At 37.4% G+C, this 144,179-nt stretch overlaps 3 protein-coding genes across 4 annotated transcripts; 1 reads left to right on the top strand and 2 right to left on the bottom strand.

Annotated features, from left to right (window-relative positions):
* The first annotated feature begins 59,448 nt into the window (after positions 1-59,448).
* On the top strand, positions 59,449-60,369 carry LOC105437940 (agrin-like). The gene has a single exon (XM_030986406.1). The coding sequence runs from the start codon at positions 59,488-59,490 to the stop codon at positions 60,061-60,063; it is 576 nt and encodes a 191-aa protein (XP_030842266.1). The 5' UTR covers positions 59,449-59,487; the 3' UTR covers positions 60,064-60,369.
* Positions 60,370-86,343: 25,974 nt separating this feature from the next.
* On the bottom strand, positions 86,344-118,960 carry LOC584943 (nucleotide exchange factor SIL1). Its single transcript, XM_030986096.1, has 10 exons — positions 118,783-118,960; positions 116,354-116,492; positions 115,733-115,845; positions 114,881-114,994; positions 112,925-113,107; positions 111,716-111,837; positions 110,861-111,128; positions 108,081-108,151; positions 88,890-89,048; positions 86,344-87,766 (listed from the first exon to the last, which is right to left on the bottom strand). The coding sequence occupies exons 1-10, from the start codon at positions 118,867-118,869 to the stop codon at positions 87,646-87,648; spliced, it is 1,377 nt and encodes a 458-aa protein (XP_030841956.1). The 5' UTR covers positions 118,870-118,960; the 3' UTR covers positions 86,344-87,645.
* A 4,227-nt stretch (positions 118,961-123,187) lies between these two features.
* Positions 123,188-141,506, bottom strand: LOC100887834. Of its 2 annotated transcripts, XM_003724520.3 has the most exons (14): positions 141,365-141,506; positions 134,697-134,927; positions 133,931-134,113; positions 133,385-133,523; positions 132,733-132,906; positions 130,835-131,595; positions 130,288-130,469; positions 129,354-129,469; positions 128,962-129,060; positions 126,744-126,893; positions 125,715-125,833; positions 124,878-125,036; positions 124,277-124,392; positions 123,188-123,528 (listed from the first exon to the last, which is right to left on the bottom strand). In XM_003724520.3, the coding sequence occupies exons 2-14, from the start codon at positions 134,893-134,895 to the stop codon at positions 123,469-123,471; spliced, it is 2,457 nt and encodes an 818-aa protein (XP_003724568.2). In that variant the 5' UTR covers positions 134,896-134,927; positions 141,365-141,506; the 3' UTR covers positions 123,188-123,468. The 2 variants fall into 2 exon arrangements, with proteins under 2 accessions (XP_003724568.2, XP_030842210.1); XM_030986350.1 differs by lacking the exon at positions 141,365-141,506 and having other exon boundaries at positions 134,697-135,882.
* Between the last annotated feature and the right edge of the window lie 2,673 nt (positions 141,507-144,179).

Below are 144,179 nucleotides of genomic sequence, written 5' to 3'. Positions count from 1 at the left end.
GCGATAAATGAGTCGACAGAAAGGGGAGTTGTTTACCGGGTAAATTGTGACGAATGTTGGACAGAAAACAGAGAGGAGAGACAGTGAGAGGAAGAGAGAAGGGCGAAAGAGAGGAGTGAGAGGGGAGAGTGAACAAACTAGGGGAAGATGGGGAAAGGGGAGGGAGAAGGAAAAGGACAGGGGAGGGGAGGGGAAATAGAAGTACAGCAGAGAAGGAGAAGAGGGAGAGAGAGAGAGAGAGAGACAAGAGAGAGAATGTGTATTTCTTAGAGAGGAGGGGGATCATACAGAGAATAAGAGAGCAGCTTTGACAAGGATAGATGACTAACAGTAAAAGAGAGAGAGAGAGAGAGAGAGAGAGAGAGGGGGTGGGAATGTGGGAGGGAATGTGGGAGGGAATGTGGGAGGGAATGTGGGAGCGAGGGAGAAAAGCGAAGGATAAGTGAGGGGGAAGTAATAGAAGCACAATAGAAATAATGGAGGCTTTAGGAGTGAGAGACGAGGGAATCACAAATATAATAATGGAGAGCAGATATGACAAGGATAGATAACTGACAAGAAAAAAGAGAAGAATAAGAGAAGACGATCTAGACAGAGAGAAAGAGGGGGTACCGAAAACAGAATTATTTAAGCAGACAGATCAATGCCCTTGTCTTTAGAATCCATCAAACAGTTACAGTGACAAATGACAATGACAAAAACTCAAGAAGCCAATAGAAGCCCCAGGGGAATCAATTTCTTAGGAAACGGAATCCTCTGTGAAAAAGGCTGTAAAATAACGACATAAAATCCCTCTTTACTGTCTGCCTGCCTGTCAGATGCCGTATGTTTCCATCCCAGTCTCGTTTCATCGTCTCAAGTTCGGCTTTAGTTTTTATATCTTAATGTAACTTAAGTTCTTTTCGTCCTTCCCAATGCATTAGCCCCATCAAGGGGGTATAGTAATATGATCTTCCAGCCAAGACTTAGGAAAGCTGACATTTATAGAATAAAACCAAGGTGACGGTCACACACCCGGCTAAGCTTCGTAGCTATAGAGTAAGTAGGACGAAGAGCGGCGCTTCAACATTTTGGAGGAGAGGTTGTTGCACAGATTTTGTGCTCGAATTTCCCTATTAAAGATGTATAAAGTTCAACAATTCAAACAATAAAAGAAAGACAGAAAGAAGATAATTCAAATTTTCGCAACAAGGGATCGTTTGAAGAAAGATTTTTAGATTGATATATAGACAAGATACGATAAGATAAGATAATCAAATTTATTCCATTCATCATAAAAGACATTTAGATACAATAACATACAAAATCACAAGATAAATAGTCAAAATAAACAACCATTATATAAGATAATAGTACAATATAAGGTGATCTGGACAAAAACATAGAGAAAAGTGAGTATTTATGTGAATGAGGAGGCAGCTAGAAAGGACATGCCTTATTGGTGCTGCCACCTACAAAAAACTGAATATTTGAAATTAGGATAAGAAGAGAGTATGACAAAACCATATTGAAGATTTACAGAATAGAGTTTGCCGACGGAGGTTAAAACCATGTAGAGTAATGGAACGAGTTTGAAATAATTATGCTGGTAATTGGTAATGCTTATCTTTTGGATATGAACAACTTCCAAATCAACATTTAATACACGGAATCCACTGTGTACAAAATTGGCAGACGTTCAAAAAAACAGACGAAAGCAATTAAAAACGAAAGAAAAATACGTAATTGAGATCCAGACCTGTTGAGATCAGGTTAAGTGGATCTGAAATAGTGTGCGTCTCCAACTAGTTTCATACACATCTTTGGAAGAAGACAGAATATACAACAGTTTAGATTTGTGAGTATATTTCTATCACATTATAAGAAAGAAGATGCCGCAATTGTACACAAGCTTTAAAAAAAACACAATAAAACGAAAAAAGGAGTCCTTATATTTTCAAGATTGCCGACATTAGAAGAAAAATATCCACTTCAAATAAATAACAGAAATTTGCCGACGCCCTGGAGAGGGTGATATTGAGTTATGTCCGCCATTCTGGCACATAGACGAATAATTTGGTGCGGTTTGTTCTTTTTCATAGTCTTCTTAGATCATTTCAATTGTGCTTTCTCGCTCATCCTTGTAACATAGACTTCTTTGTTCGAGTTCTTATACTTTCAAGATTGCCAACATTGGAAGAAAAAAATTCACTTCAGAAATTTACCGACACCCCGAAGAGGTTGATATTGAATTATGTCCGCCATTCAGGCACGTAGACGAATAATTTGGTGCGGTTTGTTCTTTTTCATAGTCTTCTTAGATCATTTCAATTGTGCTTTCTCGCTCATCCTTGTAACATAGACTTCTTTGTTCGAGTTCTTATACTTTCAAGATTGCCAACATTGGAAGAAAAAAATTCACTTCAGAAATTTACCGACACCCCGAAGAGGTTGATATTGAATTATGTCCGCCATTCAGGCACGTAGACGAATAATTTGGTGCGGTTTGTTCTTTTTCATAGTCGTCTTCTAAGATTATTTCGATTATCCTTTCTTCTTCATTCTTGTAATATAGCTACGTATTTTTTCTTTACTATACTGATATAGATTATTCTTATGAGTTCAATGTTGAAATAGCTTCGTAATTCCTTAATATAATATCATATCTTTAAAATCATTACATTAATTTACATATGAATAGCTGCCTTTACAGATAAAACATCCACTGGATTATTTCAAATCAAAATTCGAATAGATAATGCAGATCAAACGAGAAGAGAAGAAACTAAAGGATAGATATTGGGGAGATTGACAGTCCTCGTCACTCGGAAAGCGATCATGCCTCTCCCCTCCCGTGCTGAACAATTTTTAGTCTCACATAATACAGTGTGAGTCAAAAAAAAGTTTAAACCTAGAAAATTGCTAATTATTTTAAAAATCATCTATGAATAGTAAATTATTATACATCATATGAAAGAGTGTTTTATCCCAAATATTTTGGTATCATTTTTGTGTGGTATGTGTTCACGCTTGGATGAACAGGAGGCATTGTTTGCGACAGTGCAAAAGTCGACTTTTTTTACTCACACGGTAGAGTTACTGGATCTGTATACCAACATCGCGCTTGTGAGATATATTAGGCATGTTCGAAAAACGAATAGTAGGAGCAATTTTTTTCTTCAAATTCTGTCTAGCTCGTCTTGCTGGCCTGTTTTTATAAAGCCTACAGGTATGACATCTATTTTGTGCCATGCTCTAGTTCCTAAAAACAAATGTCTGTATATCTATTATTAACACCTCTCTGGCTCTCATCAGGACAGGTGATGTCGTGTCTGAATCCATTGCTATTATCATGTCTTTGTTTCTTATAATATTGTCATGAATATTGTGCCAAATCTTTATCTATTGATAAAGATTACATCGTTTACTGCTCTATGTTTATATGTTTGTTCCAAATACATTCTTTGTTTATGTTGTATCAGCGCGCTGATCAGTATTCAGTTAAAGCGCTAAATAAGAATCATTTATTATTATATTATTATTATTATAATGCCTTGATCTTATTCCCGTCACACTGTGAGCGTATATCATTGGAAGTGATGGTATCTTCCTCTCGTACTGTTCTTGATCAGAAATTATAGTTTAAAAATAGGTTTCATCGTATTCATCAAGATTATTCCATTCCAATTCATCCTGCCATACTGTTATTTAAGTTCATTCAATTAAAATTAAAATTCCTCCTCCTCCTCTTTCCCCTCTCTCTCCCTTATTATTTTCTTCGCTTCCATTTTCTCTTTCATTTCTATCAAATTCTCTCCTTATATTTTTTCGTCCTCTATATTTTCTTTCTCTGTATTTTCTCTTTTAACGTCTTTCTCTCTTTCTCTCTCTCTCTCTCTATATATATATATTCCTCATCCGCCTTTCTTTCTCTTTCTCTCTCTCTCTCTCTCTATCTCCTTTTCTCTCTGCCAACTAAAGGAACTTTATGCAAGGAGTCTTACAAGCAAACCATCAGTTGACGTATCCTAATCCGACGGTGACATGGATTAATATTACTTGCCAGAGCAGCCATTAAACCTCCCAAAGTAAGATTGATCTTGAGCTCCTTGTTAAGTACTCCAAGTGCATGTCCAATAAAATGGTCTGCTTCTTCTCCCTTCTTAAGGGGTCTTACACGGGATCAGTCACCCAAATCATTTTGCTCTGAGTGATTTGATTTGCATATATAACATGTATTCAAAATATCATCCTCCAAAGCATTCTTTACTTCTGTATGTAGACATCACCAATCCGAATACACTGTCAATAAAGTCAGAGAGGTTTGCATACCCGCTTTGAACCAGCCTCTGAATAGGGTTTTTAATTGACCTTTTTATTCTTTATATTATTCTCTAACTATAAACCCATTAAAATATATATATTATAGGCTCTTTCATTATTATGTTTTAATGTTATTTTGTTTAATCTTTCATTATTATCATTATTGTTATAATATTGTTTTTGTTGTTGTATATACTGTATATTTGGTATATATATTTATATATATTTTTTTCCTCTATTTTATTTTTTGGTGGGGGGGGGGGGGGCGGGGGGATTTGTTTTACATAGTAGCTTTACCTAGAGTATTTCTTGAAATAAATGTACCCCTTTAAAGTCAAGTACATCGAATGTTCATCCGATAATATGCTGGGTTCGTTGATGTAGTGGTGATAGAAACACATTTAATCGCTATGTTGTTTGATGGATTTCCCTACTTGCTTATCATCTCTTTGAAGAGTTTTGCTTCAAATGCAATGTGAAGTAAACGATAGGCCAGTAATCACGCTTGAGCATGCTAGTGGTTTATCCCCATTCAGACTACTATAATTCATCGTATAATGAAACGATAAGTAATCACCATTTTCAAGTCTGGACGTCGCATGACGAAATGCATGTTTGTGCATTGGTTCGAACGAAATTCGATAAAGAATCAGGTGGTATATGCATGGGACTCATCGTGAGCGCACACTCACTCATGATTGACCAGCTGTCCTGTCAAATGAAGTCTTCAAAATCCCTTTCTTTACACGATTTTTCATCTAGTCTGTACGCTCCTTTCGCCACACGACGATCCATATAACGTTTCTTTAAACGACTTCAGTATAAATGTCCTTAGTCTGAATAGGCCGATAAAGAGTTAGAACGCCTGCGAGTTAATATCCAATGTTCATTTTATCCAGGAACCATGTTCTACTTTCATGTCCCTCAGTATATCACATGATCAGGATGAGATTACATGTCAAGTTAAAGATACTATATCCCCTTTGCAGCCATCCTCAAATTCTGTAGAACTTTTCATGAATTATTATGTCATGTATGTCCTATCTGTGAAATTTAAACGTTAGCAGTGTTCTAATATTCAAATTATGCAAGGAAATCCGTTTTACTTGCTAGACTTCAATGTCAGACACTATTGAGCGAGTGACTGGCTTTTTCTTCTTTGGTAATAACATACATAACATGAGCTGTAAAGGGTACATGAGCATTTGTCTACACCAATAACCCACTTCTTGTGATGGCCAAAATTAAACTGATTGAATCTTTGTGCAGCATAAAACGTATGACCATTCGGTACAATGGTCTGAAAATCAAGAATATTACTTATTGGCTCTATAGCTCCTAAGTCGATTTGACAACTAATAGTCGTTATTTTCCCACTTGAAGACATTTTTAAGCCCCACTCTTTTAGGGAAGTTCTAAATTAGTATTATCTTTCAAATGCCGTTGGAATTCATCCTTTTCATGTTTGGCCTGCAAATGGGACATAGTACCTTTAAAGCCTTATTCCTTTGTGAATTCTACTCATCTAAACCAATCATGGATTCCACAAGGCAAATCATACTCACAGTTTGCCTGAGAGTGTAATCAAACTTAATCCATTCAACTAATTACTTCTTCATATCCAATATGTAAAGTCTGAGCACAGATTACCCCATATCGAAAATATTTTAATTTTTTCTTTCGGTTTCTTTTTCTGTCCATATTCCTCCATGTTATGATTTACAGAAAGGTTTTACTAGGGTTCATGATGTTGTATTTAGTGAAGTTACCTATCTAAAAAAGTAACTTTCTAGTAAATGAGAAAGGGGCCGCATATACTTTTCAAGGGTTGATTAATTTTAACAACATGATCTGATTTAAAGAAAGAATTTTGGGAGGTTACTTCTTATGAATCATGTAAATGAAAAATGATTCATGTAAGTTGACAACCAGAGCAGCTTTTCACAAAACTGTCAGAAGTTCTCCGACATAAGTATCATTGGAACGCGTGTAATAACATTAACAGTTTGAAGGGGATGTCGGTGTGCTTGTAATAAAGCCCCTCTAAAAAGTTGGGAGCCCCTACAATTTGATGGAAAAATTTCATTTAGATTGCATCATAATGTGTAAGAGGATGTCTTTTAAGACACACTTCTGCAAAGATTGCCCCCGAAAAATCGAATATTGATTACGGAATACAACACGAAGGTTTTCTGCGTACAACAGAAAAACCAAATTATTTTGGGGGGAAATCTTTACAGATGTGTCTTAAATGACATCCTCTTTTATATAAGAATACAATTTGAGTAAGATTTTGCGATCAAATTTTGGCATATTTGGGGCTCCCAACACTTTAGAGAGGCTTTAAAGACGGGTCCTGAAACGATACCTAGCTTCTTGGAAAACCAATTTGGAGAGCCAATACAAAATTACGAGTTACTTGAAGCAAACTCTATACCGAGAGAAAAGTTGATTGCAAATTTTCAAAGTGGAGAATATTTCGCTATTCGGCTTAAATAAAACTGTGAAGGTCACAAGTATAATTACAGTAACACTGCTACGGTTGATAGGAGATTGAATTAACTATATGATGCTTCTGCAACCATGAAATTATTATTCTATAAGCAATTTGTATGAATGAAATTTCATCGAAAAATTACAGACAAAATAGAGTTAGAGGTTTATGCATGTGTTGCCTTACATCACAAAGACATGCATGAGTTACTCGGGCAATTTGGGATTATGACCATGCTAATGGGTTATTTTTCAGTTTTAATTGCCCGTCTCTTAGAGCAATTAGGTGTAGTAGGGAAAATGAGTTTCTTGAAGATAGCTGCAATTATGGATATAATTAGTATGGAAGATGCAGCATTAGAAGAGGGCGGGTTCATTATTGTTTTCTTCTAATAGCATTAGTGGTGCAATCCCAATCGAATTGCATAATCAGAGATAAAAGGTAATGCACATTGTTTGTAACAAAGAGAATAGGGTTAAAGCTTATAGAAGCGTTTACAGTACGAAGGAAAATCTAGATGGCCCTTCCACAGCTCTAACGTAGAAGATAGAGAAGCGCCGACCCTTTTTTTAAGGATTTGTTACCCCCCCCCCCCTCCCCCACCCTACCGATGAATCGCCACTGCTGGTCGGCCGGGCTGAAAACTGAATTAAAGACTTGATGAGCTTTATGAATACTGACCAAGAGTTATAGAAATCGTGACACAATGCAACAGCGATTAACATTCCACATTTTCAAAAGGTCAAATAATACCACTTGTTTAATTAATTTATAAAGTTAAAATTCATACATTTTTATGAGAAGGTGTCCACAATAAACCACAGCGGTTGTTCTGGGCTAGCAGCCTTCGAAGGGCTGCTGGAGTGTGAAGATTGTTACGCCGTGTCGCACTGCTCACGTCATTGATGAAGTCATTGTTCCATGGTAGAAGAACTGTCATCTCACTACGATGTCCAACAACGTTGCATGATTAACATCGTTATGGTGTGGCGTAGCTACCGGGAAGGGCAAGGGGCATGAGGGTCGCCTGCCCCCAATCGAAAGGCCAATAAGGGTGAGGAGAAAATAAAATGCGAAAGGCTGCGTGAAAAGAAAATGATACCACCTACCCATATTATTTTCTCACTTGGCCTTGTTTTCTGGCATTTCATCTACCTTATATTTCCTAACCCCCCTTCTAGAGCACAGGTGCCCCCCCCCCCCCACTAGTAGCGGGACCCATACTACACCATCCTTCATAACTCATTGGGCAATCGTTGTGTCATGATTTTGTAATCTAATATTACTCGGTATATTCATAATCTTATTTTAAGAATCTCTCTGGGGTAATTTTAGTTAATGTTTTATTTATGTTTTAAGCCACCTACCGTGACATTGCTACCTAAATTAATTTCAAGGCAATTTGCGGGGATGACCATCTGCATAGTTTTACATTTTGAGACTGACCGATAATTATAAAGAATTTTGGTCAAAGATAATCTCATACTTTTGAAAGCAACACCATCTCAAAATGCAACTGTAATAGAAAAAGTTTAGTTTACATAATAGAGAATTTTTGAGTTGTTCAATTTTGTTGTCGAATAAGATTGATTTCATTTGAATTCATAGATTTGCTTTTAATTTATTTAATGCTTGATAAATATGCATGGTAAATGTAAATTTTTGCTTTCTTCTTCTTCTTCTTCTTCTCCTTCTTTTCCCTCTCCTCCTCCTCCTTTTTCTCCGTCTTCTTCTTTTTCTTTCTCTTTTTTGTTCTTCTTAGTTTGTTTGTTGGTTGGTTGGTTGGATTATTCTAGTTAAAACGAATTAAGTTGTCAAGTTGATATATCACTCAACACCTACTATACGTTTCCTAATTGATTCTCGAAAATAAAAATCATTAAATTACCAAGTACATTCATACGCATGATAGCCCGCTGCTGAGAAACTCCTGTCTCCGCCATAGGTTATACCATGCAGTCCACTCTTACCGTGTAATGGCGCCGAAGTTTACCACTTGCTCAGACGTAAAAATATATCATAACGTACTACGTGACAACTAATCCTTAAATCTAGGAGAGAAATAAAGTTTCATTAACTTACTAACCCGGTTTTCTCTTTTTTATCTGGAAATCAATTTATTTAGTTAATCCCTTGAGTGGCTGCCTGATAAATTTCATCTAGTATTTTATATTCATGTATACGTAATGTGGTAAATTACATGTATATCTTCTCGTTATGATTAACCCAATTAGATTAGCCCCCTCCAAAAAAAAAATAGATACAAATGTGTATTAATGGTGAATAAGATTACCTCTTAAATCCCGATTTGACAGTCTGTGGATATACTGCTTAATTGACATTTGAATTATTTAAACGATTTTATTGATTAATGGACGCGGTGCATTAGATTGACCCCGATTTGGTTTTTAATGATCTTGTGATAGCTCCTGTGGACCAACTCTGATTTAGATGTCTGTATAGGTTGACCGTGAGCTTATCTGATGACCAGTTAACTGGCGTCCTATATTTCACAACGCAATAGATGCCCGAATAGGTTGACCGTGAGCTTATTTGATGAGTTGTTCATTGATGTCCTATTTGATGACCTCATAATAGATGTCAGTGTAGACCTAGTGTGTTCTTTTTTGATGACCTTGTAATGACATTCACAAAGATTAACCCCAATCTTGTGAGAGACATCTAAATACCTTACCAGCTGCGTTATAAATTATATCAATCCCATTAATTTTTCGTCGTATATGGCTAGAGATAGTATACGTGTACATGTACATCGACATGCTATTTATAATATCAATTTTAGTTTAAATTCACTTGGTTGAAGGCAGTATTCAGTCCTTCTACGTATGAAATAAAAATGGTTGACTTGTGTGTAAACCTTCCCCCGACTAGCGTTTTGATATAAATTGAAAGTGTATCATTATTTTAGTGAATGCCGCACAAAACATTCTCTGTACAATTTGTGAGGGCGAAAAATTACATCATTGGCGCAGTATACGGTGTGAACACAAACGCTGGTTGAACATGATGCGTCATCATGATGCGTCATCATGCCTGACGTGAAACTGCGTCAATGACTCTTGTACCTCCCAAATATTGGGAAAGAGTTTTTTTGAATAGTTTCATATTCCATGTTACATGACGTTTTAAATATTAGCATGATCTGAAAGACAAAGAAAGATAAGATCCAAGTAGAGTTTTAATCAGTAATTTGCTGCTCTTATATAAGTGGTGACAATTCCCATTTGGAGCTGTTTATAAAACCGTTAATACGAAGTTGTACTCCAGTGGGAGGGACCAAACATCAATACAACGATATGAATCTGTATTTAATAGTGTCCGGTGTTAAGCATTATCCAAGGAGTGTGTTCCTACATCAAGCAGTATGAACTATGCACGCGGAAGTGCCTAGATGCAATGTGAGTGAATTGATCCCTCCCCTACTCCTCCATTTATCGATTCCTGGATACGCCACTGTCTATTACCAATGCCAAAGGGCCAAATCGATCCCACCATGAATGTAATTAACACCTTTTACATGCTTCTCACGCTTCAGAGGCAATTATGACGTGTAGTTTCTAGTGGGCAAATTTGATGTCGGGTTCAGTTCCCCTAGTTTTGGTCCTCGCAGACGACTTTCACATGGTAACCATGGTGATGATTACATTGCGACAATCACGACGCAATGTTCGCCCTTGAGATTGATATTGCAGAAGACATTTCATTACGGTATTAATAAATACCACTTTCGCGCTAAGTAATGAATACACTAGCAGAATCTCACGTGGTTTGATTCTGTGCACGTGATCAGTGATCGAATGAGACGCATGTTAGACATGTTTCGTCTGTGTTTTCTACCACATTCAGGCAATGCCTCATGTCCGTTATTTGCGCTATTACTTGCGCTAAAGAAGCATGTGAATAAAATTAGTGCATGGTAAAACAAAATGAAGTTTGCACTGTTTCATTCCCTTTTTAGACGGTGTCACACTGTCACTCTCTCCGTGGCGCGTCAGTCTATCAGTTGCTGGAGCAGTCCTATACAGTCCTACTGAACGAATATATATTTCATTTCGTGTATTGCATGCGATGTTTACACTCTCCTATTTGCATTCCGGCCGCGTCAATTTTCGACGCAGCCCTGTGTCAGTACATGACGCCTCGTGTGCAAAGAGCATGATTCCTAGGAGTGCTGCATTAACATTTAAGCGTTCAGATGCGCCATCTAATGACGTAGGATTGCGACAAGAACTGACGCCGTCAAAAAGTTGGATGCAAAATGGAGATTGTAAACATAGCATTGAATACGCTGGAATAAACAGTAGTGGTCGTAAGCTTCATTAGATTAGGCAATAACCATAGTTATGGTAGTATTAAACGCAATCGAAACGACGCCAAGAGCGCAATTTGCGTTTTATGCACAAAGCTTGATGCAGAAACTATATAAAATAAAAAAAACTTCTTCAAGTATTATCTCGGATGAAATCGTGATGATAATTAAGAATAAAATATCTGCCATATCGCTTAGAGAATTATCTAGTACCACTCCGAATTATTTACACTGAAATGTGGAAATAATGATTGACATCTTAAATCTTTAAGAAATATCCATTTCAAGGAAGAACATAAAATAATACAGACATAATGACTTTTTTTTTCATTGCAATACCATATTGATCCCCTATTATGAACTCGTGGGATCATGATCGCCATGGATCCGAAGAGGAGTTCATGAGAGTGGCGTATCCAGGGAGGCCCCCCCCCCCTGGGAAAAAACAGGTAAAATCACGTTAGTTTTACCTTTATTTGAAGACGGGCCCCCTTAACTGATGCTCAAGGGGGGGGGTGGGTGCGATTTTCAAATGTTCAGGGAAAAAATAGTGCTCATACCCCCTCCCGCCCTTAATCACCGACTGGCTGTTTCGCCGCTAAATATTTTCTCACGAATTGGGCCCCCTCTTTGGCCCCCTCCTCTGCTGCAGGCTGGATCCGCCCCTGGTTCATGAGGCCTGATTCTGATGGTTGAGTGATAATACCAATATGGAGAGATAATGATAGTACTAAGTACTTTTTAAATAATGAGTAATGTTTATCACGATAACTCTTCATGAATTTCAAACGGTTTAAACAAGCTTTTAGAGGCTAATGTGGATCTAGACATGAAAGGACATTAATATCATGGAGTGTTTTTAATCGAGGGATGAATACGAAGTAACAAGGGCAATGTGGGGGGGGGAGGGGTTGTCGTAACATATTATTGTCATCCCCTCCCCTCCTCTCCCTTTAGATATGTACATCTTTCTCCCCATCTACACCACAGATGTAGCTTGTTTGTTCTCAGTAGGAGTCTGCATCGGCTATGTACTAAACCATCACGATCCAATCCCGCTTATATAAAATTTCCACTGATCATGCTGAGATATTGTACTTCATTCGTCCTTTGTTACAATCATGTTATTGTCAGTTTGTAGAAAGAATGAGTATTTATTTCTATAATTTAACACCAATTCCATCCCTTCTGGCTATGAACAGACAGCTATTCTTCCAAAAAATCTGTATTCTTCATTCTACAACTGTGTTTTTAATACTGCAGTAAAAGGGATGATTTCGTTAAATTGCTATTATTTGTTTAGCATGGCAGTATAGTTAGAACTCTCCTTGCTCATGCTATTGTATCAATGTAATTCAAAGCCTTCTCTTTGAAGGAGGTCGTCGTTAATGTCACTAGGTTAAGAGATCACACAGAGGAACACATCAGTTCGATCTGTCAAAAGATAACAATTATCATGTCATCTATGAAGACAAAGAGCCTGCCTCTGTCACCTCAATTAGCCCAGAAGGATTAGCCTCTTAAAGGGAATTGTTAGATGACATAACACCAATTTTCCGCAGTCATATCTTAACACTAACCGAGTTTGTGACTAACCCTGGACCCCATTTTCTATTTAACCCTATACCCCTATACCTAACTTCAAACCCATTTGCAGCACTAATCTTAACCTTATCATTAATCAAAAATGCCAATGGCGTCTGTATTTGAGCACCCGTAAACCCGTTCCTCTTACCTCTCCACCCCCCCCCCCTCCCAATGAAGAGGGGAAAGTCTTTTTAACGATTAAATAATATAAGTGAAAATACACAACGTAGAAAGTTGTCCCTACCCCTGGTTACCTTCATGAGAAACACAGGCTTAAACACACAGTAAGCTGATACGTAATAGGAGCAACGTAACCCCTTTGCTCTATCTTATTGCAATGGAATCCAAAGAAGGTTTTTAGAAACCTACCCCTGTCTTTAATGTCAATAGGTTAATAGATGACACAGAGGAGGAACACATCAATATGATATGTCGAATGATAACAATGTCATACGACAATATGAGCTACGGTAATCGTCAATGACAAAATGGCACGCCTGCCAATTTGTGGTAATGGTTTCCACAGCTTTGAGGGCGGCATTCCATTACGTCACATCTCCCGTCTACATACAAGGTCTATAATATAGAGAGCTTCGGTGATTACAATGTGGCGGTATTAAACTTAAAGATAAAGTTGAGATCTGGTCATGCGATTGCATTGTGAAAGAAACGTTGTGGAATCGACCGGAAAAGGTTGATCATCAGCATATAAGTATTGGTGTGTACTGCAAGGTTCTTGAATCATCAAAATGATAAGAAATTTGGCCCAGTTTTGGAAAAGTTACAAGCACTGTACACAAAAACATTTATATGGGACTGAACTAACATGTGGCATAAAAATCTTTCCCGATTAGAATTATGTTACATGCCATCCTTAGAATATTAAGACATTTGAAGAGCCATGCTTTTTAGGGAACATTATGTATTTGATGTTCTTCCACACTTGCATAATAACAATGATAACGCTCTCAAATTATTGTTCATCTCCACCCAAAACTCAACCTTCTCTTTAAGATGAACAAGGATTCGATTAGCAATTCTGGCGGGGTCTGACTAAATTCACAATATTGTTTTATGAAAAGGACACCATGTTTACAGTATCGTTTCTTCATTTAAAAACAATGTTAGGAAAATACAGCAATGTTATTGGATTTGATTTGATTTATTGGTTTCTGCATCTTTTTTCTTTTTTTCATCATACATTTTAATGAACATAATAATATGGTTTGATACAATATAATTTTATACAGATAAAAAACGAAATTAAAACAAATATTTTGAATGTATAATTAACATACCTTAGATGCAGGAGGGCTATATAATAAGCAAAGTAGCTTGACGTGCCCGCAGCCCTCAACTTAGATACAACAATACAAATACAAACAAAAAAGAGTGACTTGCAGAGAAGAAAAGGAAAGGGGATCTGGAGCATTGATAATAATACAATAAATCTAATACATCTGCTGATTGAATGCAGGTTCATTCATGGATGGATAAACGATGCTAGGTCATGGACGATTTAATACACATCTCATTGAATGTAAAGTCACTGTACACACGAACATGAATACAGTAGAATTACACACGACAGTCTAGAAATCTAAGGTAGATCGCAAAGTACCAGGGACATATCGCCGGTGGTTCAAAAATAACGTTACTGTAATGTAATTTGAATCATCAATACTGTTCAATGTGTCCTTCAAAGTAAATTGACACGAACTCTATAAAAGTAACATTTTGATAACAAATTATTCGACGTAACATATACATGTGGGCGTTTGTTGTAACGGAAAACGTGAGACACAAACATTCGCCTTCGGATATTCTCGCGCGCTTCCTTACCCTGTAATCACCCTCCCTTGACCGACCCACAACCTACCCACCCTCAAAAAACACACATCACCAAAGATTCGGGATAATTTGTGAATTGGGCAAGGGTTTTTGTTTTCTCATTGTATCTCCTCGCTCGTACTGGTGCTTAGCTTTAAACTAATTATCTGCATCTAAATGTCGAAGTTCTTTCTGGTGCTGTCAATCAAGGGATTGTCGACGCCACGACGCAAAGACTAAATGGGTCAGCATATACACATTGGCACCACCTGTACGGCGAGGTAAGGTGTGACGTGTGGGCGGGCGGCAGACCCACCGACCGATGCTTTTATCAACATCACACGCACGTTCAACATGTGCTCTCTTCCTCTCTCTCTCTCTCTCTCTCTCTCCCTCTCTCTATATCTCTCTCTCTCTCTCACTCCCCCTCTCTCTCTCTCTCCTTCTCTCTCTCTTTTTATTTGTCTCCCCGTCTCCTCTCTCTCGATCTCTCATCCCCAAAGTTATCATCCTACTTCGATGCGCATCATATTCCTTTAGTATACCAGTTTTCTCTAAATGTTTCAGATTTATATCTTATTTGACCTTTTTTCTTACTTTCCCGTGAGTTCTGACATCTTGTAGTAGTCCCTCCCTCCCCATTCACATTGCAGCTCTTTAACAAAAAAATATATGCATTTATATCATTTTATTGAAAACTGACGCGAGACACTTCTTACATTATTCATCTCTTTCCTCTTAATCTTCACCACACTCTTGATAGCCTCATATTCGTTGATAGATTCACGATTTTTCTTTCTTCGTTACATTAAGTTTGATTTGCGAAAAGATATGTATTCTTTTCGAAAAGTTGGAGAATGCATGACAACAAATGCTTCGGTAAATAACCACGTCCTTCATAAAACATGCTTTATACATAGCCCATGTACAGACTGGTGTCGCCCTAGGCAAACCGCCATCACTGCATCAGTGAGGTGAGTCGGATAAATATGTATTACACACGCTTCATATATAGTTAAGGAACTATAATGACCATACATCATTCCAAGTTTGCTCGAGGCATGATTTCCTGATGAAGACAAATCATTCGGATATCCCGCAGTTTCTTCGCCTGCGGTTGCCGGAAGCGGGAGAATTCATAATTCACGGTTTATGATATCTTCATTTACACACGCGTTCCGTGACATTTGAAGAAAAGATGTGTTTGTATGCAAATAAGTTATCTGGGTGTTTATTCAGCAAACATTGTCTAAAAGAAAATCTGTTCATACCACGAGTGCTGATTAAGCATTCTCTCTCTCTCTCTCTTTCTCTCTCTCTTTCTTCTTTTCTTTCTCTCTATTTCTCTCTATCTATCATTATCTATCTCCCCTCCCCTTTCCATCTGTGTGTGTGTGTGTGTGTGTGTGTGTGTGTGTGTCTCTCTCTCTCTCCCTCCCTCTACCTCCCTTTCTCCCTCTCTCTATTCATCTGCAGGGAAGGGGTTACAGCCCCCCCCCCGATGATGTTTACATTCTGAAAGTCGTTTCCTTATAATTAGAGTAACTGTCAACGTGATTTTTGTTTTGTATTTGCAACTGTTATTTCTTGTTTTAACTAGTAGTGTATTATTTTTTTTAGGAATTTTTACTAAAACAATATGTCACAAAAAAACCTGGAAAATTAGACGTCAGCCCCCTGTCGAAAGTGCGCCACTGTGCCTTTGTTCATAATCTATTTATTTATGTTTCCTTTTCCACTTTAAACAAACTAAAGTTAATGGAAAGCTTGTTTAGTGAAACTATGATTGTTGTTTTGGTGACTTTCATTTCTCTCTTCAAACAAAAAAGCCTGTCGGCCTAAATATGTCTCTTCTTTGTTTTGCTCAAGATAATGATGGAGCGTTTAGGCAATTCATGTCAATATCGAATAAGTAAATCGATATAGTGTGTCTGTCGTGAGTGTAAAGAAGAGACGACTAGACACCGTCATTGTTTATTATCCAAAACGCTTCAAATTTGTTTTTCTTCTCACCATCTCCTCCAAACTAGCAAGAAAATCCAGAAGAAAATCAACATTGCTTAAAGCGACAAATGGTTGTACAGTAAACAAATTAAATCTTAGCTAATCGTTATTGTTTTTGTTTTTTCTTTCTCTTCCGGTAATAGGCTGCCCTGGATCGCCAGCGCAAGATCGCAAGGCCTGCATGGTTGGTCGTATGTACCACTTAAAATGAAGACCTTGGCCTATTCAGTTGAAGAAAAAAAAACTCGGTAGGTAGTTTGTTCGAGATGGAGATGGATAGACCTAAATATGGACCCATGGTGAAACGGTCAGACAGATGCCTCTATTGAGACAGCTGTTTTACAGACCATTGCACGCCATGCGGCTCTCTCAACAATTCCATCGATTCTGTTTTGATTTGATTGACGACATAAAAGCAAATTTGTCTTCAGAGTTATATACGATAGAATTGATTACTTCCAGAGTGCGTGTTTTAGAAGATAAGACGCAGGGTATAGATATGGGTCATCTTCATCGGTAGATAAGGGGAAGCGATGGCGATATTGTTTTAAATAATACATTTTATAGGGTAAATTTATCGTTTTCCCGGTGATAAAATGCCTCAAATGTGGAAACAAATTTATCATTGATTTACCTGTATAGCAAATGTTCACATTTAGTATTGACTCAGAAGTACATGGAATCTAAAAACGGCTTTGATGGGGCGTTTCTTTTCGAATCTGATTCCTTTCCGAAGATTGTTTCTCATTTTATTATTTTAACTACCATTCCCTCTATGGATAGCGTATAACGATGTGCAGTTTATCTAACTGCTTTTTGTTCTGTAAATAGAACTTTAAAAATGTTCAAGTTTTTGCCGGGTGCATATTTCATTTTTTGTCCACCGAATATATGCCCGGATGCAAATTGTTCTAAAAGCACTTCTTTCTGCTCTTCAGTCTAACAGAGAAAGATAACCACTGGGAAATAACCATGACAACTTGTCTTTAAAGGTAAAGGCCAGTTTTGGAAACGCCTCCATTTCAAAAAATGAAATGGAAGCTCTTATTTTCAATCATGTAAAAGAATATGTTTCAACTAATACGTGATGATACAAATTTTACCGGGAAACCGCCTACTAATTGATATATTTGGTAAATTAGTATATCTATCTGGACTGGATAGATATAGGGTAGTCCCATATACATAATTATGTTTGTAACTTTACCAAGACTGTCCAAATTTCTTATAATTTTGATGATTCCAGAACCTTGCAGTATACACCGATACTTATATGCTAGATGATCAACCTTTTCTGATCGATTCCACAACCTTTCTTTCACAATGCAACCACATGACAAGAACTGGTCTATACTTTTAATGACAGACCTTTGCTCGAACATCTTTAAAATCTTTCCAACCAGCTTTTAAAAAAAAATGTGTCAAACATAACTGCAATAAAAGTCTACCAACAATATTAGTAACTGCCTTTAAACAATACGTCATCTTTGTAAGAACTTTAATCTGGAATAGTCCTGATTTCGTATTCCACGATTCGCGTGTTTTCTTAACAAATTGCATTTCATTTCGCGCGCTAGGACATTACCGTGTCAATGTACCGCGGCTATTTGTCCTACACTTCTATCGCCTCACGTAATTCAAATAGGAGGAAAACCAAGACGCCAGAAAATTGAATTCAATTGCCCGGAAAGCATGTTATTCATGTTGATGATCTAGACTCATTGAAGCTGTAGGCTTAGCACTTCTTTTTCCTCAACAGCTTGAATTCAGACTGCTTGAGATTGTGTTCATAATAATCATTTGAAAAACAAACTGCTTGCTGTAGCCATGGTAACGAGCGAGCAGTCTCAATTGGACAATCATGATCGAAAAAGGATAAATGTATAGGAAGCTGATGACAAATCATTTTTTTAATATAATGAAATAGTTTGTTTAAAGGTACTATGTCCCTTTTGCAGCCAACCTCAAATTCTGTAGAACTTTGCAGGAATTATGGATATGTCATGTATGTCCTATCTGTGAAATTTAAACGTTAGCAGTGTCCCCATATTCAAATTATGCAAGGAAACCCGTTTACTTGCTAGACTTCACTGTCAGACACTATTGAGTGACTGACTGGCTTTTTTCTTCTTTGATAATAACATACATGAAAAGAGTTGTAAAGGGTACATGAGCATTTGTCTACATCAATAACCCACTTCTTGTGATGGCCAAGATTAAACTGATTGAATCTTTGCGCAGCATTAAACGTATGACCATTCGATACAATTGTCTGAAAATCAAGACTATTACTTCTGGGCTCTATAGCCCTAAAGTCGATTTGACAACTAATAGTCGTTATTTCCCCACTTATTTCGGATAATTTTGAAAAAAATATTTAGGGTGGCAATGATTTTCTATGATCGATCAAACTATCATATTTCCTCATGTGAGAAATGTGATGGCCCCTTTAATATATTGTCCTTGAGTTTTTGCATCAGCAATATGGCGCCAAATAAATAAATCGTCATTAATATCAGCGATAGTCAGTGTCCATTTAGTAAAACAAGTATTTGAATTCATGTTGAATTAATCATTTATTGATCAAATTCTGAATGCAATAGGTCGGTGAAGAATATTTTAATACCACGCTGCGTCCCCAGATTGCTATATTTCGTTTCATGAATTGTATACTAAACATACAAGAAGTCTGTGAATCCGGGTTAACCCATCTTAAGTCGCTTCTCAAGTATGAACAACTAGTCGACTAATAATGCTTGAAACTTCATCGCAGACTAGCGGTTTGTCTACAATTACAAGTGACTTGCCCGTCTTTCCTCCGCCCTCCCCGCTTCGCTCTCGTTTATGCTCACTTGCAAAAGATAATTTTGTTTTCATTTATGACATTTACGAAAATGAATCCCACATACCTAAAATACCCAAACTCAAGATTTGTTTTTATTAGAGCAATGCGCAATCAAGGTTGCGATAAAGCCCCAGTATTAAGATGCTCCATCTGACTAAGAACGCTAGAATTGATGTAAAGGGATATCAAAAAAATATTTAGGAGCAAATGAATAGTCAATATAAATGTAAGATGAAAACAACATTTCATGCTATACCATGCGACAAACCATTTTTACTTATTTATCTTTTCTGTTATGTTCTAGTCTATTGGCTCCAAACATTGAAGACCCTTTTTAGTTTTTACTTCACACTCTCGATATATAGCCTGGCGATGATAAAATAAGTATCTTGTTTCCGACATCGAATAATCACCCTTTATTATTAGTTCAACAATTTATTAGGCATTATATCGAATTGGTGGCAACCTAGTTCCATCCAATATTTCTTGTTTGGCTATTTTCGACTATATTTTCGTCTTCCACGTGTAGCATTTTCTAAGAATGTGATAATTCAATGACAGAAATTTGGCATGTGTGTTAGGTTCAGTACAAACTAACCCATACAAAACCATCTGCTGAGAGCCAGAAGGGCGTTAGTTCATATCAGATGTCCTATGCCCTTCTGAATCTCAGCATCTCTTCTTTATTGTAAAGTATGCCACACGCACTTTGATCACCTTGGTTACTAGGTCATGTGACTGACTTATTAGACGGAAGCTAAACATTCAACTTGATTCTGTGGTTTTTTTGTATACAACGTATGGTTTCATCAACCTAATTTAAACACTGATGGCACGAAATTTAAGCTCTCTTTTCATGGAATCCCAAAAGTTGCCGGAGGCCCTTTTCTCTTCTCTTATTAAATTGATTTAATTGGTCGAGTTGTTCGAGATGGCTAGGGATTTGGAATCGCCTGATTTTACCTTTTGCAATTTTGAAGGCGGGAATTTGAGCCGCGGGAAACGTGAACATTTTAAGAGCTAATAAAAGTAGATTCAAACCAGGGACGCACGGGTTCCTGTATCTCGTGGGATTAGAATAAAAGGTTGTTCAGGTTTACGTCAGTTACATCCATAGCTCATTCCACTTTTAGTCGATAAGGACTTTAAAAAGAATAGCAACAAAGAAATGTTCTCTCACTATTTCCCTTTTGTTTTCTCCTTCTGGTCAATTCCATCTAGTCGACAAGATGCTTGACTGTAACCACATGCCTAAATCACTACCCCTCCCCGATCGTTGGCATTTTTTTAAAATTAACTAATCTTTGTACAGCATTAATGATTGCATATCAATCAAACATTTGACTTTTGTCCCGCTCTTTGTCATATCATATCTCTCTCTCTCTCTCACACACACACACACACACACACACACACACCTCTCTCCCTCTCTCTATTTCTCTCTCTCTCTCTCTCTCTACTTCTCTCTCTCTCTCTCCCTCCTTCTTTCTTTCTCTCTATCCTCCTTCTCCCGCCTCTCTTCCTCTCTTTTTTCTTTCTTTCTCTCTCGCTCTTTATTTCTGCTACTTGCTCCGTCCTAATCACCCTTTTGTTTTAATCCTTACCGTGACTGTCTTAATCTGGTTGACGATGTGCATCTCTCTCTCTCTCTCTCTCTCTCTCTCTCTCTCTCTGTCTCTCTCTTTCATTGCCTACTCTATCCATTCTCTCCCACGCGTCTATTTGTCATTCTTTTAGAAAAGGAAAAAAAAGTTATTCATGGTATTCTGAAGATGTAAATGAATGGTGTACACATACATATCGAATGACAAAATAATTGAGGAGCAAGCCTCCTTCCCATTCACATAACTAAAGAAAGATAGATGCAAAGAAAGATAGATGTATGCTTGTAGGCTCAACACAGTGGGCACTGACTTGGTGAAAGAGAAACTGACACTCACAGTGAAGAAGAAAAACAATATTAATGACTTCTTCAGCAAGGTGTGCTCTTCTATAATGTTCGTTTCGTTATTGCAACTAGAAGAGAAAACATGTTTTATTCACATGTAGTTGTGATGTCAGGTATAAGGGCAGAATCGGATACAATACATGTATGTGTGTGTTTTGTGTAGGTGTGTGGAGGTAGTTCGGGTTTTTACAAACGTATATCAATCAGATATGAATATTCACGTCTGGGGACCGACCTTATAAAACGCCACCATCCGAAAGACGCGACTCAGTTTCGAACCGGGGTTCGCCTAAGCCAGTTTGTAAGCGAAGACAGAGAGCTGACCTTGCCATGGATATTACCTCTAGACCAGGGGCGTACGCAGGATTTTTCCAAGGGGTGGGTTTTAAAATATTTTGCTCCCGAAAATTTGAAAATCGCGCCGGCCGAAAAGTCGCTCAGTGGGGGGAGCGGACACTTCTTTTTTTTTTTTTTGGAGGTCAAAAAAAATCGCAAGGACTCAGCCAGTCGAAAAGTCGCTCAGTGGGGGGGGGGGGGGGGGGGGGGGGGGGGGGGGGGGGGGGGGGGGGGGGGGGGGGGGGGTAAGCGGAACCATTTTTTTTTTTGGTCTCGAAATTTCAAAATTTGACATTTTTGTCGTTGGGGGGGGGGGGGGTAAGGTCACCTTATTTAGGTTAGCCGTGGGTATAAATTTTTTTTTTTTTTATTTTTTTTTTTTATAATAAAAACAAAAAAAACAAAAAAAACAAAAAAACAAAAGGGGGGGGGGGTTAGGATTTTTTAGGGGGGTTTACATACATAAAAATACCAAAGGGGGGGGGGGTTGAACCCCAAAAACCACCCCCCCCCCCTGCGTACGCCCCTGCTCTAGACCAACTCATATCTTCCTGAGATGTAACCCAGTAACTGCTTTGTTTGGATCCATTCTGCTGGGTATTGGAAGTGTATTCTTTTTGGTATGTACATGTAGGCCCATGTATAAAGTTAATTTCACGAAATGAAAGGTTTCCGTATACCTTTCATGAAAACGTTGATGCATTCATATTGTGCATGATAAGCAACTGTACAGTAACATTGCACTATCTTTTCACATGATAACAACTCTTTAACTATGACCACATGCCCCACCTGATGGAGTCTTTCCTCTGCCACGTGACTAGGTATCACCGACCAATCAGGGACCGCATAGGCTTGCGTATCCTGAAACGAAGGCAACAACTTAAGTCATTTCGATATACAGTATATGTAGTATAAGCAAAACCTGTCCCAGAATACATTGCCTATCCACACAAGTAGAAGGGATGGGAAGGGGTGGGGGAAGGGGGATAGGTCCAAGGAGTTAGCGAGGAGAAAAGGAATGGAGAGGGTTTTGGCGTAGATTGTGTGTTTTTATAAAGGAAAAGCTCATTATGATGATATGTTAAGAAATAGGAAACTCAATTGTGTTTTAAGTAGTCAGTTTTATTCTGAAAAAAAGCAATGCTTGTTCTAATTTTTCCAAGAAATAACTGTGTAGTGAGGTAATTTTTCCTACTCCTATGTAATTGTGATATATTTTGTTCATATACATTGTGAAATTAAGAACAATTGATTATGTTGTATTATGAACAAAAAAGCTTTGTTATAATTATGTTTTAGTTTGTTTAATGAACTACGACTATAGAAAATGCTTTATTTCTATGTTATGTCCGAAAAGGAACTGGAGTTTTGAGAAATAAATTCAATGAATACATAAATCGGGGATAAGTATTGCTTGATTTTATTCGTCTTGCTTGGTTGTAAAAAAAAGTAAAGTGTTGTTATCGCACTTTTTAAGTGATAAATTATTACTTTTACAAATAGGTATTGGTTTAAAATCTCATTAGCTTGCACGTTCATGATCTTTGTATTGTTTAACATACACAAAACGACGTTAAGCCAAGGGAAAACAAATTAGTACAATTCATTTTCAGTACAACAGAGGTCGATCTTTCAGAGAGGGCTTGCCTGTCATTCATGTTTTATATCAATGCCCTTCTTTTCCTTCAAATTTCGGCCAATCTTTAAAGAAGGCACTGTGTCGAATCGAAAGGCTCACATAGACTGATAATCGGCTAGCGATGGATTCATCCCAATACGCACAACCGAGGAGAAACGGATGACGTCAGAGACATGCTGAAAGGCGGGAACATAATGTCTGTAACAATCACCCACCATGTTATCGATCATTACGTCCAATCTTTGCACGTTTGGAACAGTTATTACGGCTCGGTTTGGAATTCCAATTAAAGCGGAGGAGGCCATAAAACACTTTGCCATTTAAGGATAGTTATGATTCCTCTTATTACCAAACCATCAGTATTCTCCAAACTATCCTTGCGAAAGGATTAGTTGTTTGAAAATTTGTCTGGAATTATGGAGCATTTCCACTTTAATAGTAGAGTTAATATTCTTTCCGTCACCATCTTGTGGATAATGTTATCTTAAAATGAATTAGTTTGTCACATTGTTAAGGATAAACTCTGTCAAGTTCCTCTTAATTTGGGTAAATGTAAAAATGTTGTTACCATGGTTTTGTCGATTTTACTGAAAACTATATTTTCTATATCCCCGCAGTTTTTATTTTGAAATATAATTATAACGTGGCAATGGTTTAGAAGTAAGTCCGTGATCGGATATTCAATTATATTCTATGCTGCTTTCAATTTCCGATCAGTTGAAAACAGAATGACGCAATAACCTCTAAATGTGGTTTACTTTCAAGAATATTGTCATGATATCTGTTTGACTTCTATTTGACATAAATGATAACATCTTTCCCGGAATAACAGGCTCGGCGCAGTTCTGCTGCGGGGGTAATACATCTAATTCACATGTTTACTACCAGAAATGTTACAAATTATTCCATAACTAAGTTATCCAGAACGATTGAGCGTTGTTTATAGAAAGGCAAAGAGGTCGAATAATTGTCTCATTACTGGCTGTCGAAACGAAAAACCCTTTTTACACCTTGCTTATTATACAGCTGTGAAGTCGGTAAGGATGACACCGATCCGAGGATGTATTGAGGGCGGTAGGTTTTAATCATTACAATGAATTACTGTTGACAGACGGTAAGAGTATCTAGCGATGTTTGCAGAAGGTTGTTATTGTCTCTCCTGAAAACTACCCTGTATTAAGCCTGTGGTTTATCTATAACGAGTGGCGTCTATCATAGGTGAAATGTGAGAGAGTGTAGGCAGCAGGAATTCAGAACATTTGTTGATTAACGGTTGGCCGATAGGAATGAGGAAAAAACGAGTTGTCTTCATACTTCGTCAGTGCTATGATACTAATAAACAAATCCCAGTGCGTCTTTTGCTGTTCATTAGACTAACAGTGACGTAACGCATGTTGTCATCATAAAGGAGGGAGAGGGGATATGCACGGGTCGTACCAGCGGGAAGATTCCATTTACCCTCTCACTGTCTTTATTATTCGCTTTATCCTCTTTCTTTCTCTATTGTCTTTCTATGCCTTTCGAATGGGGTCATGTGACCCATTTCCCGTTTCCAAAGCACCTGAGTGTTAACACTTGCTCTCAAAAAGTCGATTCTACCAGATAGGGGTTATTCATACAAAGAGATGGAATGGAAGTATTGTTTATATCAATATTAAATGGAATTATCATGTACACGTTACTAGTGTTTTAAACAGATTCAATTATATCTTAAATTAATCTAATCAATAATTGATTGGCTCGTGATCAATCCCGACAATTTGAGGTTCATGAATATATTTTTAACTTACGTACAGTTACGTAATGCCAACAAGCTCCTTATTTCCCCATAATTCTGACTCTTTATTCTTAAACATTTACCTTAACATGCTATTGATGGTGGATGCTTCACAGGTTAGGATTCAGTATTTACAAAAACAAAATGGCGTCTGACGAAATGGAATTGTGTTGACACGGTACTCACGGTACTCTATATAGAAGCTAGATACGCTCCATTTATTGGGTGATTTCGTTCGCAATTTTCGCGGAGCTGGGAAATAAATCATCTAAAATTCAATATACCCTGGTCATGACGTGATTTATGGTAAAAGTTTTGGAGAAAGGAAAAATGAATAAAATATTTCATCACAGTAAATGGTCCTTTACTTTCCTCCTGAAAATGAAAAATGTATGAATTATATCCCTATGGAGATCAAATATCATTGACCAATCTAAGTGTTTCACGAGGGACCAGGAAGCAGTGAAGAAATCATTGCCGCAGTCGTGACCTATATTACTTAGAGAAATTGGTCAAATAAATGGAGGAGAGATCACTTACCTGAAACATAATATTCAATTTTTCCAAGCATGTATGATTTATGTTTCAATTTATTTCCCATAACATTTGTTTTTGAAACAAATTGTGCTTGACGCGGCCTCGCTTTCCCCTTTCTCTAACTCCCCCTCCCCTCTCTGTCTCTATCTCTCTGCGTACGCGTTTGTGCGAGTGCATAACTCTTCGTCTCTCTCTCTCTATCTATCTATATCTATATATATATATATATATCTCTCTGCCTTTCTTTCTTTTATTTTTAAGAACAGTTTAGAAGATATTGTGAAAGGTCGATTGGCGTAATACATACTAATAATTGTGTCTTGTGAAGAATTGGAATCATCACAATATTAAAGTAACAAAATAAATCAGTATTGTTGAAAATCACATACACTGCGCACTTTACACAAATATGAGTACAGGGGACCCGCATACACATGTAACATCAAATTGTCTACAATAAAATATCAATTAAAACTTTTCAACAGCTATTCGTGCCATGCGATATTGCAATTACATGATATACATATAGGAATGAGAAGAATAGGAAAAGCACGTATTAATGTTGTCACCTTTACCAGGATTAAACCTCCTCTGGAACCCATGTCCATATGTATTGTTACAAAGATAACAAGTCAACGCAAAGCGTAGTAACCCCTCGCAGGGTACAAAGTGCCTATATACATGTACGTCAGAACAAGTTACCTCCATTGGACTATACTATTATATTACTAGGCATATTTGATGAGCTATGACCTTTGACCTACATACTCCGAAATCGAACTTAGGCTGTGTTTTGATACCATGAACCTTCGTATCAAATTTCATTAAAATCCGTCAAACAGTACTAAAGTTATGGATCGGAAACCAGATTCCCATATTTAATGAGCTATGACCTTTGACCTACATACTCGGAAATTGAACTTAGGTTGTGTTTTGATACCATGTACCTTCATATCAAATTTCATCAAAATTCGTCAAACGTTACTGAAGTTATCGATCGGAAATCAAATTTGTTACGGACGGACGGCAGCGTTATATCCCTTCCGACTTCGTCGGCGAGGGGATAATAAAGATAATAGTGAAAAAAAATGATAATGTTACCACTAATGATAATAATAATAATTATGATTTACCGAACTTCTTATATAGTGCAGCTAGATCACCTTATCACACTATGATTTAACGTCGCTATGTGCTTTGAATGGATATAAAAGTATAGGATATTATTGTACAGTATAGTAGTTAGATCCCCATAATTACGGAGTAACGTAATAAAGAAGCTACGTCTTATCGTTGATTCGACCCTCTTCATCAGGAGTAGTCAAGCATACAACCTGAAAACAAGGCAGATAAAATAAACACATACCTGGCCTAAATTGAAAGTTAATGACATGGTACAGTTCAATGATCAAACAGACCCGTTGGCATCTAGCTATTATACCGGCAAGGATAATCCTCGTCAACATGTTCGGTTGTATTAATAGTAACATTATAGCGAAAGTGTTAATCCTCGCTGAAGTCACAATCTGTTACTTCATTAATTAACATGTCTTTAAGCAAGGTGTTATTGTGTACATTGCTTTTCTCCACCCAGGTGGTGAATGGGTATCTGGTAGGTGAGCGGTTGTAAGAGCCGACTGGCTGGAATGCTCACAGCAGGTGGTGAAGGTGCACATATTGCGTCCGTTGACCGGGGTAATACTCTTAAACTATCGCTTTAGAAATATTGTAAAAACCCAGGATAGTAGTAGTAGTAGTTTACCGTATGGTAGTAGTAGTTGTAGTAGTAGTAGTAGTAGTAGTAGTATTAGTAGTAGTAGTAGTAGAAGTAGTAGTAGCAAGAGTAGTAGTTGTAGTAGTAGTAGAAGAAGGGGCGTCGCTAGACCTTTTCAGTGGGGGGGGGGGGGTTGTAGAGGCCAACGATTACCGACAAAACTAGCGACAAATTACCGACAAAATTAAATGTCCAATATCTACAAATTTAACCCTATAAACCCGGGGCCGAAGGCTAAATTGTTTTTCCTATGGACTATCTATAGTACTTGTATATGCGCAAATGGTCATTTTCCTCGACGACATAAATATACGAATTATTTCGTCAACTTAGTCAGCATCATAGCTGATATATTTTAATGCAGGCGCGGAGCTAGGATCATATTTTAGGGCGAGCGGTAGTGAGCAAGCGAATCACTTAAAGAGCGCTCATTAGGGGGTGTGGGTGATAGGCCTTTAAATTATTAGGAAAAGAAGAGGATTTATTGTACCTTTCTCGACTGTTAATCCTTGTCTAAATGAATAACCCCCCCCCCCCTCCCGCGCGAAGCGCGAAAGCTTTGACGTTTCATTAAATTATTATGAAAAGAAGACGATTTGCTGTACCGTTTTCGACTGTTAATCCTTGTCTGAATTCAGTTTCTCCCCTTTCGCGTTTCATTAAATTATTAGAGAAAGAAGACGATTCGTTGTACTGTTCTCGACTCGTCTAAATGAAGTTTTCTCCCTTCGCGCGAAGCGCTGAATTTTTGGCGTTTCATCACAATATAGAGAAAGGAAGACGATTCGTCGTACCGTTTTAGACTCTTGTTACTCCCTATTCATCTGAATTCAGTTTCCCCTCTCGCGCCAAGCGCGAAAGCTTTGACGTTTCATTAAATTATTAGAGAAAGAAGACGATTCGTTGTACCGTTTTCGACCCTTAATAAGCCCTATAACTGTCTGAATTCAGTTTCTCCCTCTCGCGCGAAGCGCGGAAGCTTTGACGTTTCATTAAATTATTAGAGAAAGAAGACGATTCGTTGTACCGTTCTCGACTCGTCTAAATGAAGTTTTCCCCTTCCGCGCGAAGCGAGGATTTTTTTAGGGCGTTTCATCACAATATAGAGAAAGGAAGACGATTCGTCGTACCGTTGTTGTCTCTTAAACCTTGTTGAATTTAGTTTACCCGAAAATTTTAAACCTCTGATTTCTTTAGCTGATATTATAGGAAAGTGAAAATTCGAGAAAATACAAGTATTGTAGTTGTAGTCACTCTCGAAGTCGTCACAGCGCATAAAAAGTCACAGTTCGTAGGGAAAAAACTTGTCGGCCAACCGACAATATTCATCTCACCAACTTCAAACTTCTGCATTGATATAGTACACGAGGATCGAGCAAGAATACCGACACAGCTGACCCGACACAGCAACATATTTACCCGTGTCTTTCTTGCTCCCTCGACGAGACGACTCCACCCAAAAAACCCTTCTCTCTTTTACGCCCACTCCTGCTCTCTCAGGCTCTTACCTCTCCTCTCTCTCCTCTCTTTCACCCCCGTTTCTTTTGTTTCCCTTTTACTTTTTTTCTTCCTTTTTTCTTTCCCTGTAAGTAATGAGTGTACGCCAAAATGTTCTTTATTACTAACCCAAAAGGAAAACCAGACAATTTAGACTCAGCTATACAATGAGCTGTACTTTTTCAAACAGAAGTCACGAGTAAGTCCTCTGGGCCAAGCGGGATCACTGTCACATAAAATGGGTTAAAATCGATTTTGATCTGTCGTTGAGAGTGATAAGACAAGGAGGATGAGAGTGGGGAAGATCAAATTAAGATCTGATATGGGAAACAAAATCCATGGTACATGCGTTCTTCGAATGTTCGTCTTTAAAGTCGTGACCCACATCTGCCGTGCACCTGTATCATCAGCATAAACTAGATGGTCCTTATCCTTACACGTGGTAATATGTGCTCTTCAAGTGATTCAGTTTAAACAGTATAACAGGCCTATTAGACATCTTCAGACGAGAGAATGAGAGAGTGAAAGAGAGAGAGAGAGAGAGAGAGAGAGAGAGAGAGAGAGAGAGAGGGAGAGATAGGGCAATGTGCTATTCAGAATAAATATAATTTTAATGATCGTCATCAATTGAATATTTCACGAGGTGCACGTCGCTCAAATAAATGCATGGGCAGAAAAGAGAGTGACAGAGAGAGAGAGAGAGAGAGGGAGAGGTAAAGGAAAGAGTGGGCGTGAGTGAGAAAGAATAGGAAAAGGAGAAAGAAGTTAAGGGGTGAGAGAGATTTTTTTTTAATTCAGAGTTAGCTAGAGAGACAGAGAGGAAGAGAGTGGAGGGGTACAGGGAGAATGTGTCAGAGAGTTGTCGTAGCTCATTAGATCTAATCAAAAGGATATGGAATAAATATTTTGATGTCCTTTATTTAGGATGTACTTATATACAGATAGTGTTCGTCGGGTACTTCATCAGCATAAAAGTTATAATGGCTAATGCAAGACAACACATCTAATACACCAATGGTTTTGAAGGGTTGAGGGCTGAAATTGATTTGTAATGTATACATTCAGAGCTGAATGAACTTAATGAATCGATAAAGAAAAGTGACTGAAGAAGGGGCAATGAAAAAGAAATGGAGCATAATGTATTTGACGAAAAATGAAAATGTCAAACGGAGCAACATTCTCTAAACTCAAAGAAAACTTCCTATTTCAAAAGAAATAGAGCCCATTATTATTTTATTTATTATTTTATTTATTATTTAAACAAATAAAATATAAAAAACACGCCAAAATAATATAGGATTTTCCGGCCCGATTCGCGAGTTTGACATTTGAATTAATTTGTGTTGTATTCAAATTCGACGGTTTTATGTTTTATTCGATGGGTTTATATTCCGTTTCTAGTTTTCAAATCTGTGAAGTTTGACTTAGAATCTACTTGTAGGTTGGAATTATAATAATAATAAATCCAAATTTGGAGCCTAATATTTTTGTTTGGATGGACGGCCTCATTTTGAGTAAGGAATGGGCTGGTGTTATACCTGATTATTAGTATAATTTGGTCTGAGAGGGGGAAGAGCGTATTTAGTAACTGTGACTCTTCGGTCTCTCCTCCCGATATAACTGATTGGTAATGTACAAGACGTGTACCACATAACCAAAGTTTCCCCCCTCTCCTTTGCGAAGAGTGCAGCGGGTTTAAACGTGCGAAGGGGGGGGGGGGTAATTCTCATACACAGGGGGCCCTCCACTTAATTTCCTATTCGAGGGATGAAGTTTTTTTCCCAAATGTAACATAGTCTGCGTCTACGGAACAAGGAAGGGGGTGGGGGCACGTTAACACGCAAGTCAACCATTATTCACTAAATCATTGTAGGCTACTGGATGACATACATATAAATTGAAATCCTTACCTCAAACTCGTCAATTGAGAGCCCAGAGAGTGAGAAACAATGTGATGCAGTAACCACCCATCTTCTATTGAGTAACACCCCTCCACAGAGAGGTTTACCTTCATTAGTGTTCCATAGAAGAGCTGTCCATGGGGACTGACCCTCGTTTGAGACCTTACCACCTACTACCTTGCCTCGTACTCTACAGTAGCCACATTGAACTGAAGGTATCTCAGTTATAGAAGTTACGTAAAATGTAGTAATAGCAAAAAGAAATTTAAGAATATTTTGAGAGCATTGTTTTTTTTTCTATAATCCTCCACTGCTGTACCTAACAAAAGAAATTCATTTTTTTTGAAATATTCCATCTTCATTAGAATCTTTTAGCGCAGAAATCCAGAATATTATGGTCATTGTATACTTTAAAAGAATTTTAAAAAATCTGTGATCATTTCACAAAGGATAATGACAAATTGACAAGTCAAGGGCATGTTTCTCCAAATCGAAAAGCAATGAGAGAGAGAGAGAGAGAGAGAGAGAGAGAGAGAGAGTGAGAGAGAAGGAGACAGAGACAGAGAGAGACAGACAAACAGGTAAAGAAAGAGAGAGAGAGAGAGAGAGAGCGCCCTCATTTGCTGGACACACGCTCCACATCTGTTTTGCCGGAAGCTGGCAATATCTTGTAGATTTGAGGACATGTTCATTTTTACAAAAATCTTTCTTGCATACAATTGCATTTGTTTTTGGTACATGTTCTCCGTAAGGCAGCACAAATAAATCATTCTTAAACTTTGAATTTTTATTTATTGGCTGATAGACATAGATGCTTACAAACATCGCAAAAGGTCATAATATCCGTGCAAGAAGTGCATTTTTCGAGGTGGGGGGGGGGGGGGGGGGTTATATAAATACATTTAAATCCTATCAATCAACCAAACAAACAACCAACCAATTTAAATAAAGCAACCAGTTCATAGGCGCCGGAAGGTCGGGGGGGGGGGGGCAGTCGTCCCAATCGAAAAAGTGGGGGGGGGGGGGGGAACGCATATCCCCCCCCCAATAAAAAACGCCCACCCTCCCCAAGAAATAAAATCTGCAATAAATGAGTAAAAATGGTTTGTATTTTGTAACCAAAACAAAATATTAAAAAAAAAAACATGAATTGAATCACGCACAAAATATATTCCACTAAAAAAAAGGAGAATAGACAGGAATTAAATTTCCTAAACATTCCGCATGCCCCGATATTTATCAATGGAGATTTTATAATAGGGAAAGCGTGGGTGTTTTTTATTATAGGGGTGAGAAGGCATGAGCCCCTGAACGCTGGCATACTTATGAAGGGGGGAGGCTGTTGCCCCCCCCCCAAATAAAATTCACACGTGGTTTATTTCTAGTTCAATACCAGTGTTTTACAAATGTTGCTGAAATGATTTTCCATAATTGTTTCTCAATATGTCTGTATTTTTTTTTGTATGCGTTTAATGGAAATTTACAAATTCTCAAAGTTACAGTTAGGCACAAAATATGTTTTTTTAAGAGCCTTTATGTCAGGGCCTCACTTTTTGGAAAAAGTATGTTCAAGATAAAAAGAAATAAAGAGAGAAAGAAAAGAGGTATCAAAATATGCTCATCTGACAGTAATTAAATGCCTAAAACCCCTGAGCTTCCGGGGGCGGCCCTTAGACGTGCCCCTGGATGCTCATCTGACCGTTATTAAATGCCTAAAGCCCCTGAGCTTCATGGGGCCCAGCCCATTGTACCTCGCGAATAAGTGACCTGCCAGTGTCACAAATAAAGTATCAAAATATGCTCATCTGACCCTAATTAAATGCCTAAAACCCCAGAGCTTACGGGGCTACGCCCCTGACCCCACAAAGGGTCCTACGGCGACCCCTGAATGCTTATCTGACCGTTATTAAATACCTTTAAAAAACCTGGTCTTCCGGGGGCTCTGTCTCTATCTTTCTCTCTTTTTCTTTCACACACTCTCTCTCTCTCTCTCTCTCTCTCTCTCTCTCACACACACTCTCTTTCGTTATCTGTTTATGTTTCTTTTACCCTTTTGTCTTTTTCATAACTCCTTATAGACGTGTCGTTCGTCATCAAATTCAGGAAAGAGTGAGAAAGGGAGGAGAGAGGGGAAGGGTGGATGAGAGATCACCAATACAAAGCATATCCAAGGAAGTGATTTTGTCGTTGTCGGCTTTTTTGACTCATCATTCCTCTTTCATATAAAGCCTCTTTTCTCTCCTATATTCTATTTTCACTTTAAACATCTTAATCTGGTCAGAACTGAGCGCCATCATTCAAATTAATGAATAATGTGCTTCTTTCGCTATTGAGTCATTCGATTTGGCGCAACACGATTTCCGACATCGTACTTCTAGCATTCTAATTCATATGAAGCATTCAAATTTGCACTTTGTGCACTTAAATTGATGGTCAACATACATTTCTTGTTTCTTACACACTTTTTATGTCTAATTCTTTTTCTTTCAAGATTTTTTTGTTCATGTGTATTTCATCATATTTTATTTTCTTGCATTTATACACTTTATATACGTATTGGATTGATCTAATATTCATAATCCTTTAGGTTTGATTGTTAAGAAAAAAACGACTTGTACCTATACGGACTTGATGGTCTCAATATGATGTTGGATTTCCATGTAAGGAAGTTGTTTATCTTGTGTTTCATCATAAATTTATCACAATTTCATTATGGAGGAAGGGTTCAATATTGTGACTGGGGTAGGTATTTCTGTACCCCCACCTTTCCGGGGTATATAAACATGTCCCTGCAGAAATTCCATATTCCTTGATTTTGCCCCTTCTCTACCTAACGTCTGACTACACCCATATGCATTGTCCTCAAAATTAATAAATGGAATAACAGAAAAGACCCCAATGGCAAATCATGCATTTGATTGCATTATTTTAAAAATGTAAACTTGTGTTGCATTTCTTCACCCTAACTTTCCCAACTTGAATAAACATAATTATAATACGAATGACAGGTGTTCATTCAAATGATAAAAATGACGCCTCGACAAGTGACGATAAATTTGAATGCTAGTTGAGCAGTTTCTAAATTAAATGACAGATCTATGAAACCCTTCGACCAAAATCCTAAATCAAATACAAAAACGGGAAAATTGAATGATAATTGGCGTGACAAAGCCGATCTGCGCTAACTTAAATGCAAAGTAAATGAAATCGAATGACAAACTCGTGAATTTCGCCGGGAAATCCTATATTCTCCATAATACATGTTAATAATAATTATAACGATCCTCGTGCTCAGGTGTCTGTTGTTTGTGGCATAAAGATACTTTTGGCGTCACACTGGATGCTTTTAAGTGATGCATAGCTGTATCGCTTGACTACAAACAGATTGAATGATGGTAATATGTCACTTCGAATGCTCATCACGACCACTTAATGATGTCATCACCATTCGGTTGCGATAACTCTTCATTCCACACCCACCCGGGGAATTTTCATTGATTATAAAATCTGTCGCGATTGTCAGCATGTAATATACAGCTTAGATAATATATTATTTCTTATCATGGTTTCCAATTAAATCAAAGTGACATCCATAACACTCTGCTCTGTGTGATCACGGAATTACCCCTCCGTGAAAACAGTGTGTGCCAAGAGGATGGGGTTATTTTTACAATCATTTTTCCCAATTCAATTGTATCTCTATCCGCTGTTTGATGATCTAAATTTAACATTGACTCTATATTTTCTCTCTCATATTTGACACGATCCGATTACGAGTGAGGATTATTTGAGGCTTCAGCAGTGAAACGTTAAACCTTTGACATTTTGTATTCGCCTTTTAAATATCTTAGATATATTTGTCAGTCGATTGCGTAGGACACTATTCGAGCTTTTCGGCTTTGCGATTATCATTATCACCTTAAAGCAGCACTTAACTGGAAGAAGAAGAAGAAGAAATAAATACGTAAAAAAGAAAGGATGGAATGAATAATGCGTCCCAGTAATAGCTAACAGACCCTAAATGTATTTATCAGGATTATTTATTTTTTTGGGGCGCTTGAGCCAGTGATTGGCTTTTCACGTAATGAATATAAATTTTCATTCATTTTGCAAGGCAATGTAAAAATTAAATGGTGAGTAAAAATATATTTCCCCGTACTAAAAGAAGCCTTTGAATTTCCTGCTTATATCTAGCAGGTATCTAAAAGACATTAAACGACTTACTAAAAACAAAATATTAAGTTGTATAAAAAAATATAAATAGTTATGAAATAACATAATTTGTACTATACAGTCAAACCTGTTTTAGTGACTACCTGAATAGAAAGAACACCTGTCTACAAAGACCACACTTTTTGTTTCCCTTAAAAATGGTTTCTCATTGCAACATGTATTAATGAAACCTGTACATAAAGACGACATGTCTGTAAAGACCACTGTTCCTGTCTCCCTTGGGTGGTCTTTATAGACAGGTTTCACTGTATTGTTATTAATATTATTTCTTATTTGTTCACTGGCTAGATGTCAGTGATCAAGTATCTTTTGTCAGGGATAAACACATTTAAAAGAAAATAGTCCATTCTTCAACGAATGACCGATACCAACTCAAAAGACGACATCAGAAAGTTTCCACATGCATAAAGAAAAGAAAATGCTATCACACATATTTCTTTCTGATATTTAATAGCAAACTTCAACAGATTTTGAAGAGCCCATGTTATAGCCAAACCTATTGTTCATGACTTAGATTTGCATACATTAACATACCACGTTGCTTATTTATTTCTGACACGGCATTCGATTCTGAGTAGCTTATCAATATCACTTTTCAAATAACAAACATGGTAATATAGAATTATTCTTTTATTTTCCTTTTCCCGATATAGGCCTACCCTCTCAATTCATGCGGTATTAAAACATAAAACTAAAAGATAAGTCTAAACAGAACTGGCAAGGATGAAATATTTCCTTCGAGAATGCGACCCCCAAAAAAACTTAATCCATCATCACCTGCAGAAAATAACGTATGTTGGAGAAAACTAAAAACGACATCCGTCGCATTTTGGCGCGCTATTTATGGGAGTGTTTTAAGGCCGCCCGAAGATATTGAGACACACGTACTTGAGTTGAACGCCGTAACACAGCGGTATTCAAGGGGCATGAACCTGAATAGCATAGCTGTCTCTTGGGCTACAGGACGCTGGTGTTGAGTGACGAAGACGCGTATATAGGAGGCATCTTCATTTGGAAGAAAAGGCTAGCGGTGCTGAAAGAATCAAGGGGTCATTAAATTTCAATTTAGCATCCCCCATTACAGACTTTAAGATTTACTTAACCACCAATGAATTTAATGGTTTGCCAGACGATTTGTATGTGCCCTGTATGTCTAATTGTTAAAATTATTATAGGGGTACATTATTTTCATGTTTAAGTAACAATAAATAGTTTTTAATCATGCATTCGTTTGGTTTGTGTATTCGCCCTTCATCCATTTATATACCTTTGTTAAATCTTTGTAAATTCATATTAGCAAGACGAATTCTGGCTCATCTGACTCACTCATCACCCTCCAAACCGTTCTTTCTTGCTCTCCTATCTTCTTTTGTGTCAGTTTTTATCTGATCATCCTGACGAAAGGTTTTGACTAATCATGCATTAAAATTAAACTAAGAAATAACCGCTTTTTTAGAAAGACAATATGGATATCCGTTGGTTAAAAAGGTAGTTCTTGCCATAATTATGTGACCTTCTCCCCTTGTCATACTATCACTTCGGTTGCATTCCAACCATACGAAGCAGTGATCTAGCTATTGATTAACTCAAAGGATGAATGCCCTGCTGAAATCAGAGAAGAGGATTGTTTTGGATAATCCATGTCAACAGTCTCGAAGTAAGATGAGAAGGGATCGAAAAGAAGATTCATATTGACACCGATAAGTAGAGAGCAGTCTCTTCTAGCGATGCCTCGTATAAGATTCAATTTACGTTGAACATTGCGGCGTGCTGGCCCCTTCTTCTGGCTCATTTGAATTGACGATGTACGTAACCTATTCGTGTCTGGGTTGTAGTATATGGACCCAAAAGGATTAATTTGCAAAGGGGCCCTCCTATTCCGTTTCTGATGAAAATTTATTTCGTAAATGTTCCCCTTCCGCCGTCGCCCCTCCCATTATACCCTATCCTCCGACCCTTCTCATTCCCCACATACAGTAGCGGTGCTTATTCGGGGAATTATAGAACATAACGCTAGTGACAGGATAGCAGGGGGTCTCCCCCCCCCCTTATTCCATTTGTTCATTCACTTTCTACCATAATCACTAGAAACGAATGGATAATATAGGGTTCGTGTATATGCTTTGCAACCTTCATCAAGTCGAATGATAGGCTAGATAAGTGCATTACCAAACGGACGAAACCAGATGATTGTTTAGTACAACACTGAGTCTTCCCTCTACTACCACACTTTAGTTCCTTCCTTCTGCTATAATGAAACCTGACGGTAACAAACCTGAGAGCTGAGATTGGTAAAATGACACCAACTTTATTCAATTTGAACTTGAAACCACTGCCAAAGAGGATGTATGAGTTACCCTCACATCAAAATTCAATTTCTTGCATAACAACGACAAACAATTTGTATACAATCAAACAAGTGGTATAATAAAAGAGGAAAATGTTTGCATCGGTATTTTTTTGGAACAAGTAGATGAATTTGTTGCCATTCTTTAATAGGTCCTACTGACCGATAAAGTCACCATTCGTTCACTCCCTTCTGATCTTATGTTTCCATTCACCAGTTCGTACCAAAAACAAATTAAAAACTGTCTCATATATTTTCTTCCTTCACCCAGGCTTAGCGCTCTCATTCACTATTTCAGACTGTATTCCACAAAGTCATTGTCAATATGTTACTCTTACTTTGCCTATGTCAATACCAATGTTTACATCTATAGACAACATAGAGAATGTATGTTTATTTTCATTGATACGTACATGCTTGAATATAGTTGAAGCACCCGTAATGTTAATGTTGTTAGTAGCCTTATTAAGATATTTGTCAGGTTATTTTATTTAACAAACGCTCCATCTCGTACCAAGTTACGACAAATATACACCATAGTGACATAGTCCAACAATCACTTTCAATTTCATTTTACAAAATAGTATTGTCCTTCATATGGCTCATGATTTAACAAGCATACACTTAGTATAATTATAAAAATTCCCCTCTTGACTTTAATTGATGCACTCTCTTCTCTTCCTCTCACTCCGGAACTATATTGTGTATAAATCATTTATGATTCTATTTCGCTTTGATTTCTATAATTTCTAATAAGCCTTGTTATGCTTTTTATGATCCCCCCTCCTTATCTTACCAAATAATGGGTCATTGAGTTTTATGTGTTGTTTTTAAGTGAAATTTGTGGAAAAATGATCAGAAAGGAAATGTATGTATACCGGATATACTAAAAAGGCACATTTCTACTATTTTGTACAAAACCGGGCATTTTATCATTATGATTCCCCAACAAAGGACAAGAATTTCAACTTCTGTATTGATGTCTGATTCTATATCTTCTTGCACCACCGGTTCAGAGACACTGACCGAACAGTGACCACTGATTTACAGACCAATTGGTCATCCACTGACCATTGCTTTAGAAATCCTCCGGACGTTTGATAGAATAATAGATATAGGATGACAACTGACGTCATCACTTTCGAAGAAGAAATACTAAACCGTGGATACATGGCAGACGACTTAAAACTACATTAACTAGCCTGCTTTAGACTGCTGATTTAGCACAGATAATAAGGCGAGAGACTCTCTCTCAACAAACATAACGTCCTCTTTAGTATTGTTCTAATGCAGACACTGAAACAACATTTTATTTCAATTGTTTGATCAAGTGTCGCAGACTACTTTGCTTTAGGTGTTTCCCACTTTGATCCGCAATAAACCGTTTTAATGTCTCATTTTTAAATGGATTTTCTGTGCAAGAATGGTAGTTTGTGTATTTATTAGAACGACATAGTAGAAAATATGCCAATAGCTCCATAATCACCTTTATATCTAAGTGCTTGAAAACAAGAGTAAAAGATCTATGTTTTAGTTACAATATATTCTCATTGATTTAAAATACAATGCGCTGTCGCGTCGTGCCATTTCTCTGACGGGATGTTTTGAGGAAAGAAAGAAGATCCATCATCCCGTAATCACGAAATTATTTGTTATTTTAGCTTGGAATGCTTGCCTCCAACTGGGATGAAGACGAAGAGAAAAACAAATGAAAATAGGCCTATGTGAGATCAGGGTTAACTGTTTGGAGCCAGATGGGCCTTAAATAGGTTTAAAGATGAAGTTGAGTTCTGGTCATGTGATTGCATTGTGAAAGAAACAGTGTGGAATCTATCAGAAAAGGTTGATCATCTAGTGTATAAGTATTAGTGTGTATTGCAAGGTTCTGGAATCATCAAAATGATAAGAAATTTGGCCAAATTTCGGCAAAGTTACAAGCACTGTACACAGAATGATGTAAATGGGACTACACGAACACATGGCGAAAAAATCCTACCCGGATTTTTACGATGTTTCATGTCATATTTAGAATATGCAGGCATTTGAAGAGCCATGCTTTTCAGGGAACACTTGCATAATAAGAATGATAACGCTCACAAATTATTTTTTACCTCTTCCCAGAACTCAACCTTCTCTTTAATGCCCTTCTAGTTCGTAACAGACTTTTTAAACCATAGTCTATTCTACATGGTTTAAGGTCACAAAGGTTGAACTGCTTCAACAACTGATCATGTAAAAGGTAATCCTCAGCATTTAAAGGGCAATGTATCATTCAAATATCACAGAATCGGCATCATTTTTTAATCAGTCTCAAGAAGGATAAAAAGAACCGATGATGACATTGATAGAACAGAAATGATTTGTAAGTCGTAAGTATCCTGTATTGTTTCGTTTTCCCATGAGTAGCAATATGTTACTCCTCATTTAAGACGGGTTCAAGATGTTATCCCATTAAAGTTTCTAGTTTCGCCTAATTATACTTCCATTTCATGGGGCCTTCGGGAAAGTAAAGGCTTGGTGTTCATTGCACTGGGGAATTAAAAAAGCAAGACAAATATCTTGGCTTTCGTTTGTTTGTTTTGTAATCAGGTTGTGATGTCACAGCCGAACATGGTTGCATCCCTCAGTGTGTTTACCCTTGGGTATTTTGAAATGGGATTTGGTTTTAAACGAAACAAAAAATGATAGGAACAGGTCAGCACAATTTTTAACGAATTCCGATTAAAAATAACAAAGTTATGATTTTTTGAAGATGCGATCAATCAAACACAAATTGGCAACAATGTGACGTATCTAGTGAGGTTCTCTCCAATAAGCCAGTTCATAGATGCAATCTGCGCATGGGCAGATAAAGGTAATTTGTACCAAAAAGGTAAAACCCACAGAGATGAATAATGGATATGCGCTCATGAGAGTTATGTAACATTATTCATTTATGCACCAACAGTACATTCTATGATACGCAGGTGGAAGTATTCTTTTTAAAGAGGGCAAACAAAAGGTATTCATGAAGCACGTCTAGGACTTTGGCAGTTATTATTCTAAAGTGGAACTTCTCCATGTGTAAAAGATCTGTGGATATTAGGGGTCATTTGTATCTATCTGTAAACTCCCTTATTCACTCTGAACATAACCTTACCTAAATTTTTATATTCTTCGTTATAGATGGCGGAATAGATTTGTTTTCCATACAGGGGTTGTATAGAAATGTATTTGCAATAATTATGTTCAGGTGCATGTTTGATTTAACATTTTCTTGAAGGGGGAAACAATTCTACTACAGTAGAACAAAACGTTCACTGATCTGTTCCTCTCAAGTTTCTGCTTCTATTAAAAGCAACTTTATATCAGGGTGGACTTCCCCTTTAAATCATGACGTGTTATTTTTTTTCTCCAAAATTGTCTCTAACTAGGGTTCAGGCACAGCCTTGAATTTGACACTTAAACATAATTCCATAAGGGTCTTGAGCTGAGCCTATCTCTCTTAGTCTCTGGCTGTGTCAGTGGCAGCGTAGGTACAAACTCCGTCGGGATGCGCTTAGCCTTTAAACAAGGCCACTTGCCTGATAGACGCCGAGCGACTAAAACGAGACTAATCGCGAAAACCCGAGTGAACGAGAGAGCGAGAAGCCCTTCAAAGTAGGCCACTTGTCTGATAGACGCCGAGCGACTAAAACGAGACTAATCGCGAGAACCCGAGTGAACGAGAGAGCGAGAAGCCCTTCCAAGTAGGCAACTTGTCTGATAGACTCCGAGCGACTAAAACGAGACTAATCGAGAAAACCCGAGTGAACGAGAGAGCGAGAAGCCCTTCCAAGTAGCCTTTATCAATCTGGTTTGGATTTCTTATGTTAACCATTGTTTCCGACTAGAAATCGCTTCAGAAAATGGAGCGTCCAATCAGCGAACGTATCCTCGCACGACGTCAGCTTATCACACATAGACACACACACACACACACACGCGCACACACACACACTCACACAGTAAACTCTACGTAGTACGAACATGGACCTACTATGAACTATTACGTACGTGCTAAGTCCACTGATCTCTACATGGAACGAATCACGAATGAAGCCAACTGGGAGATCGCCGTTATGATTGGTCAATAAATACAGTAGGCGTATTGGCATGGCAATATGTATCTTTGAATAATTCATGCGCAGCAGTGAAACCTACATTGCAAAAGGCCTCGTGACATTCGTCACTCGGTCGCGCGTTCACTCCGGGTATCTAGACTCATCTCAGCCGCTTAGCCAGAGTCATGAGGCCTTGTCAAAAGGCTAGGATGCGCTAGACCATGCAGTCGGGATAGTCTCTTAGGTCAGACACTCTGTTTAACACTACACAAGGGTTAGTGCATGCAATCTATAGGCTGCCTGTATTCCATCGAAGTTACTTCAACCATCTTTCTCTGACAAATCACAGACCTGTAGTAGAAAAGTCCTCGGGCTAAGGGAGGCCCTCCTGCTAAATAACAATCTTTAAAAATGAAATAAGACAACCTTTGACGGAAGATCTTAAAGGCATCGTTTAACAATGTTAATTCTGAGATTCATGGCCCCAGGTGTTATTAGTCTTTTTGATATGGTGTAATATTGAGGCCCTATACATAATTGCACTTCAAAATGATCAAGAAGTGCCTCAAAAAAGTAAAAATCTTTGAGTTGCCGAGTTTACCATAGAATGTAGTGTTGTGAAAACCGTTAGGAAAACGCAAAACTTGATTACGATTTCCGTTCAGACAATCGATCGGCTTGTACACGTCATGGGGTTCCTGACTGACCTAAAGGTTTGTCATTATCATTGCAGCATGAGCTAAATCCAGGATTTTGTTTCAGAATCTAAGACAAAGTTAATTTATTAAATCCCTTTAATATTCATCAAATATCCGTTAGTCTAAAGACCTGTTAACTCTCCTTCGTTTAACCTGCACCCATGCATGTACATTGTCGCCCATACAGTTGGAATTTTTGTTTTTCTTACCTCTTTTCATGAAATGTTGGTAAGAATATGATTTATTCTTGATAGATAGTCTGTATCTTTCAGGACTTATTCATTAATTTGAAGAGTCTTAGAGATTGATCAATAAACTCCGGAGAATATATACTTTATCTATAACGAATAAATTATAAATATAATGCCACTATCATTTCACGAAAGGAGGTAAGATAAACTTATTCCAATTGTATGGACAACAGTGTACACGGATGTTTGATGTTGGAATGGCTTGACTGATGGTATTCAGATTATTCGGAATTCATCAATATGTTTGAAGGTACTGGAGAGACGGTGATCACCGATGATGAGGTAGAGGGGGGGGGGGCGATGCAAAGGAGCCAAGATCCGTGCAAGGTAAACATGTATCTTTATGTCTAGTGCAGGGAATTTTCTACATTATTAAAATGTGAAAAACAGACAACTCTAAAGTTTTAGGCAAGGCGACAGATTGCTTGTACTGAAACTGTATCTTCCATTTCGTATAATATAAATATTACGGTATATTCTTAACTATCGATATTTTGTTGTTGTAATTACATGTATAGAGCTTTCCTATCCGAAAGTGGTACAAATCTTAATACCCATAACTAGTCCGACTGATTGGCTCCGTGTATCATTTTGAGGAGTTACTGTATCCTCGAAATATACACCTCGAACTATCACATTAATGCTAATGAATGTTTTTCGAAAGTCCACTTCTAATGAATCTTTTAATTTTTCCTTGACCAATATAATGGCAGATGAGAGTAGGAGGAAGAGGCATTGAATTAGATACATGTCATCCTGTTCTATATCGAGTGATAGGCATCTAACCCCACACCTCCCATTATAGTTTTATCTTACGTCTCTGTCTAGGTATAATTGATTTTTTTTTTCCATCAACTTCAAATGTCATATTTCTCTCTATTTCTCTGTTTTATACTCTCCGTGGTTGCCTTGGCGGCAAAAGAAAGGGTTGGTTCATGTTAGTTTGAAGTACATGATCAGGGTATGTGAGTTTAAAACACCTCCCTGACATGATGAAGCTGGAGGCTGTGAAAATTGCGATGTTTTAAATAATTCTCAACATGTGAAACCCATTAATGATATGTGAGTTGGTCTCGTGGTCAGCCTCGGTCTCCACCTATACAAGCCGGCTCTGGCAGACTCCGGTCCAAGACTAAGTCCCTTATGGTGATGTTTAAGGTCGGTCCACAGACATAAATAATAAGATCGTATTGATACATTTCTGTCGTAAATATTTAAAAAAACAATGATTTCTTCTTTTATCATTCTTTTGCTCATCGCATTATAGGAATAGGGATCACAATATTTAATTTGATAGTTGATAAGAGAAATCGATTCTTTTCTCTCATATCAATGTCACATGATTCAGAGAAAATGTAGTAACCAAGATATTTAATCTACACTTGCCACTCTCCACCCAGGTGTTAGATGGGTACCGGTAGGAATGAATTCCTTAAAATGCTGTGAGCGTCGAAATCGGCAGCCTAGCATAGCCGGGTAATGTTGGAGCGCATAGAGGACATTGCAAGGTCGATACGTGCGCTATATAAGAATCCAATATTATTATTATTATTATTTACAGTTATCTTATGAAACAAATAGTCATCCGTGACGAAAGACACTCTGTCAACAAACATGTTGATGAATCATGAATTAATGCAAGAAAGTGCTCGCCCCCCCCCCCCCCTGCACCCTCCCCCATTTCCGGCGCCCCTGTCCACGATATTTACAGGTTCTTATGAAACAAGTAGTCATCCGTGATAAAGGACACTCTGTCAACAAACATGTTGATGAATCAATGCAAGACAGTGACGTAATTCTGATGAAGAATGATGTCATTCAACTTGACGTGATGTCAAAAACAAGTCCAGTGTCATTAGTGTGGAAACTGAAACCTGATTTTAGACAAAGTTCTTGGTAAACAGTTCTATGTTTCCTGCTGAGAACCAGAAAGTCATTTAAACTCATCTTGAAAATTTGTTTAACTAAGGAGCTTAGATCGTACCTTCTTGGTTTAACCAAAACATAGGATTGAAAGGGTGTGAATATATCCATTTATATTTAGCTAAAAAGTGGAAGTTACAAACTGATTCAGACGAGAACGCAGGTTCGAAACTGAGTCACGTCTTTCGGATGGTGACGTTAAAAGTCGGTCCCCAGACGTAAATAATCATATCCGATTGATACACGTCTGTAAAAACCCAATTACACACACACACGTCCTTTGAGGTTCACATCCTTCCCTGATTTTCAAGCCGTGTCTTCCTGTGAAAGATTATCGAAACAAAATCATTTGTGTCTTTTTGTTTAATTCAGTAATTACGTTTTACAAAATAAAACAATATACACGTGTATTTTTACCATAAAGCAGCATACGTTTTCCAAAATAAAATTTACAAGAAGGTTACACATTCTCTGATATCGAATGTAGGCCCTTTTGCTCTTTTTAAGAGACGTGATTCACCAAATCGGAAAAAACTAACACTAACAGAAAACGCTGATGAAAACATTCATTATTATGTGTAGTTTTTGTTACGTAACAATATGGGCTTTCATTCCATTTTTTTTTCATTTCCAGGAACATAAAGGAGTTTAACAATAACAAAGAACACAAGAAAACGAATTATAATTGTAAATACAATAACAGGAAAAAAAACATCAACTAATGCCTGAGGATTACCAAAAGAAACTGAGTTTCTGTAGGAGGCTCTCCACATTAGTTGAGGATGTTATCCGATGTCTAAACATGTTTGCAATACTTATTCATACGTTCTCGTACCAGTTCTCCTATCATTGTAGAGATAACACAACATTTGGATGATTAGTTCTGACTTGTACAACAAAATCCTTGTAAACTTGATCTCTTAGTAAAATTACTCATAATGTTACCTTGCCCGGATTGCGTAATCGATTATCCAATCAGTCGTTTTAACTTGGTAATTAGCTTGTATCATTCTTGGCCTACAAAGATAAAAAAAACAACTCTTACTAGCTCAACATTCCTACTAGTAACATACATGGAAGGTTTTTAAAGTGAGGCAGTGACTTTAAACTGATAACATTATATCGTGTATGTGGTTTTTTTTGTAATACTGCTACTGTTCAACATATACTGAGCGCGAAATTTTTTTCTTACAGACTTGTTATTCATGTATATAAATTTGATTTCATCATCGACTTTGCAGTGTCTTAGCGAAGATGGGGCATATTTTGTTTGAAGTTTGTTTACTTTTTGGACTGTTTGTGATTTGCTTTTCGTTTGATCTTAGCGATGAGGACGACAGTAGAAGCGAGAGTAGAGAAGCACAAGACAAGGGTAAGTACATGACGATCTAATACATTCAGTTGTCAAACGCAATCACTGTAATCGTAACAAGTTATACGGAACCGGTTGGTCGAATATGTCATTCGGGGTTTCCTTCATTTTTCCTACCTGTCTTCGGCATGTTTCTCTCTGTTTTGACACTCTCTCTTTCTCTCTCTCTCTCTCTCTCTCTCTCTCTCTCTTTCAAAATATTTGTTTCTTCATTATGATTATTCACATCTCCCCCTCCCCTCCCCTCCCAAGTTATTTTGAAACTCCCAACTGTCTTTTTCATGTTCGGACAACGAAGCTGCTTTATCTAAATCTTAACTTCGTCTGTTACACGTCCAAAAATACATTTTAGCGCTGAAAATGGATACACAGTGCATCACTATTGATCAAAATAATAGATTGTTAAGGTGCGTTTTTCCAAGGAGCGATGCAATCAGTTGCCGAAAGTTGCCCGTAATCACGGTAATGTCTATATTTTGATTTGGTTCGGGCCTTGGTAGACCTATTTCTTGTGAAATTGTTAAAAGATAAAGGTCAATCAATAACATATTTCTCAACCTAAGTGGCTCTATCAAGACGTGGGGGATTTGTTTCTTCTTCATCTCTCCCCCTCTCCCCCCCCCCTCTCTCTCTCTCTCTCTCCCCCCCCCCCCCCCCCCCCCCTCTCTCTCTCTCTCTCTCTCTCTCTCTCTCCCTCTTTCTCTCTCTCTGTCTCCCTCCATCTCTCTTCATCTCTACTTTCCTTTCTTCTTCATAGACAACAAATACGATTCGGGGTTAATTGATTGGAGCCTTATTCGAGGCAATTTATTTAATTTAGTTAGCCCTGAAACTCACTAAAGGGTGTCTAACACACACAACGCCTACGCGTTCAGTTTGTTTTCCTACTGATGTTAAAATGGGATTTCGCTTTTCTTCCCCATCCTGTTTTCTATATTTCATTCTTTTAATGCTTGAGCAAGAGAAAGGCAAAGTACGATTTATGCCTTGGCAAATTAGAAACAATTAGCTTCGATTTCTACTCATTAAAAAGGGTAACGACGAGCAATTAGAAATCGATGTTAAAGTAGAGATAAAAGCATTAAGTGGATGCGAAGGCGATTTAATGAAGATGAATTTCGTTGTTGACTTGCTGAGTATGCTTGCAGCAGTCATTATACTGCGACAGGAACCCATTATGCATCGAAGTATACGATGTGGGGGGGGGGGCTATATTCCTCTGATAATGTTTAAATCACCATTATTTGTACACCCCTTAATTAAAAGTAAGTAAGTAAAGTAATTACCACATATGTAACTTTACATCATATTTAGTATAATTTGAACGAACTATACTTAAAAGGGCATGTTTCCCATATTCCAGATGGCGCTCAAAATACGGACGCGCTGGCGGACGACGCGATAGCTGCCTATTGACACCAACAGAATACGGCTCTTACGCAGATGGCATGTTCCGATAACTACACTGGCGGGAACGTGCCCCTTTAACATTTCCTCACTGGCTCCTCTCGAAAAATCAAGTTAAATAATATACCCTATTGTATGTTCCATAGTAATCATGTTCAGTTTACGTAATACCTCATCGTCATGTTCGCACATTTCAATAGGTGACACACAAAGCTATTGAAATTGCCTTTTAAAAAATAGGTTGATTTAGGAAATAGCTGCTAAAATGTTGATATCTCAAAAGTAACGAATCGTAGAGGGGCGTTAGCCCTCCCCCCCCCTTCCTGTGGTGTCCGTATGCATGTTTCGCGAGAAGGGAACGGGTGATATTAGAGGAGAATTGTCTAGGGGACAAGACAAGTATCTAGCAATGTCAGTAGGGACGAACAGACAGGGAAGGAGAGAAGATAAAGGTAGGAGAAAGGAGGGAATAGAAGAGAACAGGAGCGAGGGAGAGAGAGAGAGAGAGAGAGAGAAAAAGAGAGAGAGAGAGAGAGAGAGAGAGAGAGACCAACAACTTTTTTGAGAATATAGAAATGGTTCACATGATTAAATAATAAAACAATAGCTATTCATTTAGTTGAACTTTGAAATCATGCTGCTCCAACAGAATGCTGGTATGGCCGTCTATATAAAAGCACGGCGAATAAAGATTAATAATGTTACAATATTTAAAGAAATATTGCTATATATTCATAGCGTTTGTGTTACTAAGCGCATTGAATGTATACTTTGATATTACATAATAAATGGTTAGGAAGGTTGATAGAGATATAGAGAACGAGAGATAAGAAAAAATATGAGGAGAAAATGGGCATGATGGGGAGGACTGAACGACCTTCTGTATTTCAGTTAAAGGAAACCAAAACCTTCATACTTAGTTACTTTTATTGTAAAGTTTAAGATATTTGAAAAATATCAGTGAAAATTTGAACAAAATCGGGCAAGGAATAAGGAAGTAAGAGCTTTTTGAAATGACTAGTCACTAGAGGGCGGTATTCAATTTGATGACATCATCTGTGGACAACTCTTCATGCCTTTTGTACATCAAATTTCATGTTTTTCCTTCTTTCTTGTGATTGAGATAATGTACTCCCCTGAAAGCAAGATATAGAATGCAAAATGATATTCTACTTCACATGTTATGAAGTCGGATCAAGAACACAAATAAATAACAAGAAAACAAAAAAATTGAAATTTTATGTACAAAAGGCATGGAGAGTTGTTCACAGATGATGTCATCAAATTGAATACCGCCCTCTAGTGACTAGTCATTTCAAAATGCTCTAACTTTCTTATTCCTTGCCCGATTTTGTTTAAATTTCACTGATTTTATTTAAATCTTTTAAACTTTACAATAAAAGTAACTTAGTATGAAGGTTTTGGTTTCCTTTAACTGGTAGATAAACATAAGATAATATACTGTGTCTGCTTGTTATGAAAGTTCATTAGCCTACTACTCTCCCATTAAACGTGCTAGGAGGAGGCATAGTGAAGACATGGGAAGTAGGTTAGGTCAAGACAAGCCTATCTCCAAACATTCAATTAAAAAACGTTTTCGTCATGAAGGAATAATCAAGGAGTTCACCTCCATCCATCTTCCCTAGATACCGAGTCGCTAGAGGCTGTAGAAGTACAAGCGAACAAGGAAATACAAAGAGACCTCGGTCTCTTATGGGTTGGTACCGAGCAAGTGCATGCCTAGGTAATATCCAACTTCAAATCATGCGTATGATCCAATCAAATTAATCAAATCGAAAGTGAAAATTGGCACATGTAGTGGCAAATTATGGCAATCTCGCGCGGGAGACTGTCTTACTACGCGGTATATACCCTCATTCTAGTTTTGTCTCAATTATGCCTGTACGCTTTCTTCAAATGTCTTGTCAACACAGATTTCTACTTCCCAATAAGAAAGTGACACCGTTCCTCCAATCGAAGGTAATTTCTGCCCCACATATATTTTTTCTTCTTTCTTCTCAGGCCTCTGCCCTTTACAGGAATTCCTACCGGATGCTAAAGGTGTAAAAGGAGTAATTGGTGTTATGTGGGCCAGCGCTCTGGTCAAGCGCTCTGGTCAAGTGAAGAAAAAAAAGGAAATTACGTACACCTTTCACAAGCTTGAAAGGTACACAATGAACTGAAAACTAATAAGATGTTATTGAATGGACAACTTTCATGATTTTCAGCAACACTACAAGTAAAACTCAATTTTCAATTCAATTTAAATAATTTAATTTCAATAACTCCATCGAAACATGAATAAAATGCTTACATAAAATGCATGTGTGAATTCCTTTTTTAAATTTTTAAAATAATTTGTAAAACAATTTTTACTTAAGTAATCCACACAAATACAAGCTCTGCTCTTTAGTGGAATTTCTTTCCTTTAAATCTAACTTGATAAATTAGATAAACAATTCGCCATAATTTGCTAGTGGCAGATCTTAACAAAAAAACAGAAAATGAGATTATTGTTTTTGTATTCACCGGTATATATATGTATAAGAAGATGGGTACAAGTAGAAGTATGTAAAAGGTACGTACATTGGTGTCACTATGAATGCGGCCCCATATTAGAGCCGTATCAGTAGCAGTGGCGTACGCAGGATTTTTTCAAGGGGGGGGTTTAAAATCGGGTCCAAAATTTCGCAACGACTCAGGAAAATTTGAAAATCGCGCCGGCCAAAAAGTCGCTCAGTGGGGGGGGGGGGGGGGAGGGGGGGGGGAGGGGGGGGGGGGGTAAGCGGACACTTTTTTTTTTTTTTTGGTCTAAAAAAAATCGCAACGACTCAACCGACCGCTGAATAAGCGGGGGGGGGGGGGGGGGGGGGGGGGGAAGAAGACACTTTTTTTTTTGCCTCAAAATATGACATTTTGCTCCGTTGGGGGGGGGGGGGGGTAAGGTTACCTTTCTTTTGTCAGCCATGGGGGTAATTTTTTTTTTTTTTTTTTTTTTTAATAATTTAAAAAAAAAAAAAAAAAATCCAACCAAAGGGGGGGGGGGGTTTAGGGATTTTTTAGGGGGGTTTACACACATAAAGATACCAAAGGGGGGGGTTTAACCCCCCAAACACCCCCCTGCGTACGCGCCTGATCAGTAGTAATTGTATATAGGGCCTACACTTTCATCAAAGCATGGACCTTTGTGGTAGGGTCCATGATCAAAGTATGGATTCAAAATTCGACTTCCTGATGATAAAGATACTTGTTTATATGGCTTCACACTAATACGATTAACATACTTTTTTTAAACTTAATTTTGAAAGGCTTTGTCCAAAGCTTTTAGTCACGTATCCTTAGTTAGGGTCTTATGGAATAACTGAAATAGCTGCTTAGGAAAATAAAATGAAATTGATTCTAATGATAACTGTACAACTTCATTTTATTATTTCCTTTTAATGATTATACAGCTTTATAATATGACTTCCTTATGATAATTACATGGCTTCGCCATACGGATTAACACGTGTATTTGATAGTAGAGTGGAATAAACGTATTTCTAGAGCCAGAGGGCGTTGACTGTATGTAAAAGTATATACGCTAGCACCCTTCTGGCTCCAAACAACCTACTATCGTGTATGATTTTGTGTAGAGCCAATGTTAGGTTAGACAGTGCACAATGTATATGGTCTACTTTACTTTAATATCAATTGACTACTTTGGTTAAATGCCTTGAAGACCGAGGCGCCAAGTTCGGGATCATAAAGGGTAGAAATCTGTTTTGTTTCACATGAATGGTCAGCATATCACTTAGCTTGCTCTGCTCTAATGCCTATGATGTGTCGTTGATAGATTGTAAGATTGGAGTTTATATATAGGCTCAATATGTTACTTTAAATGTACTATTTAATATCGTTCAAACATGTATATGTAGGAGCTTATGGTTGTATGTTAATAGAATAAGTTAGGTTGAAGAAACAATATTGATTATTTTTAATAAATTGTATTATATCCTCAATCAAAAATTTGTTGGCGTTTGATTGGTTGAGAGCTCGTCACATGACCAGAAATATTTGAACTATTTTTTTATAAAGTACTATATGAGAGTACTATTTGGGAGTACTATTTGGGAGTTGAAAAAAATGTGATTTTTTTTTTTGAGGATATTTTTCTTTCTTTTTCAAATCTTAATTTAATGATAACAAAATATTTAAATCTTTTTAGATAAAATATTGTTTTTATTCTTATTTTTTTTTTTTTTTTAATAAAATAAATGTTTGATGCAGGATATAAAACAAATATACCATGCCTTCTATTCGAGATACTGATTAAACTATGGGCCTCGGTGAACTCAAAAGTACCATTTTATTGAAGTCACCTCTTGCGCATAGTTTTAACCAGAACCTCTCAAGACAGTGTATATTTGTATATTATTTATATATAGTACGCCTATTGACAAGGGGCGGCTATAATAGCTATACTATTTTAATGATAATTGGTATTTAATATTTATCAATCATATATGAACCAAGATAAACCCAAATATAATGTAAATATTACCAAAATTACAGGAGGAGCGGTAAAAGCAATACAACGATATACATCCTGACACCACCACCACCACCCAGTAACCTCTGATGAACTTCGGGACTGAGTAATACACTTAAAATAGTCAGGCACGTGCCTTGATCAGGTGCTGCCCAAGGTAGTTTTTATTTACCTTTTACCTTTAACTAGAGAGGCAACGTCTACAGGCAACGTCTACCTTGTCCCCCCCCCCCTCCCCGGTCACACCATCGAGACCAACACCAGGCCGAGTGAGAAGTTGCATTACCCCCCCATGACCAAGGATCGGTCGGTTTAGCGGTGTGACTGAGGTATATAAGCTAGTGTCGGACCATTAAATAAATCGATCAAAAAGAAGCAACAGGGAGATACTTCATTGAAGGATGTTTGAGTGGTGGCCTTAATGGAAACCGCTAACCTGCCCCCAAGACACGACTCACTCTAAGAGCGGTCAACATCAAAGGGTGTAGAACGTGTCCTTATAAAGGTAACATCAATTAATGTTACATAAAGTGGACTGATGGGAGGGATGCTTCGACCCCCTTTCCCTACCACAAGCAATAAAATGGTGGCATTAGGAATGAGAGAAATATCTGAAATCTGCAGAAATTCACAATTCATTGGTAGCGTAAAAGTGGTCTTACTATTCCAAGGAAAGGATGGGGCACTTCTATCCCTTCCTAGATTCACCTGAGGTCGGCTTAATAACACCATATTTGTTGGTTTGAGTGTGTTTTGGGTTTATGTTCCCCCAGCTTCTCTGCAATATTCGGGGCGTTCATACCTACAGAAAAAAAAAAGAGATTTAAATAACGACCGTTGCATTGCGATCCAATTTTTTTTTTTTTTTTTTTTTTTTTTTTTTTTGCGTGTGTGGACAGAATAATTTCACTAATCTTCGCGATCCGCACCGCGATCCAATTCGCAGTAAGTCTTGCGATTTTTCAGAATAATCGCGATAGTTTGCCGGGCGCTTTGTGTGTGAATGGTATTGAGCATCAAAAATCGATTTATTTAATCCCAGGATTCCAAGCGCGCATACATCGTCGAGACTCACGCATGCACAGTTCGACGTTCTTGCCGTCGAGCGAGAATTCTCCTTTGTGTAAATGTGTTCGTTTAAAAAAAAATCAATCTTTGCATCGCGATTCAATTCGCACCAATTGTTATGTGTGAACGGGCCTATTGATGGCTTATGTTAAGGCATGCTTATTCCCATTATGTTTTTTATTTTTAATTGACTCCTTTCCGACTTGGTTTTCGTTTTTTACTTGTAAAAACTCTAACATGAATTTTGGCTTTTGCCAACCTCGTTTCTTTATTCGCAATTTCGTTCTGTTTTGTTTTGTTTTGTTTTTACCATTTTAGAGCTAACTTACGCATAATTACACACTTTCATTCTAATTTTGATCAATAAATAACATCTTTCATCATGGAATTACAATGACCCGAGATGAAAATGTTTGGCAGCGGATACGCTACCACCGATAATAACGCAGTTACGATGGTTAAACCATGGATTAAACGAAGATCTATAAGGCTCAAGATTCCGGAATGAACTTGTGGTGTACTTTTTGTGGCCAATGCTTTAAGAAACTGAGGAGGTAAATCTAGGCCAACAACTAGTTTATCAATAATAACCTTTGATTATCGTCTTCGTCAGATCTTGGTCGATCATTATCTCATGATTGGTAGCAGGCTAAATCATTCCTGTCATCCACTTTTGGATATTCCAAACAATCTGATACAGAATGAATCACTTGGGAATGTCTCTCGCCTCTCTCTCTCTCTCTCTCTCTCTCGTTCTCTCTCTCTCATTCTCTCTCTCTCTCTCTCTTTCTCTCTCTGTTTATTTCCCTCTCTTCCCTCTCTCTCTCTCCCTCTTTCTCTTTCATGACGTACATGACTTTTTGACGGTAAGACGTATTTGATATAATATTGTCAGGTAGCCATAACAACCTGTATTATAGCATTACAATCTGCACTGCAATTTAATGTAGGTTAAATTGTATTTTTTAAGGACATTTCTACAACATTTCGAATGGTTAATATTGTACAATTTTGATTTATGCCATAGATTTAACGTGCAACTTCCTGCTGCATATTAAAAACACTTTAACGTTCAATACAGGTGCATTAAAGCCACACTGTCCTACTTGTAGCTACTTGCTCCCTCTATATAGAAAACTTCCCTAATCGGTGCCTGTTGGTACCCCATGATCCTCTTTTTCTTATGTTAGTTGAGAGCTGAGTTAATGAGATAGCCACCCGTCAGTGACCTCGCTGTGTGGTCTAATCCCTTCTGGCCCAGTAGTATTGACGGTCTTAATATGTGGTTCCACACACAAATATGGCAAAAGTATCATTTGACCCACGTAATCTATCATTCATAACAGTGTTTCAATTGCAAACTCTCTTCTGCTATGTTACTTTAACACGATTATATTCCAAGTAGGTATTTACAAAAGGAAAAAAAGAGTTCTTTTATATTTACCTGTAAGTAACACTCCACTTAAAATGATTGTCGTTCTGATTGAAAAATCCATGCGCTATATTTTTCATGATAATAAAAGTAGCGCCGTATCCTGATCTTTGCTTCAGGAGGGGCAAATTGTAAGAAAACTTACGGAGTTGTATGTAGTGATATGACTACAGGTGTTTACGCAGGTTAATGCATACCTTCTCTGCATACACATGTACTTTTATTTATATATTCATGCCCATGCTTGTTCATTGAAGTGTTTACCATTGTTTAAGTCATGGCTTCCACAAGGTGCAGTGGTTGATTTGAATATGTGTATACAATTAGGTCTGCAACTAGTGTAAGGCTTGATTATGATTTGGACATTCAAACCAGGGACGTGATAGAGAAGGACTGGAATCAAGCCGCTCTCCTTTGACCCCATGATCCAAGCCGCCGAAAAGTTATGCGCTTATATCAGGGGCGGATCTAGCTTTTTGCTAAGGGGGGGGGTTGACCAAAATAATGACGATGCGGAGCATCGTCCACGAGCCGCGAAGCGGCGAGCCGATTTTTTTTGGGGTGTTTATTTGAACTCCGTAAGTGATGTTTTCCTGGCATCTATTAACACAATGGAGACCATAAAAAGCAGTGCATGATAACGTCTTTTTAAATCAAGTAACAGTAAATACACAGTTATATCCAGAGTTATTATGTGTTTGGTTAAGTTACCAGATGAGTTGAATATCTTCTCACAATATTTGCACTTGAAAGGGTTTCTCTCCAGCGTGCGTTCTTTTTTCTTTCTTTTTTTTTTTTTTTTTTCTTTTTTTTTGGTTTTTGGGCCGCCCAAGGGGGGGGGGGGTTTAAACCCCCTAAACCCCCCGTAGATCCGCGCCTGTATATGCAACTGTTGACCAGGTGGTGAGATAAAGTGCGCATGAAATTTCAGGATTTAGAATTCCTTCCTCAGGAAATTGTATCACAGCAACTTTTCGCTGTCCGTTTCAATGATTTCGCATTCACTGTTGAATGTGTAAAGAGTAGAACAAGCGAACACAAACTTGTGTAATTTCATTCTCTATTCCAAATGCAAAAATACCACAAACAAAACGAAAACACGCATTAGCAAACTTAAAGTTATCGAAGATTGTAAATCATGGATTACATAACGGGACATTAAAACATGCACAAATTAGCGCATTATCCTAAAAATGTGAGTTTTTGTCAGGATCTAATTTTTCTTTTACCAACTCTGGCACATAAATTATAGGAAGGGCGGAGTCCTAAATTTGAAAAATTGTTTGATGCACTATTCTTAATACAATCCCTATATAAAGTTTATAATTTACACTGAAATTTTGCCGGTAATTTAATATTTTGTGATAAATGTGAAACTGGTGCCTGGCCTCCATAATTCCTCGCAGTGGAAGCGCAGCTCGGAGGAGCATGCAACTTCAAAGCAAAGTAAAATGTTACACATCCCATTGTTACGCTTTAGAACTCACGAATGCATTTGAATAAATTACAAGAGTTTCGACTCCTTTCTTTCACCTCCCTGTTTAATGCGTATTATTCTTAAATGTTAGTTTTATAATGTTCTTACCTTTGCTTGTGAGCTTTGGTGATATTCATTATTTTTATTTCCGTGTACTACATTGTTATGCAGGACCATGATGTAAAACAGATTTTGTATCTATATCTGATTCTTGTAATCCAGAATAAATATATTTCAATAAACACAATGTTAGAATGGGAGTGATAGCTCCTTGGTCATGTTGGTAGAGGGACACATGCTTTGGTATGGTGGGCTCTGAGAAAGGAGGTGCTTATAGAAATAAGACTCTTTGTTGGATTTGGGTGTGTCCCTCGCAGGACCTACAGTTCATGTATATGGAGAGAGACAGAAAATAGCTGTTTAAGTCTGAACCTGCAATGTATCAATAAAGATGGAACCAATCCTGCGTCCTTATTGCTCGTTACAGTATTGAACACAGTTTACCAAAAGACTGGTCCCCCTCCCTCCATCACAATTATTTTTGGTGGGGAGGGGGGGGGGGAGAAGGTTACCGAGCGGCGACTTCTTTCAAAATGTAGTGCCCTTCCAATAGCATTCTTACTACGGCTCAATTTTCAATCCTTCGTCAAGTATTCGTAAGGAGGGGCAACCCCCCCCCCCCACCCCTTCCACCAGCCCCTCCTTTAAAAACCTAGTGAACCGAAGTCAGGATAGGTCCGACCACATCACATACAAAGTCTTTCGATAAATCAGCTCATAGCTCATTTCAATTGTTATTGTATTGCCTATCAATTACCTTCGTATTTCGTATTATATCATTGTCATGTCAGCACATTCAAAGAGAAATTAGGCCAAATAAGGCTTTAGAAATTACCACGTATAAATATATATATATATATTTATATATTTTTCTTCAAGTCTACAATATCATGGATTGGTTTTCTCTAAACATTTTTTTCCTTCTCTATAACAATCATGGATGGCGTCTTATTTTTTCTAAGTAGAAAATGCTCCTTGGCATTTTTTCCCCATGTCCTTCCGAAAAGTCGTCAACAAACTTTTTCTTTGCGATGACTGATGTTTACTTTCACCTCCATAATATTTTTGATTTGATTTGATTTTCTTCTGCATACATGTAAGTTTACAGTTTTTCGATAACAATAATATAAAGTACAATAAGTATTTTACTGACAATGAATCATAAATTAGCAAATACATATATATATATATATATAAACTGTTATTTTCAAAAACGAAATGATAAACTGTCACAAATACTAAATTTCCTCAAACATTATAACACATAAAATTATTTGCGGAAGAAGGACTGTCATTGTAAGCAGATTGCTCGGTAGTACGACAGCCCCAGACAAAAACTCATGAAATATATTAACACATTTATTAAGCAGAAACGAATAGGTAATTGAATATACAAATTTCGATGATGGTGATGCAGATGAGGATGATGATGATGATGATGATGAAGATGATGATGAGGATGATGATAATGATAAGTGTTTTCACTGAAGGCATGGGTTAATCGTGACGATCTGATTGCTATATTTGTCCCGTGATGTAAGGTTGTGAACATTTATTTCTTCTTCAAAACCAAGATAAAGTGTGGGTGCACAACATATGTCATTATCTCCCACAAGGACAAGCATTAACTCAAACGTGACAAAAATAAGTAGAGGTCCTCATTCTGGGGATTTCCAACTTCTCGTCCTAATTTCGCCCACGCCAAATCTCCTCACTTATTTATAAACACACGACCTCTGTTTAAAATGCTCATTATTTGTCCTTACTTCTGAAAACAATGTCAAAATTCGTTTTAGCCTACTTGTAAAATCATTTATGTTATTGTAATAGACTGTGTCAGTGAAAAACTGAACGTTTAGAGTGACTTTCAAGTCGAAAGATCACTTTATGAACTTTTTAAAAAATATAAATGCATGACCTCAAGAAGTTAATTTTGTATGCAATGATAATTAGCAAAAGTCCGTCACGTAAGCATAGAATGTGAAAAAAAAATCAATCTCCACTCTGTCAGCCTGGTATGACCCCGGTCAGTGAGAATATACATCATTTTTCATATCTATACTCCATCAAAAATGCATTACACAATCCAGATCCCTTGCTTAGTTGAAATACCGGGACCAACTTTTAGAAGTAGTTCGTTTCCAAACTAAATAGTTGGTACACTGTGTTTGAACCTGGCGTCTATTTTGGAAAACTGACTCTTACATACATGAAGAGGCTTGACAAGCGAGACATGCTTTGTCAATTAAATAAACAAACCAAATAAATGAAAGAAGACGTGTTGTTAAATACACAGAGGAATCGTAAGAGAGAGTGAGAGAGCGAGAGAGAGAGATACAGAGAGAGCGGAGGGAGAGACACAGAGAGACAGAGAGAGACAGACAGAGAGAGAGGGGAGAGCGAGCGAGCGACAGCGGAAGAGAGATGGATGGTTTAGAAGGGGTCTAGAAGTTAGATAGGTGAATATAACAAAAATATATTTAAAATGGAGAGACATATACAAAGAAATGCGAAAAAGACATAAGTGTTGTCCAATGATTCTATTAAAAAGAGAGTAGTTGAACAAAGGAAGTGACAAACATGTGAACAGAGAGACTCTCCTTGTCCCTAGAAAGTGGGTGAAGTGAGCAAAGATGTTGACGTTTGCCACCAACAAAAAACTCGCCTGGCGATCAAATTTATTATTATTCTCGTAACCAATACCGCAAGTGCATGAGAAGTAGACTTAATTAGAATACGAAATGACTTTGTATCGTGAGTTAAGGAAGCAGTAAAGCTATTATCAAACTCCTAGAGGGGGGACGACTCTCAATTCAGAGACCTAATTCGTTGAATGATATAAAGACTGTCAATGTATCTGGAACAGTTCCAAGGTGATAATTATCTTGATAGAAGACTCGGGATTTAAATAAGGTGGTTTGTGACAGAAAAGATTGACAGAGACCAGTCTGCAGAGGATAGGTATGCTTGAAGTAAAGTAGGACAATGCCATCATCCTAGGAGGTCTATCAAACTAAAGGAAGCAGAAGTACTTGATTCACTTTAAAACAAACTTTACACTTAAGATAATCAGTTACTTCTATTTCTAAGCAATAGTGCGGAAGAATTATTATAATAACTTCCAAGCTTGGTACTGTTTCGACATAGAGTAGAATTTCCATCCAAACAGTTCAAAAAACTTGTTTTCAAGAAAAATCGTTGACCAGTATTTGCTGGAAAATACAAATACTGCGGAAACATGTGGTTCATCTTTCAGCTTACATTCTTTTCATTATGATATGAGGCCCACTTGTTAATCTTGCTTTTTCACTTAGGAACATATTCCATGTAATCTCTCCATTTTAATATCAATCATATACATTATTATCTTCAAGCTTTACCTTGATACATAATTTCTTTCATCGCGATTGAAGTTTTCAGCGTTATTTGACTACACTTTGATTGCTGACAATGTAGCAGCTGTGTTCGAAAAAAGTTAACTTCGTCTCATTTTCATGTCGTTGTGATGTTATGTTATGACGAACATTAATGTGATCAGGTTGGGGTACTTTTTGTATAGACATACAAAAGAAAAAATATCTGCATGCTATCATATCAATGTTATATCAAAATATTATACTTCAACAGCTTTGATAAATCTCAGACATATTTATTTTATGATATTGATAAAAAGCAATATCATGGCAAACTTTACAAGCTCTTTCTGCTAGCTCATGTAATGAAATATCATCGCAATATATGGAAAGTAAACGAGTTTAGTTTATATTGCTAAGGTGTTGATTGATATGTCCTTTATCTTTCCATGTCAGTTCCGAAATGTCAGACGTGCCGCCTACCTATATTGCGACCTGTCTGTGGTAGTGATGGGAAAACTTATTCATCCTTCTGCGATCTTCAACGAGCTGCCTGCATTATGAAAAGTAAACTCAGAAGAACAAATCTCCAGTTCTTCCGCTGGGGGAAATGCTCCTTCGTAGCAACCAGTGTTAAGGCAATGGATAACGACAAGGGTGTCCGAACCACTCCTACACCGGGTAGCAAACAAGTGACCACAGAACCAACCACGCACACATTCTCTAGGCACACGCCCTTCACGCACACACCATCCACGCACACGCCCTCCACGCACACGCCCTCCACGCACCCACCTCCCACCACCCACACACCAACCTCGCCAATGACTACGCGCAAGAAAGTGTGTTATGTGTGTTATCCCGTGCTCGTAGCTAGGCCTGTGTGTGGGAGCGATGGCCACACCTACGATTCGATGTGTCAGCTTCTACGAGTGGCTTGCCTGACGGAACGAACTACGGGTCGACGAGGACCATCTTATATCAACTCAGGACGATGTGCGCCAACAACACCAAAGACATCGTGAAGCCAGGGCTAGAGAGGAGAAGCGCCCGTTTTCGAATGATTGTTTTGATTGAGCTTTCTTAAATTAGTTCCTGGTTCAAGCTCAGACAATGATGACTGAATTTAGACGAGTTTTAAAGTCAGTTCAGGTAATACAAAGTTTTGGTATGAGGTCATGAATTTTGTTCAAATGAACATATTGGAAGCATATGCGATCCTACAATATGCAGTGGTCGTTGTCGCGGTTGTGAATCGAGTCTAAGGTTATGAAATTGTAAATAATACACTCGTTATGTTGTATAGCTCCCTCTCAAGGCCAATATATTAATTAAGCTATAAAACAATGTTTCTTAACCAAAATCGACCGATTAGCTAATCCCGTTTGGAAATTATATATCACAACTACATATTCTGATATTGTCATGGTCGCAGCTACCATTGTACGACCGTAGGCGCTATTTGAAATTTATCCAAATTTACCGGGAGCACCAGTAAATTTTTATATTCCATTCTTCTCGAAAGCAGAAGTGTTTTAAGATCTAATTTTTTTAGAGCTTATAATACATCCAATGGGGCATCCAAAAATATCAAAATTGTAAAGAATCACTATCCACCCAATTTAAAAAATTTCCCAAAACTTTGTATAACCTTTAAGTTTCAATTTGACATTAAATATTTTTTAAATGCATTATGATTACCATGGTTACGTTGATGACTTTTGACCCAATAAGTAACATTTAAATCAGATGATATCAACTTTTCTCAAGTATATGTCTATGAGTATAAATTAATATTTTTATTTTTTATTTTCACACGAATTGTTATGAACCATGTTCTTAATTTGGAGTTTGGCTTGATTATGTCACAACAATGAAGAAATGAATTACGAAGGTCGATTCATTTTTTTTTAAGATGTCAATGTATATGTTGACGACAACATCCCGACGGGAAAATTATGCAAAATGTTCTGGGAAATTCTAAAAAATTAAATTGGTAGGGCAAACATATATATTTTCCTTTTATATGATTTAAAGAGAATTGTTTACTGCGACTTAAGTAGCGATTGGTAATTGTATTTGGAGTTATCATCGAAAGAAGAATAGCATTTTTGTTTTGTTACAATGCAAAGGGGTGCTCTGAATTTAGTCTTAAATCATTGATATCGTTGATTTAAATCTAAAGTTTTTACACTTGACGTATATTTGTCCTTTTTGTTAATGGCAAAATACTTGATATAGATGAACAAGTGAATTCCCGATACATCGTCAACCCTTCACAATTACTTCTACAACATGAAACATTTTCTCCACATTCAGTCTAATCGCAAGTATAAATCTTTATTATTCTCTTAAAATAAAAAGCTCTCGTATTATCTGAGTCTCAGCTGAGTAAAAAGTCTAAACATTTTGTATGTTTCCCTTGATTTATCTGTAAAACCATTGTAATCCTAATTGGTCGCCATGCACATCATCCATTACGTTATCAGAACAGACTCTTTCTTTGAGCCATTATCAAAGCCATTCAACAGAGTCTCTAATGATCCTTTTACCAATGCGATATCAAATATTCAGACACATTTGTATCTGTTTTGTTATCACTTTAATGTAAATGTATAGGGCCAATGGGATAATTTTTCATTATTTTATTCAATGTCGTGAGCAGAAAACTTATTATTTAAGCGTCGTGATGGTGGGCCAGGGATATATCAATCTTGAATATGATTCTACCCAAATGCATCATTAGCAATAACTCAAAGTCAAAACATCTAAACTGGATCCGTTAAATTGCGGGGAAAATCTTCGAATTAAAACAAAATATTTTGCTGTAACATGTTGACAAAAACGAAACCACTCAAATTTCGGGTTTAATTTTTTTTAATGAAGTCACAAAATAATAAATAAACGGCAGATATATACATATAGGCAATTGAGCGAGTACGTTTTTAATATTCAGTTAAAAGGTTAATCGATTTGCTTGAGTTGTCTATTATAATTAATTTGTGTGACTATGAGTTTGTGTGTTTATTCATTGAAAGTATAGTCACTTGTTGTAAATAAGTCTTTAATAATGTGTAAATCAGGCAATGTAAACACATTGCCTTCAATATTCAATGATGCCAAAACGGGACTATTTCTGAGGTAACGATGTTATTATTTAAAATTCTTGTTACAGTGGAACTCACTCGTCTCTTGAATTACAAACGTCCTTTCTAATCTTATGAAAGTGATAACAATCTCTAAAACACCCTGCGCTCCACAAAATAATTCACCGGTGGTTCGATCAAATCCAATATTACCATATTCAGTTCCACAGACTTTTCCTTCTTATTCGCATTAGTAATACAAAAAGAGTGCTAACGTAGCTTCAAATGCTCTATTTTTGTTAACCACTACGCTTCTTTGCTGGTACCCAATTCGAGGTTGGAATGTGAAACCAGTTTTTGTTGCGCACGCGGTATACCTCGTGCTCTCGAAAAGGTCAGTGAATAAATCGAGGAAATTGCAGAATAATGTTTCTTTCCAATAAACACTCTCTTGCCTCAGGGCTGTTTTTTCCTCCATCCATAAAAGAAATCATTAACACATCGTCTTGAAAAGCAGATAAGAAAAGAGATTGTTAAAGACATCTTACCCACCCCCTCAAACCTCCTTAGGTCTTAGCGTAAAGCAGGTGCCGTAAAGTATCTTTTAATCTCATTTTAATAGTAAGCTCCTAATCCCAATGCGATTTCAATAAGAATGTTGAGTTTCAATTATGAATTTCTAAATAATTCGTTAACCCAAAGGTTTGTTTGTAATGATGGAAAAAACAAGTTTGCGTCATTGCATTGGGAAAAGCGAAAGTGGCGGGTGGTGCAGGTCTTTAAGATTAATGAAAATTAATATGAGAACTTCTCTCTTTATCAAGTCATTGGGGGAATATCTTGCAGAGACGTATATTAGACCTATTCATGATACATATTTATTTTGACATCTGCTAACAACTGCGGTCGACAAAAAGAAGTACTCTATGGAATTCCTTATCATAAAAATTTACTTTAGAATAAAGGTGATTTCTTTGGAAAACCATCTTTTTTTTTCTATCGAGAGAGAACTAAATCGCTTTAAATAAAAGAAGCAAGTTAACATTGCTAGCATAGCTTTGGAGTAATTCAGCAAATTTGATTGTTTGAGTTTCCTTAAGTTAGAATGTTTCTCTGATTTGAATGATTTTGCCATAAACAAGTTAATCTGGTGTTGGAGTTGCTCCTTAAGGGAGAGAGAAAGAGAGAGAGTGAGCATCCTTCCCTAAACTGAACAGAGCCAATAAATACATGTTCTTGATGAGGGAGTGTGGTGATGTGGGGGTGGGGGAGATGCCAAGATGTCAGAACTCATCAAGTGACTTAAAGTGACTCGGTAACATTGCCTCAGATTCTGAAACAAAACAATGGATTTAGCTCATGCTCCAATCATAATTATACACCTTTAGACAGTCAGGAATCCCATGACTTCTACAAGCCGAACGCCTGTCTGATTATCAAGATATTTATGATTGGAAACCGAAAAAATATGCCTTTTATAACACTACAGTCTATCGGGGAAATGAGTATGGTAAAATCGGTCACTCAAAGAATTTTTACTTTTGGGGGCACTTCATGATCATTTGTCTAGGGCTTCAATATGACACCATATCACAGACACTGATAACGCGTAGGGCCTTGCATCTCAGATTTAACATTGTAAAATGATGCCTTTAAAGATAAACTTTAGTACTGGTAATGCGATTGCATTGTGAAAGAAAAGGTGTGGAAAGGATCAGAAACAGTTGATCATGTAGCATGAAAGTATTGGTGTGCACTGCAAGGTTCTGGAGTCATCATAATCATAATAAATTTGACCGAGTCTTGGTAAAGTAACAAGCACTCACATAGAAAGCTATATATGGGACAACACACATGGTGTCGGGGCTAGTAATACCTTGATTTCCTTGTCTTTCTATGCTCATTACTCAGCCAGTATACATTTTCTTCCGAAATTGTTTGGCACATGTCATTAATTTGTTATCTTGAACATTCAGTGTAAGTTTCGTTTGATTCTGTGAGAATTATTATTCTTTTTTTACCAGTACTGGAGTTTATCTTTAAGAAGGAGTGGGTTTTATCAACGCACCCTCATCACTCACACTCAGCCTCCACACCCACGCACGCAGTTACGCACACCACATTCATGCCAATCGCTGTATATCAGAACCACTGAGCATAGCCCAATATCCTGCTCTGTGGTGACTTTCATGAATGAGTCTCGAGTAAATTAAGCTTCCCAAGATAGCGCTCATCTCCACATATAAATAAATATGAGGTTACAATTTCCCTCCAAGGAAGAACATAAGGTAAGCGCTTCTACAGAGATGTATACCTTTCGAATGTCATCTCAAGTTAAGTCAAATGTGCTTTTACGAACGGTTCGAAGTCAGATTTAATTTCCATTTATAGGGTAAACGATTTCAGAGAATTCTCTGTCATATGTAACTAACACATCCAACTCAACGTTGAAAGAAAAAAAAATTTACTTCTTGTTTGTCGAATTTGTATCTGACATGATTAATGGTTCTCCTCACATGAAAAACCGACACATAGTTCACAACACATAAAAGAACATAAATAATATGCCAATACACAATGGCAAAATATCACTGATCCCTACTTCAGTAATTTGTTTTTTTTTCTTCAATAAAATTCGGTATTACTGTCTCTATCTAAAATTATTTGCGTTTTATACCGTGAGGCCCTTAAATGAAGAATGTCATTATTTTAACTATTCTGCTTTAATTTTTCCAGAACCAAATTTAATGTGTGGTAACGTGTAATATTTCCTCTTCATTTTGTCAAGGTGTGGGGAAGAAAAACGTGTCAGATATGTCGAAATTTTAATTCTGTGCTAAAATGCAGGATAGAGATTAAAGCAAGGCCCAGTAATCACGTTACTGTGAAATAGTGAAGCTAAAAGATATACAGGTAAGCAGCACTTCTCAGCGAGTAAGGAGTTGTCTTTTTGAGCAGCCTATATTTAATTTAATTTAAATCCCTGGCAAAGAGTAAAGAAATGTAGAGAGGAAATAAGAAATACCTCTGAATAGTGACTGGGGATGCCAGTCAGAGTTGCAGAGCTTCTTCACGCAAATCAGTGGTTTACAACCAATATACAAACATGCACGAACATGTATATACAGTGAGGTCAATATTTATTATCGTGACAAAACAGATGACATCTTCGTCGGAAATCGTATTGATTAGAGAGGTTTACTCACGGTATATACATAATCTAATTTACTCAAAAACATGAACCAAACATGCAATGCAACTCCATTTGGTCCGAGACAGATCTGGCGACATCCCTTATTAATAAACGGTAAAATGTAATTCGATCCTTAGTGGATGCATACTAAATCCAAGTTTGGCCGTCATTGCAGTAGTTAGTCAACCCTCGTCACGTCAATCAAGAGATGTTTGCTACATATCAGATGTGATGCCCGCAAATCAGCAGATCAAATTAAAAATATAGGATTTTAACTAAGATGAATAAATACCCAGACCTAGCCTTCGTGAATCAAAGAGTCATACATTTACAGTTGACTACTCGAAATTATTATCACCCTTTGGAAATGATACATGTTTTTCATATCTATTTTCATAAATAAACACCGGCAAAGCAATTTTAATTATTAAAAATGGGACTATCCAGTAATCAGACGTTAATGGTGAGAGAATTAAATGCTAGATACACAGGCTGATGAATATCATAGAAGATTATTTTACAACACCCAGAAAATCATTCATAGTATCATCTCCATATATACACGTACAAGATCCTTTCTTGCGATCAATGAATACAAAATTATCTTTTTGTGAAATCAATGCAAAACAAAAGACAAATGTGTGAGATCAATGCACAAAGTGAATGATTGATTTAGCCCTCTCTGGTCTATAATTTCGGGTCTATAATTCAAGCAAAGTAAAAGTAGTCAATAATATTTGAAAAGACGATCCTCATTACCATCCCTCACGAGGATATCAATATGGATGTATGGCAAGTCCGGGGATCCTGAGAGCCTCGGCATTTGTCTATTTTCTGGTAATTCTGATTTATTGTTGTAAAATAATGGCAATATGGTCTTCCTGCATATACTTTTGAGTGTGTCATGCAAAATAAACGAGTTAACAGTGGATTTCTAGGTATTAGAGAACACCTCTCTCAGAATTTAGTTTGTTGGATATTGATTTTCCATGATTATCTTCTTTCATCTTCATCATCAACATTTACAACGTTATGCTCTTTTCACTTTATACAAAATTCTGCAAATAAGGCTAATGGCTGCAAATGAATTTTTCAATAAACCTCTATTATGTATAAAATGCGAATTGAATCCATTCCATTGGCTTTGTACAAGTAACATTATTGTTCACAATGACAAAAAACATCAAATTTGCACAAAACAATATTCAAAGGCCGAGTATGTACAAAGACAGATCCTTGGATAAATGAAAATTTATTGATTCTTTTCACCAATGTAATTATCAAGATAATTCATATGATTCATTTTGATGATAATGACGTCAGTAATTATTATTTGATGAGCTCTCTAGTTGTACTCAAGACACTCGAGACCGACGCCATCACAACTCCACCCAAATACTCAAACCACTCGAGAATGTAATCAGACAAAATATCTTAGAGCTGATGATGTTCATTAGAAAGAAGAAAGTAATGTAGATGTAGGAGTAGGACGATAGAGGCGGGGTCAATGGATTAATACGGACGTGTACTACAAATCTGGTAAGTATTGGTGTATACTATGAGGTTTCGGAATCATCAAAATGTGCACTGTACACATAAATGTGTTTAAGGTACCACAGAAATTATGTGGCATGAAGGCGTGGTCTACAAATTTGAACCGTTACTAATTATTTTGAATATGAGGGCATTTGAAGAGCAATCCTTCTCTGGGGATACTCTTTTATGATGCACTTCCAAACTAACATAAAAATAATGAAAAAAACAACAAATAGTTTTTCACTTTTTCCCTGGACTCGACCTTCGCTTTTAAAAAAGAACGCTAAAGTATCGAGTACCGTACAACCAGACAGATGACATGTATATCAAGTATGACAAGAAAATTAATTCTTAAATTGATTAAGTACTAAATAAATAGTGATTTGTAGGAGATCAGGTTTCCTTAATATACTCTGAGTTGCGTATAAATTAACGCAAATCAAAATAGCCAAGAAACGAAATAGGCCCAGTGACATGTAATTAATTTGCTTAACATGTCAGCGTGTTCGAGATATGAAATGAAAACGTCTAATTGAAATTCTTCTAAAGTAGTAAATATGTACTTCTTCTCTGTATGCCAATTCAACACGTTATAGTTTAAAAGAATACTAATGAGAACTATGCCTATTACTGCAAGCACAGTACACGGACATTTTCGGCAGTCGACAACGGATCATGTGATGAGAAGTGTGCCCACACATTGGTTGATTAGACAGAAGTCTATATTGCCTTCGAAAAGTAGGTCTTTGTCAATGTAACCTAATTAGAGTGTTCGGAAAATGGTTTGAGTGTTATGTGAAAAGTAATAACAAGAGACTGGTAATGATTTGCTGATAATACAAAAAACAAATACATTAGGGAAAGCCAAACTGTTCTGTTTGATTGGTTCAATGAGTGGCGTATAGAGCAAGTCTACCCAACGAGGAGGGGGGGGGGGGGGGGGGGCTAGTACGATTGAGGGCATCATTCTTACTAGAAAATGAAATGGGAATTCAAAAGACGATTGATTAAGGTGGTAGAGGTGTTATCTTATTATGTTCTTGTCATCCACTCACTTTCCATTTTCTCTTTTCTCTCTCTTGTTCTTTCTTTTTCTTGTTTCAGCACTCGAGAGTGGGGTGTGGGGGGGGGGGGCTCGTGCCCCATGGAGCTATGCCGCTTGACTTAATTCAACAATTTTGATCATTTTGTGATCGGTTGACTGTCGACAGACGTCAATATTGAACATAATTTGATTGAGAAAAAATAACGTTTGCGTTCTCTTTTACATCTTCACGATGCAAATCAAACCTTCTGATCTTGCGTACAGATAAATAACCATTATTGCAGTTTCAGTAAAATGCACTCGGTTCATGTTTAATCTTAATCTAGTTTTAGTATATATATATATATGAGGCAACATGTTATTTATTGTCTGGAGAATATCACAAGATCACTAGACTCGATATACGTGTACGTTTACAAATTTAATAATGTTTCCAAGATAAATAAAAGCAAACTTTGATTTGAATGTTCATCACTGACGCTCGATTGGAATCTAGTTGAAATGCGAGCGAATAGATGGGTAATGAATGATTTCTGGATGTAGCTCAAATTACTCTTAAAGTCTTGTACTATTTCTGTGTTATTGAACAACAATTTCTCAAGTCCAGACAAGGGCTATCAATATATTTTTCGTATCGTCTTCTCTTACCATGGTTAATCATTCTTATAGGGATTTGACATTTCAGGCCGATAAATGATCACCGGGGTTTCTTGACGACGACAGTATAATGTTAAAATCATAAAGGATATTCATATCGGCTTGCCATGTAATCAACACCGCATTTCTTGGGGAGATTCAATTGTAAAAAGTGTGTAGGCAAGCACAATTGTTCATGTAATGTGGAAAGGAAACATGAAAATTGTTTGCCTGACCCAGATCTTAAAGTGTGATGAATGTGGTAGCCTGAAGGATAACGCATTGAGATTGCATTCTTGAGTTTGACTGGAGCAGCCGTGTCGCCATTTATTAAATTGTGCATGGATAGAGGAAGTGTTTTTAAAGGTAAGAAAATGCAATCTAGCTCTATGAATTGGAAACCTCTAGGGGCCTGGGACAAGATAGATGTCTTTATTCTGTGAAGATTATAACAGCGTTCAATATACGGCTGTGAAGTTGGGCCAGGGACAGGATAGATGACTTTATTCTGTGAAGATTATAACAGCGTTCTATATACGGCTGTAAAGTTGTATGTTATGTTTTAAAGAAATTTCTCTCTTTTCTGGTGCGAAAGTTCGCTCATTGTTGCATCGAACAGGTAAATATTATATGAAATGTGTTACTTTGATATATCTTTTCATATAACAGAAATATTATTACCTTTCAATTGTGAGATAAAAAATTCAATTTTTAGGTTGAATGTAAAAAAATAATTTCACATCCACATAACCTAAATGTTTCCTTCTTGTAAAAGGTAAACATAAAAATCTAACTAAGTCATATTTTCTTCAACCATATTTTGGGTCGAGTCATATATTATTCATCTATGATTTAAAGGTACTATGTCCCATTTGCAGGCCAAAAAAATGAAAAAGTTAAATTCCAATTGCATTTGAAAGATAATACTAATTTAGAACTTCCCTAAAAAAGGTGGGGCTTGAAAATGTCTTCAAATGGGAAAATAACGACTATTAGTTGTCAAATCGAATTTAGGGCTATAGAGCCCAAAAGTAATAGTCTTGATTTTCAGACAATTGTACCGAATGGTCGTATGTTTTATGCTGCGCAAAGATTCAATCAGTTTAATCTTGGCCATCACAAGAAGTGGGTTATTGATGTAGACAAACGCTCATGTACCCTTTACAACTCTTTTCATGTATGTTATTACCAAAGAAGAAAAAAAGCCAGTCAGTCACTCAATAGTGTCTGACAGTGAAGTCTAGCAAGTAAACAGGTTTCCTTGCATAATTTGAATATGAGGTCACTGCTAACGTTTAAATTTCACAGATAGGACATACATGACATATTCATAATTCCTGCAAAGTTCTGCAGCATTTGAGGTTGGTTGCAAAAGGGACATAGTACCTTTAAGAAGAGTTCTACAAGTCTTCATGATGCAAGATTGCCAGTTATAATATTGATAAGGTTTGATAAACAGATGATTTTGTGAATACATGTAGTTCTTCGAATACATTGGTTAAAAGAAGAACAGTGCAGTATTCATGGTCTTGGGAGGGGCCCTCTTCTAATTCCAAGAGTGCCCCTCTGGCGATGGAAGGTTCATCGCGGGAGGGGCACTTTTTCTGATTTGTGGGAAAGTCAGAAAGGGGATCGCATGTCCTATTACGCAAGTGGTTCAATCTTCATGTGTGTGTGTCTCTCTCTCTCTCTCAAAATAGACGCATTATGACGAATAAGTGATGGAGCAAAGCTGAAGATAAACTGCTGTTCATTGACCTAGTGAAGCGTCTCTGGACTTGTGATATTCACGGCATCCTTCTCCCAGTGGTAATACCTCAGTGAATTGATGACTGAGACAGGGCATGGTCTTACATATTAAACATCCACTCGAGCCCGTGATAAACAGGCATCCTATTAGAAGGGCTTTTCACTCTGGTGGTTAATGATGTAGGCGTTATATAAAAGCTTAACACGACGTTAACACTGAATAATAACGCCTCAGTTTGGTAACTGATCTATTTAATAATATACGGTTTACTTTATAGGAATGTGCATTTGTTCATTTAAATTTAATTTCCACTCTGACACTGAATTATAAATATTTTATCGACAATAGATGTGAAGGTACCTGAAGAAACGTAAGTATATCTACAAAGATGAAATGAATCTGGACAGCGGTATGAAGAAGAAAATTCACGGATTGTATTGAAAGTATTTAAATTAAGATAGATCCAGGTCATGAAATCGCCACTCTTTACCAAAATTGTAACAAAACATATTCATTAATTCATGATAAAGATTTGCACCTGTTCTTTCCTTCTTCCTTTTCTGCTCCTTCTTGTTCTACATTATTTTAAATATTAAACGTTGTTTTATGTTGAGTCTCATTTGAATCTGAGCAAAATGTGAGAGAAATAATTGAGAAGTTAACCAAAGAGGAAAGAAATAAATAAATAAAGAAAGAAGTCGTGTAAATGTGGAAGTGTAGCAGTGATTCCTGTCGCATAGACATGGTGGGGACATGGTAATAGTAGGGTCCCCATAGGTAGTTGCAATACGTATTAACAAGGCTAACGATGTATGCGATTAGTATGAGGGTGTGGGTGGGTGTAGGAAGGTGTTTTACATCTCACGTTCCCTTATTCTCTCTCTCCCTCTCTCTCTCTCTCTCTCTCTCTCGCTCTCTCTTCCTCTCTCGCTCTCTCTTCCTCTCTCTCTTCCTCTCCCCCCTCTCTCTCTCTTTCGCTCCCTCTCGCTCCCTCTCTCTCCCCCTCTCTCTCTCTCCCTCTGTTTTTCTCTACCTATCTTCACCATCCGATGGGGGAACGTGTGCCCTCGTGCTCCCTGTAGCTAACCCACTGAGTGCTATCTCTCCAGGTTTTGTAATACACGTTCAACGTCCGGGTGAGCCTCTTTTCAGGCAGGGCAATGTACTTTTACACGACTTGAGGTGAAAAGGTGGTTCGTTCTTTCCTCTTTTCAAACCTTCCTTTTTTATCGATCTCCATATTACATTTAAAAGTCAGGATCCCTTTTCCATGGCATGTATAATCAAGAAAAGTTCCATCTTAACACCTCCCTCTACATCACCTTACATCCTTGAAATGAAATGCCACGGAGATCAATGCTATATGTCTGTTTGCCGATACAATTCAAGGCCGTTTTTAAGTCATGTCACGGAATCGCACGTTAGGACACATCGTAATCATCTAAATCACGTTGAAGGACTTTAATGGAACCCGGATATCCGATAGTCTAGGGGTGTGGAAAGTAACAACCAGCTAGTACCCAGAAGAATTGAAGCTAGAGCTCTTCATATATCCGTTTTTGAAGCACCAAGGGTTAGATTTCTCCAGCGGGGATCGATAAAAAGCTCAGAGTATTACGAAATCGGCATAACATACAAGGACATTACATAATACTTTCATTTCATTTAACGGAAATACGATTTACGAAACTGAAGCAACTCTGCGCCTACCAATATGTAACCGTAGATAACTTATGATTTAATTCGTGAATATCTGAAATAATTTAATCAGTCATCCATTACCGTTTAGTACTGACCACCGCATAACCAATGCTAAAGAAATGAACGGCGATACAACACCATCAATTATTGATTACAACAGACAGACTATTACAGACGGTGGCGCCTCTCACGTGATTAATCACTCCGACCAATCAGTGAAGAGCGCGCTAAAGACCAACAAGTGTCCATTATCTGGTCGATTGAGCACTGGGCAAGGTCGTTCCAAGAAGATGAAATGTCTCAACTATCAGATGAAAAAAAAATGAAACGGCTTCTTTAAAACTCCATGCATCCGGTTGACTGCCGTATGGAATGAAATCTGTATTTGTATTTTAAGTTTCAAAGTCGTTCTCCTCGCAGATACGGGCAGGATAAAGAAGCTCAATTTTTGAATAAAGTTAAGAATGTTTCACATTGCACTGAAGTTCCTTTATCATTATATATGACCTTCTAATATTTAAATGATTAAATACATTGAGTTGCATCGTTGGTATAGCCAAGAAAATGGGTGATTTGTAATGGGGCGAGTTAATTTTGCTTGAAATGCCTGCAATATGAGATTGTACCAAAGGATTAAAGTTTCAATACGTCCAAGGATGTATAGGACTTCGAAACTCATTTCTCGTGCAGTTAGATAAAGATGGGACAATATTTATGCACTAAAACGTTAGGAAACCTTAATGACCTTTATCAAGGCATTAATCTACATTTGTCACTCCATACCCAGGAGAGAAATGGGGATCTGGTAGGATGACAAAAGTCTTTGTGTAAGTAATTGCTATATACCCTCATGGTGAGCATATGCTAGAAATGCTCCACAAGGAGTGGAGATATATTTTACATTGTGCGTGAATGAATCTGTTGACCTCTTCCCTCTCACCTATATTATTGTCCTTTCTTGCTCAGCTTCCTTCATTCCTTTTCTCATCTTACTCTGCTATCTCCTCTCCCATAGCGTAGGTCTTTACTTTTGTCAGAATGTATTCAACTGTTTGTTAATCTAATTTATGTTGTTTTTTGTGCACATTTATGTATTCGTATTTTATTCATTGTTATCTCCTGCCAGTGGAGGCAAAATTTCTTTATTTTTTAACGTGGACAATAAAATTTGGGTCTGAATCTCAATCTCAATCTGAAAGTAATAATATATGTGAACGCGTTTAGAGACGGTATTTCTTATTAAGCGCTATATACATCCGGATTATTATTATTACGACCGTAAATCCTATAAACGTTTTCAGTATTGTGAGGGCGTATTGTCAATCTCTTTCCACGATATTTTAGTCATCAGGGATCGACTTGTTTTTCTTTGTTCGCGGATGATTTATTATCATATTTATTATTAAAAGGTTTGTTGACTTAATACGTAGGCTACGTTCCTCTCCTTCAATTTCTTCATTTACCTATTTCTTATTATCTCAGTATAAATGCTTTTCTTTTATTTCTCTCTCTCTTTATCTCTCTCTCTCTCACTACCTCTACCACCCAATCAGTTTAACAACCGGTTTGTGTATTTTCCTCTTGTTTATCTTTCTCAATGGTTCTCTCTCTCTCTCTCTCTCTCTGTCCCTTTCTCTCGCTCTCTACATCTCCCACCCAATCAGCTTAACAACCGGTTTATGTATTTTCCCTTTTTTCTCTTTCTCAATAGTTTTCTCTCTCTCTATCTCTCTCTCTCTCTCTCTCTCTCTCTCTCTCTCTCTCTCTCTCTCTCTCTATCTCTCTCTCTCCCTCTCTCTCTCTTTCTCTAACTCTCTCTCTCCCTCTCTTTCTCTAACTCTCTGTCCCTTCCTCTCGCTCTCTACCTCTCACACCCAGTCAGTTTACTCACCTATACTATTACATTTTCACCTACTTTCTTTGTCCCTCTCCTGCTAATTCAACTAAACGACACCACCTATTTTGAAAACAGTCCACAAGACACCATTTCATTTGAGAGAGCTATTAGGAGTAACCTGATCTATATTGTGATGTCCATTGCTTTATCATCTTCAGGTCATTAAGCAGCGCTTTAGGGAGTACGTACAACTTATTATATATAGGTTGAAGGCCAATTTCAAGAGAAGACATAATTGTCTCTTCTTTTCAACAACATAGAATGTCCATCCCTACGGAGATCGTTAAAACGAGCCTAATATCTGGGTAGCATTGAGGACAGCTTCTCTTTTATTTTTCTCTTGCTTTTGTCGTTTAAGCCTCTCTGAAATCGAGATATTTCCTTTTCCCCTGATGAACTCAGCAGGACGTTGAGTATGTGAGGTGAAAATGTGACAACTAATTGAAAAAATGCTGGAAGCGTGGCGAGTGAGAACATGATTTGAGAGCATTTGATGGGCACATTAGTGGAGAGAACATGACTGCCATGGCTAATTATGTATCGGGAGCGCATTTCCTCGGACAAGGCTGGGGTTAATGCTCCTTCAAACCCTTGAGATCTATCAGGATCCGGGGTAAGAAGTTGAGATGGATAATGTGATCACCCCCTTCCTCACCCTCTTCCTCACCATTCAAATCAAGTTAAACCTCAGACAGGTGTAACCTACTTGAAACCATTCTCTGATATATCCCCATTCCAGTTACTAATAGATACGCAGGTGTCCTGCTCAATGAATAAAAGAAGACATCCTTACGATTCAATACTTTTATTTAATAAAAACTTCTAACAGGGAAGATCATATTCTTGGACTGGTTTCTCAAATAATATATTTGATATATATTCAAAGGATTAAAAAAATATATATATATATTTCATCTTGGATCCTAGAAGTGACATAATTACAATCACAATATTTTAAAGATATTTCTGCACAATTTAAATAACTGATATTACAATTTCTTTGGTAATCCATGAAAAATAGAAATTGTATCCATTTGCCCCGTTTGATCATAAAGGGATTAACTGATGTCTGTCAAACGAAGGTAGCTCACTGCACAATGAGAAGATTTAGGAACACAATTTGGCCTCAGCTTGAATTATGAGTTCGTAAAATACCTAATTTCTTGAGAGTAGTATGAAATTAGATTTTGCAATTTACCAATTTTCATGTGATATCATAACAATATGATAAACCAAATGGCGGACACAATTACGTTAGACATGCATGGTAAGACACCCGAGACATTCAAGGAATCATAAACATGGAAGATTAGATTAGCTGGATCAAAAATAAGACCGTTATCATCATCAGACTCAGCGGCATGGCGAGGGCCTAGATATTGAAAGAAAGAACGTATCATTATAGGGGGAGGGGAGGGCGGCACCGGTCTTATTCGGTGGATGAAATGCAAAATTACACACGGTGGTGAAGAATTTAGACCAAAAAAAAATCAACCTTACGCAATCTGGATAGCCTTTTCAATGACCCTGTGGAATGTTCGTACATTACGAGTACGTATTATGTAATCCGGACATGATTTCAAGGATATTGAATCACCCTAGGGCAGATTTTTTCGAAAGTCTTTGCGATCGCTTTATTAACAATTGTCTGAGCTAAGTAGGTGGGAATAGTTGCAGCGTCTTCTCATCACATCCCCCCTCCCTCTCATTCTTGTCTATTATTATGTTGTATTGTTAGGAGGCACGTGTCCCGTGCCCTATCTTTCATCCAGTGCTTTCGCCACTGATTGGACGAGACATCTGCGATAATATTTATTTATCATAACTTCGATTTTAATGAGAAGAGCATCCATCGTGACGGAGCTATGAAAAGGCACCGCTTTTATGCCTCTACGCATGACATGATTTAATGTACTGGTGCAGTGGCGTAAACATCAGAAGAGATAACTAAAGGGAACAAGAGAAGAAAGAGAAGATAATCTGAGATTACCTTTCCCGCACTATTCCCCCTCATCGATAGCCTTGAATATATTGCATCTTATGGAATATCTCAAAGTCAGGCGTGTTCACCGGATGATGCCAGCCCCCCCCCCCCCGCACCTTCACTCCCGTTACTGGTACTGGAATAACGCTACACCACTGCATCGGCGTAAGGACCTAAAACGGTTTTAGCCCTCGATGCTGCCGTATGATGTTGGATATAAATCCTTCTAACTTCTAAACCCTGGCTACTTTGCTAGGATACAGGATCGCATTAAGACGATGAGTGTACGGGTATTATCGTCCCAACCACGTATTAACCTACTTGAACGATAAAGCGAAGGGCAATTCCACAATCAAATTGCTCGCTTTTTATCCTCGGCCAGCCAGCTGCCTAGAGGGGTGGATCACTTGTTTTATTTCTTGGTAAAACGCTTCCTCTTTTAAGTCTTGACAGTTAAAGAGAAGTTTGAGTTCTGTTCATGATGGAACAAAATTTGCGAGCTTTGTCATTTGTTTTATTCCTATAAAAGAACTCTTTAATAACAATTCAAACACAGATGGATTTATTATGAAATGCCCTTATATTTCAATTAAAACTAGAAGAAGTTTGAATCTTTTGACCAAAGTTGGATGCCATAATCATTTGTGTACTTAGCCCTTATTTGCATGTTCATGTAGAACTTTTCATTTTGTTATCACTTTGATAGTTCCAAAACGTCAGATTTCCCCATAATTGTGATTGACTGCAAAACCACCCTATCCCAAGAACGTCCAGACAGTTTCTTTCACAATCCAATTGCATACCCAGAACTCCACATTATCTTTAAACACCCTCTGGTAAAGATTTGGAAATGGATGGTTCGTTGACTGATTTCCTCTTCTTATCTCCTATCGAATAGACATAATTTTACAGCTCAGAGGACAGAGAAGGAGAAATAGCTGGAAAATTAAATCAATTACTGGAACAACTCAAATACTTTGGAAACAGAAAGGAAAAAGTCAGCGTTTGAAAACTGTAATTCTTACCCTTATTGAATAGATAGTTAAAGGTGATGCATCAACCGAGCATATTATGTTTCTCAGAAGAAACAAATCTAAAACAAAACGCCCCCCCCCCCCCCTCCACACAAAAAAAGCAGTAAAGGAGTAAACATGGTTTGTATTTTCAACCCAAAAGAACATAACAATAATAAAAACTTGAATTAAATCACATATACAATTCCATTCAAAGAAAAGGAAAGTTCACAAGAATTAAATTTTAAAATTTAAATTTCATAAACATTGCGCATGCCACCTATACGGTACTTATCGTTGGAGGTCTTTATAATAGCGATACGCGCATATCGTGGACATATTGTGAGAGAATGGGAAAGCGTGTGTGTTTTTATTATAGGGGTGAGAAGACATGAGCCCCTGAAGGCTGGCGTACTGATGGGGGGGGGGGGGTGTATTTCTTATTCGATACCAGTGATTTAAAAATGTTTCTGTGATGACATGTTTTTTCTGGTATTTTTTCTCCATTTTTTGGTAAATCATACCATTTTATGCGTTTGTTGGAAAATAAGAATTTCCCAAATTACATTCGGGCGAAAAATACGCTTATTTAGAAGCCTTTATGTCATGGTCTGCAAAGTGGCTAGGCTCGAGCCCCCCCCCCCCCCCCTCATTTTTTTGAAAAAGTATGTTAAAGAGAAAAAGAAAGAAAGATGGAGAGGAAAAAAGGTGACCTGTCAATGTCACAAATAAGGTATAAAAAATGCTGATCTGACCTTAATTTAATGCCTAAAACCCAAGAGCTTATACGGGGGCTCTGCCCCCGGACCCCACCAAGGGCCTTTAGGCGGTCTTCTGGATGCTCACCTGACCGTAATTAAATACCTAAAAACCCCGAGCTTCCGGGGGTTATGCCCCTAGACCCCGCCAAGGGCCCTCAGGCGGGCCCCTGGATGCTCATCTGACCGTAATTAAATACCTAAAACCCCTGAGCTTCCGGGGGCTCTGCCCCCTGGATGCTCATCTGACCGTATTAAATACCTAAAACCCCTGAGCTTCCGAGGGCTCTGCCCCTATGATGCTCATCTGACCGTAATTAAATGCCTAAAACCCCTGAGCTTCCGGGGGCTCTGCCCCCTGGACACCACCAGGGGCCCTAAGGCGGCCCCTGGATGCTCATCTGATCGTAGTTAAAGATTAAAACCTCTGAGCTTCTGGGGGCTCTCCCCCTCCCTGGAACACGTCATGACCGTAAAGGGGGCCCCTGGATGCTCATCTAACCGTTACATGTAAATACCTAAAACCCCTGAGCTTCCGGGGGCTCAGCCCCTTGACCCCCTGCCGAGGCTCATGCCCTGGACCCCACGCCATTTACTCTCTACCTGATCGTTAATACTTCACTTTGAAAAACGTTCCGCGGGACCTGCATGTAACATGTAAGACTTGTGGTGATGCAGATCTTTCGTCTCCCCCCTTTCGAATTTGTTTCTTCTTCTCATTACGTCACTGCCCCTAGAAGGTGAGCCCCCTGGAATGTTTGCCCCCCCCCCCCAATCCCAAACTGCTTCCGGCGCGCCTGGATGTGATAAATATAGGGAGGGATATCGTCTTTCCTCATATTCAAACAATCCGAGGAATTTTGTCGGTTTAATTCAATTTTGTTTAATGCGTCGCAAGTCAGTAGCCTGCGGCCAGGCTGCCGATTCAGCGCCTTCGACTGCTCGCATTCTTGAGCATACAAACCTGTTAATATGATATAAAAGCACTACTTTACAGGTTCAGATGATTTAAGATTTCCTCGATGAGAGTGTATCAAATAATATAATGACTCTTTCTATATTTTGGTGTAGATTTTCCTTTCAAATACCGTATGGCATAGTGACAGTATAGACAGTATAGATTAGCTACGGCGGCATGTGCCCCTCCCCCGCCCCCTCCTCCCAAACGAATGGTGTGAAAATATACCGTTGCAACCACTGTCGAAAAAAGTCACCTTTTTGAAGTGTGCAAATATGACAATGACATATTATGTAATCCAAATTATAATTTTATGTTATTGTATTGGTTATCAAATGAAGGAAATAAATATAGGTGAATAGTTACTACAACAAAATAAGCTTGTGCATAGGGCACGAACATGGATTGTAAAGCACGAGTACCTCTTCATCATAATGTGTTCATTTTCATGACTCGTTTGTTTAAAGTGGCTGGAATTCCTATACTGGTCAATACCCTTTTCGTTCTCAAGTTTGTTCAAATCCTCATTACTGAAAAAGAATATGATAATTTAACCACATGTGGTTAATATCAGAATGGAATTGGAGATTCTAACAACCTATAGGTGCTAGATTGATGACCATTATATTGCGTGAAACTAAACTTTTTCGTATGCATCTAAATATGACACCATTTGAGTAGTCTGCAGCCTCATACTCTTATTTGACTCTTGACCACAAATCAATAAAGCCATGTGAAGAGCCTAGCTCTGTCCGTCTCTGGCTGCGTCGGGAACAGCTAAAGTGCAGAGCCTATAGGGAACACTAGACTGTGCAATCGACATAGTCTCTTTGTTCAGACCCGATCAGACACTTCGCTACGCATCTCGATTTGACAAGATCTGTGCCTGTAGACTACAGTGTGGGTGTGCAAGAAATACCGAAGGTGCTATGCATCCACAGATAGGTACGTTAAGATCTAAGTAAGATATGAAACGATTGAATGGGGATATACTACTCCTTGATGACACCTGACAGGTGAATACAATTCTAAAGATTTTGTGAGATTTCATTCAGTCGACAAAATCGAATAGTAATGAAAAATGTATTTCAAAGGGACATCACCCTCACTTCCGGAACCGAGTCGTGTCAATATAGTTGTTATTAATGTCGTTCACCGGGGGGGGGGGGGGGGGGGGCAACCAGAATGCATTTCTCATCTCTCGAGAACATTTTTCGAGGAATTCGTGTTTCAAACAGTGGAATAAAATTCAAAAGATAAAATGGTATAGATCTCAAGCATCCTAACAAATCGAATGTTAAAGCCCCACTGCACTACTTGTAGCTACTTGCGCCCTCTATACAGCCAGCAATTCTTAAGCCGTACCCATTGATCCCTCATGATGCTCTTTTTCTTATGTTAATTGAGAGCTGATTTGATGAGATAACCACCTGCCAGTGACCTTGCAGGGAGGTCTAATCCCTCCATGCTAAACTAGTGCAGAGGGTCTTTAAAGACAAGTATGTGACATATTTTTACTACTCTCGCCTTTAAACCGATTCATGTTCACGCATTTATTTTGTAAGTGATAGCGATGCCTCATCTTGTCTCTCGAGATTTGAATTTAAAGAATTCGTGTTTCGAAGAAAAGGAGCTCGCTTACTGTGAGAATATAAATTTTGTATTTTAAACGTAGCAGATGCATCACGTGTTCTGTTCTTCAAAGACTTCTCAAATGTGGGTTTTCTATAGGATTAATTTAGCTTGAACCACTAAATCTGTAGAATTAACATTCGTGTGTCATACACATGATAGGGTTTCCCCCCGGATTTTTACATGAAAAGGACGAACATATTAATTCGTCATTCTAGATGCATTATTTTCCAAAGAGGTTTTTCCAAAAAAGGTTTCTGAACTGATAAAACATGGCTGGAATACAAGGATGCTATCCAAATCTTTTAAGAAGCAATTATGTCTAGACCAACCGAACCGTGCTTGTACATAATCCTAATCACGTGATCCCTCTTTTTGCTGTTCATGCCATGTTTCCATGCAGTGAGACAATGAATGAGACAATGTCAATGACCGTAATATGAACACGGCCTTGGATGATGATAATACCTGCAAAAGGGGCGTTATTGGATGATTTGAAATGGGAGGGGGGGGGGGTGTCGGTGTTATGTGGGCGTGGCTAAGAAAAGTTTTACCTGGTCGTAAATTACTTAGACCCAAATCACACTCATATCTCTAGACCGGTCTTAGAAAGAGCGCTCATTTTTTTTTTTCAATAAATAATTTACTTGTCTAGCTTTCTCTCTTGTATATATCGTCAATAAAATTATTTCTCTCCTGTTTCTTGCTTTACTCAAATTTGCTCTTATCATTATTGTAAGTTCTTATTTTGCTTTAAGTTTTCCTTACTTTTGTACTATCTATTTTCATGTTTTCTATGTCTATAGGGACCCCTCTGTAAAACAGCATTGTTATGCTAACAACGCTGAGTAGGGCCATCCCTCCGTCTTCCTTTTTTTTTTATAAGTGTGTCTTTATGATTGTAAATATATATTTGTTGATGTTTTTTAAATGACGGAAAATAAATACAATACATACAATAAATACAAGGGTCTAGACCGATCCAGAAGACCACATCGGGTTCTGTAATTTTGCGAAGGAAACCAAAACAACTGAGCATGAGGTGACGATCTTGTCGGCAGGACTACACATATTTGGATTCCGCGCGAAATAAATGATGCCATGGCCCTTGCTGCCATGATAACAGGAAAGGTTCTTGTTGCTATGGTATTAGGCCTATGTGTCTCATTAGGTTAAAAATGCGAAACCATACCTCTCGCTTTTATTTGGGAGTGCAAATGTGGTCATAGCCCCCGCCGTTGCTTCTCCCGGGCTCTCACTGAGGACGGAGCAGGCTTCAAACTTAAAACCATAGAATGCTTACATAATAAGCTAATTTGCTTTGGCGTGCAGAAGAGACATTAAAAAAAATTAAATCTAGGGATCTGAGTCTTATCCTGAAACGAATGACTATTCCATTGAATCGGAGACGATTTTCATTTAAGATATTCATCTTTCAAAGCCAACCTTTAATTTTCTCTCAGCTCTCGAGTAAAGTGAAGAGGTAATATCCAATTAAATTTGTAACGAGTTTCTAAATGTTTTCAGCGGGATAAAGAACTTTGGCTATGTAAGGGGGTTTCATAAAAACGGAGGATGTTCTTTTTTTCCTCGGTAAACAGAACCGTTATTGTCAAAATTGTCTTCACAAGTGCTAATCGATTCAGAAAATTGCAATCAAGGCACCAGACTAAGAGGTTATACAGGAAGCTTTTCTAATTAATCTGTTTTTTCTGTGAAAAGCACTTTTTATTTTTCCTGTAAATTTCAAATAAGAATTTGCCATCCAGCTTCAATGACATTTCCACCCCCTCCCCCCCCCCCCTCCTTCCCCCTCCCAATAAATTGCAAACAAAAATGGGGGAGAAAAGGGAAAAAAGAGCCAAGTGAAAAAAAGAAGAGGGGAAAGATAACGTAAAAAATTAAGCGCAACTACCCATCCAGCCCTTAATCAATGATCCTGTTTAATATATATACTTACCTAATTAGACCGGTGCCCTCACTCCCCCTCCCTCTCCATCAACAAAACAAATGACGCTGATACCCCGCAATGTCTGGGCCGACGCCACGCCACTGATAACAAAATGTAGACAGTAGAATGGCGCACGCATAGAGGTCGTTGCCCTGACAGCTTCATTATTCTCTATCTCACCAAACCATCCTCCAGGTTTGGGCCTGGTTTCTCGAAACCGTACGCCGATATCCCATTGAAATTATTGTCAATCCGTTGAATTTAATACACGCGTTTTCACTGGGATTTCGGCGAACTTGTGCTTGTGGCGGTTTTGTGAAATGAAGGCTAGTCTGAGAAAAATAACGAGTTTGGATTCATGAGGAGCATGACCATGTGATATCACCATCCTACATTCACCCGTGACTAATGATGTTCAATCGTTCAACGCCTCCAGGACAGTGATAGATTAGGCAACATAAGAAGTATTAATAATGATACATTATCCGCGGGGCACAGTAGATTCAAGAATGTGACGCCACCCCTCCTTTCTCTTCTGTCCGCAAATTAAGTATCCATTAAAACTATAGGGATGACTGGGTCTGCTGAAAGCTTTGGAATTAACGAAGTAGAGATTAAATGCAAGCTTTCAAACAAAACTTTGACGAATATTGTACTGTTAAACAAATCTTCAGTACTTACTTGTTATAACTCAATTAATCAGCCCTAATTTATATTTAAAATATGAATATTCCTCACTTAACAATGATTACAGAAAAAAAAATAATGCCGAATCATTTTTTTGTTGTTTCATCAATTTGTTTGCAAGTAGGGAATATGTAATTAGTTATGATCTATCCGACTGTGTATGATGTGTACTTGTCTATATCTAAGTTTGTTGAAATGCTTTTTAATACATGTAAAACTTGCAATGTAATTTAGCTTTCGGGCCACCATTTTTAAGTTGTCTAATAAAAAAACCCATTCTACTACTACTACTTCATGTATTGTTCTTCATAACTCACGAGAGGTAACATTTATGAGCATTTCCATTTTCATCTCCTCTCTAGTACGTGTGTTTTCTACGTATTTTTTTAATTTGCTCTTTAAGAATGCGCTAGATGGAACCGCAAATGTAATGCAATAACTGACCACGACTTCACAAAACTGGTCGTTTACTATTCATAAGCGTATAGCGATTGCCTATTTCAGAAGGATATTCAAGTGGTTATTCGTCTAAAAAAAAAGATTCCAAGCAAGATATAGGAACGTTAAAAAGTTAAACAGGAAATATTTACACAAAATGAGACCTGAATGAGGTGTAAGAACAACTTTCTCTAAAGAACTATAAAAAGGTGAGAATAATGAATGCATAGTTATGTATGAACACGAATGTATGCGGTTTGATATAGAGTCAACCTGTGAAAGTGGCCTCTCGATCAGAACACGTTGCAAGGACACGACGGAGATAGATCCCGAGAGCTTATTTTACCCCAAGGTACGTCTTTCTTATAGTTCATTACTTCAAAGGTAATCATTCCAAGGTCTATTCTTTTGAAGATTCGATTTTCCAAATGTGCTCTATTACAAATACCAAAGGTTCAAAGGTCCAGATTAAAGCACAGGAATGTTCGGCGGCACGAACCATATTTAATTTGAAATCAAATAAAGGAAAATTCGGTTCGCAGATATAATATTGGTGACCGAAATGAAAGAAACATAAGAAAAAAAGGAGCGCTTCAATGGCTAGAACCACTGAAAAATCATCTGATTAAAAGGTTTGAAATTTTAATCAAATAAATGATACTCAGATCAATGAGTACAGATAAGAAATTTGATTTACAAAAACTTTGATGTATATTCGCTCTTTTTAAATCTCGAGTGATCACGCCCGCCATAAAAAAAAAAACACAGAAGGGTATCAACCAATGACAGGAAACTAGACATTTGACAAACAATTAATGAAGAATAGGAAAAGAACTTCGTGTATTTTCCCTTATAAGGCAGATGCAGCGCTTTCTTTATACATGTACATCGAAAAAATGGCGCCAAGAAAAGGCGTGATTTTCTTTCTAATCATACTCCTCTCCTGGGAACATGATACGCTAACATATATCATCGATCAGCTGTCATTTCTCCATGTATGTCTCTATACTCTAGAGCCCACCAAGCAGGAAAGGTGTAAAATTAACTTAGAAAGGAAAAGAGGCATGATAATTCAGGAATTCATTAAAACATGATGGGACACAGTCCCTCTTGCACCTGATCTCTTAGACCCCTCCCTCTCTCTCTCGTTCTCTATCCCTTACCTGCCCACCTCTCGCAAACTCTTCTCTCTCTCTCTCTCTATATATATTTCTCTTTATGTCTCTCTCTCTTTATCCATCCCTCACCTGCCTAACTTTCTCAATCTCTTCTCTGCTCCCCCTCTCTCTCCTCTCTTTCTCCATCCACCCCTCACCTACCACCTTGCTGAATCTCTTCTCTGCTCCCCTCTCTCTCCTCTCTTTCTCCATCCACCCCTCTCCTACCCACCTTGCTGAATCTCTTCTCTGCTCCCCTCTCTCTCCTCTCTTTCTCCATCCATCCCTCACCTACCACCTTGCTGAATCTCTTCTCTGCTCCCCTCTCTCTCTCTCTCTCCTCTCTTTCTCCATCCATCCCTCACCTGCCCACCTTGCTGAATCTCTTCTCTGCTCCCCCTCTCTCTCCTCTCTTTCTCCATCCATCCCTCACCTACCACCTTGCTGAATCTCTTCTCTGCTCCCCTCTCTCTCTCTCTCTCCTCTCTTTCTCCATCCACCCCTCTCCTACCCACCTTGCTGAATCTCTTCTCTGCTCCCCTCTCTCTCCTCTCTTTCTCCATCCACCCCTCTCCTACCCACCTTGCTGAATCTCTTCTCTGCTCCCCTCTCTCTCCTCTCTTTCTCCATCCATCCCTCACCTGCCCACCTTGCTGAATCTCTTCTCTGCTCCCCCTCTCTCTCCTCTCTTTCTCCATCCACCCCTCTCCTACCCACCTTGCTGAATCTCTTCTCTGCTCCTCTCTCTCTCTCCTCTCTTTCTCCATCCATCCCTCACCAACCCACCTTGCTGAATCTCTTCTCTGCTCCCCTCTCTCTCTCTCTCCTCTCTTTCTCCATCAACCCCTCACCTACCCACCTTGCTGAATCTCTTCTCTGCTCCCCCTCTCTCTCTCTCCTCTCTCTCTCCATCCATCCCTCACCTACCCACCTTGCTGAATCTCTTCTCTGCTCCCCTCTCTCTCTCTCCTCTCTTTCTCCATCCACCCCTCACCTACCCACCTTGCTGAATCTCTTCTCTGCTCCCCCTCTCTCTCTCTCCTCTCTCTCTCCATCCATCCCTCACCTACCACCTTGCTGAATCTCTTCTCTGCTCCCCCTCTCTCTCCTCTCTTTCTCCATCCACCCCTCACCTACCCACCTTGCTGAATCTCTTCTCTGCTCCCCTCTCTCTCTCTCCTCTCTTTCTCCATCTATCCCTCACCTGCCCACCTTGCTGAATCTCTTCTCTGCTCCCCCTCTCTCTCCTCTCTTTCTCCATCTATCCCTCACCTACCCACCTTGTTGAATCTCTTCTCTGCTCCCCTCTCTCTCTCCATCCATCCCTCACCTACCCACCTTGCTGAATCTCTTCTCTGCTCCCCCTCTCTCTCCTCTCTTTCTCCATCCATCCCTCACCTACCCACCTTGCTGAATCTCTTCTCTGCTCCCCTCTCTCTCCTCTCTCTCTCTCTCTCCATCCCTCACCTACCCACCTTGCTGAATCTCTCCTGTGCTCCCCCTCTCTCTCCTCTCTTTCTCCATCCATCCCTCACCTACCCACCTTTCTGAATCTCTTCTCTGCTCCCCCTCTCTCTCCTCTCTCTCTCCATCCCTCACCTACCCACCTTGCTGAATCTGTTATTTGCTTCCTCTCTCTTTCTCTTTAACTCTCTCCTCTTTCCCTCTTTTTCCATTCCTCACCTGCCCACCTCTCTTAATCTCTTCTCTGCTCCAAACCACTCTCACTCCCCTTTCTCGTATCTCCCCCTCTCTCTCTTTCCTATCAAGGAAAGTAAAAATGAATACGCTCTAATTTTTTTCCAATTACACATTTTAACAAATTGGAAATGTCAGGCCCATTACTAGATGAACAAATAAATATGTCAATTCTAAAACATAAATAGGAGATGTCATGTCTAATATAGATTTTAATGATTTGCACTTAATATAAACTTCTAATAATATAGAAACAATAAACCTTTTCATTATCACCTATCCATATTAAAGTATAACAAATAATTAATTAAAATGTATATGAAGCATACAAAATTAAAAAAGGCACTTGGTGGTTAATACGCAAGGGTGAAGTAAACAAGAAGTTTAAAACGACATTTTCAAAACTCTCTCTTTTTCTTTCCACATTTTCAGAGTTATCGGAATTGGAGATAAAGTGTATCACGGAGGAGATTTTTTTTTTCAAGCTACCTTTCTTCAAAAGACTGACCCTAGCTTTAAAAGGAAACGAATTGACACATTTCATTAAAACAAAATGTTCTCGATTTATCCTACTAGAAGAGATGTAAATATTTCAACTACAGTGGAAATCACTGCACTTTCACATAAAAAAGAGAAATGGCATCTGTTAGGATCAGAAGAAATCTATCAAGCTGAAGATAAATGACATAGATATATCCTAATGTGAGGTAGAGTGCAAATAGGAAAGAGAACAAAAACAAGGGGAGGGAAGAATATAAACAAGTGTGGTAAAATTGAAAATAAATTATCTAATTGTGCCAAGATGTTTCTGTCAATACAAGCACATGGTGTATTTCTTATGAGAGCCAAAGGGCATTAAGTAAGTTGTATACTTAACTACAGAGTGAATGCCCTTCTTGCTTTCAATAGATGATGTTGATGTACAGGTTTGATAGATGTGTACTTATGAAGCAAAGTGCATTCGATCAGAATTTACACGCATATCTTTCATCTTTCATTTGAAAATCTTTCACGACATAAACATTATAAAACTTGTTTCTTCTTGTGTTCAGTCTGATGTGGATTTAACAATCATTATATCCCCCAGAAAATAATATAAAAAGGGCAACAACCTATTGACGGTAGGAATATACTTTAATCAAATTTCAGTTTTCTTAAAGGTGCAGACATATAATCATTTATAACAACAAATTGGCAACAGCATTTAATGATTCCTTGGACAACCAAGGAAATGTTAATCAAAGAAAACAATATTAATGCATGCTATGTTTGAAATGTAGGTCATTTTAATCTCAAAGTAGTTAATTTGTAAAGCCATTTATTATAGTAAAAATTCAAGAAAAAGATGCTCCAATTCAACCATCTTCAGCCTTAAGTACAATGCCTCCTACTGTTAAACATAAATACTATAAATTAACTTGCGTTCTAGTAATGGACATTTGATTTGATCATAGAATTATATATATAAAGTATCCACTCAAATATTTTCATATAGCTTTTATAATTCCATCAACCGTTGAATGTAAGGAGTGAAAGAAGTCATCGCCATCACCATTCAGAGATTCTTCTTCAGCTAGCTTACCATACTCCTTCCTCAAGGTCTCCAGTCTGTAATCAAAGCAATACAGATTAGAGATAACACAGAGTTTGGCAAGGCTCAGAGTCTTACAAATCAAACTACAGGAATTAACAAAAAATATCACTTGCAGGAACAGAAATTGAAATAGATTTTGGAACGTAATAATGTTTCTTGGGTGTCTCAACATGGATAACTCAAAGCTTAAAGCTTATCTGCCATAGTTTACAGGAGGGATTACATTGCCCTGCAAGGTCAATGGATAGGTGGTTATCTCATCAACTCAGCTCTCAGTTAACATGAGAAAAAGAGGATCATGGGGGACCAATGGTCACCGATTAGGCATTGTTTGTTATATAGAGGGTGCAAGTAGCTACAAGTAGTGCAGTGGGCCTTTAAAATAGTAATGTATGACCATATTAAAGGAAAATCAAAGGACCGTATCAAAAGAAATTAATAAACATTATAAGAAAATGTGTTTTCCATGAATCCCACCAGTAAGCAGGCTTGAAATTATACACATATCAAGCAAACTATGAAATTACCTGTGAGTTAAAGTGCACAAATCTGATAATGTTTCTACTAGAGCCTTTGAATTCTGCATTATACAGAGCATAATTACACAGAGATATAGGTTTTGATTATATCCATGTACAGTATTTTGTTTGATTTGATTCTAAAAGGTAATATGGATTTCTCTTTAATCAGGATGTTTGTGGGAAAACTTAAGTTAACAAAAACCTTCTGTCTTGATTTTCCTAATGCAAACAAACTGTTAGTACATGATACATTGTGATGAATTGTTATGGTGCTATTTGGTACAGACAACCTATGATGACATGCAGACCAGGGGCCCGTTTCACAAAGTCTTTTTTCAATGACAAAAATCAGTGACAAATCTGCTGATAACCAAACAGAAGCAAGGATTTCAGTAGCTTATTAAAAAAAACATGTCATTTGTCACTAATGACAAGTTTTGTGAAACGCCCCCAGGGCTCCATCTTATAAGCAGTCAATATCAATTACAACTACCTGTACATACATAAGAGATAGGAAACTGCAAACTTGCTATTGACCAGAGGACTTGCAACTGATTCAGATCAATCACAACTCTTTATAAGGCAGGGCCAAGGTTTACTGAAACTGATGTCTTACCTGCTTTGTAAATCAACGTTGGATGAATAATCACAGAATAACCGAAGGGTGTTCAACGAGAAAAGAATTTTCTCCCTTGTATCATGATCAGGTACACTCAACAGGATAGGGACTGCATCGCACCAACCTCCTTCTATCACCATAGGAACAAGATGGATTCTAAAGTAAAAGAAACAGATGATGATAAATTGAAAGTTATTCCTTTAAAAATCCATTTGAGTTCACGACCCATTGTTCAATGTGACAGGCATCAGGTCAGTGTCTCACAAAACCCTCATAAGTACAAGTTCACCGACATCCCATTGAAATGCGTGTATTGAGTTTTAAACGCGTTTCAATAGGATGGCGGTGAACTTGTACTTCTGACGGTTTTGTGAAACGCTGCCCTCGTTACCAAGGTGCTGTGCACTATGGGAATGTCACTTTGGCTTGTATCAGGTGGAGGTGGACTGGTCTAGGGGTTAGCTACCTTTTCTTATCATGCAATGACCTAGGGTTCGGTCCTGAGATGCACCTTTCAGATGGTGAGATCAAACCTTGATTTGGAAATCGAATGAACTGATCTAACTGATGTTTATGACAAAATTAACCAATGCATAATGTGCACAATATATTTGTATTTAAACAATGACAACAAATATGAAGAACACAAAAACATCATCAGTTCAGTTGACAAGTAGCAAGAAAATTGGTTGATCCTTCATGAGAGAGAATGACATCTGTGGACCACTCAGTATCCTTCAACACCTGCTTTGGTTCAAAAGAATGAATTACTCTTTCATTGATAAGACATGAATGAAGGACAACAACAATAGGAAAAAAGTAAGGAAAACTCTGATGGTTCAAAGATCGCTCATGTAATTGGTCAATGAAAGTGTCATAATACAGAGAGGAGACTGATTACTGTAAACTATCCTGAAGGAGCTGATAAACAAGAATTTGACATTCACGGGGAAAGTCTGAGCATGCTATACAAGAGATCTCAGTTCAGCTCAGCTCAATCATACTGCCATAAACATCTGCTGATTACAGTTGATTTATTAGACCCGAGTACATTATTCATAAAAAGGAAGTTCATAAATAATTTATTATGCAAAATACACAGAGTTATTCTGAACGTTGCATTCAGTGAAAACTTGAACATTAACTTCATGTCTCCAGCATAATCATAGCTTGTGGCCATTTGACATTAAATATCATACTACACACAAGCAGGAGGAGGAGGATGATCCGTCAGCAGAGAGCCAGAAGGGCATTATGTCATTGGTTACCATGGAGTTAGTGCCCTTATAGCTCTCGGCAGATGACTTGTTTGCGGAAGAGGGGTGGGGGTAAGACTCGGGAGGACAGCCTGCTTCTATCATTGTAGTTTTTCAATTGGAGTGTCTTGCAGGCTTGTCATTAAACTGTTTCACACCTGTGACCAAATCACAGTGATATTAGACTCCATCGTATGGTGAGAGCAGGGAGGTGAAAGAAAGGAGTGGTAACTCTTGAATTTATTCAAACGCATTCGTGAGTTCTAAAGCGTAACAATGGGATGTGTAACATTGATTTCTGAGGCCATGCTTTCACTAACTACCCTGACAAGGCTGCCAAATAGCTTTTTAAACAGTGAAGAAATGGAAGCCATGCTCTATAACCATACATCCCAATTCCAAAGAAACAGACATATGCAGTTTGTATATCACAAACTAACTACGTAAAGAAGGTATCTCTAGTACAAATAACAAAGATATACTACACATCTATTGCATTTACAAAATACCATCTCTCTATGTTTGTGTTCTCTTGACTGTCCAAAGTGATGTTTTCTACTGACTCCTAGCTGCCTCCAGCCAAACACAAAATCAAACTGACAGGCACATATGGAGCTCCGGACCATCTACCTCTCATTACCCTACTTTCTTCTCAAGTAATTAAGGCACCTAGATAGAAAGGGACATCATAAGGATATCATTCCTCTAAGGCATACTTGGTAAATGAAATTATCCCTGGAATGACATTTGCTTTATGAATTTTCTGTTGTTACAATGATTAGTGAAAGGCATGCTTTTGGCTCATTAGAAACACCAGGTTCGAGCACTTTCAAGAAAGGGTCATCTAATTTGCTGAAATTGGGACACCGAGGATATTTTCTTTCGACTTTTATTTCAGCAACCTTTATCATTTTTGGAAAATACATGTTTTTGTTTAGTCTCAAGTCTGCTCTCTTACCCCCTGTCCACACACAACATTTTCCGTGACTAATCATGATTAGCTATACCGTTTCGCGATAGTGATACCGTTTCGCGATAGTTTTACGACCAAAATTGTAGGTGTGGACGCTCACTAACGATACGTCGTATAACGAAACTAGTCTAACGAAACGCAGGTTTGGGCATCGTTTCGAACTGAAACTCGATAAAGAATCACGCCTAATCACGGAAAATGTTGTGTGTGGACAGGGGGAGTGTAACTAGTGTAACTAACTGGGCGGGGCTTAACGTGACCTCGAGCGAAATGAGACCAGACCTCTTATCACTATCGCGAAACTCTATAAAGAATCACGGAAAATGTTGTGTGTGGACAGGGGGCATTTTATACGATGATTCTTTAGTGACGACGTTTCTTGTGTGTGCTAGGACATCCTGGAATTTATACGATGATTCTTTATACGACGTATCGTTATAGAGTTTCGGGATAAATTGTTTTGTGTGTGGACACGCTGTTAATTGAGTGGGAGCACCGAAGAAGAAAAAAAATCCTAGAAAATTCAATTTCTGAATAAATCAAAAAGCCAGTGATAAGCTAAGGATGAAAGGCCTTGAAACTTAACTGCATTTACAGCACAGATATATATACACAGTATCTTCTAAAAAAATCACATCTTCAGCATTCTCGGTAACTTATGTCTACAAGCTTCATCTGCAAAACACAAATTTGCAGCCAATTATCCAAGCATTAGAGGTGGGATTTTCTAGCTCACCAGGAATTAATGTTACCTTGATAATGATATCCCATGCACCAGAAACAGTATCAAATCAATCTTCCCTTTGTGGGATTTGAAATGCTAACTGTCAATGTATGAGATTCGCAGCAGAAAAAAACAACTCCTCAGCTGTAATCAGCGCAGAAGAATACTCAGCACTTACGGATTTCCAGCAGATTTGGTTATGCAGAATCTAGAGTGTTTTTTCCTTCTTTCTTAGCTTGATGCAAGGTTCATACATGTACAAACATATTAGTATTATGCATGAATCCAGGACCTGTGCATGATGCATTTATTAAAAGCATAGCTCATAAACCTACTGTGAGCTTACTCCAGGCATTCAAAAAGAAAAGGTTATTAAGGGACATGTAAATCATGCAGAATACATAATTATGCTCTCCTGAAAAGCTACTTTAATAGATACAGGATTTACAGTGAGAGGGATGTTTATCTGCCATTCTCTAACATAAAGGCTATCACAAAATTAGAAGTATTATTTATATAACAGAAGCAGTTGTATTTTATAACTGAGTCCTTGCAATCGTGTAAAGCCATTACTACAAATTTGTAACTGTATATTATGATTTTCCTTAAAGTATATTTATAAGTCAATATCTTGTATCTCTTATTGTATGAGATGAATAGTGTGTCGAGTATTGAATGTTGATTATGACAACTCAAGTCTAACTCAAGCTTTTGTGTTCTCCCATATACCCACCACTTTCAGACATAGGTTATTCTTCTTTTCTTCAATGCCTCCTCGCATTAATTCCCCCTGCTTTCTCTTTATTTCTGTTCATCCTGTCATTAATTTGTGTACACATACATTCATTTAATGTTAGCCATGTTTTTTGTCTCATGAGAATAAATGTACATGTATGATGTAAACACAAAAATAATCCGCTTTATATGTTGAATTAAACTGAATTGAATATTTGTCTATCAACAAGTACAATTTCCACATTTGTTACTACTCCTACTTGGAAAAGATATTGTTTACATATCATAGTTTTCTTTATAAAGTGCTGACAATCTATCAATTCTTCCATTCGTAATTTGAGCAAACATCGTCTTCAATCATACACAAACATTCTTCGTCAGTCCCAACGAATTGTCCATGTGTGGCTCGAAACATAAAGCATGAGGTAACGCATGGACAGTACTTGGCTTGAGGCACTGCACGGGTGTGATAGAAAGAGTCTGATTTTCTCCTTAAAAGATGCAAAAGGTACAATTGAATTATTTATTCTGCCAAGCATAAAAAGTAGCTTAGGGCTGCCATCATTCAAGAGTCATTTGTCATTAATTCAGTCAATTACCACAGATGAGGTTCCTTGCTTGGTACGCTAGCTGTCTCAAGCACCTTACACTTTTGTTCTCTTACATGTACTTCAGCTAAATTAATAACAATCTCTTTGGTTTGGATGGTTTTCTCTTTATTCTGTTTTTGCTTATTTTCTCTTTCACTCTGGATTAACTTGAACAAAAATTGGGATTTTTGTTTTCTTTAGTTTTTAAGATCAATAAACTAAACACTTCTGATATCTTTAAGGTTTGGAAAATATATTGAAAAGACTTGGTCGCAGTAGCACACCTTAAAGCGACCTAAGCCCTAATAGTGTTATGGGTTTAAAACATTGCTAATGTAGTTGACTGGAAATACAAAGGTTGTGCTCAGGCAAGGCACTATCTTTTTTGTTGTTGGAAGGGCGCATCAAATACCAACTTCATTCAAAAATTATTTTAATTTAATACCAAGCATCCCTTTCTCTTACTTGAGTAAATCATGGTTCAGACATAGACCTGGACCCTATCAATTTCTTCCAAAAGTTCCCCTCTACATTCACCCCTCCCCCCTTCAAGGATTTTAATCTCTCTCTCCCTTCGTTTCCCATCACATAAAGAACATGTGCAGATCTTTAGTAAGGTCCCCCAATTCCTCTGCTCCGTAAACGGGCACCATCTCCCTTCCCTTCCCTTCAAGTACATCTAATGCTCCATGTAAACCCATAAAAGGTACTACATCAATTTGTCACATTCAACACAAAGCTCTTCTCCACAAGTACCCCATTTCTATCATCAGACTTCAGAGGGGAAGAAAGTGCAAGGGACCTACTCTGTAAGTCACGTGCAATCACTAGACACACCTAGTAGCCATCGGTTTAAAAGCTTTTTCAAGTAATCACCCTCTTTGGGTTGGTGTGAGTGGGGTAACTTTATCCCCAAGAGCACCCGCAGAGTAGCCAGGTGGTCAACTTTAGATTAAATAACAATTTCCGATTGCAACAATAAGTTGCTTTTGAAAGGGAATACAGGAACTAAAGAAAATAAGCAAATGAAATGGAACAAGATAACGTTTTGATAGAAATCGGATCAATATCAAACTACCGGTATTGCTATAACTTTTGAAATGAAGGATTTGCCAAACCAACTTATACTTAAGTCAAACCACTGAGACCAACAACAGACTAAACAAACAAACAAACAAATACATTTCTCTAAATGGCTAAGAACTGGTCGGTTGGAATCAGTCTGAAGCAGACATGGGTTCTTGCATTAATTCTCTACATGTGCCTTGTGTAAATTCATTTATAATTATACAAAAAATAATAATAATAATATTTAATTTGTATATAGTGCTTATTACAAATGTCTCTAAGTGCTTTACAAATATACTATAACCCCGGTCATTGGATTCAGTGCTTGCCCGCACACACTGTGTGCACAATCTCCGCTCTCTGGGAAGCATTCCAGCCAGGCGTTACATGACGCTCAAAAACTGTTTGACCAAAAATGAAGGTCGCATCCTACGGGTACTTTGTGTTGGGGTGGAGGAGGGACTTGAAGAAATATTGGGGGGGGGGGGGGGCTTGTGCCTTGAGCCCCCAAAACTTCCTCTAGAACTTCTCTTGACCTGGTGTGACTGAGGTATTAGAATAAAGAAAATTGTTTTGGAAGTTTGAAAGTGAGAAGGTTTGGATTTGTTATGATTGAGTCTTACTGTTGGGCCAACTCCATCTGTATTTTCAATCCTTTAGAGCTCTACATGCAGGCGGCAGGAATCCAACAGATAAGAAGTGCAGTACATGTACTTAAATATTAATATGTCATATACTGTAGAGTGTAGACATTAGTCAACATGGTTTTGGTGAGCCCTTAGTTACGAAGAAGATGAATTACATTTCACTGGCTGCTTCCGCAGAATTACGAGTTTGTCTTCTTCTATTCATGCAATCAGTACGTACCCTGGGAGGGTTCCGAACAGACATCCCTTTTCTGGTCATTAAGACCCTCTTATGAATAATAAAGTTAATAAACATTCAATTTTTACATTGAGGGTGGGTAGAAGTTTGACAAGTTAACGAAAGCCACAACTCAAGTGATTTGACCCCGACATACATTTGACAATGTAGCGAACGAATGAGAGAGAACAAGAATCTGATACTGAACAGAGAGGGCTCTAGTCACTTTGTTGCATACATACATGTATACCTCTAGTGAGGTTTTGTGTGTTACATTTAAATGTAGCTTAAAGGCATTTGCTTGGTCATGAATAATACAATTCTTTCTTGCTTATATTCTGCACTGGGACATTGGAAGTGTTTAACACATTGCCCAAAGGAACCATCACGGGAATGAGAAAATTCAGTATTAAAGGTAATACAAAGTTTTGGGAAATTTCAAAAATTGGGTGGATAGTGATTCTTTACAATTTTGATATATTTGGATGTATGTATGTATTATAAGCACTAGAAAATTTAGCCCCTATAACACTTCTATTTTCGAGAGAAATCGAATATAAAAATTTACTGGTGCTCCCGGTAAATTTTGATAAATTTCAAGTAGCACCTACAGCTGTACAATGGTAGCTGGGACCATGAAATTCTCAGAATATGTAGTTGTGATATATAATTTCCAAACGGGAATAGCAAATTGGTCGATTTTAGTCAAGAAATATTGTTTTATAGCTTAATTATTATCTTGACCTTGAGAGGGAGCTATACAACATAAAGAGTTTATTATTTACAATTTCATAACTTTAGACTCGATTTCAACCGCGACAACGATTAATGTATATTGTAGGATCGCATATGCTTCCAATATATTCATTTAAACCAAATTCATGACCCCATACCAAAACTTTGTATTAGCTTTAAACTTAAATGCTCCTAACATCTTGGCAACTACTGAAAAGCCATTAAAACTCTGAAAGGGGCAAGCGATAACCTCAAATTTGTGATATCAGAAGGTCGGATGAGACTGGAATTTTAATTATAATCTGTAAAATATTGTTATACCTTCCTCCCTACCGAACTTAAATCACAAGATTTTATTTATTTCATCAACTTAAAACAAAGTAACAGTTAAGGAAAGTGACCTCATTCTTAAAAATAGGAATTATGGAAAATGAAGTGAAAGATAAAAACCTATTATAAACTTGATTGAATTCTTTAGCAAGGTATTCTGAATCACAAACACATATCTCATCCACTTCTCCTCATTTTTCCTCCGTCCTTATCCCTAGTGTATGAGCAATCCAATGTGTGCATGAAGGGAATCCTATTTGAACAAGCCACTTGACTCTTAATCACAAACACAATTCCAAACATGTTCAGTAAATTGCCAATCAAATCAAATTAAATAACAGAGAATAGCAACAAACACATCAACTAGTGATTATTACAAAGACGTCATGTGAATCCAGTTTTACTATTAAAACTGCAATTTAGGATATTGCTTTTCCCTCGATTTGACTTATAATTGAAAGTGTTTTGTAACCCGAGTGTCGTGGTCGAGTGGTTTAAGGCGCTTGACTGTAGATGTGAAGGTCGAGGGTTCGAATCCCGACACGGCACTAATATCCTTTGGCAAGATATTTACCTGCATTTGCTACTCTCCACCCAGGTGTTAAATGGGTACCCGGTAGGATGCGAACGTTCATGTGGTTGGATGAGCAAATGTGTGCTTGTAAAATGGCGACTGGCTGGAATGCTCCCCAGGGAGTGGAAAATGTGCACACATTGTGTGCGGGTAAGCTTGAATCCGATGACCGGGGTAATAATATATCTGTAAAGCGCTTAGGCACATCGTTGGATCGATGTATTGAGCGCTATATAAAAAACAGATTATTATTATTATTAACCCTCTTCAAACACTCTAATTTTGAAGTAAAGTGAAAAGTGAAAATAACAAATTGAACCAAATTGTTAATTTCACTTTCAAATCAAGACGAGACATAATATGGCCTCAATTCATCCGAATCCGTCAGGATCTGTAATGAATTTCCGCCTAACCTCAGGCAATCGTATCCCACAAGAACAATCAGATGACTATCATATTTGCAATACTACGAGATTAATATGAACTACCAATGAGCCAGAATCATATCAAAAGCTAGGAGCAACAAAGCCTTTAACCCTATGTTAAAGGGATTGAGTTAAAGCCCTTGTAGCTCCGAATGGATGATATCATATTTGCATCAATAAGAGCACGTCTGAGCTGAGCCTGGCAAGGGAGAAGAAGCACCAATGATATGATATGATTGTAAAGAAATGGCAGAGAGAGAGAAAGAGGGGTTGGGTGGATCATATATGTTGACAAACGTAATGCTCTTGACAGGTTTGCCGCTGGATGCACAGCTGCGATGACAAAAAAAGAATCGTGTATCCGTCTGGCGGACTCTTATCCAAATAGCCTGGAGGTAGAGCCGAGTTGACACGCCATTGGGGATGTGCTTCCATACCTCCAACTCATCAACGATCCCATACCAGCAAGAAGTGCATCTACCACACATGTACATCAATCAATGCGGAAATATTTGCATAGAAATGCAAATCTCTAGTTCAAAGTAAAAGAAATATATGTGACATTAATCATCAACAAAATGTCAATTTTTCCTGTGATTTTACTTGAAGTAGCCTCTAGAGTTACTTGATCTACAGAACAAAGTAACTCAAGAAAGAAAGATTACCAACAGTCCTTTTCAGGACTCCCCAATCCCCCCCCCCCTCTCTCTCTCATATGGTGCAAGTGCAACCGTAAACCTATAAATTATATAACTTATATTAGCAAGCAAACATACCTCTACTCAGGATCTCAACGGGAGAACATCCCACTGTCTCTCTCATGATGTCTTTTATTAGAATGCAGACATTTCATGAACAATGCCATTGTTTCTCACATTATATAATGACAATATAAAAAGTTATGATACCTTTAAAAAAAAAATGTTTAACTTTCAACAGAAATTGAAAGTGCTTGAATTGTAAATAGAGTTTTCCTCAAGGACTTGAAAAAGCAGATTTGAAAGTTTAAAGGAAGTGGTTACGGTTTGGGCGCTTGGGGGTGTTTACAGTTCAGAGAAAATATATTTCTTTGGTTTCTAAGTGCATTTCCAAAAGGCACTCAGAAACCAGAAAAGAAGGAAAAAAGTGTAAAAATACTATACTTCTCTTCACAATTTCATTTCTTGAGAAAAACATTAAATCTTTAATTAGATTTGGCCTTAAATCAAAACACCCTATACCTTTAAGGCATTTACCATTTCCCAAAACAAAAATTAAAATCAAAACAATATATAAAAAAGACTACAAATTCCAAATAGCTTTTTTAAAAGATGTACAGAGGCTCTTCGTTCTGCATCCTGATATCAGAGTAAAGGGCAAGCATGAACAAACAGTTGAATTAAAAGACATGACCAGAGTTATAAGGCAAAAAAACAAAAATCATAATTGTTATACAAAAATTGCAGAGAGAGCTTTGTATAGAATACTAGAGGTAAAGCATGGAGCTTCCTCCAAAAGTAGTTGATCAATACTAAACATTCTAGCGTCTCCTTGACCTTTCTATGCCTAACATGCTACATTAGTCAGAGCTAGGCTGCAAACTGATGGCCCTTTTAACACTTAACAAGGTTTCAATTTAAGAGCGGCATATACAGAGACCGGCGAGAGACAAGTCCAGTCAGTCTAGTGGTAAGGTAAAGGGATTCCGATGATGCGATGCAGTAGAGGGCAAATCAAATGGGCAGGTTTAGTAGATAAGACATTGCATAAAGCCTAATTAGAACAAAGGATATATATGATATTGCTGAAAATGTCATTCAATTGTCGGTTTACTGAATTCTGACCCGTTTGATTTGAGTGATGGCATGGAAAATGCTTAGAGGGTCGATGCACTTTTTTAGCTAATCAGACACAATCTGGTTTATTTGATTGAAAATGTCATATTTAAATGACATTTTGCTCTTAATCAGTCTTTCAACAACAACAAGATATATAGTTCATATAATGTAGGACACTATAAACATGAGATAAAAAAACCCATAAAGAGATGGGAAGCACAGCTCCCTCCCCCCTCTCCTCTCTTCCCCCTCCCCCCCCCTCTTCTAGCTCCTCTCTGCCTCCTCTCCTCTCTTCCCCCTCCCCCTGTCCTATTTATGGTATCAAACAGGTATTCACCTCCACTTCACCCTAATTCATATTAAAAAAAGTATGATTGGATATCTTGGCATCAAGTATTTTATGGATTTACTGTATTTTTTTCAGGTTGTGACAGTTTGAAAAATATATTCAACAAAGAGAGAGTTATTTCTGTAACTCACAATCACAATCCAAAATAAAAATGAAGTAATCTTTCCTATAGAGCTTCCAAATATTCATATTTAATCAAATTGTAAAATATCACATCATGATTTCCAAGAAACATGTCATCAATCTCTCTCCACAGATGTAGCAAACAACAAACCAACATTTGTAATCACTGAGAAGAACCAGGACACAGTTCAAGATGCATCTTTCAAGAAATTTGTATTTTTTTGTTGTGAACTCACTAGTTTGAACATCCATGTTGTATTTCTTTAAAAATGGCTATAGCCATGCAAGTGGCAACTAAACAACAAAACAACTCATAACTTATGTTGTCAAAAAAAAAAAAAATCTGCAAAAGAGGAAACAAAGGTACATGTATTATTTTGCTGAACATGTAACTATTTCTCAGAAATGAATTTTACAGTATATTTGAAAATTTGTGTTTTGAAATATAATCTATATTTTGCTATGCCTTGAGGAAGATTGTGTATTTGAATTTTTTTTTTATAAGAATGCAGACATTTTGTGCGCCAAACCATTGTTTCTCACTTTATTAAACGACAATACACATCCATTAGACTGTTGATTGGTTTGTCAACAGCAAAATATCTGAAGGAAAAAAACAAAATGAAACTCTAGAAAATTTAGAACTTGAGGGTATATATTGATGACAAACCAGGAAATGAAAAACATATTTGTCCTTTTAAAAAATTCATAGAGGACACTGTAAGGTTCAGATTAGAGCGAGAGAGAAAGAGAGAATGAGGGAGAGGGAGGGGGAGAAAATATCTCAATCTTAAAAGCTGCAGATAAATGTAGAATATTGTGCCTGTAATAACGAAAATTTATAATTGTTTCTTTTCCGTATATCTCAAAGGATGAATAAAGATTTGATTATCGCGCAAGGTCTAATAAAGAGAAATGGTTTTATCAAATTTTCAATCAACTTTCCAGCATCATGTAATCATCAAGGGCTTATACAAAGGAGGCACCATGCCACCATTTCATCAAATGCCCTGCATTTTTGTATTCATCAAATTTACCTTTCTTGAAATCATTAGAGATGATTAATCCACTCCTACAAAGTCAATTCTTTGGCATCAGATCAGTGACAACCCTCCGTGTCATTACATCCTACTCATGTCTGTATTACCAAAGAATTATTCACATATGACACAGTTAAAGATAAAGTTGAGTTCTGGGGGGTGTTTCACAAAGATCTTAAGTAGAACTTATCTCTAAGTTGGACCTAAAATTTATGGGAAGCCATTAGCATCCTTGAAAACATTTTGTATTTTTTTTTAAGAAGGCATAAAATGTTGATTCAAATCATTCATATTTTCTATTATCATGGGAGATTGTTCTTGATGTGGAATTGATGAAAAGTCTAAAATACTCCAATTTTTTGCTTTTGAATATATTTCATTTTAAGGCTCCAATGGCTGTCCATACTTTTTAAGTCCAACTTAGTGTTAAGTTCTACTTAGGATCTTTGTGAAACACTCCCCTGGTCATGCGATTGCATTGTGAAAGAAACTGTGTGGAATCGATCAGAAAAGGTTGATCATCTAGCATAGAAGTATTGGTGTAGCTGCAAGGTTCTGGAATCATCAAAATGATAAAAAATTTGACCCAGTCTTGGTAGTTACAAGCACTATACACAGAAAGATGCATATGGGACAACACAAATGGTGTCAGGGTTAGTACACCTTGATTTCCTTATCTTTCTATGCTCATTACTCAGCCAGTATACATTTTCTACCAAAATTGTTTGGCAAATGACATTTATTTGTAATCTTGAACATTCAGTGTAAGTTTTGTTTGATTCTTTTTGTTACCAGAGTTTATCTTTAACCAGTGTTTTTCTTTTCTTTATATTTTCCATCATTATGACTTAAAGCAACACTGCACTACTTTAAGCTACTTGCGCCCTTTATATAGAAACAATGCCTAATCGGTGACCCATGTCCCCCATGGTCCCCTTTTTCTAATGTTAATTAGGAGCTGATTTGATGAGGTCTAATCCCTCCAGGCCAAACAAGTGCAGATATGGTTTAAAGAGAAGGGAGAGGTGAAAATAATTGTGTGAAAGAACATCAGAGGAAAAAACGTTCCCTAAAAAGCATCACTCTTCAAATGCCTTCATATTCTAAAAAATGACAAGTAAAAGCTTTAAAAAAAGGTCCAATTTTTATACCACATGTTTGTGTAGTCCCATATCTTTCTGTGTACAGTGCTTATTACTTTACCAAGACTGTGCCAGATTTCTTATCTTTTTGATGATTCCAGAACTTTGCAGTACGTACACACGGATACTTATATGCTACATGATCAACTACTTTTGATCAATTCCACACCATTTCTTTCACAATGCAATTGCATGCATGAGCAGAACGCAACCTTCTCTTTAAAGGTAAAGACCAGTATTGGAAACGCCCCAATTTCAAAAAATGAAATGGAAGCTCTCATTACCAATCATGTGAAAGAATATGTTTTGACCAATACATGATGATAAAAAATTTGCCGGGAAACCGCCTACTAATTCATATATTTGGAAAATTTGTTTCTCTCATGGTCTGTGAGAGATATAGGGTAATCCCATATACATCTTTCTGTGTATAGTGCTTGTAACTTTATGAAGAATGGGCCAAATTTCTTATCATTTTGATGATTCCAGAACCTTGCAGATGCTAGATGCTAGATGATCAACCTTTTCTGATCGATTCCACAACGTTTCTTTCACAATGCAATCGCATGACCATAACTGGTCTTTACCTTTAAGCATAATGCGCTTCCCATGTCTGCATCTTATAATGGAAACTTCATTCATATTGCACACATATCCATGCCAGAGGACGCACAAGGTGCCTACAGAGTATAGTATTATTGCCCTGGTTTCAGCCTTGCAGCCAAAGATGCTAAAAGTATAAAAGTTTCCTAGCAGGCAATCATTTACTACACCTGGGTGGGGAGTGGCAAATATAGATTCAAGTCTTGCCAATGGACACCAGTGCTTTATAATCATAATTAGGACATTAATTATAACACACACAGTGAGTACTGAACTTGTAGGTCCTGCCTTGCCATGCAGCTACTTTCGTATCATCCCGAGCTCGCCTGTCATTTGCATGTCAAATTAAAACAGGCAGCAGTCTCTTGCATCATACATGTATGTGAATGAGTCAATATACCCCATCCACAGTAGAGCCCCTGTAGGCTAGACAGACGATACACGATAGTGAAATCTAAGACCATGTGATGCCACCGCTACCCATTCATTTAGGCGGCTTTTAGCCTTTGATCTTTGGTCACTTCAAGCAATGTGTTATTCACTAGTTACCCACGATGCACCTCTGTGATGATCTTCATCAGTCTCATGCCTAACTGGCAGGACGGTCTATCACCTCTGCTGTTTTAAAGACATCATCAGCAGGATGCAAGTGATAAATGTCTTCGCTAGACAAATGGATCTATTTTCCCCTTGCAAATGCAATTAGAAAAACTTTGTTTGATATAGCAAATCAATATATAGCCTACCTGCGCAAGATGAAGATGGACTGTGAAATATAAAACAGGTATGCAATATCAATCACCACATGTTGGTAAATAGCAGAGAGATAAACTGTACTTCTATTTAGGCGCGTAGCCAGGGGGAGGCGGTGGGGGCAGTCGCCCCCCCCCCCAAAAAAAAAAAAAAAGAAGAAAAGAAGAGGACGTAGGAAGAAAAAAGATTAAGAGTCGAGAACGGTACAACGAATCGTCTTCTTTCTCTAATAATTTAATGAAACGTCAAAGCTTCCGAGCTTCGCGCGGGAGGGGGGGGAACTTAATTCAGACAAGGATTTAGAGTCGAGAACGGTACAACAAATCGTCTCCTTTCCCTAATAATTTAATGAAATGTCAAAGCTTTCACGCGAACTCCCCCCTCCCTGCACCCACCCCCTAGGTGCTCACTACCGCCCCCCCTAAAAATACAAATTTTGGCTACGCGCTTGCTTCTATTCAAATTTACAAATAAGGAGGGGGGAGCAAAGAAGAGTGACCTAAAAAGACACAACTTATCCTGTCCCTTGAGAGAAAGTTGTATATAAATGTACGCATCCTTAATGCCAGAATTCAATTTTCTCAGATTATGAGACACATTTTTTGTGTATTCCACTATGTCAGAAAAGCTTACACTGTAGAATATTTACTCTCAATTCTATCCATGAAAAAGAGGCCTAAATGTTTGCAATTTGTCATAACAGCCATAAATTTATTCCATTTTACAATCCTACAGACAGACTTCTATGCACCATTATGACTACGGTATTCATAAATACCGCGATGCAGTGTCCCAAGAAATGGAATGAGTCCTGCACTTTGGGGATTAAACCAACAGAACATTAGAGGGTCGGGCCATCAATCTTACGGCACCACAAACTAGGTTAAATTTCAAAACCCAATATCTGGGTTTCCTTTGTGTGCAAATAGAAAAAAATGCATGGATATGAAGTCTACTGCCACTTCTGATCAGAGATAAGAGTACATACAAATGTATATAGTGGCAGAGATGCATTAAATTTTCTATAGTTGTCTTAAGTGGAATAATCTTGTCATCATCTTCAAGAAAAGCAACAAACAGAATGTATTTCTTATATCTTACCAACTGAACATGTATAATAGGCCTAAATGTGAATCATTTCCACAAGTACATGGAAAACAGGAACTTACAAAGAGTTGAAAAACACATGCTCCATCAGTATCCTACGTTTACAGAATTGGTCAACCCTAAGCCAAACACTATTCATAATCCTTATCCTACACATAATCGTAATCTTAAGTCTAACCCCTACCCTAACTCTAACCCCTAACTCTAATCCTAACCCTAGGTATAAACCTAATCTAAAGCCCAATTGTCACCATAGCCCTAACCTTTTACATGTATCTCTGACAAAATATAGCCCAAAGCAATTGTAATCAGAGCAAATGTCACAGCAACCTTGCAAGGTTCGAATCACAAGTTTGATTAGTACTGGCGTAACCAGACTAGTTGAGCAGGAGGGGGGTGACCTACAAAATCACATCATTGTCCATCCTAAAATTTGGACTAGGACTAGGGGTAGAATTAAGGTCTTGACGATTAAGTTCAATGGATGTTCTTTTGAAGAAAACAATTTAGTGGATGAATATGGAGGGGCATGGCACCCTTGTGCCCCCTTGTTCCCCCTTGCTACGCCTTTGTCTTTCAATAAACCTCAATCTGAATTCAGTAAGAGTCATTTCCCAGCTGACATTGAACACCTCTACATTGATGAAGTGCCAAAGCCTGGAGGAGAACAAGCTAAGAGTCGTCACCTTAAAGGCACAATCACTAATTAATCATGAAGAATATAAAATATAGGGTGTGGAATCATTCTACAGTGTTGCAATGCAGGGACATTGACAGAGGGTGTCCATAGTAGAACAAAGTCAATATTTGTCATCTGCAACTTCAACATTTGCTTTAGCCTTGTCAGGAAATCAGAAAAACTAAACAAACCTTTCCTTGCTTTTTGGATAATGTTGCACTTAACTATTGCCACCTCTGGTCCAAAACCCTCTTCCCTGCATTAAAAATGGTCTTGTGATGCCCCTCAAGTTATGAGTACAAGATGACCAAGAAAAGAACACAAAATGCAAGAGTACTTTTAAAAAACAAAGCAAATTTCAGCTGATGAAAGGGCGATTTGAACGATTTCTAAAGAAAACATAACAAATGATGTATATTACATGTATGCTGCAGACTTTTTCAAAACTGCCTTTAACAACATGCTAGAAGGGATGTTTGTTTGATTCAATTAACAGGATAAAATTTCCAAAGTCATCACCTTCAAGGCACAACAAACTGACAGGTGTCTTTTAAAAACATCAATCTACAACATTCTTGTCAACAGCTAAACAGTGCCTAAACACTGTCTAAACACTCCCCAGGCATCTTAGTCCAGCAAAATGTCATTAGAGTCTATTTCCCTAAAGGGAGACAAGCAAAAAGTGGACCTAAATTTCTCTTTCAAAAAGGGGGACTATTGTAATTTTTTATCCTCGTCTACATGTAGTCATGCCTCCCTGCTGCTTGTTTATATTAGTGTATTTCTTTTTCCTGAAAGAAAAAGGTAAAGTAAATATACATGTACACCTAAATTTATGTTTAAAAATAAAAGCGACATTAGAATAAGTTTAGGTGGGCATTAATGTCCCCCCCCCCACCCTTACTTATTACAGTGTTTTTCATTCCTGGAAAAGAGAAAAAAGATACCTCATTTTATTTTTCAATAAGATAGACAATTAGGAAATACTTTTCAGAAGTCATTTACATGTGTGTTATCCTCTAAAAATCAACAACACAAATAAGTGCACATAGGACATGGGTTAAGTCCCCAAATATGAATTCATGAAATGCCTCATTTATATAATCAACATAAACAATGACGCACCTTCTTTCACTTTTAATCTGGCAGGTGTATTATTTATAGCAATAATTGTTTTGGTTTTTTTAAGAATATATTTAGACCCCTGCCTAAACTCAATATAATCTATCAGTTCTACTGAATACATTTAAAGGATGGTTGCTAACAGCCTCCCCTCCATCTGGCTCAGATGTCTAATGCACAAAATTTTCCCTCTTGAAAATTCAACGCTTTTTTTATGACAGGTCAATTAGAACATGTATTGAGCAAGATTGTATCAGCTCTGAAATTAGTACTAGCGGCATATCGCACGATCCATCAGCATTGACTTAGATATGCCCATCATCTTCTATGATGTCTATGTAATATTGGGGTCATCGTAGCCTCGGGGTTTATCTGAAAATTAAATGGTATGACATTTGGGTCTTGACAGGTTGCTGTTGTGAAACATTAACAGTGCACTTTGTATTTCTCCCCTGGTAAATGAGTAGAATTTCAATTAATTTTAATTCAAGAGAAAATGTGTGAAAATTACTCAAATTAGAAACAAATATCAGTCACCTTTAGTTTACTGTGTGTTAAGTACATTAATGCACAAAGGACATGCACTCCTCAAAGGTTTTACAACAAGACAATGAAGAATCAAAAGGGTTGACCTTTTTGCAGTCAGAGTTTGTTTAAAAGATAGTTACATGTATAGAAGTTGTTCCTTTCAAACCAATGAAGTTAACTCTTGATACCTTAATAAAGATCATGGAATATATAGAGTTTAAATCCCATTGTCCTACTTGTAGCTACTTGCTCCCTCTACAGAATATAGAAAACTTCCCAATCGGTGCCTGTTGGTCCCCCATGATCCTAGTTAGTTGAGAGCTGAGTTAATGAGATAGCCACCTGTCAGTGACCTTGCTGTGTGGTCTAATCCCTTCTGGCCCAGTAGTATTGACAATCTTTAAACAATTGATTATTCCCTTTTTTAATAAAAAATTAAAAAAATTCCCATGTTGTAAATTGTGACCTCAATAGATCAGCATTCATTGCTTCAAAAAAAAATGCAGACTTTGTTTATTTTTAAACAAGAAATTAAAATAATTACCTATGCCCTTGAATTTGTGACAAGGTTTCATTAAGCCCATACCAAGAGATCGTTCTATTTGAGTGAAGTCAAAACCTCACCTGCAACAACAAAAATACAGTCAAAGATATAAAATCTGATGCCACTGATATCAACCATAGCCAGTCACTTAGTATATTCCGGGAGGAGAGACCTGAGAGTTACAGTGATTCACTTCGCTTTTCGCCTTCAAGACACAGGTGATGCTAATTACTTCATAACAATAATAATAACTACCCCTATATGAAATTTGAGTTCACCCAATCATTGGAAACGAATTATACCATTTCGAGGACTTTATGTTACACATATATGTACATGTAGATTTACATGTATGATCAATTAAAACACTTTCAGTTTTACTTTAAAATGTTACATTAAGGACATGTCTAGTACTAAAACAATGTTATTTATGACATCGTTACTGCTGCAAATGATACTGACAGAGTGAAAGACTAAACATACAAAAGCAGAACAGATGCAAGCAACTATAAAAGTCTAAACAATCTCAAAAACGAAAAAAAGAAGAAATCAAGACACACATGGACCTTTAATTATCTGTAATCTGTATGCATGGAGCTTCACTGGTCGAGGGGTGGGGGGATGACACAACCAGCCTGTCCCCCCCCCCCCCCCCTCTCCCAGAAAACATCTCTCAAAAAGCTCCACTCTCTTTAAAATTTTTAACCTAAAGGGAACTTTTCAATAGTTTCCTTATCGTATACAGCCTTTGAGAGAACGTGTTCCTGCTGTATTCATCCACGCAAATGTGATTCCACTAAATGAAAACAGAATATAGCCCTAAGTAACTATCAATGTATCTAGGTTGCATAACTTTCATCTCATGTTCAATATCATTACAAAAGGAGAATGATAAAACAAACATTACTTGCGACCTCATTTTATTGGTATTTTAACAAAACAATCACACCATCATGGACCAGAGGCTAAAATCAATTACTTGTTCATTTTATTAAAAACTGCTTTCAGAGTAGAAATGTCAACATGGGGACTTCAGCGAGAAACGTAATGTAGCTATGTGGAGCAATTATTATCAAGGAGGTGAAGTTAAATGAATATTTGACTCACTTTTCATACTGCAGTTTCCTTTCCTTAGCGACTTCATCCGTATCAGTCATATCCAATTCTAGAGCATTTCTCTGGAAAGAAAGAAAGGTAGAAAAAAACTTGTAATGGATATCTTAAAGGGAAAGCATCTTTTAAAAAGTAGAGTCATCTATTTCTAGATATCTAAAATGAAGATATTCAATCATCTTTACACACTGACAGTAAAATTTACACAGGAGTCTTTTACAGTAAGTTTAGAATGAAGGTAATGCTCAGTTACTGTGATCAAACTTTATATTGAATGCTCAAAACTACTCATAGATGATATCTACTAAACAATTTTTGAAAAAAAGTAAAAATTAGTTTTACATGTTATAGCAGAGTGAATTGAATTGAATTGAACTTTATTTGATTCCAATCACAGTGAAAATGACATTGAAATATAAATATATATACATTGGAAAAGAAGAAAAAAAGAATAAAAAAAAGAGAGCACGATTAAATCTACTAAAAGTATATGATGGAAAAAGGTGAACGAGTAAAAGACACAGGGGCTTGATGAATGGGCGCACCCTGATCAGCAATATACTGAAGGAAAATTGAGCTTGTCATGGTATCCAAGCATCCAAATATTTGTGTTTTTCATTGAATAGAATGATATATAAGATGTGTCACAACAAAATCTGGGCAAATCTGCTGGAAATTAATTTTCTCTCTAGAGCATTTTATAATCTGAATTGTGAATCTAATTTAATCTGAATTATGAAAATTTAATTACTTAGTTTGAATTATGAATTTAATTTTAGTCTGCATTTTGATATATCGCATTTCATGTTATGTATGTTCAAGTCAAATTTACTATTATGAATCCATTTGTATCTTATTGCTGTCTATAATCTGTAATCTTGTCATGCAAACAAACCAAATTTCCAATCATTGGACAATCAAATTTGAATTGAATTGAATGGAATTGAATTGAATTAAATAATCTTTCATTTCTAAGTTATAGATTTATATCAAACATGCTTCTGTTCAGACTTCAGAATTATCTATCCCTAATGTATATAAGAATGCAAAAAATTGCAGTCAACATTACAAGGCAAATTATGCAACTATATCTATCTATCTATCTATCTATCAGGCTATAGTTCATCCAGACGTTGGACAAAGCCCTCCTCATAAATTTCCATTCTTTTCTGTCTCTAGCTATCCTAGTCCAAGCGGCCGTTCCCATGTATGATGTTAGGTCATCTCTCCATCTTCTCTTCTGCCTTCCTCTTCTTCTCTTTCCCATCCTTGGTTGCCATTCTGTTAAACGATTTGTCCATCTATTGTCCTGAAGTCTTGCTACATGCCCAGCCCATCTCCACTTTGATTCTCTGACTTTCTCCATGATGTCTTTAACCTTTGTTTTCTGGCGTATGACTTTGTGATTAATTTTGTTTCGCAGAGATAAATGCGACATCTTTCTCTCCATGCAACTATAAGAATGTGACAAACCATAATAAACTAAGTAAAAATTTACTCTCCACATTCAGAGCATTACAAATGCAACTGCAACGTAACTTGTAACACTAGAGTGCAATTGGCTATAATAAACAATTCCCCCCCCCCCCCCTTTTCTCAAAAGCAGCTAATATTTTCATTCTGACCAGGAGTGGCTCAGCTGCATCTAAGTACTTCAAACTGAACACATTTTGTAGTCTGAATTCAATTCCAGAAATTAGTCAGAGAATAAAGTAGCTTCTGAATATGACAAAACCTTGAAATTAACCTTTCACTCAACTTTTTCACTCGAATGCAATCGGCAACTGTCTGGATTTTATGTTAATTAATTTCTTGAAATGCTAGAGCGTCGTAATGGCAGCCATGCCAAAGCCAGGGTAATAATCAGGAGCAAGGCTCAAAATACATGGGGACGACGGGCGATTCGCCCCCGTGAACTACATAATCGCCTCCTCCAGATTGCTCACGGGGGCGATTACAAAATTAAAAATCGCCCCTGTGGAATTATAAAATATAGATTATCTTTTCTGTTAAATAACTTTCACGCAATATTGAGTTTCAAGTTTCAAACCTTAAACTAATGAAATGGAACTATGGCGGTTAGATTAGCATGCAGGATTTAACGCTCAAATTTTTTACGGTGTCTCGAGGCCGCCATATTGTAAACAAATGTATGCTTATTCGCTGGAAGATGGCGCTATATCTCCCATCCCCGTATCTCTAAGAGTATTACCGATACAAACAACGGAAAGTCGCAGTGCAGTGCGGCCGTCAACAGTGGCTATACTGCGCTGGTAGTACCGGTGTGCATGCTGATGCCCCATATCTGCTGGAGCTAGAGGCGATCGCGCAAGGACCGAAAAAATGAAAAGTTTTTCATTGTGAAAAAGCGTGAAGCCTATGAAATCTGGTGATTCCAAAAGACCAGCAAATAATGAACATCGACCAGTAAATCAATATTGAGAAGAAGAGGAAGACCAAAGATGTTGTGGAAGGATATGGTAAAGACTAACAAAATAATGTAAATACATGTAAGGTTGCTCTGAATGATGAGGAGGAAATAATGTCCAGAACGGGAAGAAATTTGAGAGAACGTCATCACAGGATGAAAGTCAGTAACCCTATATTACTTGTAAATTTGTAAGAAGGAAAATGCAGACTTAAATAAATGATAATGCTGAAATAGAAAAGAATTTAGGAGTATAACTATCATGGGTACAAATTCAATGGAAATTTGTATTAAAAAAAGAGCTCCAGTGAGTACTAAAAGAGCCGCTGATAAACCTCTTTCTCACCTGTTCAACTAGGAGATCATGCACAAGCGTCACACTTTTGATCTGGATCGGAAGATAATCGCTTTTTGTCTCTCTCATCAAACCAGAGAGCACGCTCAGCCCTCCAAGCTCAAGGAACTTCCTCTGTGCATGTGGGAAGAAGCGGATAAGAGACGACAGTCCATAAAGCGCCCTCCTTTTGACGTTGATAGAAGAAGAGCGGGTGAGAAGCCGAAGAAGAGCTTGCAGTGCTCCTCCGTCATAGGCACTGACTTGAGCCTTGGGATTACTGTGAGATGTAGAAAAATAGAAAGTCATGACAGAGTTCTACAGGAGTGGGGGATAGTTGGTAAGTTATCATCAACTATATGACAAGCTTCAGAAATGCATATCATCTTTTGAGAAATTTGACTTCAATCACTTAAATGAAATCATTTCAACAAATTCATTGATATGAGAAACCTTCCTCTACCAAAGATTATGTTCTTTGTTAAGACACTCTTTAAAAAATAATGAGTGAAGAAATTAATGTAAAAGAATGAAAGGCATCCGTAAGTGAGCTAGAGAAGAACACATACATGTAGACCTGCCTCTGAAAATGTCCAACCAGATTAGCTCAGGATTATTTTTTTTGTTTATATATGTTGACATTGAAATCAGTACTTATTCAGTTTGTGTTCAGATCATAATGATTTTCAGACTTTTCAAATTAGAATATTCAAGAATTCATACTTACCCTCTAGGACCATCCTGATAATACATGTACATGTATATCATCAACTTTTCACAAGGGGATTTCACATACCTGTACATACTTCCTCTACCCAACATTCATTTATGCTAATGACATTGTACTGAATATGACCTTATACTGACCTTTGAACTGCTGACCCTAGTACATGTGCAGCTTCGCTGCTGATATCTTCCTCTGTGCTGTTCAGTGCACTAATGATAATATCCCATCCTCCTAAACGTGCAAGGTCAACTCCATTATCAACCTGTTAAAGATCAATTAAATGAAGAATATGACAATCATGGTGCACCCGCAAGCCTACTGTATATCTACATCACCATGCAAACCAAAACTTACAAGCAGCATCTATGACAATCATTATTAATCATGATATCACTGAAATACCCCAGCACATTGCCAAACCAACTAAAAAAGCCTAATTCACATATGACCTGGTAAAGCCTCTGCGTAAGAAAACACCCAACATGGTTAGCTCCATATCTGAACGAGCATTAAACCAACTTGGCCATTTGGGTAATTTAGTTTGTCTTTGGTCCATTGGCTGTCTGGTGTCAGTCTAATCTGTATGACTAAAGTATGACCCTCAAGCCTCTTCTCCAGCCACCCCTCCCTCTACCTGGTTGAGATGTGCGGATGTACAACTTCACCAGGTTCTGCCTTATTCTACAAGAGTGTTCATTCATTCATTCATTTATTCATTCATTCGTTTCGGTTTATTGAAATAAAATTCTTTGTCAAATTTGGGCCTACATTCTGACTAGTCACACGATACTAGCTATGAATATGACGGACAAAGAAAGAGGACAAAATATACAGTTCCTCAGGTAGACAAAGGAACATCCCTTCACTGCTATTATGTAAAAATGTGTAGAACAGGTGTCACATGCATATTCACCTGTTCTACCAATTTCACATAATAGCAGTGAAGGGATGTTCCTTTGTCTACCTGAGGAACTGTATATTTTGTCCTCTTTCTTTGTCTGTTATGTTCATAGTGACTACTATCAAAATAGCAGGGCATCACAACTTTTTATTAAATCAGAGAAAATTTGAACAATAAGCTTTTACTCTGGGAAATGTTCTGCCATTTTGGCATTTGAACAACTGTCCCCAATTTAGAACCGGATGGGTCTTCTTCCGCTATAGAGGGGTAGCAATGCCCCTCAATTTCTAATGGACATTTCATACATGTATATCACTATTCAGGACATTGGTCAGAAGGTTTTCACATTTTTATCTTCATATCTAGCCCTGGATGTAATTTCTTCCAATCTGATTGTAGTCTGATCGCATAGTGCATGATAGCCTTTATCTGCAGAGTATTCTTTTACCTTATGAACATAGAATTCTAGATCTTGCAGGATGAGTTTCCTTGTCTCGGGGGTTTGATCTGCTCTGTATTCTTCAAAGAGCTTTGTCATGATCTCATAATCTGTTTTGATATCGACCTCGAGCTCAGCAAGCTCCTTCTTCAGCTCCTCAATAGAGCGGTAGCGTTGTTTCACTTCCTCAATCTACAAAGACGATGAAGAGAAAGGAAGGTTAAAGGTACTATGTCCCATTTGCAGGCCAAAAAAATGAAAAAGTTAAATTCCAACTGCATTTGAAAGATAATACTAATTTAGAACTTCCCTAAAAAAGGTGGGGCTTGAAAATGTCTTCAAGTGGGAAAATAATGACTATTAGTTGTCAAATCGACTTTAGGGCTATAGAGCCCAAAAGTAATAGTCTTGATTTTCAGACAATTGTACCGAATGGTCATACGTTTTATGCTGCGCAAAGATTCAATCAGTTTAATCTTGGCCATCACAAGAATTGAGTTATTGATGTAGACAAATGCTCATGTACCCTTTACAACTATTTTCATGTATGTTATTACCAAAGAAGCAAAAAGCCAGTCAGTCACTCAATAGTGTCTGACAATGAAGTCTAGCAAGTAAACGGGTTTCCTTGCATAATTTGAATATGAGGACACTGCTAACATTTAAATTTCACAGATGGGACATACATGACATATTCATAATTCCTGTAAAGTTCTACAGCATTTGAGGTTGGCTGCAAAAGGAACATAGTACCTTTAAGTTCTCAGCATTGTTTTAAAATATCATAAAGGCAATGACACATATTTCGCGGTTGGGCAGATTAAGATAAACTAGATTAAGATTATGATAAACTAGACGGAACTTCGACTGCGCGCAGTTGAAAATGATGCCTTCATCATAGAGCAATTTTACAAACCAAAACAGAAGAAATTTTCAAATTCAAGTTCAATTGTAATCCATTAATACTACAGGTTCTCAGAATATCGTGATTACAAGCAATTTCTCATATACATATATGACCCTTTGATCTTTGACCTCATGACCCTAAAATCTACTGTTCATTGGCTCAGCAAGATGTCCCGAGTTAAATAGTTATCCATGGATGGACGGACAACCCGAAAACATAATGCCTCCAGCTACTTCGTAACGGAGGCACAAAAATGCTGTAAGCCTGCATCATTACTTGTGCCAAAATTGCTTTTACTTGTTGTTGATGCCAGTAATTTAAATAGAAATTTAATATACTATATACGATATTACAACTACTCTTTCAGAAGTGGGTTTACTTTTGTGGGACTCAAACCCAAGTACCTGCATGATAAAAGTCATGAGAGTCAGATGACAATCCGATTGCGCAACACCCCCTCCATAATACTATGACCTAGAACATGTATTCATTGTTCTAACGTAATTAGGCTTAACAGTACCAAAACTCTCACCAATGTTAGTACTTCAAATTTACATCAACCTTGCGAGTTCTTGACTGGGTTTTTTCATACTACTAGGTTTTGCAAAGCTATATGTATGTGTAGTTTAAATAACACCCCTTGAAGTGACTCAGTAACATTGCCTCAGATTCTGAAACAAAATCATGGATTTAGCTCGTGCTGCAATCATAATTATAAACCTTTAGTTCAGCCGGGAATACCATGACTTTTACAAGTCGATCGCATGTCTGATTATCAAAATATTTATGATGGGAAATCCAAATTTCATTTCTTTGTTTTCCTACTTTTTTTTTAACACTTCAGTCTCAAGGGGAAAATAAGTATGGTAAAACTGGTCACTCAAAGATTTTACTTTTTTGAGGTACTTCAAGATCATTTTGAAGTGCAAGTTTTTTAGGGCGTCAATATTACACCATATCACAGACACTGATAACATTAACACGTAGAGCCATGCATCTCAGATTTAACATTGTTAAACGATACCTTTAACATTCACTTCACATCTTTCATAACTCACTAGTGCTTCATTATCATTGCAATCATCACAGTCCTTTTCTCCTTTTATCTTAGCAAGCCTTTCCTTCAGTTCTTCTTTCTTGTATGTGTCTGATTCCTCATCATCGTTCTTCACCTAGAAACAAAAATACAAAATATCAATACAACCATTTGAAATAATAAGTATGAATACATGTACATATATGTCTTTTTTTTTTTTTTTTTCTTATAGTATGTTTTTATCATATTTATATTTAATTGTATGTTAATGGGCCCCATTTACAAGCTCTGCTTCTCAGGGATCCATAGCCTGTCATAATGTTATAATTGTACCAGTACCAATGTGATTGGAAATTGTTTGTAATGATTGGCTGAATAAAATTGAATTGAAAATTGAATCGAAATATGCAGACCTACATGTACAAAAAATATTTATTCTGCCATGAACTCTTTAAAAAAAAGGGCCTAAAATAGACACAAGAGACACAAAATATGGTTGAAAGACATTCAATATCTTACTATATTTGCTCCCTTCATGGTTATTACATGTTATGTCATGAAGTTTTAAAACTGAACTTTTAAGTTTATCCAATGTCTCTGAGCACACTAAAATCAATTAATCAATATGATATTAGTTGATGAAACATGCCTGGGCTAGGCACCTTAAATTATCTCCTATTACGGTACCGATTTATACATTTTTTTAATTTACGAAAATAGGCTTAAAAATGACCTAGGCATGTTTGAAGTCCACCATTCTGAACAACATTGTGATGGAAAGCCTCAAAGAGCTTGCCTGAGAAGTGGCAGGACCTGAGAAACTGATCTTATTAAGGACACCATTCACTCGTCATGGCAGAGAATAAATAAATACCTTCTCCTGAGACTCAGCCGTCAAGGATTCCTTAGGATCATCCAGATATTTAGCCTCTTTTGTTCCTTCAGCTAGATTGATCCTCACATGAAGTCCAGCAGGGATGGCTTGGCCTGCCAATAGTGAAGTCAAGATCAACAATAAACACAAGATTTCATTCACTCACTCTTTTTCTTTATTATTTATTATTTATGTATGAATGTTTTTCAGTCTTTTTCTTGAAAAAAGACGAGTTCATGAAAGACCTACTCAAAACATAATCACATATACTTATGTTATATGGGTAATTACATAAATTAGGGACCCACTTTGTGACATTTTTGGTGTCCCACTGACATAAGGAACCCACACTTATTTGTGGCTCTGAGTAAAGACTTAAATAGTGAAGTGAGACTGTAAAGTGATTTCCAAGCATAATATTGCATCCTCATACCTAGAATCACTTAACTATCTCTATTTAAGTCTTAGGCCTACTCAGAGCCACAAATAAGTGTGGGTTCCTTATGTAAGTTGGACACCAAAAATGTCACAAAGTGCCAAAGTGGGTCCCTAATTTATGGAATTACCCATAGAGTATTCTAGTTACTATGAAGTGGTTTTCAACTTGGAATGATACTTCACCTTCTTTGATAGTCTGCCATTCATCAGTTGGTTGGAACACTTCCAATATTTCTTCATTCTCCTCCAATTCAACAGCTCCATCACAATCTTCAACAATAGCTTCGGTCTCATGAAGAGTTACAGCAGTTGAATCAGTTCCCTGGGGGGGGGGGGGGGGATGAACAAGAAGAATAGTTTGTTTTTTTAAGATTATCGTCTTCAGTCTAATATAGGCCTAGATCTATATAGAATTTGTTTACATATTCAATTTGCAAAGGGTTTCTGTTCAAATCTAAATCATGTAGGCATGCATAGTTGCATACAGGGCATGCAAATGCAATTTGAATACGCAGTATAACAATAATAATGCCAACGGTGACAGCGATGCAAGAGGACAACGACAACAACAATCAAAAACATCAAAAATAATAGTAATAATAATAACAATATTAATAACAATAACAATTTTTCTTATTCACCCAGGGTATTCTCATCAGTATAGTATTAAAAATGTTCTCCCTGAAGGCCCTGCAATCATATTATAAGTATTAACCCTAATTATCTTGGCGCCGGTGTTGGAGCTTCCTGGAGTTATATTAACCCCAGCTTTAGCCAAGCTACCATGATACAAATAAGGCGCTCAAATTATTAAGCATATATTCAACTTCAGAATATGCCAGTAGTAGCGTGTGGGATCCTTAGTAAACACATCAACAAACTAGAGGGAGTCCAGAACAGAGGGGCTAGATTTGTCACTGGCAAATATGGAATAGACGTCCATGTTTCAGACCTGAAGAGTGATCTAAAATGGCAACCGCTACAGAGTCGACGTTTTGTGGCTCGACACTCGCTCTTCTTCAAATCCATCAAAGACCAAGTATACCCAGACCGGAATACATCACACAACCCCAGAAGATACTCAAGGGACATCATAATCTCTCCTTCTCTAACATAAGATGCAAGACAGATATTTATCGGCTCACCTTCTTTCCAAGAACCATTCAGGCCTGGAATTTACTTCCCCCAGCATCTTTGCCTGCGACGCAGTTGAAACCTTCAAAGCCAGACTCTGGGAAGCCATCCAAAGGGGTAATATAATCATAGTCCCTCCCCACAACTGCAATGTTATGGGACTCAATTCTAAAATGTTCTAGACGCAACAAACACTCTCTCTCGAACGATAACGTTTTTTGGGGGGTCATCTACATGTCCCTCTTGAGGATCAGGACCAGGATCAGAACAGAATCAGAATCTTCCTATTCTACCACGTACCAGCCACAAAATACCAGCTTGCCCCAGAATAGACAGCAATAACCATCTGATTTGGGTCATTTCTTTAATAAAACTGACATTTGTTGTCATTCCCCAATTCAGATGGCAACCCAGAGATCTCGTACCGCGGGGATAGCTATAGCCAACAATGGCAGCTTTTTGTGTCAAAACATTTTCTCCCCGATTTTCTTTATTTAGAACTAATTTTCTGATTTCTAAATCAGATGTAAATTAGGTCGGTATGTCATTTGTCCTAATTACAGTTATCAAAATTTGATAACTTAATATTAAATAGACAATTTACGGACTTACTTATATGAATTATCCAATTTGTATCTCAGATCCGCGAAGCAGTACGTTCATGCATTCGAAATATTACCCGGCGGCCGATATATTTCCGGGTCCACCTACCAAAACATAGCCAAATGGCCAATCAGAGCACTCGTTTCGTGGGAGTTCGTTGGTCAAGCTGGGCCGACTCGTATGTAGCTACGGTAGCTATTGGACGTTCGAAAAGAAAAAATGAATATTCATCAACTAAAACCAAGACGGATAATGTTGACGACGAGACTTTCTCGGATTAATCATTAATTTAGGATCTAAATGAGCAAGCTATCGTAAGTCGAATAAGCTATATAGATCTATATGTTATTTTTAATTTGTGTTGTAATTGCAGCAGTTATGAGGATGTAAAGAGTGAAAATCTCGTTGCATATCTCATTCATCGCGGTCCGGTCGAACCGAACCATTTGTTCCGTACAGTGCCTCACAGAAAGAGGTCCCCAGACTTCAGTCTCTGTAATCGGAGGTCTAGTGGAGCCAGACGTAGTCTCAGTGGAACAACCGACGATTAGAGAGACTGAAGTTTTCGGTCTAGCCCCAGAATAAATCAACACAAACTTACTGATTTTCTTTATACACAATGTTATAAAAATAATTCCCTTCAGACTGAAACCCTAGGTCATGTCGGGGGTCAAGTGTCTTTTAATTTCCTTTTATAAAACAAAGTAATTTTCTTGTTGATAAGCCGAGCCCACGCCCGGCCCATATGCCATGACCATCGCGACACAGAACGTCCGGGCTAGGCCGGCAGACTTGATACTCGAGAAACGGGCTAGCACTCAAATCTCTATTGATGTGATATTCATCTCTAAATATATATTTCGTTACACTCTTACCATTGAAATAACACCACACAGAAGGGAAATGTGGAGAATTGCTGATAAAAGCAGAATACCCATCAAAGTCGATCTGCAGGCCGCCATAATAGTAGTAAGTAAGTCTTGCTAACATAAACTTCTCTCTTCGTTGATGCAGCGAACGCTCTTTATATACCGTACAGTGTATTAACACGTGTGTTAATTATTACGGTCCGGTTTTGTTATGTTTTGATCAGGTTGTACACGTGTAATAACACGTTGCTTCAATGTTATGATTCAATCCTGAAAGATATTGTGGCAATACCAACTTTTCCTTGCCTAGGTATATGATCAAAATATTAATTCATAGTTACCTATCTATAGACTATTACACATTTTTGGTTAATGCACATTTATTTGTTTAATTTCATTCTTGTTTTAGAGTCTAATTAAAAAGAAACGAGAACGATTGAGATGGTACCTTTTTTTAAAGAGATTTTGTTAATTCTTTCCAGACTGTGTATAGGTTAGGTTTACATAGTCTAAGCCCGGTACAAAAGTAGAAATTGCTAAATGGCATAACTCTTTTTTCATTAGTTCATTACAAAAATGGCATTGCCTTAGATCTAGTCTTTAATTTTTCAAAATTATTCAAACTATTGCATGCTCATCGACATGATTATACTGGAGGAAAATATTATCTTTCTCCCCATCTTATCTCCTTCCACCCTTTCTCTCCAACTTTCTCCCCCATATCGATCCCTTCCCCTCTACATTTGCCCCTATCTCTATATACACCTCTCTCTCTCTTTTATCTCTCTCTCCCTCAGGCTCTCTTATCTTTCTTTCTGGCTCTCTCTCTCTCTCTCTCCCTCTCTCTCTCTCTCTCATCTCTCTACCTCCCTCTCTCTTTCTAACTCACTCGGTATATAAATATAGACAGATGATGTAGATATATTGCCATATGAGATTTTTCCACAAGACACAAAGTAACTTGCTCTCTAGCAAGGCCCAGGTTACCATCCCCCTATGTAGTCAAGACTCTCTTGTATTACATTCTATAGTATTCTCTTCCTCCACTACACAAAACAAAGAACCACAGTCATTTCTAATTTCAGTTATTTTATTCTAGTTTGGAATAAAGCATCTTTATATTTCATACCTACTACCCATACATACTCTGTGTGGTGACAATGGCAATATGAAGTATACCAATCTGATCCAATTACCATTACCGGTACATAATATTGAAGAAAAAGAAAAAAACTCACTTAAAAAAATACAAGTGGCACGAAGATGAACGGTTATCTACCTATATCAAATCAAACCAGAAACTTCCTAGCATGAACCATCTGCAGACTGTCTCATGCTGGGCAAGAAAACTTTCAAAAAATGGCAAAAATGCTGAGTGTGACAATCATTTTGTTAGATGAATAGTTGGCAAAATCAGGGCCACTGCAGAATTTATGAAAGTTTTTACAATTGCAGTTTGCAATCATATGACAAATACATACTTGAAATATCAATGCATCTCTCACCATTTCTGCAATATTGCTTTCAAGAAAACCTTATAAATAATATCAATATGTATATACGAATATATGTATACATATAGATCTCGCATTCTTAATGAGTACAAAAATGATTTAGCAGATCAAGTTTACTATGACCCGTGTCCCTTTAATCCATTCCATTGAAATATGAAACTACAAATAACAATGAATAATTCCTGTTTAACTCAGCTGCAAGTGTGTAATTTTTACAAAAAATGTGCAAAACATCTGAATTATCGCCTAGTCATCGCCTAAAGAATCAAGACATTATGATAATAAGAATTTTTACATTGAGGTTTCAGACCCGTTTCACAAACCCTTTTTTCTATGACAAATTACAAAAATCAATGACAAATCTGCTGATACCCAATCAGAAGCAAGGATTCCAATAGCTTATAACAAATACTGTCATTTGTCACTGATGACAAGTTTTGTGAAAAAGGGCCCTATCGTATTGTGTAAACACTTCAATATGCTGTACAATGTTCTTACTCAAATTTCGATTTGTAAAAGCAGAAGAAAAACAAAATAGTATTAGAGAACAAAATAATATTCCAAATACCAAGACAGTCTACACTCGCCTACATGAAAATTGTACATTGTATTCATTGAAAAGACAAATAAATATATTGTTTCGTCAAATCATCTTCCTCCTCGTTTACCTTAATAAAACAAAAATGATGTATTGGGGAAAATAATTAATATCCTAGGCGATTATGCAATTATACAGCATTTACATTGAAACTACTCAACTTACACTTATAATCATATATGCATGTGTGAATGTAAGTGTGAAATATGATCATTAAAAATATTACTTTTCTTGAAATGCCATCACATTACTTCTGAATACATGCTACATGTATTTATAATACATGGCAAAGCAAAAACATAAAAATAATGTACACATAAGTACATGAGAGAGGGAGAAAGAAAAAAAGAGAGAAAGAGAGAGAGAGAGAGAAATCGAACCATCTGTTGTAAACGTTTCTTACCGTACATATTTTCAAGCTCTGTTGCATTAAGTAATCACACTGGCTGTGTAGTAATTACAAATCAGAATTCATTAATATTCTACGTTTATCGGCATAACTCACATTCCAGCATTCCTAAAAAAAAAACAGAATATCACATCAGTGTGGAATTATCACTTTGGGCAAAATCATACTGTTAATGTGGTGGAGATAGTGTTTCCATGTTTACACATAAAACCTTAACAATCATCACCCTCGTTTCCATTGTATATACATGTAGAAGCAATTACTCCTCTCTGTAATAATTCACCTTTAAATATGTGGAATGGTTCTCTGTCTAACTCTGCAAAGGCACTTCAAATACAATTCTGTCAATGCTTCAATTAGATAATACATAAAATGCACCGACCGATTGCATATTATTTATTGAGAATAAAAGCACTAATAATCATTATTATTCCCTCTTCACACACAAATATGCAGAACCATTTTATAATTCAATATACATGTATATCATCACATTTTACAAAATGTCTGTACCATTTATTTAAAAAATATATACACTATAAATACAAACTTGCTTGGAGGGTTTCAATATAGATTTTGAGTTGATGTTCATAAATATACAAATGCATCTGACAAGTGCATTATATGCATCTATATTTTGTTCATAGTATATACATATTTACCAACTATACATCAATTTCAGAATGTGAAGGGATAATATTGCAAATATATTGCAATAGAAGTGAAAGACTAGAATTGATCTACACAAGAGGAAACTGAAAATGGCTACTGTGAGGAATGTAAATATCTGATTGAGAACTACCGGGTAAGAAGAAAATTGCACGTGGATATCTGAGAAAAATATTAAAATTGGTTAGTACATATTGCCAATTACCATTAATTTTTGAAGTATGTTTTTTTTATCCTCCTTTTTCATCTCAAGAAATATTCCCATCAAGCCTGTGCTACAGAACTACAAAGGGAAATGAGTTCTCACGTGTCATTTTTTTCTTTCATAAGCTTCAACATATACTACGAACCTTATTTTAACTATACAAATAGCCGGGTTTGATTTTCATGAAATGAACGGTGCTCCCAGAGAGATTTAAAAAATGAACAATGCTATAACAACAAAATTTAAAGCATCACTGAGCTTAAAGCATGGTGATGTAAGGAAGGGTTGTAAGCACCTGTTTTTTTCTTGGTAAATATAAAGAGCACCATTATATTTGAATACTTCTGAGAGAAAAAAAAAAGGATTGATGAATTTAAGATCAGGGAGTCCCAGGCTTTGCGTTGGGTTAGCAGTCTGGTTGATAAACTACATCACCTTCTAAAACAAAGCATAAAGTGCATGTTAATGTTAACTAGACTCTTTATAATACATAACTTTATATTTTAGCTCATGTAAAAAAATTGAGCTTAAAACTGTATTATCCTCCTGATCATAACATTACTAAACCTATCCTGCACACCCTCACTTTCTTGAAAAGTTCTACTCCATCAAGTTTTTTTTCTTCTGGTGTGCACAAGCTCATTTAAGCCACAACTTATGATAATCCTGTCCAACAGCATTCCTATTCATTTACGTGTGTAGAGAACAGCAATGTAGATGAGATGCCTTGAATCTTCACATAGTTTCTGTTCTTGTATGTTGTATTTTTAGGGTTAAGTCAAATTTGCCTGTTTACGCCTATTCTGGTTCTTTAGTTTATTCAGTCGAGGAAGTTGAGCTGTAAGAGTCCCTAGCTTGGAAACTCTGTGTGCCTGTGCTTTGCTGGTTAACTGCTGGGGATGTTTCATCCTGGAAGTGTCTGGTTGAGTGGTTTAAGCACTTGACTTAAAATTCAAAGGTCGTGGTTCGATCCCGACATGGCACTGATGTCCTTTGGGCTTTGGCAAAGCATTAATCTTCATTTGTAACACTCGACCCAGGTGAGGTAAATGAGTACCTGGCAGGAATTTAACTCCTTGAAATGCTAGAGCTATGTAATTGCAGCTAGGCTACAGCCGGGGTAATAATAAATGCACCTCGGAATAGAATGTCTAGATAGACGGCGCTATCGAAATGCCTATTATTATCATTATTATTATCCTGGCCAACCCTGCTACATGTACGTACATCAAGCGGGCTTACAAATCTTTCAGATGTAGGCCACTCAGATACACAGTGTGCATAGCAATCAGAAGGTCTATTTGTAGTCTGCTCTGACCTGAAGAGTGTTTTCTAGAGACCTCTTCTTGCAAAGAACCTGCAACATAAAAATAAAACAAAAAAAATCAATAAGGTTCCTCTGCATAAGTAGGTAATATACATGTACATGAATATTAAAATACAAAAATCATAGAAACGCATGTTTAAGCATTATTTTGACGAAGGAAGGTTGCAAAAAGTAGTGGTAGTATCACGTTGAGTTAATAGAACCACATGGTTAGGTTAGAAAGATGCTAAATACATGTACTATCTCGATTAGGCTCAATGTTACCTAGACTTGCATTGAGATATCTTTTAAAAATAACTTTTGATTAACACCCATCACTAACTATTAAATATGCCTTTTGCGTTCCGGAAATGTCTTTTTGTTTATATTACGCTAAGATACCTTATAAATACTTCTTTATTTTACATGATTTATTTCTAATGAACAAAGACTTATCTATAGGCGTCCCACGATTTCAAGATGCAATTCTTTTCAGCAACATTTGCAAAAAGGAAACGATGAATAATACATAGTAGGAAGAAGAGACCGTATTTCAATGGCTCTTATAAAGTCCTGTGACGAAGGGTGGTAGAAAACAATGGACAGACAGATATAAACAGACACATACAGACACAGACATAAACAGACATAGTATTCCAATGGCTAGAAGTCCTGTGATAAAGGCAGTAGAAAACAATAGACAGACAGACATAGACATAAACAGACACAGACAAAGACATAGACAGACATACACAGACAGACAGACAGACAGACATAGTTGAAGGGGAATGTTACATACCAAGAGTGTCTCAATAGCATTACTGAATTCCTTCCTCTGTCCAGGACTAGCGGGTGAAGGGAAGAAATCAGATAGACTTAGATGGACAGAGATCCTGGTCAACTGAGGGCAAGCACCTGCAAAAAGAGATACATAAGGAAAATGTAATAATACCTCAGGAAACCCACTAAATACTGCTATTCATTATCATTTAAGGGTTATGAGGGTTAAAAAGCCTCTTCTTTAAAAAGTTCTGATAAAACAAAATTGACCAAAGGTTATTTTAAGTTTTAACAGTGTAATTGATTTCTCATATTTCATTTATTTTATATGCTTTTTTGTATGATTTCTATATTTTCATAATCAAATAATCATTGTATTTTTTCTTTGTACCATTCTTCGTGGTTTATTTTATGCTTTTCTTGTAGGATCATCTACCTATAAGTAAACAACCGGAGGACTGATGGCTTGAAGTCCTCTCCGAGGGACTAGCTTTATTGATATTTTATCAAAGAGCACTAGTGCATTAACTTGGTTTCGAACCCGGGACCTCCCAGTTACTAGACCACTGCTCTACCACTGAGCCATCGCACCTCCATGATGAGTATATATAATGACTTACCATTGAAATGTAATATAGCTGAAGGAGTGATTGGTGTATGTTTGAGAATGAGAGTATGAAGACCTCGCAAACCATCACGGCACAGCTCTACAGCCTTCTCCTCTGTAAGCTTGGTCATGTGATCCAGTTCTAACACCTGTAGTTTAGCACATGACCTGACTGAAGACAGAAACAATAAGATTTGAAAAAGAATCATATGAGAAGGACCTTAAATCTGATATTGTGTCCTGAATCTGAATCTGAAAATAATACAGCTCAACATTCCTGGTGAAGTGAAACGAGTCAGAGTCTACAGCCTTCTCTTCTGTGATCTTGGTCATGTGATCCAGTTCTCGAACCTGTAGTTTAGCACATGACCCGACTGAAGACAGAAAGAAACATTTCAAACATAAATTGTATGAAGAAAAATTAATGCGAAACTTTGTTGATATTGCAACACTAAGCAACTAAGATGAATGTAAGATTTACATGAACATCTGTAAGACAGAATAAACCTGCAGACCCAGAAACATCTACTGTGTTCATGTTGCTAGAGCCTATTTGGCATTCAGTCAAACTTCTAACTTCTTTACCCTACATGCAATTATAATTGCTGTCATTCAGTTTTAATGGATACTGTTGGTTATTCATTACTTTGACAATGGATTTCTATAGGATAATGAGATTCAAATTATCAGGAAAAAGTGTAATATTTCAGGTTTCATGCTCTCATACTGAGTGAGAAATTTGGTGTTTTAGTACCTTTTAGTTTCAGGGTGACAATGTTTTTTTAGAATCACTTTTCCTGTGTTAGCAAATTGCAAGTTCAATTGAATGGGTTGGACTTTTCATACTTACTAACAAGTGAAAGAGATTCTGCTTTGACATGGGTTCCTCCCACACTAAGGGCTTTGAGTTGAGTCCAACAACGACCGATCATAGCAACACAGGCACTGTTAAACCTCTTAGGCTTCTCACTGTAACAAAAACATTACAGGTTCCTCTTTATATATCAAATCACATCTACATGTATATAGACTTATACCAGTAATCAAGCACTTTCTCAATTCTAAATTCTAAGAATTCAATACAAAGCATACCTCAGCAACAACTGCTACATAACCAAATTCAAAACTTGAGGCTATACCTAACCGTAACCCTACACTCAACCTAAAACCCAATCACAACCCTATTTCTAAATCTGACAACATAATGCCCACACAAATGGTTGCAAGAGTGCATGCTGGATCACCAAATGTTCATTTCGGTAATTCTCCCCTTTTCATACAATCCTTCACTTCTGATGAAAACAAAAAATTGAATAAAAGGAAAGCATATTCAACATTGAATGGTTAAACTTGAATCAAAGCTAAGTGTGAAACAAGTCTTGCAGCTATGGGCTCATATTTGATAGGTACATAGATCATGGTTCTCTTAAATTTCCTCATTCTAATAAATTTAACTGACATTTTTCAACATTAACATTTTTTTAAATTCAAATTGGTTTATTGATAAGAAATCATTTGAGGCCAGATGGCCGAATTGCAGATTCTTTTTTTTTTTTAATCATTATTATTTATTTGGCAAAAACAAAGAGAATCATTGAATACAGAACAAGAGTAAATTTGGAAAAAAAGTCACATGGACGCTGGGAAAAGAAAAAGATTAACTAAATAACCCGAAGGTATTCTTTTCCAATCCATGTGACTTTACAGAAATGGTAACAATAAAATGATGAGGTATAACAATTTATGAATCACTGTATAACCAACAATACTAATCATTGACAAGATAACATTTAAAAAAACTAAAAAACTAAAAAACTGAACCCCTCCCCCTTCACAATCTGAATAGATAAAACATAGAACAGATGAAAGGTGAGTTTACCAAGGACTCTTTGGAGGAATCTTAAGAGATTGAATATGACGACATCCTGCTCCCAAGGCCCATATAACCTCCGGACCGACGGGATCAGTCCTGCTGATGTACGTCACACTCATCAGGCTTCGGCAGTGACAACTCGCTAACCATAGAACCCTGGTGAATCAAAAGGAGATAGCATACATTGGTTTACACACTGATGGTTATTAGTCTTGTGCATAGTGTAACTCTTAGAAGTATACAATTCTAAAATTTGTTATGTCCGTATCTACACATATACATACTTCACACTCTGATAATACTTACCTAATAACAAAAATCCTTGTTTGTATTTCAGGCTTTAGATATAAGTTGTAGAATTGACAATTACATGTCTAATAACCATTTCAAGGTCAAATACAGTTTGATATCGACACATGACCACAGATTATAAGAACTTACTGCAAGCAAAATAGACTTGGAAATGGCTACCATTTTAATAGCAAAGCTACGCTGTAGATTGATAGTACAGGGCCTACAGGGTTCTACAGCAGACATATTTTAAACCTTTGGACTGGTAAAGATTTTAAACTTGAAATTGGCAAATTTTACGATCATAGTGTTAAAGGGCAAGTCCACTCCAAAAATAACTTACTTTTAATAAAAGCAGAAAAATTAGACAAACCAATCAAAAAAAGTTTGAGCAAAATCAGAAAGTTATGAATTTTTGAAAAAGTATGTAAAACTATGGAACAATGATAATCACAGCACAATTTGCCAAGCTGGTTATCAATTTGTGACGTCATGTCCTCACAATTTATCAATAGCTTTATATAGTTTAATCCCATTAATTTCCCTTTTTATCCCCCCCCCCCAAAAAAAAAAACAAACTTGATTTCCCCATGCCTTTGCCTAGGTTACATGATTTGTATCATATTGCGTGCATAACATTTCCCAAAAACTTTTATGAATTTTGAAGAATTGATACTTTTTTCTGAATATTGTATTTCATAATTATTGATTTTTATATAAATAGTTTATCAAAATTCAATTTTTCATGATTTAACTGTACAAAAATTACTCTTTATTTGTGCATCCACACAAAAACATATTACTAACAATCTAAAAACCCTAAAACTTCACACGTAGGGAGGTGACTCTAACTCTTACACCATAGAAATAATAAAAAATACATCATACTGACAGAGACAGATTCAGCCCTGAAGGACAAGCACAAGAAAGTTAACATCATATCCCAAGATTAAACAGCTTTGGAAAGAAAGAAGAGGCAATGAAGAGCTAGAATCTAATAGATGTTACTCTTTTCCTCCGTCGAATTTCACCAAATTAAAGCAAGAACTCAGACGAAACTCAGCAAAAGAAGAACACCACTAATAAAATAAATGAAACCTACAGGAAAGTGGTAGAAATCATCAACAGAGGCAAAGAGAGAACACAATGTTGATCGATGGCATACCGGATGGTAGGAGGCAACTCCTATGACTATGGACAGCATGTCCAAGCATTCTTTGATATGTCCTAGATCTAGAAATTGAAAGGACCCATGAAATGCAGTGTGATAGGCAGAGATATGAATCAAGATGGAATCTAATACACCTTTGAGCGATGATTAGAAAATTATATACATAAATTAAACTTGTTAAGAATGGAAAATTATGGTTTTGTTAAGAAATGAAGATCACAATTTTCACTCTGCAACGGATAACAAGAAGATAATTTCACAATGCTTCATGAGTTATGTTTTAGTTCAGTATGGGTAAAGCAATGATTAATGTGAAATACACTAGGAAATGAGAAATAGAAAATGCATAGCATGCTTTTGCTTGTTAAAAGAACACTGTGAACAATGTTTGTATTCTATCAAATTATGTTCTTTAAATGTACATATACAAACTAGACATAACAGAACACTATGTTAGAAGTATTTATTAATTAATATTAGATACACAACTCTAGACAACACTGATATTACTTTTTTATGCAATTATTCCTTTATTATACATGATATGAATGTTAATTCTTGTATTCTAAATCAAAATTAGTATTTAAAAAAATGAAATTCACAAAACTAATAGAGAATTTTAGATATTCATGGATTTAAATATGGCCCTGACAAATGATGTCTGACATGCTGTAATCCAGTGCTAAAATAGAGTTATCAACTTAATAGAAAGTAAAGATTAAAGACACAAAATGGGAGGGGAAAAAAAGAGAAACATGTTACCTTTCAGTAAAAATGTGAGGACAATCAACTATCTTGAGCGTGAGAAGACCATTGCCAGCTGATTGTAGCAGTGCTTCAATTCCTGGTTCTAAGCACCCTCTGAAATACAAGTAAAGTTGGAAATATTGGATAAAATATTAAATTTGGATAAGCAATATGCAATCTGTATTAGTATGAACTTCTTTCATTACAGTTGACATTCAAATTTCATCATAGCTGAACTATCACTTTAATGTGTCCTTGTCATTTCAAAGTTGAGTGGTTAATTTTATCCTATTCTTTGTAGTTCTCTGGAACAACAACAATAACAAAAGAAGAACAGAAAAAAATGAAGAAAATATAAAAGGTCTCCTTTTAATTTTCAAAGCACAAACGTGTTGTATACTCCCCACCTGATTTTCTTGAAATAGACATCTTTGGTTTCATCTTCTCTTTGGTTCCTTGGTGAAAGCTTTTCAAAGATTAGCCACTTCAGTTGTGTACACCATGTGGAGATAGTCTTCAGAAACTGTTGGATGAATACAGGTCATCCTAGGTTTATACTCAAATCCATACATTCACTACATAACTCCATTATCAAACATCACTTTTTAAAACATCCCTTTTTAAAACAGAAAAGGGCACCATTTATCACGTCAAAGTTTAATGGTGGTCTAAGACTTACATAATCACACTTAACCAATACATGTACATATTCCTTTAAAAAAAAAAAAACTAATAATACCAGGTAGATTTTAAAAAGCTGACATAATGGGTTCACAACAATTTATCTCATTTTACTTCTTTTAGGTGCAGTGGCTTGTGAATGCCATCTGTTCAGTAGGAAATTATAAATACTGAGCAGTTATCACAAATATCAGTCTGACCGCTATTTCTTCTTACCAGCTGGGTTGTATTTCTGCAACATGCAGAAACAGTCATTAACCACAGTTATAAGATGATGACATGGATCCTAATCAAATGATTAGTTATTAAGAGCGTACACGTAACCAGGCATTTATTTTGCCTTACACGTCATTTTGATAACAACCGGTCATTATCAAATGCTAATGACCGGTCATTAGTAAAATCATGTTCATAGAATATCATTTTATAAAACAAATAAAACATAATCTTATAAAACAAATAATATACATCAGTAAAATTACCCACTCGGTACCTTCAAAACAGTCCAAACACCCTCTGTTATCGCCTCGAGCGTGTTAGACTGTTCCAAAGGTACCTTGTGTGGGTAATTCTTACTTATTCCCTCACTGCTGTGTATTATTTGTATAGTATGTAACAATGTTGGTAAACTGACTGCTAGGGGATCAAAGCTTTGCCTACCTTGGAAGATATCTGCCTGCTGCGTAGGTGGACATACTGCCACAACTCAGGTTGATGGCTTACATCTCTCCATTCTCTGCACACACTGGCACATTTCAATTTGGTGGAGGTTCGTAGGTATGAAAAGACTAGAAAGAGGATTGCTCTTCGCTTTTTAGGCTCAAAGTGATGTAGGTAAGTCCCTGAAAAGGAAGAAAGGTATACTGTGTCATTGAATGTCATCATACATGTAGAAACGAAATATGTAGCATTCAGGGAATTCTGGTCAAATAATCTACAATCTACAATGAAGCACTCAATACACATTATCTTTACCAAAGATCAAGTTATATAAAAACTAGCGACTATGAAGGAGGCGTTGGGCACACCACCACCACCTAGATATATAACCTCTGCTTAAAAAAAAAAAATCATACAAGGAATTTGATAGGGTCACTAAATATGCAGAGATAGTATGTACATGTAATTCATCATAGTTAACATTCAATTACACTAATCAATGATACATAATGGTTCTACTATTCTAAAATTAGGAGTTATTGTGTACCTTCTCGATGTGGTATTGTCGCACGTCCTTCTTCAGACCACTGAGAGACAGATGTCACCGACACATCAGATCCACTGTCTTCATTCACAAGCCTGGAGCCATCAACTCTATACTCTGGACTCTTACGGGAGTAATCCACACCATATGAGGGAAGAGGAGAGAAGCCTCTGCTAACGGCTGTAGGTGAAGGCTTTCCCTCTTCACCACGTCGCAACATCACATCTTCCATTACTTCCTCCAGGAAGTCCATATCATTCCAGTTAGTCTGATCCTTGAAGATAGGATCCCCGTCTTTGTATGAAGATACTGCTGGTATGTAGGATGACGTCCCTGGTAACAGAGACGACGATGGGGCTTCATGAGGATTAATGTTACTGGAAGACATCCCTTGTAGCACGGTGGGTGAAGGAGTTTCATAGGGAGCATTCCTTGCCGAGTTATTAGAAGTTGTTGGCAAGTTAGGTACATGGCTGGCTAATTGAGCATGACTGGTATGAATGGCTGCTTCATCAGTGTGACTGTATCTTGAGAAAGAATGGGTAGGGTTTACCATTCTGGCTTGCACACCATGTCCTGTGCCTTGGGATGAATACAGCTCATCTCTACCTGTTGTGTTTCTAAGATGTCTGCTATGATCATCTGGTGAATACTGGTGTTGAATAATGATATCAGGTGACCCACCATAAGTTGAATGATTGGTGTCTTGGGCATAAGTGTTTACAGGAGCATGCCTATTCATCACTTTAGATCCTTCACTAGTTCTGTACGGAAGAGAAGGATAACAATTTTTTGTTTCCCATCTGGTTCACAACATATGGATGATTTTTGAGATGGCAAGGCTAATGTGTAATCCTTAATCCTTGTTTGTATGATCCTTGTATGAAGAATGTATGATCCCCTCCCCCAACCCATCTAATTTGACCTCTTTCTAAGCCAGCACATACCTTACATTTTTAGTTACAATCATTTTATCGGTTACCTAGTTATGGATGTACAACAAATGTTTCAAGATCAGTTTTGGTAACAAAAAGGAAGTTGGAAAGAATCATGCTAAATATAGTCTCAAGCTGATCTCCTTGTATCAAAAGATGTATAAGATCATTTGGTATTCTATCCCAGAATTCTAATGAACAGAAGTGTGAATATCTGCAAGGAAATCTAGACAATGGCTAAACATGCTGGGACCGTTTCACACATTTTTTTCAGAACTTCAATTGGAGACAGCATTTGTAGTATATACCACCGTTTTCAACATTTTGATAGTCACTGCACCCTTTCAAGAAATAAACTTTTGCATCACCCTGGAACTCATCACATGACATGTACAATTTCTCTCGCGGTATCCCCATTGAAAAACACTGGCATGTACACACAGTTTTCATAGGTTTTACACATGTGTTGTGCAGATTACTCCCAGGATGGTACATGTATCTTCATTATTTACTACCTCGCATTGCTTCATTATTTCACTTGGGGAGGTAAAATATTCTTGGCAGCTAATTATTGCTAGTATCATCCTATTCATAATCTCATGTCAAAGAAATTTGATGAATGGTGTATGACAGCTAAGCATAACTGTACATAATCTTTAAAGCCCCATTGCACTACTTGCGCCCTCTATATAGCAAACAATGCCTAATCGGTGACCTTTGGTCCCCCATGGTCCCCTTTTTCTTATGTTAATTGAGAGCTGATTTGATGAGATAACCACCTGCCAGTGACCATGCAGGGGGGTCTAATCCATCCTGGCCAAACTAGTGCAGATGGGCTTTAAGTAGTGACAGGGAACTTGCTGGATACAAACTGCATAAACATGTGGCATTATGGTTACATGTACCTGAAACACTTTTCTCATATTTACAAAATGACAACATGATTAGAATGATCGATGTGGATACCTTGATAGTGAAGGTGTTCTGGACAGAGTAAGTGATGTTCTTAAGTCCTCCACCTCGTGTTCCGCCTTCTCAGCCCTGTCAGCTAGGTCATCTATGTAATGACGTAGATGTTGCCGTGCTACAGACTGTTTGGCCGCTGTCTCATCCCATACAGCCTTCATACTGGCTAAATTTCTGCAATGACAATTACACATACCGGTACACAAGTAACAGGCACATCCAAGTACAAATCAATTTCCATTAAAGGATTTTGAAGAAATAAATGTTTAATCTTAATATAATATTAATACGGTGCTGATGTGCCTACCTCCCCCAATACATTTTGAACCTTACATCTCAATGCTCCCTTGCCTCTGCCTATATAACTCTTAATATGATGCAATCCATAACACTGAGAGAATATCAACACTTAAGGTCATTAGATATGAGGAGGCAGTGTATCTAAATATTTGAAATCAAAATTGTTATCAATACGATTTTTAAATGACTTGTATTCTAATCAAATCTATAGTTATAGATATTAAGCTGGCTATTAATCAATTCATGTTGGCACAGCTAATGTTTTCAATCAAGTACCTTCTTTCAAACATAAATATGTCATTTCATCATGATGTATGTTGCCAAAAATAAAATGAAAGAGATAATTTGCTACCTGTCTTTGCTTTGAGCGGCTCTGAGGGTATGGTCTACTTGTGTTTGGAGTGCTGCTACCTCTTTTGTTTTCTCTTGAAGATTTCCTTCCAACCTTCTCATCTCACTCTGGACTTTCCATTTCTCAAGAAGCTCATCACCTTATAGTAATAATAATAACAATAATGACAAGGAGTTCTTGTATAGGAGTCATGTCTGTCAGACTTGACACTCATGGCGCTCCACAATCATGAAACAATTGTAGAGACAAAAAACATCCTTTTAATTGCCTCACCCCTTTATCCAAAAAAAATTGTAAATCCATCATTTTTCTTTAAAAAAACATAAAACATAATGTTCTAAACGTAACTACACAAAGTCCCCATTTTTAACATCATATGAGAAGAGTCATCGATTTCAATATTCTGGTACATAAAGAGCAGCATTTAACCAATGAAATTAAAAAATACCAGAAATTACTTGGAATTAAAGCAATCAGTACTATTCATCAATTCATAATTGAATAATTTAAAAAACGGGTGATTTACTTTGATTATAAGATACTCACCACTCTTTCTTGTTGAGACGGGATGATGACTTTGAGGATTTCTTTTATTGCTACGTGGAGTATATAACCCTGAATAGAGGCTGCGGCTACTCTGTGCTCCTGACTTTTGCAATGAAATGTCATCATCTAGATCATCATCTGCCAGACTCAAGTATGAATCGCCCTTTCCGATCTTGTCGTCATCTTGAAAGTTATAAAGACACTCCAGTCATTTATTACTCAGAGAGGTATCCAAATCAAGACTCAAATATATCACTAAGCCTACACAAGTTTGTTAAACAACTCCCTATTCCTATTGTCCTTAAAACTTACACCTCATTGTATGTTCCTTCATATTTGGTTGCATAGAATAGGCATTATAAATCAATTTCAATAACTCTTACTTCTAAACACTAACAAAATGAGGATGTATTTATACGTTAGAATTTTAAATTCATTTTGGGCACAAACAGTTGAAAGAAATGTTCTGCATGCGAAAAATGGTATCTATAATTACAGAGAAAAGCTCTTGATGCCAGTAGCTATTAAATTCGGGACTGCGATAATCAGGATTGACCAAGTAATCTTGATTTTTATATAATTTGTCTGATTTGTATGATTTTTTCAAGAACCTTTGCACATTTTCCCCCGATGCACAAAGCAACACAATAGAATGAAGCTTTAGCTTGTTGTTTCAATTAAATGCACACCCAACTACATCCTAAATCAGAAACTTTCAAAGCTAGCAAAAGTGCTTGTTTGTCAGGTGGTGGCATGGTCGACTTACAGTGTGGACCTTTCTTCATCGGTAAGATATGAGCTGCTGGCCTCATAGAAGATCGTTTGTTGAAAAAAGCGTTGGCTCTGAACTCAGCCTGCTTCTGTTTCTGCAAGAGTTGCCGAGCCAGAGTGATCTGCCGTCCCAGCTCCATGGCATTAGGAGATAGCCCTCTCCCAGGAGGAAACTGTCCATCATGTGCTGACATGGTATCATGAAGAGATGATGGAAGTGCTTGATCTGTAAAAAGAGAAACGGGAACATGGTGAATGTTTAATGCAGTTAACTTCATCTCTATTTTAACATCATTTACAGCTACTAATGTTGTGGCAAATACAAAAACAAACAAAAAAGATTCAAGATCTGCATGCAAACAAGCATACAATGACAACATCAGGAACATCATTTCACCCAAGTCCAAATGGAAACCGGAAATGGTTCTGGTCATTCATTAACAGTAAGAAATGTGATGCAACTGGTGTTGCTCCTCTTGGAGTCACCAGGAGAAATCATCCAAGCTGACTGCACCTCCAAGGCAGACACCCTCAACAAACAGTTGCATCAGTATTTACCAAAGATGAGTGCTCAACTTATATTCCAGACAAAGGTGACAGTCCTTATCCCTCCATGGAGGACATTCACATCTCTCCAGCTGGGCCCCGTCTTACAAAGAGCTGCAATTGATCCAAATCGATCGTAAGTCCTCTAATCAATCGCAAATTTGCAGTCTCTTATGTCTTATGAACATACCTGTACTTGCGATTGATATCAATTGCAAATAAGTTGCGATTGATATCAACTCTTTGTAAGACGGGGCTGGTGTCAACAAGCTGTTATCCGGACTTGACCCCCACAAAGCAACATCAGCATTGCAGCACTGGTTGCAATATCAGACCATCTCAGTCAATAACAAGAGACCCCAATCAACAAGAAATACTCAATCCATGGTCAATCACTGGAAAAGGACAACTCTACCAAGTACATGTATCTTGGTGTACATATCCAGCAAAAAATGAATTGGAATCACCTTATTAGCCTTGAGAAGGCGAACTCCACCTGTGCCTTCTTGCAACGCAACGTGGGCTAGCTCCTGCCCAAGAAACATCAAGGTGCTATGCTACAAGGCTCTCCTCAGACCTGTCCTGGAATATGGAAGCGAAGTTCTAATGCAAAGTGTGGGACCCCTTCACCAAGGATAATACAACGCCATCAGACTGTGGAAAGTTCTCCCGACATCGTGTCACCGATATAAGTACGTGGATGGAAGGGAATAAACTTAAACTAAATGAGGAAAAGACAGAGTTTTTGGTAATATGATCCAAACACAACTTGGGGAACATTAATGATTAATCTTACATTTGAAACCACTCAGATTGCACGATCTACATCGGTCAAGTATCTTGGTGTAATTTTTTATTGCAACATGTCCATGTCTAACCAAATAGACGAAATCACAATTCATATCTTCCTTTATAAAACAATATAAAATCTTACTAATTTATTGTTGTGTGCTTATAATTTTTATATTTCCTTTTGTATTGTTTTTCATTCTTTAATGGGCGATCCAACTTCACAGGTTTTCGCAACCTTCATGGAAAGCCCTGCAAATAACCTTTGTAAACATAGTTAAAATTTACTATTACTTTGTATATTTTGATTTTTATATTGCGAAACAAAATTGAATTGAATTGAATTGAAAGCTGTACGATTTCTGCTGAAGAATGTAGCACAGATAAGGAAGTATGTATCTGAAGATGTCATCATGTAATTCGCAGCCATGTTCTTTCCCGGTTGGATTATTGTAACGGGCTGCTTACAGAAGTCCCTCATACACATATAAGAAGACTTCAAAGTTTACAGAACTGGGCTGCTCGTACTATTTTTTGGTTAGACCGTCTTCATGATGCCATGCCTCTACTAACGTCCCTTCCTTGGTTGCCAATCAAACAGAGGATTGTTTTTAAGATTCTTTTCTTTGTATACAAGTTTTTTGATGATCAGGCACCAGAGTATTTTAGTGACTGTCTTGAGTTGTATAAACCTTCGCTCCAATGCAGACCCATTGCGATTGACTTTTCAAGTGGCTCGTAGTAAGGCGGGAGATCGCACATTCACTGTTGCAGCAGCTAAGGAGTGGAATAAACTTCCCTCCAGTATAACAGCTGCTACATCAGTGGATGTTTTTAAGAAACTCCTTTAACTCTACTTATTTCCTACTTGATTCAATATTATTTTGTTGGTTCAATGTTATGTTAAGATTTGTTGTTATATTTTCTTATTGCATATTATTGTAAGTGCTGTGATATAGTGTACTATGAATATAGCGTAGCTAAATGCCTAATAATAATAATAATAATAATAATAATAATAGGCACATGTTATAAGTTGGGAAATTAAAGCAGTTCTGTTCCATCCTTCTTCGTGTGAGTTTGTCATTTTTTTTCTGAGTTACTTTAGTTTAGGAGAGCCGCGAGATCGCAACACGATAAGATTGATTTGATGCAACATGTTTATTGATTGATTTTGGTCAGCTTTATTTGTCTCTGTTAAATAAACATTTTACAAACTTGATGCCTCTTCGTCTTAGCACATATACAAAGCTAGAGGTCAATACGCATTAGCATTGACTCTCTATACACCTGCACAGCACCTACATCAGTACGAGAATAAACCCAACGGTGGCCTGTACTTATAGCGAAGAAGAAGAAGAATTCTAATGCGTATTGACCTCTAGCACTGTACGTGTTAATAGGCAGCATTTGCACACATGAATAGTCAATACACTCATAACACACAAATGCACACACTCATGCCGATGTGGCTGATTGGCAAGTTTGACAGTAGCCTTAGAATTTGAATTTTTAAATTATTCTTTTTAACATCGGTAATTTGAAAAAATTGTATTTTACTGCTAGACTATTTAGATTTTGTCACTAAAGTACCGATTTTTAGTGAAATCAGTTGAATTTTGTACAGTGGTGTTTGAAATGTTGAGAATCTATCTAAGTATCTTCTCCCGGTTCGGAGGTTGATTGCAACATCTAATGCAGCCATGTGTGGCCTAGACTAGGTCGATGAGCTACTTAGCTAGCTCATAAGAAACTAACATAGTCTACAGTTTACCTGATTCAATGACTCTTTACCTATTAGTACTCTGCTTCACTTTTCAAATTAAAATGAATTTTTTTTTTTCATCGTTTTCCTCGCCTGATTGAGGTTTACAACATGCTTACAAAGATAAAAAGTAACAAAGCAGGATTGAAAGAAGATCTTCCACCTCGTATTATTCATGAATTTGCATATGAATTAAGTCAACCTGTAGCACATATCTTAAATGCATCTTTTCATCAGGGCATAGTACCATGGCAGTGGAAAAGAAGTCAAATCGTTCCAATCCCAAAGTCTCAACCACCAACAATTGAACAACTACGCCCCATAGCCTTAACTAGTCGTCTCTCAAAAATGGCAGAATCTTTTATAGCCAAGTGGCTTTTGGAAGACATATCAAAATACATTAACCCTCATCTATGGTAAAAGACCTGATTTATCAACATCTCACCATCTTATTAAACTATTGCATAACATTTTCGAAAATTGTGAAAGACCAAAATCTAGGCCAACTTTTGTTTGTACAGATTTTTCCAACGCTTTTGATCGATTGGATCACAATATTTTGATTAGGAAAATGATTGATCTCCATGTCAGACCATTTATTATAAATTGGATAATAAATTTTTTAGAACAACGTTCTCAGTGTGTGAAATATCAAAATGTTTTTTTCTGAATATGTAACCACCCATGCCGGGGTTCCTCAAGGTACGAAGTTAGGCCCAATTTTATTTCTAATTATGTTCAATGATGCTTGCCAAGATCAATCGTTGTTATATTTTAAATATGTTGATGATCTTACTCTACTTGATCACATGAAACTACAATCACATGAAACTAAACCCTAAAAAATGTACTGCAATGAGAATTACATTTATGAAAAATCCACCTATTCCTGAGACTTTTAGTATTGGTGACTCACAATTGTCATATGTAAAATCTGTACAAATTTTCGGAGTCTACATCCAGCAAAATTTGAAATGGGACACTCACATAAATGAAGTTTTGAAAAAGTGCAATAGAAAACTATACATGTTTAGAATGGTTAAGCAATATAAATTACCAATTCCTGACTTAATTCAAATATATGTTGGATACATTTGTCCTGTTTTAGAGTACGGTATTGTACACCTGTTTTTAATGGAGGTCTTACCTTAGTGCACATACAGAATTTAGAAAGAGTTCAGAAAAGGGTATGTAAAATCATTTTAGGGAAAAGTTATAATAATTATGAAGATGCCTTGAAACGATGCCAGCTTGAACGATTACAAATAAGGCGTGAAAAATTATGTATTGTTTTTGCTGAATCTCTAATTAATAACCCACAATGCAAAGGCTGGATTCCTGGTAAAAAAATTGTTGGCATGTCATTACGAAATAAACACAAGTAGATCTAGGCCTATAGTCAATATAAATGCAGAACCTCTCCTTTTAAACAAAGTGCAATACCATATTTTATTGATCTTCTTAATAATCGCTGATTGTTTTAAGTTTTTCTTTTCAAACCCAATTTTTTTTATTTGTGTATTTGAACAGTTGTCTTTTTAACCAGACCAGTATTTTATCTCTCATGGTTTCGTTGCACTATAATGTAGATATGTTTTGTGAATGGATATACAGCATGAGGGGGACTGATCTGCAACAAGTTGACAATCATCCATACCTTGGCGTGGAATTCTCTTCCAAGATGGACTGGGGTGTACATACCAACAATGTCACAAGCAAAGCCAGGAAATCACTCAACTTCCTTCAACAGAATCTTTACAAATGTCCTAAGAAGATCAAACAGCAGGCTTATACTTCCCTGGTACGGCCAATCTTGGAGTATTCATGTACAGCATGGGATCCCTACTTCCAGAAGCACATTTCAGCACTTGAATCAGTGCAAAGGAAAGCAGCCCGTTTTGTGAAAAGAAACTATCAGCGTACGGCTAGCGTCAGCCAGATGCTGCAGGAGCTGAGGTGGCCTTCACTTCAAGATAGGAGGACAGTTGCACGAACAGCTTCTATCCTCGTACCATTCAGCAATGGAATCGACTACCAGCCACCAAGAGTCAACATCGGCCAAGTCCTTCAATACCAAAGTTTGGAGCTACATGCAGAATGACCACTCAGCCCAGCTGTACACAGGCGGGATAGAGCCTTGATGTGGCTCTACTTCATCTAAAAATTAGATGTCTGCAACCCACTCTATTTTTATGAGCATCTTATTATTTCAGATTTTTGAACTCTGCACCCTCAGTTGTGATGTTTGTTGACAGTTTGCGATGCCACGGAAATCTGGACGTATATACCATTTGGTCCTGTCCAGTACCACCTTAGATGTAGATGTAGGAATTCCAGACAACTCGCCACAAAGACAACCCGCCACAATACCCTGGACATCTTGCACAAAACTCTGGACAACTCGCCACAGGAGAGTTGTCCAGGGTGGGGTGCCTTTTCGGACAACTCGCCACACTATTTTCGCCTCATGATTTCTAGATCTAAAATCCCTCATCTTAGATGAAATTGTCATTTTTCATGATTTTCGTGCTTTTATTAACACAGTCATTACAAAGAATAAAGCTGATTTCCCTTGCAACAATAACATATTTTTGACAAACCGAAGGCGTACGATCGCCAGATCATTGGGATAACTTCTCCGTATTTAGATCTAGAGGTCTATAACAGCTGCATTTTTCAGTCTCAGTAATTGTTTAATGGTAGGATCCTGAAAGCACTGGCGTACTGATGGGGGGGGGGGATGGTTATTTGACCCGCGATATAAAATTGAAACATGGTTTAGACCCTATTTCTAGATTTCTAAATCATCTTTATTCTTTAAAACAGCTCTCAAAATACTCACAATTTCCATGTTTCCTGTCATGACTGTGTTTATAAAAGAATAATGAATACATAACATGACAATTTCATCTAAGATGAGGGATTTTAGATCTAGAAAGCATGAGGGGAAAAAAGTGTGGCGAGTTGTCCGAAAAAGCACCCCACACAGGCGAGTTGTCCAGGGTATTGTGGCGAGATGTCCAGGGTATTGTGGCGGGTTGTCTTGGGGCGGGTTGTCTTTGTGGCAAGTTGTTTGGACACCAGATGTAGGTCTAGATATAGATATTCTTTTCTATTAGACTCTATGTCTACAGAGTACAGACACAGTCTAGAAGTCTTGGGTCTAGATCTTATCGATCCTCGATCAATGCAATTTCAAACACTCTACATTTCAGCTTTTTAGCTGCAGCATGTGCATCATTGTACTTTTATGTTTTTCGAAATAAAAACCTTGAATATAATTCGTGTAGTCTATAGGGTCTACACTAGACTGGGTCTAGATAATTATATTCGCGTTTTCAGAATTTATGTAATACAGTACCAATCTATTTCCTTACGGGTGGGACTGAACTGAACTGCTGAAATAAAGACGGCTCCAGCTCCACAGCTACAGCTCTAATTATTCCCATGTACAGATCTACGGCTAGCGGCTACGCACAAATCTTTTTCTCTGTTAATCTCACACATACAAGTGCTGAATGTTACATTTGACATTTAGATCATATGATGTTTACAATTCTCACCTTTCTCCGTTCTCGGGCATTAAATTTGGTTAATTACTCCGGCTCGATTAAATAAATAAAGTCAAAGTTGTCTACACAGTACAGTGCTAGTGCAGTGCAATACGCACATCTAGCGAAACTTCACGATGCTCTCCTTTAGAACTCCGCAGAAGAGATCACTGGAATCTCGCATCCTGACATTGCAGATCAAATTAAATAAAGTTGAACTGTGCAGATGTAGATCTAGACATTCTTATGATCATGGGTCAGGGCCTCAGGGGTGTCGATCCCGGGGGCGATGGGGGAATATATCCCCCCCCCGCCAATATTTCAGGTGGGGGGGGGGGGGTGCATGGCCTGTACAATCATCCCCCCCCAAAAAAAAAAAAAAAAAAAAAAATTAAGAGAAAAATTAATGATGGGAGCCCGATGAGAGTAGGCAGTGGCGGATCCAGGGGGGGGGGGGGGCGGGTATTTTTTTTTATTTTTACCTTTTTGGGGGTTGGGCCCCCCCCCCCCCCCTGGCGCTCAAGGGGGGGGGGGGTGCAAATTGAAATTTTTTGAGGATCAAAAAAAAAAAAATGTGCTCACTACCCCCCCCCCACTACCCCCCCCCCACCCCCCCCCCCCCCACTACCCCCCCCCCCCACCCCCCCCCCCCCCCCCCCACTGAGCGAATTTTTGGCTGGCGCGTTTTTCAAATTTTCGAGAGCAAAAAAAAAAAAAAAAAAAAAAAAAATTGTGCCCTGACCCCCCCCCCCCCCCCCCCCCCCCCCCCACTGAGCGACTTTTCGGCCGGCGCGATTTTCAAATTTTCGGGAGCAAAAAAAAGTTGGGCCCCCTCCCCTAAGAAATCCTGGATCCGCGCCTGAGAGTAGGTGATGGTTATTACTCGCAAGATGACCATCAATATACACATTTTGCTATCTCATTTCCATAATAATACATACGTAAATGAGACAACCGTATATGAGACAAGAATAAATTGAATTCTCCCTCATACGGCTTTATCAGGAATTGATAAATTTGTTCAATTTATTCAATCAACAGCATCATAAAAATGCAGTGCGCCGAATGCAAAGCCACAGCGCTAAAAAGCAACGAGCTAAATGTTAAGCACATTTCGAAGCGCGCAAAAGTGCAACAAAGAAGTAGAGAGTGGGAGAGAGAGATAAGGAGAGACAGAGAGGATACAGGCGCGTAGCCAGGTGGGGGGGGGGGGGGGGGCAGTGGGGGCGGTCGCCCCCCCCCCCCCCCCAAAAAAAAAAAAACGCCGGCCAAAAAAAAAAAGAGAGAGAGAGAGAGAGAAGAAAGAAGAGAAAGAGGACGTAGGAAGAAAAAAGATTAAGAGTCGATCGAGAACGGTACAACGAATCGTCATCTTTTTCTAATAATGTAATGAAACGTCAAAGCTTCCGCGCTTCGCGCGGGAAGGTAAGGGAAAGGGGGAACGGAATTCAGACAAGGATTAACACTCGAGAACGGTACAACGAATCGTCTTCTTTCCGTAATAATTTAATGAAACGTCAAAAGAAACTGAATTTAGACAAGGATTAAGAGTTGAGAACGGTACAACGCATTGTCTTCTTTTCCTAATAATTTAATGAAACGTCAAAGCGTCCGCGCTTCGCTCTGGAGGGGGGGGGGAACTAAATTCAGACAAGGATTAAGAGTCGAGAACGGTACAACGAATCGTCATCTTTCTCTAATAATTTAATGAAACATCAAAGCTTCCGCGCTTCGCGCGGGACGGGGGGGGGAGAGAACTTTATTCAAACAACGGGATTAAGAGTCGAGAACGGTACAACGAATCGTCTTCTTTCTCTTATAATTTAATGAAACATCAAAGCTTCCGTGCCCCCCACCCTGCACCCACCTCCTAGGGAGCGGGCTTCGCGTGCTCACTACCGCCCCCCCCCCACTCAGTGTTATTTAGGGTACGCATAAACACCCCCTAAGTCCAGTGTGTAAAACATGTGTCCCATTTTCTCTGAAATGTTATCTTTATTAAGGTGACTTTAAAAAGTTAATAAATTGTAAGGGAGTGGGTGCAACCTGTCACACGCTTCTACCTCTTGGTTGCTTTGATCCATTGCCAAAAATATTTTGGCACCTATCATCCCCCCAACCACGGATACAAATCGACACCGTTGCTTATGATAACAAACGTTTTTAATGCAAATTATAATTTTTGCCTAGGTCTAATTTAATTGAGATTATTGAAAATATCAGAATATCACAATTCGGCTAGTGAGCGAAGCGAGCGAGCAAAAATTTGAGCATAATATGTATTTTGTGAAAGTGTTATTTATCACCCAAATAAACGAGAAAAGATATCAAAATTCATATTCGGGCAGCTCGCTGTTCCCCCCCCCCCCCCCCCCCCCATTGTATAAATGTAAAAATCGCTTATTCCCTCGTTATATTACTGATCTATTTCCTATAAATGCAAGTATTCACTCTTATCAAACTCGGTCTTCTAATGATTTTCATTTCCCCAAAATACGTACATCCTATGCAAAATCTACTTTATTTTTTACCGGCCCAAAACTGTGGAGTTCTTTACCAAATGAAATAAAAAACTCAGTGTCACTCCAATCTTTCAAACGCAAACTAAAAAAACACTTGATAAATTCATACCGTAATCAACTATAACGTTAGTAGAGCTTCTTAACCCGTCCTTTCTTTCTTTATATACAAATTTACTTTGCTTTTTTTTTTGTTTAACGCAATTATTCAATTGTTATTTAATGTATTAAGATTATATTTAATTGATCATGATGGGTGCCAACGCACTTAAGACTATTTTCCTGTCTTCCAGTTGGCTCCCTCCGCA

The sequence above is a fragment of the Strongylocentrotus purpuratus genome, unplaced genomic scaffold (assembly GCF_000002235.5).
Source record: "Strongylocentrotus purpuratus isolate Spur 01 unplaced genomic scaffold, Spur_5.0 spur5_scaffold_15, whole genome shotgun sequence".
NCBI classification, from domain to species: Eukaryota; Metazoa; Echinodermata; class Echinoidea; order Camarodonta; family Strongylocentrotidae; genus Strongylocentrotus; species Strongylocentrotus purpuratus.
This window is presented reverse-complemented; position numbering and strand designations above follow the sequence as displayed.

Coding starts and splice junctions, on each gene's coding strand:
- LOC584943 (XM_030986096.1), bottom strand. CDS start 118,869: ATGGCGGCCTGCAGATCGACTTTGATGGGTATTCTGCTTTTATCAGCA. Junction 115,846..116,353: donor ATGGCAGACTATCAAAGAAG/GTGAAGTATCAT, acceptor CACTATTGGCAG/GCCAAGCCATCCCTGCTGGA. Junction 89,049..108,080: donor AGGAAACTGCAGTATGAAAA/GTGAGTCAAATA, acceptor CTTTTACTTTAG/AATCCATCTTGTTCCTATGG.
- LOC100887834 (XM_030986350.1), bottom strand. CDS start 135,135: ATGACCAGAACCATTTCCGGTTTCCATTTGGACTTGGGTGAAATGATG. Junction 126,894..128,961: donor CCTCACATTTTTACTGAAAG/GTAACATGTTTC, acceptor TTGATTCACCAG/GGTTCTATGGTTAGCGAGTT. Junction 124,393..124,877: donor AGCTATATTACATTTCAATG/GTAAGTCATTAT, acceptor CTCTTTTTGCAG/GTGCTTGCCCTCAGTTGACC.
- LOC105437940 (XM_030986406.1), top strand. CDS start 59,488: ATGTCAGTTCCGAAATGTCAGACGTGCCGCCTACCTATATTGCGACCT.